This window comes from Rhododendron vialii, chromosome 2a (assembly GCF_030253575.1).
Source record: "Rhododendron vialii isolate Sample 1 chromosome 2a, ASM3025357v1".
NCBI classification, from domain to species: Eukaryota; Viridiplantae; Streptophyta; class Magnoliopsida; order Ericales; family Ericaceae; genus Rhododendron; species Rhododendron vialii.
The window spans coordinates 21,304,410-21,448,588 of NC_080558.1; the positions used below are offsets into that span (position 1 = coordinate 21,304,410).

The 144,179-nt window shown below is 38.0% G+C and overlaps 4 protein-coding genes, 2 long non-coding RNA genes and 1 other non-coding gene across 13 annotated transcripts; 1 reads left to right on the plus strand and 6 right to left on the minus strand.

Annotated features, from left to right (window-relative positions):
- Positions 1-1,556: 1,556 nt before the first annotated feature.
- Positions 1,557-3,598, minus strand: LOC131316097 (uncharacterized). Of its 2 annotated transcripts, XR_009197002.1 has the most exons (3): positions 3,491-3,598; positions 2,446-2,510; positions 1,557-1,947 (listed from the first exon to the last, which is right to left on the minus strand). It is a non-coding gene; the product is annotated as an uncharacterized LOC131316097 (long non-coding RNA). The 2 variants fall into 2 exon arrangements; XR_009197003.1 differs by having other exon boundaries at positions 1,557-2,510.
- Positions 3,599-25,041: 21,443 nt separating this feature from the next.
- On the minus strand, positions 25,042-25,874 carry LOC131315850 (ethylene-responsive transcription factor 12-like). The gene has a single exon (XM_058345062.1). It carries the CDS (start codon positions 25,748-25,750, stop codon positions 25,277-25,279), a length of 474 nt encoding a protein of 157 aa, XP_058201045.1. The 5' UTR covers positions 25,751-25,874; the 3' UTR covers positions 25,042-25,276.
- Positions 25,875-54,028: 28,154 nt separating this feature from the next.
- On the minus strand, positions 54,029-61,974 carry LOC131314570 (protein yippee-like At5g53940). 3 transcript variants are annotated; one of them, XM_058343336.1, is made up of 6 exons: positions 61,828-61,974; positions 59,497-59,540; positions 56,454-56,562; positions 54,920-54,975; positions 54,729-54,825; positions 54,029-54,317 (listed from the first exon to the last, which is right to left on the minus strand). In XM_058343336.1, the coding sequence occupies exons 1-5, from the start codon at positions 61,921-61,923 to the stop codon at positions 54,744-54,746; spliced, it is 387 nt and encodes a 128-aa protein (XP_058199319.1). In that variant the 5' UTR covers positions 61,924-61,974; the 3' UTR covers positions 54,029-54,317; positions 54,729-54,743. The 3 variants fall into 3 exon arrangements, with proteins under 3 accessions (XP_058199319.1, XP_058199310.1, XP_058199303.1); XM_058343327.1 differs by having other exon boundaries at positions 54,716-54,825; XM_058343320.1 differs by lacking the exon at positions 54,029-54,317 and having other exon boundaries at positions 54,564-54,825.
- A 19,898-nt stretch (positions 61,975-81,872) lies between these two features.
- On the minus strand, positions 81,873-83,124 carry LOC131316135 (ethylene-responsive transcription factor 4-like). The gene has a single exon (XM_058345411.1). It carries the CDS (start codon positions 82,901-82,903, stop codon positions 82,187-82,189), a length of 717 nt encoding a protein of 238 aa, XP_058201394.1. The 5' UTR covers positions 82,904-83,124; the 3' UTR covers positions 81,873-82,186.
- Positions 83,125-89,902: 6,778 nt separating this feature from the next.
- On the plus strand, positions 89,903-92,563 carry LOC131316040 (uncharacterized). Of its 3 annotated transcripts, XR_009196978.1 has the most exons (5): positions 89,903-90,256; positions 90,786-90,848; positions 90,953-91,049; positions 92,182-92,270; positions 92,386-92,563. It is a non-coding gene; the product is annotated as an uncharacterized LOC131316040 (long non-coding RNA). The 3 variants fall into 3 exon arrangements; XR_009196979.1 differs by lacking the exon at positions 89,903-90,256 and having other exon boundaries at positions 90,279-90,848; XR_009196980.1 differs by lacking the exons at positions 89,903-90,256; positions 92,182-92,270; positions 92,386-92,563 and adding an exon at positions 91,842-91,970 and having other exon boundaries at positions 90,281-90,848.
- A 24,404-nt stretch (positions 92,564-116,967) lies between these two features.
- Positions 116,968-126,626, minus strand: LOC131316614 (uncharacterized). Of its 2 annotated transcripts, none has more exons than XM_058346047.1 (2): positions 125,285-126,626; positions 116,968-117,263 (listed from the first exon to the last, which is right to left on the minus strand). In XM_058346047.1, the coding sequence occupies exons 1-2, from the start codon at positions 126,509-126,511 to the stop codon at positions 117,192-117,194; spliced, it is 1,299 nt and encodes a 432-aa protein (XP_058202030.1). In that variant the 5' UTR covers positions 126,512-126,626; the 3' UTR covers positions 116,968-117,191. The 2 variants fall into 2 exon arrangements, with proteins under 2 accessions (XP_058202030.1, XP_058202031.1); XM_058346048.1 differs by having other exon boundaries at positions 125,232-126,625.
- Positions 123,624-123,732, minus strand: LOC131318226 (small nucleolar RNA snoR100). The gene has a single exon (XR_009197561.1). It is a non-coding gene; the product is annotated as a small nucleolar RNA snoR100 (small nucleolar RNA).
- Positions 126,627-144,179: the final 17,553 nt, after the last annotated feature.

Here is a 144,179-nt window from a genome sequence, read left to right on the forward strand (position 1 = left end):
GGAGAGGTAAAAATACCTATGTGCATGTGGCTGAGTAGTTATGCTCATGCTCCAAGAGACTGGGAAAAAAAAAAGAGAAAGAATGTGCCAAATTAAATCGGACACATAATTAAATCGTAAAAAATAATTAAAAAGCACTTAAAAATAAGTTTTAAATTTTTAAAATTATTATGATAATTAAATTATTAGTAAATTAAATTATTATTACTTTATAATGATAAAGTAATTAATTTTTATTAAATTTTGCAATTATATATTTAATTTAATGAATTTTCTATTTTAATACTGAGCAAGGGCAAAAAAGTCATTTGTTAGCTTTTTAAATCATACACCCTTCTTTATACCCCAAATTTATGATCCATCCAAACCAAGTATTATTTTATCCCCCTTCATAAATGTCACATCAATGTGGACCCTCCTTTCTTAACTAATACCCCTTACTATCTTATCTCCCCTCATAAATAATACACTTAAAACATATATGGCATCCAATCGGGCCCTTATTTTCTCGAGCTACGGTCTTACCAACCTAAAAGTCTCTTAGTGTCTCGGGCTACGGTCTAATCGACCTAAAGGCCTCTTCGTCTCCCGGGCTATGGTCTAACCGACCTAAAAGCCTTTTAGTTTCTCGGGCTACGGTCTAATCGACCTAAAAGCCTCTTAGTTTCTCGAGCTACAGTCTAACCGACCTAAAGTCTCTTTGTCACTCGGGCTATAGTCTAAACGACTTAAAAGCCTCTTAGTTTCTCGGGCTACGGTCTAACTGACCTAAAAGCCTCGTAATTTATCGAGCTACGATCTAACCGACCTAAAGTCTCTTCGTCTCTCGGGCTACGGTTTAAACGACCTAAAAGCCTCTTAGTTTCTCAAGCTACAATCTAACCGACCTAAAGTCTCTTCGTCTTTTGGGCTACGGTCTAACCGACCTAGAAGCCTTTTAGTCTTTCAAGCTATGGTTCGTCCTTCGGGACTACACTCTGTCTAGCACTTCGTCCTCAGGGACTCGCACTCTATCTGCACCTCGTCCTCTGGGACTGCACTTTGTCTCACATTTTGTCCTTTGGGACTACACTTTGTCTAGCACTTCGTCCTCTAGGACTGCACTTTGTCTCGCACTTTGTCCTCCAGGACTATACTTTGTCTCGCACTTTGTCCTCTGGGACTCGCACTCTATCTGCACTTTGTCTCGCACTTTGTCCTCTGGGTCTTCACTATATCTAGCACTTCGTCCTCCGGGACTCGCACTCTATCTGCACTTCATCCTCCAGTACTCACTTTTGTCATACTTACATTGATTTTATGTCACGCCCCGCCCCGCAAACGTCACCCAAAGTGGGCCCGAGTCGGCACGACCACGTGAAATTCCACACAAAAGACCAAATCACACCTCACAACCTGTCAGAAATAAACACACAACGGAAGACTTATCATCTTAACATAAAAATGAGTCAACGTATTGACCAACCATGTCGCGCCCCGCCCCGCAAACGGCACCCAGAGTGGGCCCGAGTCAGCGCGGCCACGTGAAATTCCACACAATAGACCACACCACACTCTACAACCAATCAGAATACAAATTAGCGGAAGACTTCTTACTTAAAATACAACCAAGTCAACGCCCAAAACCTCAACTCTCAAATTTATAATAAATATCCCTCTCTCCAATTAATTACAGACATTTAGGTTAACTTCTAGACGAATCAGCTACACAACAATCTAACCAACGACATCACCCGAGACTAGTCCCAGCACTCTCCAAAGCGTTGACCAGTAGTGGACCCACTCTAAGCCACCTGCTACCTGGCAGTCCAAAAAGGAAAGCCAGAGTGTGTGAGATATAGAAATGCTCAATAAAATGTCACAATACCCAAAAGAATATCAATAAGAATATTCACCACCAACATAACTGCAATACCCATATGAGTACATTGGTTATAACCACCACATCTGCCAAACATAGCAATATTATTCAATAAACAACCACATAACAATAACGGCATGAATGTAAATCACACGAAACTCAACATAAGTACTCAATCGTATAACCACATGTATAAACACCAACACACAGTGGCACGTCTGCCACATCCCATGTACCCAAGGAATTGTGTCCCGCACACCACACTCCCATTCACCGTTAATTAGACGGCACGGCCCACGATATGGTGTGACTCACTCCACAATCCTTTCGCGGGTACAATCAACATACAACAAGCATGCATATCATTAGCTAAGACAACATATAGCATGATATACAAATTTCCACCACATATATCCATATCAATAGCTAAACCTCGATTAGCATGATATCATTGATATATAATCACCTCCACCGCATTATTTCCATATCGATAATCATATTGAAAGCTAAAATACCATTAGCAAGATATATACATACCACCATCGCAATATCTTATTGAGAAGAATCATATCAGACACACTCACCTTTCATTCGACTGGAGTATGCCAAACTTACGGTTTCGGCACCTCCTAAAAGACCGGCTCGTTACCTAGCCACAAGTTAACCCATATTAGCATATGAACATCTAGGAATGTTAAACCAAATGCTAGACTAACAAATCATAACATGCCTTCTACACTTCTACACTAGCTCATGGGACAAACATTACATAAAGTCACCAAAATCTCCAGAGGTGTCCGGGAGTACCCACGTACTCGGGAGACCTCACACAACTTTTTCATACCCCAAGGTACTCCAACACACCCAAATATATCAAATATAAAGACCCATAAGTGTACAATCTCAACCAAACAGCCCAACGCAACAAAACTCCCAAAACAAAAATAACAACCACAACCAGCCTGTCTTATTTTGGCCATATCTTTTTACTCAAATGGAATTAGCTTACCAGACTACCACCGTTGGAAAGTACACTTTCAATACATAGATTTCGATATACTATAAGCCTCGTTTCGATTTATATCGACCAAGTTATGCCTATTTGAAGTTTGAACACGAATCTGAAAACTGCTGCGAGACAGTTTCGCAACCATTTTCGCACCTATCAACCAACCCAGCTTTAGAAATTCACCAAAAATTGTATACTTAACCAAATTAATTGATTCCAACGCCAATCTCTTATTAACTCAAATATGCACCTCCTGTAAAAGACCCAAAGTCACCCAAAATGTTCGTCATGCCCAGAAAGTTAAAAGAAGACAGCCACGCACAGATTCGCACATCCAGCAAACAGCCAGTATTCAAAAATTCATAACTAATTGTGTGACTATCAGTTTTGCATGATCTTGGTACCAAAATCTTCGTATTGAAACGTACTTTGACAGTTATGAAGACACCAAAAATTGATTCCTAGCAGAAGGGCTCCCAAAAGACAGATTACCAAAACCCACGAATTTGACCCAAAACATGAACTTTGTCAATTTCCTTCCAAAACTCAATCCATGGAGAATCTAGCCACACAAATATGAAATTAAACATGGATTACACTTCTAGAGTATAAGAACTTACTTGTCACCGAGTTGGATCGTCGAAAACGGATCTCTCCTTCCTCCCTCCCTTTAGCCGTGGCTTCCTCCTTCCTCTCTCTCTCTCTATGTCGGCAGAATTGGGGAGAGTGAGGAAATATCCTCCTGATGGCTATTTAGTCTCTAAGGAAAAAAAAAATCCCATGTGGTCACCTCTCCTCTCAACTTATGCTCCAAACCAATAACAATTTCCATGTAAATCACACCAAAGCCCCTCATAGAATCCAACAAATACAAATTAAACCCCAAACCTCAAAATTAAATCGAAACCCTAAATATCCTGGGACGGGTGTTACAAACCAATCATGACATCGCACAACCAAGAAACTACATCTACATTATACTCCCTCCGTCCCTAAATGTTTGGCACTTTCATGCTTTTTATTGTCCCATATTATTTGTCCATTTTGAAAAGTCAAAAGCAAAATATGGTAAATTTCCTATGTTGCCCTTTTCTTTTGGGCACCAAATTTCAAATTCAAATTTTCAAGTACTATTCAAAGTACACTAGAAGGGTAAGATTGGACACTTGATTTTTGCACAATACATTAATATTTGTTCCTTAAAAGTTAGAACTCCCAAAAGTGCCAAACATTTAGGGACGAAGAGAGTAGCACTTTAAAAATTCTATACTTCAACACATCCACCGACGACTTACTTACAACTTGAATAAACCAACTTCTTCATCAACCACGTACAACGAACTCAACTATTCACAACGTCCAAGGCTAACCTCAAATAGAACGTCAGTCATCGACCAAACTTAATTACAACCTATACAATTTAAAAGCTTTAACTATCCTTAGTTACAACTCCTTACAAATTAAGTTCTGCACCAACTAAAGCACTCCACAACAACGTAACCAAACCCCACGTGACGCTAGCAAAACACCTCAACACAATGACCGATAGTGGACCCACTCTAAGCAACCTGCTACCTAGCAGACCAAAAAGAAAAGCCAGAGTGTGTGAGATATAGAAATGCTCAACATAATACCACAATACCCGAAGGAATATCAACATGAATATACATCACCAATGTAACTGAAATACTAGAATGTATACAACAGTTATAATCAACATATCCACCTGACTGAGCAATAATAATCAATGCACAACAATATGAATGTAATCACATCACATGCAGTGGCACGTCTACCACATCCCATGTACCCAAGATAAGGTGTCCCACATACCATGCTCCCATCCACCGACAATTAGCCGGCATGGCATACGACATGGTGTGCCTCACACGCTAACCTTCGGCGGTTCAATCAACACCTATCAGCATGCATTTTTATTAAACAAGCATATCACAACCAAATCTCGTGTCCCACACACCATGCTCCCAACCATTGTCCATTGAACAATATGGCTTACGACATAGTGTGCCTCACATGCAAACATTCACAACATATCAAAAGCTAAACAACAATAGCATGATATACACCCCTCACTACAAAATCTTATTAAAAATAACCATATCGAAAGCTAATCACGAATAACAAGATATACACACACCACCACAACAATATTATATGGAGAAGAACCATATCAAACACACTCACCTTTGCATCGACCGAGGTATGCCAAACTTACGGTTTCGGAACCTCCCCAATTGACTGGCTTGTTACCTAATCACAAACTAACCATATCAGTTTATTGAACGCTTAAAAGTTACCACCAACTCCTGAAAATAATCTATAACACTAACAATAGATTAACGATGCTTAACGCATACAAGCATGGCCATCTTAAAGGTTTATAAGTGTCCCTAAACAAGCGTAACACTCAAACACCACATCACCCCTACATTTGGTTTGAAATCTACAACCAGCCTGTCGTATTCTGCCTATAACTTCTTATAGGGTTGAAACCAAATCATGAAACCACCACCATTAGAAATTAAACCTCCGGTACATGAATTTTGATATAAAATTTGTTAAAAACGGAGTCCGAACAACAAAGTTATGCTCGTCCGAAATTACACAAAAATCTGTCCAAAATCACAGATTTTGCTCGTCTATCAAATTCAAATCAAAAACTGATTTAGCCTGGTATAAACTAAGCTACAACCTCCACATATTCTGAAAGACATACGAGTCTAGTTTCAGAATCAACAACCCGTGCACAAACCCGATACCCGAGCTAAGAAATATGACCATTTTTCCAAAATGTGTCAATGTAGCAAATACAAAACTCAGCAGGAACACACCAACTTGTAAAATCAGTCAAACTTAGACCATACAACAAAATGACCTGAAATTTGGTAGAGATCATAACAGCATCTCAAAGTTTATCCCTGATTTTTCTCAGATCTTTCACAATAAAGGAACCTAGTCAAAATCACCCCCAAACTCAGAAATTCTGTGCAGCGAAGCACAATTTCCAGCAGAACAGTTTGTGTTCGAAATTTTATTAAAAATCAAATACTTAATATTTTTTAGTAATTTCAACGCCAAAACATCTCCAACTTATCAATATTTAAAACCCATAAGGACCCATAACCAGAAGGGTCGCTTAACTATAAAAAAATCGATGAAAGACACAGCTCTGTAAGCTGTCTGCTCAAAAATAAGAATCCGACCACAGCTTGATTTACGATTTTTATCTTTTTCCACACTTCTCAGAAAATTCTGAAAAATCAACACGATATAATAGACACACTAATGAACCTTCAATAAAAATACCAGAAATTAAAAAGCTTTCTAGGTACCTTGAATAATTTCGTAAAGAACAGACCAGAGTCTCCGACCTCCTCTTCCTTCTCTCTCTCTCTCTCTCTCTCTCTCTCTCTCTATACGTAGAACAAGATACGTATAGAGAAAAATAAATATCCCCAGGATATTTTGCTATATAAGGGCACAAGAGAATTTATCACATGCAAGCGGAACCACATCCTAACTTATGCTCCAATCACAAATCACATACAGGACCCTCGCAAGTTCTATTATTTATGATTTAAACCCCTAAAATACATAGTTCAATTAAAATTAATTGAAATACCGAAATATCCGGAGCGGATATTACATTTTACATGCTCACATAACATTCCATGACATATCAACTTGCATCATCATTCATGTATTATCTCAATCAAACGTCAAATTCAAACTCTTCAAATTCAAGCTCTTCAAAATTCAAGTTATTCAAATTCAAATCTCTTCCAAAATTCAAGCTTTTTAAAATTCAAATCTCTTCCAAAATTCAAGCTATTCAATTTCAGTCTCTTTCAAAATTCAAGCTATTCAACTCAAGTCTCTTTCTTTCAAAATTCAAGCTATTCAAATTCAAATCTCTTCCAAAATTAAAGCAAAATAAAAAATAAAAATCAAGTCTCTTCGCCGTCTAAGCATTAAAATCTGTTAAAATAACCGTGCCTTGGTCAAAAGGCGCATTTTCGTCCTCCGAAACTCGTGGCATTTTTAAGTCCCTTGAGGACTCGCCTCAATTTAAGTCCCTCGAGGACTCGTCTTAATTTTTAGTCTCCTGAGGACTCATCTCAATTTTTAGTCCCACGAGGACTCGTCTCAATTTTAGTCCTCCAGAACTCGTCTCAATTTTAAGTTCCCCGAGGACTCGTATCAAGAAATTTCGTGGCAGTCAAGTACTCAATCTTCTCAACTTTACTATTTAATTCGTCCTTCGGGACTCGCTTTGCTTGCATTGTTCCAATTGAACTAGGTTGGTTTGATCCCTACAAACAGGGTACATAGGCAGCTCCACGAGCGCGACCACCATCGTCATTTGCTTGCATTTCGGTTTTCATGTGTTTTTGTCTCCATTCAAAGACTTTAGAACAATGGATTGGGATGCCTATTCTTTAAACGTCACTCGCACCAACCAATGGTTTTTGAGTTCCGTTAAAGAGGGACTACTGTAGACACCCCAATCCGGACCTCGGAGCTTCTTTGAACGTCCCGATGATGAATAAGGAAAGATATACCTTCAAGGCTTGGATTGTTGCTCCTTTGTTACTACTTCTCTAAACCTAAAAAAAATCCCTTCTCAAACATGTAGGGTAGCCTCTTATTCAATTGCAAAAGAGAAAGATGCGTTTGCTTTGTCAAAAATAACTTTTTTTATGATACATTGAGAGTAAAATGGGCACACATTTCAATGTATAAAATTTCTTTAAGTGGAACTAATTGAGTTAGAAAGAGGACTCGACAAACTTTCCAACGCTTCGAACCGCGCTCAAATTTGAATTTGGGAGTGTCCGAGGCGCCCCTGCGAAGTTTAGTGTGATGTGCTGTCTCTAAATACCGCGTGGCATTTCAAAACGCAGCGCGGCATTTCAAAAAATTACATCGCCGCACAAGATTTCAATATACAGCATGGCATTTCTGATTATATCGCGCAGCGTTTCGAAAAAAGTTCTGACAGTTGCAGAAAGTTGTCGGTCATGCCTACAAGTGCAAATAATAAATTTTATTTGGCCTAGAAGCCACCTCCCCTCTTTGTATTGATCATCCTTAGCCCTCTTGCCTATAAATACACCTCCCCTCTAGTTGAGAAGGGCTCCCTTGATTCTCTCTCTACAACCCCTTACATCCATTACACCCACATACATCTCTTTCTCTCTCTATAGCAACCCACAAGCTAGGCTATTACAAAATCAGTCTCAAACTGATTTTTCTCGTTTTCTCTCTCTACACTCATTTGCTCACAAGTCTCTCAAAACTCAGTCTAAATCAACCTCCACTCTTCCACTTTCAAGCACATCCAAACCTCGATCAAAAGGTATAAATAAATTCATTGGGTTAAACCACGTTTTGGCCTTGAGGGGAGCTCACCGGGGCCCTTCCTAGTCCTTCTATATTGGGTTTGGGTCTCGAACGAGCTTTATTTTTAAAAAGCACAAAAAATAGTTTTTGCACCGGATATGCTACATCGTGCGGCGTTATACAACACCGCACGACATAGTATATTACATTGTGCATTATTTTATTTCTTGTACATACTCTTTCTCATTTTATTCTGTTTAGTCTCTTTATTACTTTTCTGTGTGGGTACATTCCAGAATCAAGTTTTATGTTAAAAGTCATTTTTTTTAACTTTATTAAATCTCTTAACATTTCAAAAAGCTTTTAACATTGCTTCACATAATAAGATGAACAAAAAGGTCTCATAAATTACTTTTCAGAGATTCGAAAAATATAAAAACTATTTTGCGGATCTATGTTTGTTTTGTCATGTAAAAGCGAACTGATTCTGGAAAGCGTAGACAGGTACACCGCACGGTTGTTTAGTCACACCGTGCGATATATCTGGTCCATCGCGCGGTGTTTCACATGATATTGACAGATTGCTGTAATGCTGTTATTTCACTTTCTGTACATTGCTCATCCATTTCATATTGTATAGTTCGTACCACAAACATGTCAATGTGTTATATTAAACCCCATGTCCATTTCCCGTCCATATTTTAAAGTTAAGTTTTTCAAATGATATTAAATCCCCCATTTAAAATGTTAAATAGAGACCGGTTATTACCGGGCGAGCGGGGTGCTTTTCAACAAAACCTTTCCCGTTCGTAACATGGCTCCCAAACCCAAAGTCTCAATGTTTTCGCTAGATCAAAAGCCTTTTTCTCTCAAACAAACTCTTAGTTTCTCAGATTATTCATCTCAAAAATCTGGATGGCGACTCTCGAGCTCACCGATCGGGGAGCCCACACTTCAGCATTATCCTAATTTAATTAACAAACACACAATATATATTTAAAGTTATAAAATCAACGAGCATCATAATCTTGCACCGCACGTGGCATTATTACTAGTCATATCATCAAGTGCTATGTGCTTCTCACTCATGTCTACTGCGTCTCATTTACCAATTTGGTGTCTCATTTCTTTGAAGCTCTGTCACACTTTTGAATTCCTAAATACCTTGACAGTTGCCAAATTATAAACCGATTCATCTCTCTCTCTCAACCAATATCGATAGAATTCAGAATCACTTCCACGCCCAAAAAATACAAGCCACTATACTAATCTACCTAAAACTATACTAATCTAATCCTAAGAATGATTCAAGAGACTAATCCTACCAAAACCATTACCCAATTTCCATTCCCATTGCCATAGCCTTCCGTTCTTCCATGTACACCCAGAAGCCAAGTGATTTGCTCCCTATGCATTCCACTTGTTCTCTCCCAACCAAATCAAAACTATAACCACCATTTGCAGCACACGCACACCACGTCACACACACACAAAACGCCACAGCACACACTCACTCACCTGCCATGCTCTCTCTCTCTCTCTCTCTCTCTCTCTCTCTCTCTCTCTTCGACACCCATCAATTAATTTTTTGCCCAATTAACTTGCTCTCTCTCTCCGACACCCATCAATTAATTTTTCGCCCAATTAACTTGCTACTGAACCGATTCAAGGTAGTGAAACAATAAGATTTATTCAACTTACACAATTGAAGACGAGTGCGAAGACGATCTCAAACCTTTGACAACACAGTTCTTTCCTTCTCAACGTTCTCTAAAAAAATATAACCCTATTCTGTTCTGATTATCTCTATCTTTATAGAAATGTCGGCTAACTCTCAAAACCCCTAATTTGTAGCTAACTAATTTATTAAAGTATTTAAACGAGGAACTAAACTATTACTAAAAATTCATTAGACCTATACCCTCAAAATTATAATAACGATAATTGTACCCATAGTGCGCTCAAAATAAATAATTACGATTCAACCACAATCTCCAATTACTGAAATGGCAAATATAATTAATTAAATAAATAAAAATACTAGGCCATAACATTGAGTGATTGTGCTTGGTTATCTATTGAACTCTCACACAATTTTTTTTTAATTGGCAAAGAAAGGTTTTCAATTGTGTGAACTCACACAATTAATGTAGTGTCCCGTGGTTTGCACCTTGTAATTCATATATGATGTAACGATCTCTCCTATCAATTGAAGAAGAAAAACCATAATACATGTAAAAATAATGTAGCTTAATCATTTTTATGGTCTTATTCCAGCCAAAAACAATGTAGAGTTGTATTGATCTAGGTCTAAGTGCAATTGGGCTGACCCACTAAGCTTATGAGAAAATGCCAGGCCGGTCCTAGTTTTCACTTTCATAGCCGGTCAAGTCCTATACACGATATGTGTGTTTTCTTACAGATCCTATGGGTGTAATTTTACAAATTTACCCCAATCCCCACCTCTATAAATACTTAAACCTAAACCTAATTATTTTCCTCTCCTCTTCCCAAAGATCCCCCTAGCCACCGCCGTCGCCGCCCTTTTGCCGCCGCCGCCTTTCCCTCTTGCCTGCACCAACGACGGCGTCGCCGCCATCCTCTCCTCCTGCCGCCCTCTGCCGCCGCCTCCCCAATCTCCTCCTCATCCGCCACGATCTCCTCCACCCTAATCTCCTCCGCAACCCGCGACGAGCCCCTAGCCTCACCTCCATCCGGATCCGGATCTCCATCACCTGCCGCCGCCGCCATCCTCTCCTCCTATTGCCGCCCTCCTTATTTTTATTTATTTTTGGTTCAAATATGTATTTTGTGTATGGAGCGTGTGATTTTTGTAAATTGAGCATGTGAATTAATAGTTAACACTGCTACTTAACAGTAAAAAATCAACGTTTAGGATTTGGGGATTGAAAACTGTAACGCCTCGAATTTTGGGAACGTTAAATAGAAAATTTAATTTAAAAATAAATGGAGTCTGGCTCAATATTACATTATAAATCTTACAAAAGTACTTTTATTCAAATAAGGGAAGGAACTAGGGTTCCTATCTACTGCTCCGCTTCTTCCTCCATCCTAGCTAGCTCTTCGACTCCAAAGGCTTCCAAGGTGTAGAGTTCACCCTGTTCATCTATAAGATCTGACACATTATACCGGCGTCGCCACCAATATAATATGTCAGGGTCACCAAAGGTAACACCGTGAGCTACAAAAGCTCAATAGAGTAACCCATACCCTCTAACCCTTACACTTACGAACAAACGATCATAAATTTAATAATTTCCACATAGTTCATACATATTCGACAAAATGGTTAACAATGACACATCCACATTCATTATCCAAACTAACGTTGGAGTCCATTATTTTTCGAGCTTCTCCTATGCGATTCCTCGTAAACTGTGTCACCATTTTCCATATTTCATAACCATATCAACATTTCAAAGATCTTTTTTAACACACTCAACCTCGGTTCCGCCGTTCCGGTCTCCCAAGTATCCTCATAATAGTTCCGCCATCCCGGGTTCCCATTGGCACACTTTGCATTGGCTCCTCTCCGCGGATAACCAAGCCACACACCCAATCTCGGTTCCGCCGTTCCGGTCTCCCGAGTATCCTCACAATGGTTCCGTCGTCTCGGGTTCCCATTGGCACACAAAACACACACCACACAACGGGCTACCACGTCCGGCCACATTGGAGTTTCCAAAATATTTCACCTTTTCAAAACACGCCTTTTCATTAACCACACCCTAGGTATCATGTTTCTAACTTTCTCAATTTCTGTGTCTCATTTTTATGCATAGACTCCGCGGTAGGACTTTTCACATACGACATCATAAATCATTCATTGTAATCTTGAAACTAAACTAGCAAGATCATCCAACTCTATATTATTCTATCATGCTCATATCACAACTTAAAGCATAACGCCACATGTACGGACGCCTTTGGAGTGAAAATCACTTATGCTTTACAACAAGACAAGTAATACAAACAATTCATAACACCTGCTCATAACCATCTAAAAATCAAAATACGAATACTTCTATCAACGATAAAGTCTTATTTTTTGAAAAACCGTTCTTTCTACCGTTGTGAGAAATTCAAAACAATACATGTTTATTAAAGTAAAAGTCATTTATTCCAACATGTTCATACTACCATTTAGCAAAACGAGTTTATTCACTATCATGCATTTCAAACATTTAAAAGCGATAGATAACCTTATCTACTTAAAAATATTTCATGTTATACTTTGAACTAAAGAGTAAAGACATTCTACTTTCCAATATTCGATTCTACGCTATACCTTAGGGGACAAGGGATTCTACGTATACTTAGAGATAGCGTATATGGGACTCTACCTTTCTTCTTGGCGGTAGTTGACGACTACGGAAAGTTGGTTGGTGTTTGGGCGGAGTAACTTCTTACGGTTGGCTTCCGGTAGCTTCGAAAGAGAAAGGTTTCTCTCAAAACTTGATCTTGACTAAACTACTTGAACTTTTTGGATCGAAAAGGGGTTTTAGGATGAGTTTCTTGAAGAACTTGAGAAGAACTTCAAGAACAAGGAAGAACTAAGCAAGAACTAAGCAAGAACAAGCAAAAACACAAGACTTTCTTAGAGAGAGAAGTTGCTAGGTGAATATGTGAGTTGAATGGCATGAGGGTGGTGCTATTTATAGCAAAATTTTGGACTCCCCCTCCCCTCCTTGGCCGCCCTTCTCTCTCTCTCTCTCTCCTTTCCCATGGATTTTGCTCCATTGTAAGGTCAAATCAAGCATGCCATGCCTTCCATGACTTGTCACTTCCATCCTAGGCCAAATCCTAGGTTATTATGAAGGGTTCATGGGTTGTCTTGTCCTAGGAAGGGCTTGCTTGGAAGAAAGAACAAAACGATGGCTAATATTGTAGTTTGGAAGGCTAGAAATGGGTTGTAAAGTGTACTATGGTAGAGTGTGAGAGTAGTTAAAAGGTTAACTTGTGTAAGTATCCAAAAGCATGCACATACACACCTTTCTCTCTCTCCCTCTCATTCGGCCTCTCTCTCTCTCTCTCCCTCTCTCTCTCTCTCTCTCTCTCTCTGGTACTATGTACAAATATATATTTATATATATAAGTACATATACATATATATATAAATCTAGGAAAGTAACTCTAGTATAAATAGGCTTAAGGCTATAACCCTAGGCATGACTTGTCTTATCAAATTGTATATATATGTATATACACTTGGCAAGTCTAATCTCTATTAACCAAGGGATAATAATTCCCCTAACATTTGTTACCCAATGAGTAAAGAAAAAGTAAGGTTGACATGAAAGATTGAAATGACAAGGTTAACTTCTTGGAAGTAAGGTACAAGATTCTCATGTGACTAGTCTTGTCACACACACACACACACACACACACACACACACACACACACACACACACACACACACACACACACATATATATATATATATATATATATATATATATATATTAGTAGACTAGTTGCTATAATCCAATGGGTAATATCAATTATGGACCAAAGGGTAAGGAAAAAGTAAGGTTGACATGACATGATCCAAGATTCTTTTCTTGACTTGTCATATCAAAGCTTTATTGGCCATTAAAACTCTATTACCCAACGGTTACAAGTTTCTCTAGCGGTTATTAACCAAAAGATGGAAGAGAAAGGAACTAGGTAGTTTGGTTTCTCCAACTAACCGGTTAGAAACTAATTATACTAGCCAAGTAGGGTTTTTAATCAAGAAACGAATTTTTAAAGGGCTAAAATCCAATTATGACAGATTATAGGAATTAACAAGAAAATTATAAAGTCATCCAAGAGAAATTAAAGAATTTTGAATAAACAACGAAATTTTTATTTACTAAAAATCGGAGTTGTTACAAAAACACTAGTAATTAACAGTTAAAATTTAGGGTTTTGGGATAAAAGCACAACTAATTAACAGTTAAAAATTAGAGTTATGGGCTAAAACCACAGCTAATTAACAGTTAAAAACTAGGACTTCATGGTTATGGGATTGAAAACACTGCTAATTAACAATTACAAAATTAGCAGTGTTTTTAAGGAGCTAAATATGTAAATTTTGAATATATAAATTTAAATTAAAACAAAAAACAAAAGAGGGAGGAAAAAAGAGAAGAGATCGGATAGAGAGAGATAAAAGGGTATTCTTGAAAAAAATATAGGGCCAGGATTTAGTCACCTATGCGTTCTTTTTTATTTGTGCATTAGGACTTGAAGGAAAGAAGTCCACTCCCATGGAACCGACCGAGAAGAACCCCCAAGCTTATTGGATCAAATCCAATTTTATTGTGCGTAGGTCCATTGAGCTTAGCAAATGATTTTAATACTCCCCTTTATTAATTAGCCTCTATGTTTTGGCTTTATTCACGTGAAAGTATCAAATTACCCTTCACATGATAAACTCAAGAGGTAAGGATAATTTAGTAATTTCACCTAAATAAATGACAAAAAAATAGAGTGCCAATGAATATAAGGGAAGTGTTAAAGACCTTTTTCATTTTGATATCTCAGGCACGATTTTTAATAAATTTTCTCTATTTATCTCTCTCCACTCATACTCTCGAAACCCCACACACACACACACCAACAACCACCCCCACCACCCCCCCCCCCCCCCCCCCCCCCCCCCAACAAAACCCAAATTGTAAAGGGCTAAAATATTTCGTTATTTTCGCCTCTGGCAAGCTCGGCCGGCCTAATTTCATAGAAAAAACCTTGTAGAGTTAGATTGGTCTGGGCCAAAATGCAATTGGGCTGCCCCACTGAACTTACCGGATCGAATCCAATCTTATTCTGCTTATGGCCTACGAGCTTATATATATATCTTTATGGGGACTCTTTTAGTTATTACGTAATTTTTGGCTCTACCAAGCGCGGCCGTGGATGGATTCTCCTCCTCTGAAATTCCATAATCCACTAGCACCCACCCCTGACTTTCAAGGTGCCAAAATTTATTGCATTCGATCTAAATAAAAAACCAAGAAAAGAAAAAGAAAAAGAAACTATGCTTGTCTATTCTCAAACTGTAGTGGGCTACGAAAAGAATCTCCTTATTCAAAAGGCTATTTGGAAAGATCATGTCATACATTCTTGTTCAAAGTCCCAATATAAAGAGATAAAATTATTTAAACATGCACGGGGCGATATTGGAGACACTTAAAAAAACATCTAAACAATTCAAACATCCCATCTAGCCCTCGATTTCAAGGGTTGATATTAAACCCCACTCCACCCCAAAAACCAATAACACACTGCCCCGTTCTCCTCTCCACCCACGTCAGCCGACCCAACACCCCAACCTCTCCGCCTCCACTCCGACCGACGAGCCCCCAGCTGCCGACAACTCCACCCCTAAACAAGAAGAAGGTAAATGAATGGTTCACATCGGCCTCTGAGAGGTCTCCTCTAAAGCGTTTTCTTCCGGTATGCAAATATATTCAAAGAGGGAAAGATTTGAGTTTCATGGCTGATTGTCTTCAGTATATTAAGGTTGTGTTTGGTTGGGAGTTTAGTTTAGTTTAGTTTTGGTAGTGGGTAGAGAGAGAAATAGAGTAATGATTGAAGATATGGGTAATGATTAGCGAGAGATAAAAAGAGATGAGAAAGTAATAATTGAAAAAATAGGATAATGATTGAAGAAAGAAATAAGGTAATTATTGAAAACAAAACTAAAACTAAACGGTGAACCGAACAAAGCGTATGTCCTGATTTTACTCGTTTTTTTTTTGTATTGCTTGCCTCCGAATATGGTCTTAATGATGCTATTTCCGACTTTGTCACTCTAATGTCAAGACACGAACAGTAAGATTAATATCTTGAATGTGTTTTGAAATGGAATTTCCTAGATTACAAATATGGGGCCCACACACATCAAATATGTGGTTGTATTTGTATTGTTATGCGGGAGCCACACGTTTTGAATTGGAGTCCACACCAACGTGAAAAACACCTTGTGGTGATGCTCCGGGAACAATTAATAATTTTCATTTAACCAAAAAAATGACTGAAAACACCATTACATGATGTCCCAACTTTTTTGATAATATCATATTCATGAGGTATCTGTATAATCTGTCCTGAGCTCTACACGAATGTATAATGAGGAAAGTTGAAGCACCATATAACAAGTGTTCAAAAATATGCAACAATTTTTTACTGTATTCTTTTAGTTTCATGTAAAAGAATTCTTTTCTGATTCGTATATATCAATGGCGAACCAAATAAGTGGGGAAATGTGAGAACCCCAAGGGGTTGGTCTGGGGTCAAGCCTTGGCCGTAAGAGATTTCTCATTATGAAGTTTTCATATTTGAAGCTTTTCACGTGCTATCAATTTTTATTAAGCTAGTTTTTGTAGAGATTTATTCCGATTTTAATTAGACCTCTGTTAGCGGTGTGATTGTATCTCCAAAAAATAATAGAGGTCCGCGTAAGAGAATCCATACTTGACATTTTTTTGGTAATGAATAGGTGTCATTTTGCCCAATGGCCAAAAAATAGTAAAGGTCCTGTACCCATATTTTGCCATGCCTTTTAATCTCTCTCACTTTCTCAATCTCAAGTAACAATTTTCCATATATGAACACAAAGCTTTTTTTTTTTACAAAAGTGAGAGGTACTGCATTGATAAAGCCCAACGGCACTTACACAATGAAATTCATTACAGATAACTTGGACAAAGCCAAACTAATCATCTAACTGATACATAACGACAAAGAACGAAGCGATTGATATCTTTCATCCCCAGCCCAAGCATCGCCTGACGCACCTTCTGCTGAACGAAAGTTTCATATATCTGGCCTATAGCAGTCTAAAAAAGAGATACATTGCTAGCCAAGCAAAAAAGACAACAAGAACCCAAACGATCAGATGAGCTTCGACCAGAAATGAACACACTAATGAATTTCTAGTAAACCACCAATAGATGCATATTAATCTTCTCGAGCCCGAACAATAAACAAATTGCCCAAAGACGAACTTTATTACTCTCACAAGGAGAGACAAAACTCCCACCGGGAGAGACAAAACTCCCCTAGATATTGCTCTAAATCCAGAATTGCGCCCAAAAACCACTGAACGGATCGCAACCCTAACTGCCTCCACCGCTGCTGCCACAAGGAATTTTTTGTTTGTGGATGTAGCACGCAATTTGTCATTTCTTTTGCTATTTATGATTAACAATGAAAAGGAATTCTACCATTTCTGACATGCGATGTGAATGCTCTAAAATTGACGTGAACGCCTTGATTTATTGGAAGAGCTAAGAAATGTGATTTAATTAATTTTTCTTACAATTCTATCTAATATGAATTCTGTTTGGGGTGTGTTTGGAGCTTGAGGAATGAAAGAAAAAAGACGAGAAAATTTAAAAAAGCTTCCTTCCATTGTTTTGTTTCTAGAGAAAGAAATGAGAAAGTTAAAAAAACAAGTTCAATTTCTTCTTAATTCTTCCTCTAAATGTTCTTCTTCATTTACAGTACTACTTTTCTCTCCTTTCCCTCTCTTTCCCCAATATCCAAAAAATCCTTTAATTTATCTTTTGAAAACCGAAAAAGACACGAGTTTTTTATTTTCTTTAAGGACGGTAATAATGTCAAAACTATTTTTGTTAGTGTTAAAACTCCAATGTATAAAAGTCTCGTACACTGCATATAGTATAAGTTTTTTGTGCACTAAAATTTTGGTAAAAAAAAACTGGTTTGGCACAATAGCTCCATCAAAAATAATTTGGGCATTATCATTTTCCTTCTTTATTAAATGTGTACACAAAATAAAAAAGTCAACACGCTCGCCGAAGTGCTCATTAATGTCGTTGTACTCTAGTCGGCTCAGCCAATCGTGTCACTCAGTCCGTGGACCCAACAAGCCGTCCAACCCCAAAGTTACGAACCCGACCGAGTCAACCCAACCACAAAAACTGCGAATGGACTCGTAGACTCGACTCGGCTGTCTCCTAGAACTCGGACACCCACGTAAGCATCATCCACGTGGGGTTCCTGCAGCTGCAAAAAACCCTCAGACAAACAGCTACCCTACAGTCACTACCCGACACCACCCCCACTGCCCCATAAATCAGTCAATCCCAATATTTACACGCTTGGGGTGTCAATTATGCTTTTACCCCTTGGACTGTTCATGTTTCTTTACTTTGGTCATTTAGGTTAGGTCCCTTTTCCACAAGAAGTAAAAACGTATTTCGCCAATGCACTCGAGTGTATGGGGAAGTTTATGTTGAGTTGAAAGTTATGGAATACTTCTTGTACAACTTTGTAGTGAAGTTATTTTCACTAAATTATAATTTAAAGATGGTTAGGAGAAAGTCGTGGAGAAGTCAAATGTTGAATGGTTGTAAAAAAAAAAATAGTGTAGGAGAACCAATTTTATTTCTGACACTAAGTTATAGATAAAAAAAAAATAGCGGAAACAAGGGCATATAAATTTTTGAAGTAAAGATGTAGTCACCTGAATGAGTATCAATCTTGTTCTGAATAAACATAAGTTGGTTATGAATAAATTGTTAGGAAAATAAATATGAATTTACAACTCACATTTACACAACAACTTGCTTGTACGTAGTTATTACATACTTCTGGCAAGAAACAAAAGTTAAATTGTTGAAAAGATGAGTTATAGACAAAATAAAATAAAATATTTCCCGCATTTTCTTTAGCCAAATTGCCCTTGATTTATTATTAAGGAGGATTATTGGCTTAAACAACCACTTCTTATTTTTAAGCAAACTAGTTGGATTGTTGGACTTCAATAATCCAAAAATCCTAGATCAAATTTTTTTTTTTTTTGCCAAAACAGCCCTAAAACACTCAGTTTCCAATTGCTCAATTTAAAAATGAAAAGAATATGTATTATAAAAAAATGTGCATACAGCACGTGTAACGACCGGATTTTCGACCCAATTTTTTTTATATAAATTTATATTGTTAAATTCCTAATTCAATAAATTAGATTGAATAATTAAAATATATTATTATGTGTACAATTGATATTATTTGCACTATTGTATAAGATATATATTTAAACTTTAGATATACAGGGATTCATATTCGTCTCTTATCTTTTCTATCTAAACCTTAACTAGAACTCTATTCAAACTAACTCTCTACTTCTCTCTCTCATCCTATACCTAGACGCGTCCATATACATTCTCACCATATACATACACGTATCCACATACATTCTCACCACATACATACACGCGTCCACATACATTAGAATTAAAGAAAATCTTACCAAATGTGGCACTTGTCCCATATCCCTCTTATCATCATCAGTATTCCTCTCCTTCAATCTCCTTCTTTATTCCACCACTTTCACACTTATCCTCTCATCTTCTCACTACTTTATTCTCTCTCATTATACATATCCACATAAATCTGAAAAATTGAACACCAGTATATTATTTCACTCTCAATTTTATTGTTGAGTCTAGAATAGAGAGAGAGAGAGAGAGAGAGAGAGAGAGAGAGAGAGAGAGAGAGAGAGAGAGTTGTGGCCATAGATGTGTGCGCACCGTGAGTTTCATGGGCACACCGTCGTTGCGGGCTCTGTCGGAGTGCCGCCGGACGCCGCCTCGAGATTTTGGAACCAATACGACAATTTATGAACACCGTACAACACTTATCCGGATTTAGAATCGCGTTTGAGGTAGTTTTTCGGAAACCCGAAACCTTAATCTGCATTTTAATGGAGTTAGAACTTAAATTTAAAGTTTATTGAAGATGATAACCTGCTGTTAAATTGTCAATTTATTTTTAGTCCTATTTATATTAAAATTTAGTCCGATTGTGCTGGAATGATTAGTGTTCTATCCTGTGAAAATTTATGATCGTTTAACAAGTATTTGATTGCGAAATAACTATTAATGATGCATTGTTGATTTATATTTGAGTAGACGTTTACGTGTTTAATAAATTATTGGGGTAGATAAATGTTTATGAAATATTAACAAGAATATTTTATTAGTAAAAATTTATTTAGATTGTAAACAAGAAATATATTAGATTATATATTAGTTAATCTTTAACTCTAATAAATATTGACTAGAATAGCCTCGCATAATTATGTTGTTATGAAAATATCATATCAATATTTAATATAGTTAGTAAATACTAAATTTAGCATCAAGTATTTTCCAATAAAAAATTAGTTTGTAAAATCTATGAATAATATGAGATTTAAAGATAATGTTTAAATAGAGAAAATATTTTATAAAATTTCTAAACGAGAGAAATAGACTTAATTTTAAGTGTAGTAATTAATTGTTTGAATGAATATTATTTTGTTACTCGAATAATTAATTCTATGACAGGATTAATTTTATCGCATGGTTATGTGTTGTTAGCATGTTAGTACTTTTAGTTGAAATATTGAACCGTGTGATATTTTTGTTATGGTTGTAGATTGGACAAATAGGTTCCCGGAATGGTTACAAGTAGTGAATCATGTAGACGATGATAAGTAAATAAAAAATGATAAAATGTTGAAAGTGTGAGTACTGTGTGGATTGTGAATTGAGCCATGGTGATGGCAAGGATAACCTATGGGGCCCTGTGTTGAAATGGGTACCTGTGGGGCCTAATGATGAGATATGTTATGACATTAATGTATAATACGTCATGGAAAGTTTCTCTTCGAGGAAGGGAATGGGTCCTATGAGACGGTTATAGTTAGTGAGACGTTAATGTATGATACGTCATGGGAAGTTTCTCTTTGGAGAAGAGAATAGGTCCCATGAGACGGTTATAGTTAGCGTGAGGTAGTGGATGTCCCACCCTAATGTACGATACGTCATGGAATGACTCGATCCTCCTGTTATAGTCTTAAGTGAGAACATGCTCGGTACATAACTTAGGTACGCTCACCTATGACCCTGGTACAGGATAAGCAAGAGGGATGGTGAACCCATAAGACGGTTGTAGTTAGTGGATGTGGGAGGAAATAATCTCGTGGAGATGATCCTTAGATTACATGTAAGATGATGGATAGTAAAGAAAAAGACGATGTGTTATTATTTTATACCTTTTGTGTATTATGAATTGTTATATTGTTGATCTGCATACTGTGGTATTGGGTTTTAGGATTTCTACTTGGTGAATTATCACTCAGGATACGTTTGTATCCTGGCAAATCGTTTACTTCGGCGCAATTTGTCAGAGTGTGCAGGATTCCACAGTGGAACAGTTGATACAGGTTGGACCCCTGAAACGGAGTCTGGGTCAACGTTGCTTGAGATCTGTATCAAGACTAGAGTTGCTCTGAAAATGTTTAAATAAAATGTTAGATTCTTTTTTGTATTTTTTTTAATGTACATTTTGTATAACGACAAATAGGGGTATAATAGTTTATAAAATTTAGTTTATTTTAGGGTTAATGCTTTCGAAATTTCTTGAAAAATCGGGGCGTTACAGCGCGTATGTACATATTTTGGTCTCGTCTCTAGTCCCACAAAAGTGATCTAAGCCGCTCATTTTGTTCAAAATATCATTTGTGTTAGAGTTTCTGTAAAAAAACCAACTCAACCAGAGATCGACAAAGGCGTTTCAAAAACAATCAACTCTGCTTCAAAATTTATGTTGCTCGGATCATTTCTTTTAAGACCCAAGATGGATCTCAAATCAGTATTTATGCACTGCATATGCATTTATGTATGTATGTATGTACCTATTGCATCTCTGGTTCAAAAATCAATTTATTACTCCCTCTGTCCCAAATTTTTTGGTCCTTTACGATTTTACGCGTAATCTTTAATGGCCTATATCTCTCAATATATATTGTTTAAAATATGCAATATGCATGTTGTTTGATAGATTTCAATTATTTTTATAAAATAATGTTTTCAAAAAAAATAAAAAATAATATAAATTAAGAGATATAAACAAGTAAAAATTGCAATTAAAACCCATAGAGGAAAATTAAAGGCCAAAAACAAGAAAGTAGAAGAGATACATTTGGGTCAAAAGTGTAGTTTTGCACATACAGACGAAATATCTCTATTCATGTGCGGGCAGATAATAGTAAAAATAGGATTATCCCCAATATTATTAGAATAATGTTTTGGCAGGCGCCGCAGCGAGCAGCGCCGTACAATAAGAGTAGGGCTTACGTATTACGCCTGGTAAGAAGCCGTGTTAGCTGGGGTTTTTTTTTTCATTTTCTGTGTGTGTGTGTGTGTGTGTGGGAGACTGGCAGTGGAGTGGTCCCATGACACGCCCCTGCGACACGTCCAATCAGGCGGCGGCTTCTTCTTTCCCCTCCGTGTCTCTTTCAGACCCAAGAAAAATAAGTACTCGTATTTATTTTATTTTTAAAAATTTTAAATTTAAAAATTATGTGCTTAAACAAATAAATTTTTTATCAATATAAATTTTATTTGATAGATTTCATTAAGATCTTTTATACGGTGTAAAAAAATTAAAAAATTATTTTTCATTTATATTATTTTTGAGTTTAAAAAATATGAAATAAGTATTTATTTTTTAAGAAGGTATTCTGGAACGGGGCCAGTTTCCCCCAAATCTGTCTATTTCATTCCCCTCCGTCTCGCTGAGTATGAATTCCTTCAACATCCAACACGGAAATCACGTTTCAAATTGTGCTATTTTTTGCGCTAATTTTGAAAAAGACTTTTAACGGATTGAAATATCGGACTAATTTTTTGCAAGAACTTGTAAAAAAACAAAACAAAATTAAGTAATGAGCAATTTAAATCATTTTTTGTGAGATTTGAATTGGACCCTACAAATATCATATGTGCACATATCAAACGTGTTTAAAAGTTTCTCTTTCCTTTTTTGGTTCTTCAAGACAAGAATGACAATGGAAAACTTCAAAAACAAATGCAACTTTCGCCTAATCCCTTTGTAACTTTTTACGTCATTTCCTTCTTAATAGTTTTATCTTCTTTTTCAGTTATTTCTTCTCCTAGTTCCGGCCGTTCGGCTAAATAAGTCAAGAGGCTTCTTTTTTTGTTCTTATTCAAATTTTTTTCGCATTTGTTAGTTTTTCATCAATTTTTTTGGAGATTATTGCTTCGTCATGATGAAGGAATCTAAAAAGTAAAAAATTACGATTGAAATCTAATTTTTTTTGAATAAAGACAAAAATAAGTCAATAAGCCAAATTTTTCGTTTTTATTAAAAAAAAGGATTTCAATCGCAATTTTTTACTTTTTAGATTCCTCTTGTCATGAAAAAGCAATAATCTCCAAAAAAATTGACAAAAAATTAACAAATGCGAAAAAAATTTAAATACGATAAAAAAATAAACCACTCTACTTATTTAGCCGAACGGCGTAAAATAGAGCCTAGCTGCACAAAGTTCCAGCATCAATACAAGGGAAAGCAATTTCAGGAACTACTTTTTTTTTTTTACTTTCCCCGTCCTCTATTAGTATTTCATTTTTAGATATCCCTTAAGAAGTGTCTATTTCATAAAGTTAGTGGATAAAAAATTGTATATTTTTCATCTTATCCCTAAAAATATATTCTATTTTAAAAAGTTAGTGAGTAAAAATACAATGGTGATGTCTCCATAAAGAGTAAGGATTGATAGTAAAGATAAAAGTTGATGTGAAAGGTGTAATGATGATGTCTCTTTAACTTATCAAAAAAAAATCTGTATTTAATGAGTTGGAATTACGAACCTAAACACTTAAAAATGGACGAAAGGAGTAACTTAATACATATTGTGAATTGCGAAATGTGAAATTTGAATTATGGTCAAATGTATTATAGAGTTAACAAAGTGTTTGAATAATATGTGCAAAATTAATAATGAATAATTGAAAATATTAGGGTATAATATGAAAGAATTGATTATGATATATTTTTTGACCTTTCCTATAAGCTAATGTACCTTGTTGAGTTTTATAAAAATTTCATTGTTAACCGTTAAATTATAAAAATCACGAGTAAATCATAAAAAAAATGAAAATGATTAGATATCATCAATCACATAATCGGACAGCATTAATTACACAGAAATAGAAGATCAATCTAATTTAGCAAATAAATCGTTAGATATTTTTCTTAATCATATGATTAAAAAAATTTGGCTAACTTGATTTTAGTGTAAATGTAATGTTCAACAAACTCTGTATATTTAAAAAAAAAAAAAAAATCGGATCAGAAAAATCTCCGTGAAATGCGTCTACACCCACATTTTGCGTTGATGCACTACGTAGAACCTTGCCCCTTATCATTTTTATCCACAACCTGTATTTTTTATCGATTAAGCAGTACTCATTCAAACCCATTTTTCTTTTAGACCTTGTTTGGTTTAGGATTTAGGATTTGGAAGGAAATAGATAGAAATATAAATTAAAATAATAATTAGAGAGAATTTTTTGAAGATCGTGTGCCAAGAGAAGGTTTGGGTCTTTAGACCCATGGCCTTAAGATTGACGAAAATATGAATTTGAGGGTACGAGTGTCTACTTTCACTATGGGAAAATTGCTCCATCATTAAGACCATATTCTCTTTGAAATTTTGGATATAAATTTTTTTGCTTTGCTCACGATCTTCAATAAATTTTTTCTCCAATTAATACTTTCATTTGTCTAATCTATCTCTCTTCATTATCCAAAATTCCAAAAGGAAGATATTCTAAACGTTTGCTTGAAGTACAAATGGGTGTGAAGACCGTGGAGTAGTGGAGTAATTTGTTAGACAGAGAAAGAATTCATCACATTCGTTAAATACTTTTGTGTTACCCATGCACGGAAAAAGCACATTATTATCAGACTCAAAAGCAGTTGGAATGAACTGAGAGAAGAGGTTAATCATCATCAGTTACATAAAGAAGCACAATAAGCAGCATATATACAGACAAAGCTAATCCTCTCAGTTTCCTGAAATCCTCCTTCCTCACCACTTCTTCTCTCTCACTCTCTCTCTCTCTCTCGCAATGCTAAACAAACACGAGAAAATCATTGGAAAAACAGACTACATTCCGAAGGGAAACGACGACGCCCAGAAGCGATTCCATCATCACAGCGACAATGGCGGCGGCTTGTTCAAATCAATCGCCAACCCACGTCTCAAAACCCCAAAATACCCCGCCTGAACCTCACTCACCGGCGCCGGAACCCCGCCGTACTCGTTGTTCGCCGGCGACTCCATATTATTCGCGCTTGCGCCGTTGAGGATGGCGGTCTGGAGGAACTCACGGAAGGCCACACGACCGTCCGGCGAGACCCACCGGCCGCGGCTGTGATCGGACGGGAGGTTGAGGTCGAGCGACAGCGCGGTCGGGGGCGGCGGCGGAGGAGGGAAATTGGTCTTGGCCTTGGCGCCGCGGAGGGAACGGGCGGCGCCGTCGTAGGCCAAGGCTGCCTCTTCGGGGGTGTCGAAGGTGCCCAGCCAGACGCGGGTTTTCTTCCACGGGTCGCGGATCTCGGCGGCGTAGCGACCCCACGGCCTCTTTCTCACTCCTCTGTAGTGTCCCTCCCTGGAGGCGGCCATGAGAAGAGAGAGAGAGAGAAATGGAGGAGTTTTTTTTTAGGGAGAGAGAGAGAGAGGGAGAGAGAGAAAAAGAGTGTGTGGGGCTTTTGGGGATGTTGGTGAGGTATAAAAAGTGAGCCCAGCTATAGATAGTCTATCTTGGTGTACACCGGATTTTATGGGACCTATTTTGAAGTCTCACCTGTAGTTGTGTATGTTTAACAATTTTTTTAAGGCGCCGCTATTCGCAGCCTTTTATTTTCTTTCGTAACCCATTACATTTCGATAAATGGTTGTTGAAAATCATAAATAACATTTCAGTAAATTGCTGTTGAAAACAAGATTATATTTCGGTAACTACATGTCGAAAATATGTTCAACTTTCGGTAAACAACTGCCGAACAAACATTTTCGGTAAATAGCTGTTGAAAAAAATATTATATTTCGGTAATTGGATGCTAAAAATATATTTCAATTTCGGTAACTAACTATCGAGTATAATTGAAAATTTTTAACGGGCTATAAGAGAAAATAGAGGGCTGCGAATAGCAGCGCCCTTTTTTTAAGTTGGGTGTTGGTAACACCAAAATTATTTCTAATTATGTCAAAACTATAGTGAATAAAATGTTTGTATCATGCGTAAAGAATAATGTTTTTATACATTAGAGTTTTGGCACAAATAAAAACGATTTTGACATTATCATTTACAATGCAAAAATTCAACTCAATTTGATACTCCTTGATAAGAGTTTGATAAATTCATTCAATTTTGTTGGTACAAATATGGATTTTAAAAGAATTAATTAAGCCCTTATCGATTTCGAGTGAGTTGATTTTTTATCACGATTATCTAAAGAAATATTTTCAATTAACTAAACAGCTCCGATCATTTGTGTGAGATTTCAAATACTTCCTTCATTATGGTGGACAACTAGTGTACAATATTGTTCCAACAAATAGGGATAATAAATTGAATGAATCAATTAAGCCTATATCGTTATTCAAGTAAGTTATTTTTTGAGAATATTTTAAATTAATTGAACAGTTCCAATATTCTTACTGAAGGTGTTAAAAAAAAATTGCCAGACCTAGGTTGATCGAATTTTTGGTCAATTTTACCTGGTTTCGATTCTATAAGAAAAAAGTTAGTTTTCGATTCGATCTCCGGTGACTGAAATTTTAAGTGAATCGAACCAAAATTAAATGGACCGAAGTAGGATTGAACCAAACTGATGACCGTAAAAACCGATATTTTACATTAATAGATTTCAAAATCATCTTAAATTGGTTTGAGCCATTTGGCCCATTTGCAAGTTTTATATTTGGCTCAACTAAGGTTCATTTCGGATAGACCGAAACTCGTAACTGTACCGACCACATCCGAACCCAACTTAACTCTGATTGGAATTGGTCCTGAAAATATTTACTCCGAATCGAATCCATCTTCGAAACTTTTATCCAAAACCAACCAAATCCGAACCGAAATCCCTCCTAATCCTTACATTGTAGTGCACAATTGTGTACAGTACCCTAGTTTTTTTTTTTAATACAAAAGTGGAGGGACCTACTCGATGAGTCTCTCCCCGTAATCGTCGGCTGGACGGCACGACCGCTTTTATTTAAGCACTCCAAACCTACGTATGGGAAAAACATTATCTAAAGTGGTCTTTTTTAGTAACTTGTTTTTCTTCAACCGTTAAGACATTACGTTAATACTAATTAATGTGACACTCCCAAGAACTGCAACAGTTTTTAAATGGGGCGTGAGTTCACGATGGCCTTAATAAAGAAAGGTTTAGAGCACCCTACGAGTCGCGTGAATCAAGATCCGGACTCAATACCTCGATAGATTATTCAATGTACCTCTTTTAAAGATAATAAAGTACGAGTTCTCATTATCTTGCCTTGTGGCCTAAATAATCAAAACTCGAGATCATAGAAATGTTTGAGCATTTCCGAACATCTATGGAATCTTAACATTCAAAATGTACTTTTAGTACCTCTCCTTCAACATTACGAGGGATATTACGAGAGTATTTGTACTTTCAAATTTCAGACACAAAAGGAAGCATTTTGTACTACTGTTTTGACATTTTGAAGAATGTTAGTACTATTTATTCTCAACTTTATAGGGTTAAAAGTAAAATATCAAAGCTGAGATAGTGTTTGATTGATATGCCAAAGTAGCCAAGACTTTTATATATTTATATGTTATATGTGGTGTTTGAGTGTTCTACTTGAAATGTTCTTCAACTTCTACAACTTTGTTTTAAAGTAAAAAAAAAGTAGTCGATTTTCCGTCTCTAGAAGCCTTAGGCCGATTAGTTAGACTATATTTGTGATATACCTTTTGCGGTCTTGTTTAGTGATTGCGAATTACCATGCTGTCTTCAACAAAGAACTCTGCGCTTTTCCTTGATGCGGAGAAGATATAGTTCTTAGTTAACCTCCTGGCCAATTCAGTTAAGAGAGTTCGAGGCATAGCCCATGTGCTCTTAGCGAAGCCGGAATTCCATTAAGGTAGTTCCGCTGAGGGTGACATCACTGGGGAAGAAGAATTCTAGATCGAATGTGACTGAGATTGAGGAGGGCTAGCTTTCACGTGGTTCAACACTTATTAACGTTTTTTCTTTTGAGAGGATGTGATACAATTAGGCAATATATATATCATTTATATTTTTCAAAATCCAGGAAAAAAGATTCTGATGGATGTTACGGACATCAACAGTATAATTGGGTTCAACGCGAAATGCAGAATTTCATTGCAGGATTTTAAAAATTATCAGAGGAATGTTATTCGCAAATTTTGGAAGTGGACAACAATTTTAGTTTTTCTTGATAGATAATGCCTAGTGTCGGGGTTCAGATTTGGATCAGTCGGCTCGGGCTCCGCTATTTGCTCCTTCCTCCTTCCTTACAGCTCCGTGCGTCCTCTGCTCAACCTTCAACAAGTCACTAGGGTTGGTGGCCGTGACGGGAAGAGTGTCGACGGCCTCGGGAAGGAGATAGGCCTCGGAAAGAATATAGACCTCGGAAAGAATATGAACAGTGCAATAAACAGTGTTATTTCATGCTTCAGACGAACTAGTCGGCGTTTTCCACCAATTGTCGAGATCTTGATCGTGAGAGGATTCCGGTTCCTTCCTCTGTTTGCTCCACGCCTCCTCTGCTGGACCTGCAACAAGTCACTAGGGCTGTGGAAGCCCAGTGACCCTCCGACGATCAAGTTAGATGTAAGGAAAGAGGTTTAGGTCCAGGGTTAGGGTAGAACGACCTACCTCTTTAGGTTAGAGTCCCTTTGTATTTATAGATCTTGGTTTGCTTGGCCTCCAAGCTAGCGCGTGGAGGTCAGCTTGGGTAACTGCTTCGGATGACATCATAGATGACGCACCGGATAAGGCGGTTACGGAGCACATGGCCAAGTCAGCCCTTCGCGAGGATTCTTCTCGATGATGTGACTCATTAGGCGTAGGAGGCTTGCTCGGGAGCCCTCGGTACTGTGTTTCGGGGGTCGGTATGAAGCCCTCGGATGCCCTCGGTGGTATGTCTCCTGGGTCGGTACGGAGCCCTCGAGTGCCCTCAGTAATATGTCTCCGGGGTCGGTACGAAGCCCTCGGTAATATGCTTCCAGGGTCGGTATGGAGCCCTCGGTGGTATGTTTCCGGGGTCGGTACGGAGCCCTCGGTAATATGCTTTCGGGGTCGGTACGGAGCTCGGTGGTATGTCTTCGGAGTCAGTACGGAGCCCCATTTATTCAGGCCACTACACCTAGAATTCAAGGTCCTTCGTCTTCAATTAGCTTCTATCTACTCATATAAAATTTCAATATCGTCCTAAAAAACTTCTCTAGATCCAATTTTTTGTCACACACATTCAATAATTTTATGTTATTGTAAAACATCATCATGTTCAACCAAGGCCCATATAAACCTAAAACTTTGAGTTTTCTCAAGACACTCAACTTCAATTTGCAAACAAAAATGATTGGATTGATGACACTGGATTCATGAAACTGTCCATGAAAGAAACTGTATGGTCTAGAGGAAGACCGTCCAGTTTCTTTCATGGATAGTTTCATAGATATTCCATTGTCATGAACTATACCAGGCCTCATTTGTAAATTCTCTATGATAAAAATGCATGGTTTAACTGAATTCCACATCACCGTCATATTTGTGCATTTTCTTCTTTATCTCTTAACCTATGTTTGGCAATCTGCCTTGAGTTTTCGATGAGATCTTCATTTCTTTTCTCAATATCCCAAACAGGATCCCAGAATAATATTAAGAACTAGTGTTTACCCGTGCCTATGGCACTACTTACCCCAATTGAAATTGAAATTACTTTTTGAATTTCGATAGTGGCTCAAAACATTATTTCAAATTTTAGATAGCTATAAATTTTTTAGAAAAGATAAAGGAAAATAGAGAAAATGATAACCAAAACAAAAAAAAGTACTACATATCAGAGAAAGAGCGAGAGAGTATGTTACCGAGAACAGTGGATTCCGGGTTCCGAATGACTTACCGGCAAGGGCGATGACTGTTTGTGGCTGGACAATCAGAGGAGAGGCTTTGATGAGAGAGAGAGAGATAGGGCGGTGACTACTGGGGTTTTTTTTTTTTTATCAACAAAACAGAAGTTGATTGGTAGGGGAAAAAAATAAAATTGATGGCATTTTTGTAATATATTTGTAAAAGTGTGAGTGTTTTCTTAAGAGAGTTGGAAAGCACACATAAACCATTAGATCAAATGAATCTTAATCATTTTAACAACTTATCTCCACACCTTTTTACCTTTAGATCAAATGAATCTTAATCATTTTAACAACTTATCTCCACACCTTTTTATTTTATAATAGAGATAGTTGATGGAACAAGGGGAATTCCCGCTGCGTATGCTAAAACTTACCAAGGACCGCGCCTCATGGCATCCAAGTTGAATTCCACATCATTGTATGATGGGTGAGGAACGGGGAGAGCACTGTTAAAAAGAGAGACTTTTTTTAGTTCAAAATCAATCGAAGATAGATTTAAACGAGGGTAGTGATTTTAAACTCCATTTCTTTGTAGTAAATGCAATCTAAAATTAGTCTTTAGTATTTATTTAAAATTACAATCAACATAAATAATAAAAGACAAATTTTGAAGTGCATTTACAAAAAAAATAGAGTACAAAATTATTTTTCTAAAGTTTAGATTATTTTTATTATTAGTAGACTTTATTTAAATTCCAGAGATTGGACGGAGGCAACTAGAAATGGGAAATGACCGCCCAACTGGAAATGGGAAATGGAAGATTGGGGTAGCGGGGAAGGAATAGTTGCCGACATAATTAGGGGTGGGAGGTTGGGTGGGGTTTTTTTTAAAGATTTGCCTAAATTTTGGGATTTAAATTAGGGGTGATTATCCTAAAATTAGGCTAGGACCTTTAAGGTTATTTTTTAGTCCCAAAAATCCTTGCCTATATATACATATATTATATATATAAAGGGCAATCCTGGAATAAATTAAAAGTAGGGATGAAAATATAACTGTTCAAAAAGTGCAAGGTGGAAACTTATGAGGGATGAGATTTGAGGATGAATATTTAAAAACTCCAATTTCTTTTTAAAATTTCTCCATTTGAAACAAATAAGTAATTTACAAAAATTTGATGAGATATTCTTAATAATTCATAGAGGACAGAAATTGCAGATAAATGATCCAATAATAAAACACTGTCCAATTTGGGTTTTGAGAGAGGTTTTAAAGTGTAATGAGGGAAGAGAGATACAGTAGATAAAAAAAAAATTATTGAGGACCGTGCAAAGATTTTGAGTACCCCAAACGAACAAGCCTGAACTCCCCGTTGACTAACATACTAACAACCTGTTAATTCCCGATGTATATCGTATGGATAAAAAAAAAAAAAAACAAGCCCCGGTGGACCTGGGTGGTAAAGTCATTTGCTGATGTGTGCCATGTGGCCGGCCATTGATCTAACTTTAGTTTTCCGCCGTCGAAGACCTTGTCTCGAATAGTGATACTTCCATTGAATAATGTTTAATGAGGTGTTAATTACTACTGTACTTATCGTGAGTGCTTCTTCTATTTTGTCATTTTGAAACATTTTTTGGTCAAATTCTGACATCTACCTTATTTTAAACCATACTCCTATTTTTAATTGTTTAGTCACACAATGAGAGGGAATACTTTGGAATTCCCCTAAAAAAAAATATTATAAAAACACGTTTGACAAACGAAATAAAATTGGAGAAAGAGAGTATCAAAAGCTACGACGACATTACTCAGTCCAATTTGACGACGAAGGCAATTCCTTCACTCGCCGTCAAAAGCGCCTCGATACGATAGCATCATACGTATATATACATAGACTTGTGTGGACTTTGCGTATACATACGAAGAGGAATTTTCAAGTGAGGGATCCCTCATTTTGTTAAAATGAGGGACTTTCATTTCCCGTTCAAATTTTAAAAATCCGAACCGTTCAATGTGTGCAGAACGTAATTTTAAAGGTCTCCGCGAGAAATCAGCAAAAAAAATGACTGGGAAGGGCGTCATCCGAGCAGTTTTTTTTAACCGTTCAATGAAAACTGCTCGGATGAAGCACTTCCCGGTCATTTTTTTTGCTGATTTCTCACGAGGACCCTTAAAATCACGTTCTGATCACTTTGAGCGGCTCGATCATCGAAATTCAATCGGGAAGGGGAGTCCCTCATTTTAATAAAATGAGGGATCCCTCACCGGAACCTAACTCAGTATGTATATGTATATATGGACTTGTGCGTATACGTATATGATATACGCATAGATACGAATATACGATATATAGTGGATCAATATAAAGTGGATGCGCGACGGAGATGTAGAGTCCTGTAAATTAATCAGGAGGCCGTAGAACTAACGTCAGTGGTGCGTTCCAGATTTCCTCCTTAAAAAATAAGTATTTATTTGTAATTTTCAAGCTTAAAAATAAGAGAGATGATATACCCACCGCACGCATGTGGGGCCCACTTTCGGACCCCGCACAAATGATCCGAGAAGCTCAATAATTTAAAAAAAAAAACCTGAGTGGGTCCACGCGGAAATCGTCTTAATCCGATATGTGTAGGTACTCATTTCAATCTTTCATTTGTGAACGGCTCGGATCATCTGATTTTTGAAAATTTGAATCGAGCAGCTACACATATCGGGCTGAGATGATTTCCCCATGAGCCCACTCGTTTTGTTTTAAAATTATTGAGCGGCTCGGATCATCCGTAGTGGGCCCCACACGCGTGCGATGGGTGTATGTGCGGTGGGTGTGTCATTAATGTAAAAATAATAAGCTTACTGAAATCAAAAAATATGCAATATGGATATTGTTTGATAGATTTCGATGAGATCTATCAAACCCTACAAAATAAAATAAAATAAAAAATTATTTTTATAAGCTTATTATTTTTAAGCTTGAAAATAAATACTTATTTTTTAAGTACTTATTTGAGAAATCGGAACGGGATACAAAACAGTGGGGACAATTCCTTTTTTTTGAGGAGTGGGTCGTGGGCCGTCTCAGGTTGCTTTCCTTCTAAATTAATTAGAAACAATAATATGATCATGGTAAAATATTGAAAATCATCTTCATCTGACAAGGCGAATGAGTTTTTGAGAAAAAAATTTATGAGCGTAATAATAATTTAAAGTAGGGGTAATGAGTAGAGAAATATATAAAGAGAAATGAAAATAATGATCGGAGATCGGAGTAATGATTGAAGGGTAATGATTGGAAATAGGGACAATGAGTGTTTTTTGAATTGATAAAAAAATTTCAAATCTTGATTCAAACAAGGCATTAATTTTTTACTTAATAATGTTCTGGACGATCAAGCTTTAAAAAAATAAATGATCCCACTCATCAAAAGTTATCCCAAAATGGCCTTAATGGACGGGGGAGATTCCTATAGATAGTTTTTAGATGTGCTAAAACTACACGCAAAACACATTCACAATGCAATGTGTTGGGGTCCCTTGGCCAATATTGTAAGTGCGTGCGTTCGTGTGCAACTTGTGCATGATTCTAGTTTCTTTTTTTTTAATCCATTTTTCTTCTCTCTCGTTTTATTAAGTCTATAACCCGCGAAAATCGCTATTACCGTCTCCATTTTTTTATAAAGATGGGTTTCATTTCCTGTCCTTAAAAATTCTAAGTACAGCCGAAAACAACCAGCCCATAGTTTAGTACGTCATTGTTTGACACATTATTATACATAGTACTTAATTTGAAAGATTAGTTTTGGGAGGACTTTTTCTAACTTATTTTCGAAATTGTGACCCCAAAAGTCAGCCAATTTCACTCTCTGCTCAACCTTGAATGGAACTGATTAATTTGCCTTTGTTTAAAGACCGGCACAAAGCTCACCTCAAAAGAAGCAATATTTATTAGTAGGAAAATACTACTTTTGAATAATAATGGTCCCCAACAAGTCCAAGTACGGTGTTACCTAAATTTTCAGCAGTTGATGCAGTAAAAAATTGCATGTCCTTTTAATACTAAAAAATACACTAGGATTTCTTGTGTTGGCACCACCATAATATATTTGATGTGGACCACTAACAGCCCGTTCCGCAAACGAAAAAAAGTCCTTATTTTTTAAAAAGGTAATTTCAAGCTCAAAAATTATAGTTTTATTGAAATCTAAAAATATGCAATATAGATCTTATTTGAAAGATCTCGATGAAATCTTTTATACGATGCAAAAAAATTTTGAAAAATTATTTTTCATTTACATTATTTTTTAGTTTGAAAATGTGAAATAAGCTGCTTATTTTTTAAGAAGGTTTTTGGAACACGGCCTAAGTAAAAAATCGGAAATGATTCCGACACAGATTTTTTGCGCACATATTATGCACATATATTTTTGTGGGGCCCATATCGGGGTCCCACAAAATGATCCAAACCGCTCATGTTTTTTAAAATATTTTTTGGAGAGTTCTCGTAAAAAATCAGCTCCAACAGATATCGGTAAGGGCTTTCTCAGAAATCGTAGGGCGAATCATACGATTTTTGAAAAAGCTCTTATCGATATCAGTTGGAGCTGATTTACGAGCGATTCAGATCATATTGTGAAACCCTGATATGGACCTCACAAAAATGTATGTGCATGATACGTGCACAAAAGTATGTGCAAGTAGCATTGTTGGTAAAAAATTGATGCTCTGAGTTTGGCTTATTTGTATGGATGGTCCCCAAAGTATTTTTGAAATGTCAATTTGGTCCTCAATATACAAATCGCATCTATTTCATCCCCAATGTTTACAATGCGTGTTTAAATGGTCCCCGGATCTGACTCCATCCAAATTAACTGTTAAAAACAGGGTTATTTGTGTAACTTCATCTTTAAACAACCATCACTCCCACAAAAATTTCATCTTCAACCCCAAAACCGTAACCCATCTTCAACCTCAACAGGCTTAGGGTTCTAATCCGGGGAGAGGGGGGTGCATCCTCCTCCTCATCTTTCTATCTCTTAGACACACACATCGTTCGTTTCTACCCCTCCCCCTCTTGTCCACTGCAGCTATACTCCCTGGTGCAACTGCTTTTCGATTTTTCGGCACTGCCGATGTGGGTTATTTGGGGGTCGATCATTGTGGTGACAGCAAGTATGGGACTTTATTTGGGGTTTGATTTGGTTATGCCAGTGGTTATTAGTGTTGTATTTTGGTTTTTTGGGTGTTGTTTTGGGGTGTTTTTTATTTCTGTAACAATACAAGGGGGTTTGAATTTGGGGTTTTCCAATTTATTTATAAATGGTGTGATGGGCTTGATTGGGTGTTTGCACTTTGCTGGGGAGTGTTTGCTTCGTCATAACCATCTCACATGAGTAGCGGCCGCGGCGTCAAATGGCAAAAGGTAGTGGATATCAAATTGTTCTTTTGGTTCTATGTTATAGATCCATCAATTTAACAAAATGTTAGTTTGGGGCAGTAATCAATCAATTTGCTGGGGAGTATTTTGGTTCAATGTGAGTAGTGTTGGCTTTCTTAGGGCTTTGTTTTGAGGATTTGGTGGGGGGTGGCATGGAAGGGGTTAGAGAAGGGGAGGAGGTGAGAGGATCGGTGACAGTGGAGATGGAGAGGGAGATGGGGCCTGAGTGAGGGCGGGGACAAAGGAGGGAGTCAGCTCCGGGGAGTATTTTTTTGATGAAGTTACACAAATACCCCTGTTTTTAACAGTTAATTTGGACTGAGTCAGCTCCGGGGACCATTTAAACACGCATTGTAAACATTGGGGATGAAATAGACGCGATTTGTATATTGAGGATCAAATTGACATTTTGGAAATACTTTGGAGACCATCCATACAAATAAGCCCTCTGAGTTTTATATCCATAGACATAGATGCATACAAAGGTTTTTTTTCCCAATTGTCAGAATCACTTTGCGCGGACCTCGACTTAGTTTGAAACCCTAAAGTTTATGGTTGAGCAAATCTCTTGTGGCTCTAATGTTTAGAATGTTTGACCTTTGTAAAATTCGAACTTATTGCAATCTTTTGAGGGATAAGTCTTTTAATTATTTTCTCATGATCACTTGGCTAAACCTTTTGGATTGATGTATACAAAGTTATTTCTTGATCCTAAATGATGGATCATGGTCAAGACTATTATTATTAAAAGATACAAGAGGGCCATAATTCTTGATTAATTATTTCTTCGACCAGAAATTTTAAAAATATTTGGCTTCTCGTCAGTTGCTTAAGATGATTCAGCCCACGTTTCACATAGCTTTTTTTTGGGATAACAAGTTGTTTTCCCAGTTGATCGGGGTCAAGCTCCCAACCAATGGGTTTTATTGTGCAGTTCTGACCAGTTGGCCATTTTCTGAGAATATGAACGGATCCGATCTACAATATAATCATGTCAAAAATCATTTCCATCAGATATCATTCAATACAAGATCGGAACATATTTATTTCAGAAAATAAATACATACCCACACTGGAGTGGAACCCCTCTCATCCATTTGTCCAAAATAAATGTGTTCCGATCGTGTATTGATCGATATCCGATGGACATAATTTTTGACATGATTATGCATCTTGACGAGATTTACAATATGAACGGATCCGATCATTGAAAGAAACCGATAATCGCCGAAAAATGGCCGATTGGCCTGAACTGAACTGTAAAGCCCACTGGATGTGGAAGCTTTGACCCTTGATCGGGAGGTTGCTACGTTGGTCCAATCCAAACCTCCATTCTTCTGGAAACAAAAAAAAAGGCTGTTTTCAATTAGTCGATCAATTGTTTTAACTTACAGAGTATTTTTCAGGGGGAATTGCTTCAATTTCTTGCACTTGGACAAAATAATGAAAGAATTTATTCATTCTTACACAAGTAATGTTAGGGTTAGAGCATGGCTCTTTTGGGCTTTCAAGCTTGGGGATTTCTGCTGTCGTATTTAAGCCTTTGCAGATGAACTATTTTGATCAGATCTATAATTTTAATTTTAATTTTGCCAAGTATAATGTACAAATACAACTTTCATTGATGATACCTTCTCTTCAGTAAGTTTTATACGACGGATTGAAAAAGGAGGAATAAGTTAATAGAATGACCTGAATATAAGCAATAAAGTTAACTATATTATGTTCAATCAGATAGAATCACCGGATAAAAGCATGATAAGATTTGAAGTATTATTTTTTACGATTGGACGAAAGAAATTAACAGCTTAAATAATTTAAGGGTTGGGATCTCATGCAATAGCTTATCGGGTCTTAAACTAATAAGAACAGAATCTCTGTCACAATGTGGTTATTAACATTCAATCAATTTAATTTTTAGTTTGGTTAATATTCTAGGCGATAAGTTGAACCATTCGGATATCCCAAATACATTGCGATTTGCGATGAAGTCGATAATGATTTTACTATATTATGAATCTACTCCATTTTCGCTGACAAAATAAAAAAATAAAAAATCTACTCCATTTCTTTAGGTATCTCTAATAAGTGTAATTTGAAGGGAGGCAAGTGTATTTTACCAATGTGTCTGTCGTGTAGTTTGGATTGAAAAGTTACCTAATTTTTATTGTCTTTATTTGAAATTTTTTTTTCATTTGTTTGTATTGCGTTAAAATTTTATAACTTATTGATTTGTCTAGACGAGAGGAATCGAAAAAATAAAAAATTTTGACCGAAATTCATAATATTTTGAATAAAGACAAAAATAAGTCAAAAATACAACTTTTTTTTTTACTTATTTGTCTTTTTTTTAAATGTATGAATTTCGATCAAAATTTTATACTTTTTCAATTTCTCTCGCCAATACGAATCAATAAATCACAAAAACTTATCGCAAAACTAAAAATATAAATTTTTTTTTAAATAAAAATAAAAAATAAATTACTATTACACTTTTCAATCCAAATTTGAGATAGGATAAGCACAAGTGAGTAATTATTACAGCAGTGGAGGACCACACCACTGGCACTAGATGGGTCCGGCCTGGGGGGCTTTGGCTTGGACCCTGACAAATTCGGCAGTTGATGGGAAAAGGGAAGCAGAAAATGCATTCAGACACGCTAACTAATAAAGCGCACCTCTTTAACAGCTGCCAGCGGCTGCAATCAACAGTGTCATTTTTTGAACAAAACAAAACAGATTCCGATACACATCTCCCAGCTGATTGTGCCCACCACCTCTCCCATTTCGGCGGTCGTCATTACGGCCGGAGTCGGGGAGGATAGTGTGTCATTTTCTACTTCAAAAATACCGGTACTATCTTCTTTTGAATTTTTACATCATTTGAATGGTTGCAATTATGAGTATTTTTGAACGATGTAAAAAAAGTTTAAGAAAGTATTCTCGGAAGCACCTTATTTGTAAAGTCAAAATGATGGTACAACTTTAAGTAACAAGAAAATAAATGGGCGGAACCAGTTTATCCGCACCTCAAACTTTGAGCGGTGGTCGTCGTGCCGCCTTTATATACGCATTACTTTGTATTCGTCTTTCTCATATTATTGGTTTGTAAAGGTTGAGTTCTTTTTAAAGAAATGTATCCAAAATTGTGTAGTGCTGTATATTATACCAACGAGACTAAATTAAATCAAAATAATTATATTTCAATTCAAACATAGCACAGTTTTCTAAAAAATATTTGGGTATAAATTATAAATTTTTACTTTTTTGATTTTTTTTGACAAGACGAATTAATAATTTACAAAAATAAGGTGTGAAACTAACAAATAAAAAAAAAGTCAAATAAGAATAAAATCTCAAAAAGTCCTTAGCGTAACTAGCCATAGAAGGAGCATAATTGATTCTGAAAAAAAATAGAAAAGGAAAAAATAATGTAAAAATATGAAAACAAGGAATTGAGATGGTGGTGTGTGATGGTGTGCGCAGCACCGTACTGCGCACTTCTGAGCCGTCAGATCGTGTATTTAACGGCTCGAATCTCATTTCGGCAATGAATAGCTCTCAATCGTTGATTATCGAAATGAGATCCGAGCCGTCGGATACACGATCTGACGATTCAAAAGTGCGCAGCACTGTGCTGTGCACTTCACCAACTCGAAGTCCGAAAAGAAGCATGTACGAGGGGACCGCATGGCGCGTAAGTCAAGGTTTGTGCATCCATCCACGTGGCAGCTATGGAGCCGATGTTGTTCTGCGTGTGTGTGGGGGTGATGATGTTAGTGGGGCCCCACAGCCTCACGAGCGAATATGTCGGCAGCAGAGGCGTCACGGCGGTCATACGTTTGCTGCGGGTGCGCGCTTTCTTGTTTTTTGTCTTCTAGCTTTTTGTATTGTTTTACTATGAGTACTATCACTTTATTTAACGTAACGCATCATCATACGGTACAATATTATAGAGAGAGAGAGAAAGAGGAGAGAGAGGATTCCGTGACGCTGTCGGTGACGGCGCCGGCTTCGGCGTTGACGGTCGTCCTATTAGGGTGCAGCTTCGTTGCAACCCCACCTAATCATTACTCCCACCGTTTTAACGGAACCGTTAACTCTCCTCTCTCCGTGTACTCCACCTGAATTTTGGGACAAAGTTTAGGCTCTGGTGGTGCTGGGTAAAGTTACCAGTTTTTATTTTTCGTTTATAAAAAAAATTATTTTTGTTTATTTATTAAAAATAAAAATAAAAAATCATTTTTAGTGACATAATAGTTTTTGTTTATTTATTTTTTGTACTGTTGAAAGAGTTTTCAAAACAAATGAAAACACAATTTCTATATTTGTAGAATTTCCGTAAACTAGTAGAATTGATGTATTTTGTAAAAAAAAACAGGACTACAAACATGTTTATGGTACCAGTTTTAAAAAATATCGGAAACAAAAATAAAAACTTTTTCAATTGAGCTGATTTTTACCAATATTTTGTAAACCAATATTGAACTGGTTTTTTTACAATGACCAGAAACAAAACTGTTTTGGACAAATGAGCAGTCTCAATCATATTTGTAAGACCCGATATGAGTCCCAAAGCCACGCGGGGTATGTCCTCAAAACTCATGAACATGATGTTATGTGAGGCATGACATGCATGCACACACATGATATTACTACGTATGTGCGGTGAGTTTGACCAAGTCAATTGAATTGACGCTTGCCCTGGCCGTCCCACCCATCCAATTATGAACAGTATTTTAACTGTTGCTTGTAAATTTTTTTCCATCTTGCTATTTTCAGCCAAACGATAAGTATAATAGAAGGCAAGAAAAACACGTATTTTTTATACTTTTTACACTATTTAATACACATTCACATACTTACTATTGTTAGCCCATTAAGCTGATTTTAGAAATTTTCAACTTTTTTTTTGTGTGTGTTTTGTTTGTCTTTTTGATTGTTAGATTTGCGTCATATATTTTAAATTAATCATCCATCTCAACAAGACTAGCTTAAAAAGTACAAAATTATCATCGAAAGAAAAAAATAAGTTCACCAAAGATGAAAAAAATACTATACAACTATATTATTTGTCTAAAGTGCTATATTATTTGAATTTTTTCAATAACAGTATATTTTTTATACTTTTCCAATTCATTTTGTTGAGATGAACGATTAACTCCAAAAATTAAGACAAAAAAATAACAAAAAATAAAAAATACTTCATCCGTCCCATTTTGGTTGTTCTTTTTTGATGTTCGTATCAATTTTCAATCACTTATATCTTTCAATATGAATCTCCAAAAATATACAATATGGATCTTATTTGATAATTTTCAATTTCTTCTATAATATAAGGTTGTCCAAATCATGAAAAACATTATTGATTAAAAGATATAGACAATAGACACAAAAAAGAAAAAAAAATAATAGACAATAAAAATGAGAATGAGAGGGTATTAAAATAAATTTCAGACTATAAGTTTTTTTTTTTTTTGAACCGCAGACTATAAGTTTCATAATGTTATGTGCGGTGAGTTTGACCAAGTCAATTGAGTTGACGCTTTCCCTGCCCGTCCCACCCATCCAATTATGAACAGTATTTTAACTGTTTCTTGAACTTATTTTTCTTTAGGGAATTTATTTTCACACCCTCTTTTTTTATGAGTTGTGCTATAAGTACCGACCGGCCACGCCGGGCAGTCTCCGGCCACTGAACGACCGATCCAAGCCGTCCAAAAATTCTAAAAAAAAAAACCGAGGGGCCTAGCGTGGGAATCAACGGCATCCGAGGTGTGTAGGGTGCTTGATCCGAGCACCCCTTTTTGTGTATAGAGCACCCCTTTTTTGTGTATCGGATCAAGCACCCTACACACCTCGGATGCCGTTGATTCCCACGAAGGGCCCCTCGGTTTTTTTTTAAGAATTTTTGGACAGCTTGGATCTGCCGTCCGGTGGCCGGAGAGGGCCCGGTGCAGCCGGTCGGCACGAAATCCCTCCCCGACCGTCGGTACCTATATCATTTCTGTTTTTTTATATCCACACTCCATTTTCTTATTTTTTAGCAAAATAATTACACACTTTTCACACTAAAAAGAAGAAGAAAAGAGTGTGGACATAAAAAAAAAATAGTGTGAAAATCAATTCTCTTTTCTTTATTTTGTATGTTTTGTTCGTTTTTCTGAATTTTTGTTGGATTCGCGTCATATTTTTTAAATTAATTATCCATTTCGACTAGAGGAGCCTAAAGAGTCCAAAATTATCACGGAAAGCAAAAAAGTTGTCAACAAAAAACGGACAAAACATAGGCGTTTTTTTTTCATCTTATTGATACTAATCAACAAGTTTTAACATTTTACCATCTCATTCACATTAACAAAAAAGTTGTCAAAAACTTTTTTGCTACAGTAACTTTACTCACAAATCCAACTACATCTTATACTACCTGAAATACCTAACAACTTGATTACTAGAGTACAATTTTTTTCTCAAAACTTATTCATTACTCATTAGTGAAAACGCCCCCTTAAGTTTCACATATATCATTTTCAGACTTAGAATAGAGTAGATACTTAATCCTGTAGGAAAATAATACTACTACTATTTATTACCCAAAAAAAAAGGAAAATAATACTAACGCCCTAGCTCTCGTTCCTATTACTCCACTTGTTTTTTGGGCTTTTATTTTTATTTTGTCCTCATTCAAAATTCTTTCGCGTTTGCTAGTTTCATGTCAAATTTTTATTAATTATTAAGTCATCTCAACGAGAAAAATTAGAAAAGTAAAAAAAAATACTTTTAAAATCAGGCTTTTTTGGGTTATATCTTGGATATTTTCAAAAATATTTTGGATAAAAGTAATAGTTTTTAACTTTTCCGATTTGTCTCGACGAGACAAACAAATAATCCACAAAAATTAGATACAAGATTATCAAACGCAATTTTTTTGAATAAAAAAAACTCCCAAAAAAGCAAAGGAGAACACTAGCTTAGAAATTAATGCATAAATATTCGTAAAAATGAATTGATATCAGTAAACATATTCTTATACTCTGTTAAAGTTAAAGAGAGAAAAAGAAAGACATGATGGTCTCGACAGAATGAGTTTTGTCAAATATTTCTTTCAGACGTGTTTCTACTATCTATTTAAACAAATAATCATTTGTCTAGACAAGTTAAAGCAATATTACATTTTTTTAAAGATAAAGAGACACGAAAATAATTTTAAAAACAAGTTAAAATATTGCTCTGGAAGATAGTTTCCAAATAAGAGAAATGCCAAAAATGCGATTTTTATGGGCGATAAATAATGTGAGAAAAGTGAAATGACATTCATAAACAATGAATTAGTTAGAGCATCCACAGTTGAATAACCAAAATAATGTTAAAGTTAGCAATGTTCTCTCAAAAAAGTGCTCACAGTGGCATAATCAATCTTAACAACTTCTTAGCAACTCATCAAATTTTGGTCATTGGATAATCAAAACTAGCAATCTTTTGCCAATAACCAAAACCTTTTCTCCCTCTCTCTCAACAATGTTTCTAAGAAAAACATTTTTAAAAGAAGTTTTTTTTTTTGAAAACAGTTAAACTGTTTTTCAAAAATTATTTTTTATTAAAAATTGTTTTTTTTCAAACGTTTTCGGAAAAGTGTTTTTTCAAAATAAAAGTTTTCAAAAAATTATTTTGTATTTCTAATAACCTATTTTTATTATTTTGAAAACTATTTTTAAAAAATTGTTTTATATGGTGACAATTGTAGATTTTTACAGGTTAAAAATGTGATGTGACAAGTTTCGATTATTCAGTGTTGATTATGCCACTGTGGATATCTACATTGCTAACCTTAACAACTCCTTAAATGGATAATCAAAAGATGATGTGACAATTTTTGATTATCCAATTTTGATTAGTCTACTGTGGATGCTCTTAGTACCATAAATATCTACTCATACGTAAAAACTATACTGAAATTTACTCTTTTGTAGTTCTTTCACATCCTCTTCTGCTAACCAGCAGTGCCGGCCCCGACGTTTGGGTTGTATAGACCCGACCTCAAGTTTGGTTGCCCCTTTATTATTAAGTCATAATACAAGGCAAAAAAATCAAGATCACAATGTGCTTTTAGTTTGAATTCTATCAAAAAATTAAAATTAAAACGAAATTCGGGTTATAATGCTTTATGATTTAGCATGATTCAATTCAAAAAAAAAAAATTGATGGGTTTCTATTTATTTTATCTTTCATTTTTTATTTTGATCATTGTTCTATATTTTATGATAAATTGAAAAAAGAAATATTATGGACCAACTTGAAAAATTACAAACCTGACTTAAAAAATGGTTAATTTTTTCATTGAAGTTTTTTTTTTTTTAAATTCGTGAGTTATGTGTATACATTATATACAATGCATGTATATTTTTCATATTTGCATACATCACTATATATGGGAGTATGCGAGTGCAAGTAGCTGTTTTTTCTTTTCTTTTTTTTGGTGGAGTTTGTCACGTTCTGTTAAGGTTCTTATTTTTTAAGTACTTATTTTTCGTTTTACATCACATTTAATTCAAAAAATAAATACTTATTTTAATGAGTGAAATATACCCTAATTGTTGATGTAGAAGAAGTATCTCCCAAAGTAAAAAATGGATATCAACAACAAATGCACTTTCACTTCTGGACAAATAAAAAAAAAAAGAAAAAAATGGGTGCACTGCAGTCAACTAGAAGAAGAGAAAGAGATTTAAAAAAGGAACAACAACCAATGAAGAGAGAGAGAGAGAGAGGGAGAGAGAGAGAGAGAGAGAAATTTAAAATAGACCGAAAAATGTAACCTCAGTGTTCAACGCGGAAATTGAATTTGGGCACACGAATATGAGGGAACTTAAGTATGCCCTATTGACCAACAAACCAACACCATCCTTCATGTTGTGTTTGCGTCCAAATATATATATGTATGTATTTATATGTATACGTATTTATATTTACATTTAATATTTTTTTTTGGGTTGCCCAAGCCGATGGGCTTGCGGGGCTTACCCCGGAGCCGGCCCTACTAACCAGTAAGGTTGAAAGCACATTCACATTCATAGCTAGGTTTTTTGACCGGCCAAAAAGCCATTACTTAAAAGAACGGTATAGGCCAAAAAAAAAAAATTTTATGCCCGTTCTAAGCGAAAAAATAAGAGAAAAACTTCATTGTAAAAAATCAGTGTTTGTATAAAGAAAAATAAACTCACCTCAAACTGTAGGGAACATAATGAGAAGAACGTAGGTGTAACGACTCGAATTTTTAATGAATAAAAATTTCGTTATATATATATTGGAATTTTTCTTAATTAATTAGTATTGCTTTTAAAATTCCTTTTAAACTCTATAATCCGTCATAATTAAATTTTAATCCTTAAAATTTATTTTTTTTGACTAGAAATCCTATGTGGTAAGTAGAATTGGTTTTCAACCAATTAGTTGGAAGAACCGAACTACCAATTCACCTAGTTACAATCTCCTAACCATAGATGGACATTTTTGACCATCTTTGAGCCTTGTGAACCCCTCCAAACCCTAATTGAACCTTTGGACCTTAAGAAGTAATCATATTATACTTCATGTCTAGTCATTTCAAATCTTATTCAACATTATTATCCTTCTACCCATTGGATAATAAATGTTAAGAAATTTTTTGTCTCTTGGTTAATAGAACAAGACTTGCCAATGTGTATATATAGATTTGACTAGACAAGTCAAAACCAAATCCCATCACCTTACTTCCAAAAAAAGCTAACTTAAATGTCACCTTTGACTAGTAGGCCTAAATTTAAGTTACTCACCAAAGTCATTTTCTTAGATTTCCTATGTACTTATATATACATAAATATGGGTACATAAGTACCTTTTAGGCTATTTTTAGCATGCTTATATATGTCTATATATACATATATGCACTTTCTAAGAAAATATTACCCAATGGACAATGTTCTTGTCCATGGAAGCATTACCACTCATCATCATCTCCCTTTCCATACACCTAATAGATTATTTAGTACCTTAATGTACTCAGTACTAGAGAGAGAAAGTCCAAGAGGGGGGGGGGGGGGGGGGCCAAAGGAGAGAGAGAGAGAGAGAGAGAGAGAGAGAGAGAGAGAGAGAGAGAGAGAGAAAGAGGGAGAGATTTGGAGAGATATGGGAGAGATTTGGAGAGTACCTTGACATGATCTTCTTACATTCTTACAACCCATTCCTATACACTTCTCCAAGTCAAATCTACCCACCATTGTCCTTGTATATACACTTACTAACCCAATCATTGAACCATCCCTTCTTTCTTCCATCAAATCTTCCTAAAACCTAACCCAAAGTACAAAATCTAGTCTTTCATGCCTAAACATTGATAGTTACTTGCACATTGCCCTTCTACTTACCCACCAAGCCACGCCTTGATGTGACAAAGCAAGAAAAATCAAAGATAGGAGAGAGAGAGAGAGAGAGAGAGAGAGAGAGAGAGGGTGAGGGAGGGAGAGAGAGAACCCTTGGCCTATAAATAGCAAGCTCATCTCAAGCCATTCTCACACCTTCACTCATTGCTCTCACTTTTCTCTAGGATTTCTAAGCTTTCATAGTTCCAAAGTTCAAGATTCTTTAAGTTTCTTGAAGTTCTTAAGAAGTACCACCAAACCACCTCCAAAAACCACTCCTAGATCTTTAAAGTAGCCTAATTTAGTTAGCAAAATTATTTCTAGGAAGAGAAAAGGATTTTCTCTTCCTTTCGAAGCAATTCGGAGCCGTTATGCCGCCAATTCGCAAAACCGACAACCAATTCTCAAAACCAACCTACCGCCAAGAAGAAAGGTAGAGTTCCTTGTCCTCTAACTCAACGTATAACATAGAACCGTATATTGAAAAGTATAACGTAGAATCTTCTTAAAACCTATCTCTAGGTATATAAGGTTATCTATCACTTATAATGTTTGGAACGCATGATAGTTAACAAACTTATTTTGCTAATTGGAAGTATGAGCATGTTAGAATAATCGACTTTTACTCTAATAAACATATGTTGTTTTGAACTTCCCACAAATGGAGGAAAGAACGGTTTTCGAAAGATAAGACTTATCATTTGATAGAAGTATACGTATTTGGATCTTTAGGAGAGATGTGAGCATGTATATATGAATTGCTTGTATTACTTGTCTTGTTGTAAAGCATAAGTGATCTTCACTTCAAAGGTGTCCGTACATGTGGCGTTATGCTTTAAGTGGTGATTGAGCATGATTAGTGATATAGAGTTGATTGATCTTGCTAGTTTAGTTTCAAGATTACAATGAATGATTTTATGACTACGTATGTGAAAAGTCCTACCGCAGAGTCGTTGGATGAGAACGAGACACATAAATCGAGAAAGTAAAAACATGACACCTAGGGTGTGGTTAATGAAAAAGGCGTGTTTTGAAAACGAGAAATGTTTTGAAAACCGCAATGTGGCCGGACGTGGTAGCCCATTGTGTGGTATGTGTTTTTTGTGTGCTAATGGAAAACCGGTGCGGCAAAACCATTGTGAGGATACTCGGGAGATCGGAACGGCGGAACCGAGGTTGGGTGTGTAGCTTGGTTATCCGCGGAGAGGAGCCAATGCAAAGTTTTGTGTGCCAATGGGAACCCGGTGCAACGGAACCATTGTGAAGATACTCGGGAGACCGGAACGGCGGAGTCGAGGTTGGGTGTGTAAAATGACGATTTTGAAAATGTTGACTTGGTTAACGAAAGGTGAAACCAGTGACACGGTCAACGAAATGACGTGTAGGAGAAACTCGAAAATCATGGACACCAACGATAGTGAATGCGGATGTGTCATTGTTATCTGTTTGTTAGATATGGATGTACAAAGTAGAAATTGTTAAGAATATGCCCAAATGTTTGTAAGTTGAGGATTAGTGGGTATGGGTTATTCTATTGAGCTTTTGTAGCTCATGGTGTTACATTTGGTGATCCTGACATATTATATTGGCTGCGATGCTGGTATAATGTGTCAGATCTTATAGATGAACAGGGTGAACTCTATACCTTGGAAGCTTTCGGAGCCGAGGAACTGGCCAGTACTTTTGTTTATTAAAAGTACTTTTGTGATGTTATGATGTAATAATGAGCCAGAGTCTATTTAGATTTTCAATGAAATTTCCTATTTATCGTTCCTAAAATTCGGGGCATTACAGTAGGATTTCGGTATACCAAAGGATTTTCAAGTTAAAGTACCTATTAGTTTTTTTAGATTCCAAAGCAGAGCTAGGTTTTTTGATCAACAAAAATTAACGTAGATAATCATCAGCTAGAAGAAAGGAAAGGAAGGGGAGAGAGAGCTCTAAAGATTAGGATGAAGATAATTTTGGCTGATTATAGAATACCATAATGTGTATTCAATTTTGGCTTGATTATAGAGTACCATAGTTAGCCACTAATTTCGGTTGAAAATGAATGATTGAACCGGCATAATTTTTCACTAATTTCGGCTGAAAAGGCATGATTGAACCACCATAAGATTTCCAATCCAACGGTAAAAAATATGTACCGCTCTTCCATATTATATAGACTAGTGCATACCCGTGCCTAAAGGAATGGCGTAACGCTTTCTAAACACAATCTAATTGAAGTATTAAACACCGGTTATTTTTGGATTAAAAAAACCACTTTTTCAAAAAAAAAAAATGGATACAGCGGTTGTTTTTAACTCCATCTCATATGGGGTGAATTTTGTGTATGTGTATGTCTCACCCCATATGAGAGGACGTTACAAATAACCATTAAATAAAAATGTACCCATAAGATAGAAGCCAAGGTACAAACTTGAAAACCTTTGGTATGCTTTCTTTCTTTGCAACGTTCACAATTTAAAAATAGCATAGAGAATGTAGAAGGTTGGTCTTTTCTTTTCTTTTTTTTTCTTTTTTTTTTTTTTTTGGGTGGGGGGGGGGGGGGGGGGGGGGCGGGGTTGGAATCACATAGGACTATAATGTAAATAAATTTGAAATCAAAACAAAATTGCAAAATCAAACCTTGACCCAAAGTTAAACAATCCCATGATAGATTGAACAATGGTGGAAGCTTTGCAATCGCAATAGCCATTTAAATTGAGAAAAAAAATGAAGTCAACCTGGTTTCAAATCGGCTGTAATTGAGTGTGTGTAGAGAGAGAGGGAGGAGGAGGAGGAGGAGTCATTGATCTACCCTTGGATTTGTGACCAAAACTGATCTAGAGAGTATTCATTCTCAAAGAAAATCACAGGGCTGAGGATGGGTGTTGGCTTTGGGAGCGAAGAGCTAGAAAGGGAACATAGAAGAAGAGGAGAGAGAGATATCTCAATTTTGAATGTAAGAGGTGTGTGTGTGTGGTGGAATTACAGAGGACTATAATGTAAATAAATTTGAAATCAAAACAAAATTGCAAAATTAAACCTTGACCCAAAGTTAAACAATCCTATGATAAATTGAACAATGGTGGAAGCTTTGGAATCGCAATAGCCATTTAAATTGAGAAAAAAAATGAAGTCAACCTGGTTTCAAATCGGCTGTAATTGAGTGTGTGTAGAGAGAGAGAGAGAGGAGGAGGAGGAGGAGGAGGAGTCGTCATTGATCTACCCTTGGATTTGTGACCAAAACTGATTTAGAGAGTATTCATTCTCAAAGAAAATCATAGGGCTGAGGATGGGTGTTGGCTTTGGGAGCGGAGAGCTAGAAAGGGAACATAGAAGAAGACGAGAGAGAGATATCTCAATTTTGAACGTAAGATCTGATTAGTAGAAATTGTGCAATTACCATTGTTTGAGAGAAAGAGAGGGAGAGGAAGAGCCATAGAATTTATAGAGTAAATTAATTATTAGAATTTATATTGGACATAATATTCGAAAACTATTCTCCCTTATTATATAGATTTCTTGGGGGAGGGAAAACACAAATACATGCATTGACCGGAAAGGAAACAATTCAAAGGTGATGGCTTAGGAGCAAGGTGCGTCACCCAAGCTAACCGGACAATCTATCTATATATTATGGAAATTGACTTTTACACTTGATAAGCACCAAATAATGCATATTCTTAATGCTTAAGTCCTCTAGTATGTTGTGTTTGTACATATAAGTTGTCGTTTTTATACAATATTGCACGTAAGGTAGGTTTTTGTGTATTTCAGGTAATTCGTATGAATAAGATGCGTTTGAACGCCAAGGAATGCTCCGGGTGCAACCAAGTGCTCAAGGCCACATGCCACCCCGTTGTGGTGCATGAAAAGATGGTTTGGAGGTTGCTCAGGTCACCCAAGGGTCTAGGGAATTGAAGGAGAATTGAGGATTTTACAAAAGCCACTCATCTTCCGATCAGCTGAGGGTAGAATTGTCATAACTTTTGATGTAAAAACTACTTTTGATCCAATCTACTTGGGTTAGAAAGTAGACTCGACAAGCTTTTCAACGGTCCAAAGAACACCTAAATCCGAGTTCTGGAGTGCCCAGAGCGAGCCCGCGAAGTTTGCCCAAAAATCTGTCAAGCGGGTACCGGTACTGGGAATTCCTAGTACCGGTACTGGGTGTCCATAGATCAATTTTCCAGCCCGTTGAAGCCTGGTACCGGTACTGGGAGTTGCCCAGTACCAGTACTGCATAGAAAAATCTGCAGATTTTTGTTAACTTTTTCAACTTTCCATTTATGGAAAGTTTCTACTTTTAGAATTTTTTGGGATATTTTGAGGGACTTTTCGGTCCTTTGTAACTTAACTTTAAATCCCTATAAATAGGCTTTTATGCCTTTTATAGAAAGGATGGCTATTTCTAGTTTTTTTTAGGCTTAAGTCTTTTCTTTCTTCCTAGGATTCCATTGTTAGTCTTTCAAGCTTTTGATTGTATTTCATTCAAAAACTCCTTAAGGTAATTATTTTATGTTAATTTCTCGTTTATTAATGTTGTAATTATGCTTTGGATCTTCATATAAATCAAGTTTATTTTCATTTTCTTCGGTTAAATCTTTTGCTCCATTTTCTTACAATGTCTAGTTTTTTAGCTATGTGTGAGTAGTAGATAAGGCTTGGCCATTGGGGAATAACACCTTGTGATTTAGGTTAATTTTTCTCTTCTCAACTTAAGACTTGAGATTTGGCTTGTAAATGTGCGTAGTTCGCCATTTTATGTAACAAAACTTACCGATGTTAATCTCTGGTGATTATGTGCTTGCTCACACGGTTTCGAGAGCTATGTATCGATTCGTGTTTGCCAAAAGAATCAAAGAACTTGCTCGCTTTCCAAACTATGCTTCTAGTTCATGACATTGATAGTTAGTTTGAATTCAAGTCTTGACATTGTTAATCTCCGGTGATCATGTGGTTGCACACATGGTTCCGGGAGCGATGTCACGCCTTGTGTCTAGCTTGTTATTCAAACTCTATATCAAGTCTAACCATTTTCATAGCTAAATCTTCCGGTTGATAGCCTATGCCCTGTGATTCAACCGTATTTTCGTTGAGAATTGTTAGATGACTTAAGTTACAGGCGTTAGTAACTCCATTGCCTTGCCACCTTTAATTCTTAGTCCAAACTCATTTTCTAGTCTTTTTCATAAGGGTATCTCTCACATTTCAAAGGAAAACTAAAAGTTGGCAGCCTAAATGCCACAAACCCTTACATCTACAATCCGAACAAGCTATATTCGAGCTCTCTGTGGATCGACTCGGACTTCCTTGCTATACTATGCAAATCTTTAGTTGTAGTCCAATTAATAAATAATTGAATTTGACGGCCGTTTGGTAAACTTCAACGACTACCGAATGGAACCATCAACACTCCCATTTTTATCACATACACTTTTTTTTTTGTCTTTATTTGGTGTGAATTCACTCTATTGCCCATTAATATGTAAAAAAGTAAACTTATGAAAGGGTAAAAAGGTAAATTCACATGAATCAGGACAAAAAAGGGAGCGTATGTGGTAAAAATGGGAGTGTAGAAGACAAATAGACTGAAAATTCAACACATTTCACAAATATTCGTATTATCATAAGTGAGATGCTAACAAAGTGTCAACCTCTTCATTTTTTTAATTCTCGTGCATAGCACATGTTAGAGGCTAGTTTTCTATTACCTCCAAATAGGGATGCAATTTGCAAATGAATCGAGCAGCTCACAAGTTCGGCTCTTTTACTAAACGAGCTGAACTCGAGTTTGGGTTTTTGATTAGTAAATGAACCTAGAAAAAAGCTCAACTCGTTAAGAAAAACTCAACTCGATTAAAGAAGTTCGTTTAGTAAATGACTAAGTTTGTCTCGTTAAGGGTTCGGTTCGTTAAGGTTCAAGCCGAACTCAAATTCAAGTTTTTGACTCATTTAGTAAACGAGCCGAGTTCGAACTCGACAAAACTCAGCTCGGCTCGTTTGCAACCTCCAAACGTTAAGGGAGCCTAAAAATCTCACCTTCTTCAAACCACCTCTTCAAGAAGGTGAAACCGTGAAAGTCTTGAGAGAAGTTAAACAACCGAACATCGGTTTCATTATTGTTTTTTGTGGCTGAATAATTTCACTTGTTCGGGAATGTCATAGTGGCCCCGCGCTACTGCATCTCAAACTCGGTCCAGTCCCTGCCATTTTCAGAACCATTTTGATGATATCGAGATTAGTTCACCTTTTAGACCTCACAAAACACATCAGGCACAAAGAAAAAATCTTTCGATAGGATGTCGTTTTCTACTGTATGTTTTTGGAACACGTTTATTTTGAAAATTTGAGTTTTCGCAATACTATATCGAAATCCATTTTTTCAAGATAAATGTCTTCTAAAAAACTTGCGAAACGACGTGTGATCAAATGGTTTTAACGGGAATAATTATGTTTTGAGAAGTCATAACATAACTCAATGATACATGTAATTCTTCACTATTTTGAATTTTTCGAATCACCAGACTGAATTCCTATGGATGGAGGCTTAGCTTATAAAAACATGGAACACGTGTTTGAGGCCAATTTCCAAAAGGATGTGATTGATAGTGATGATTGAATAACTAAGAAACAAAAGGAGAAAAATATCGGTAGGCGAGAAGAAAATGGGGGCAATGGAATTACCTGTCCACGATGATAAAGATTTAGGGTTTTTTTTTTCCTCTCATAACATCTCAGGTTCAAAATTTTTCACGTGCTATTAATTTTTGTGGGCCAGTTCATACGGTTGCTGTAGCTTCAATGGGAGCCTTGCTAATGCACGGTGGGCTCATGATTAATTGAGGTGCACGTAAACTGGCCAGGAGATTTAAGTTATCAAAAGCAGCTACATGCGATTGAAATTCTATTTACACATGGATCACATTTTTTCTTTTGTTAAAACGCCCATTTTCAAAAGATTGAGATCGATTTGTGGGGAAAGGATTTCAATGCTAGAGACGGGAAATATTGTCAAAGACACCCTCACATGGTGGGTCCTTTGTGTTGAAATCTTGAGCTTTGCATCTTAGCTGGTGTTTTCTGATTTTCTGCACAAGAGGTGGGAAATCTTTTGTTTGACTATTACAAAACGATCTGATTCTTTTAGAACAAGTTAGAGTCATGTGAACAACTATCCATGCGGGTTGTGCAAGGATTTGTTACTATCCCATCCCGGCAGGTTGTGCCGGGGAATAAGCATTTTTCTTTCTTTTTTTTTTTGTTTCCTAGAGTATGTCCCTCTTCTTCTTCTTTTTATCCTCGGGGTATGTACCTTGTAAATTTGTTCATTCGCTTAACCTCTTTTATATTTCAAACTTGACAAAAAAAAAAAGAAAAAAAGAAAAAAGAAAAAACAAAGTGGTAGTTAAAGTGAACAAACTTGACAAAAAAAAGAAAGTTGAAACTTCATGCACCTTATGTCCCTCTTTTTTCTTTTTCTTTTTATCCTCAGGGTATGTATCTTGTAAATTTGTACATTCGCTTAACCTCTTTTATATTTCAAACTTGACAAAAAAAAAAAAGAAAAAGAAAGAAAAGAAAGTGGTAGTTAAAGTGAACAAACTTGACAAAAAAAAGAAAGTTGAAACTTCATGCACCTTATCTAGCGTAAAATATCTCTGTTCTATATTTTGGTTTGGCATGTATTTCTTGAGTTTAGAAATTGTATTGCATCTTTGGATTTATACTTGTAATAATTACCCTCATGCGAACACAAGTTGATACTATGGCACATTCCAATTTCGTCATACGCCATTATGCCCTATCCGCTGCAGGACGAGCCCTAGCTCCCTTTAAACAACTCCGATTGCAATTAAGCAACTACTACTATATGATTTTCACCCAAAAAAAACTAACATTTGAATTCACTTTTCACCTATTCGTATTTTTCACGCATTTCCAATTCTATATTTGAAGTTTTGAACACAACGGCACAAAACGATCATGGCACCATGTACAATAATGAAGTCGGATTCAACTTGTGTATATTTCCATTCATTTCTCTAAGAAAGAAAAGAGACTGTTTTGCTTGGCAATGAAGACCAACATCATTTATTTTATGCAAACATAAAAGAACTTTCACTATGTACCCGTGCAAGTCTTGCGGTTCGAAAAGGGCACTTCCGAGCCCTTTGAGAGTTTTACAAAACGAATTTAGCTTCTCTGCAAATGACCTATAGACTGCACCGTGCACTTGGCATAACGTAGGCCAACCGCCCGTCCAGTTTTCGATGTTGATTTCTAACAACCTACAAAGATTGTCCATGCAAAAGAATATGTTCACCGGACAATGTTAGCAGCACATCGACAAGCATATTGGAAAAATGGACAGTCTAACTACATTTTTTTCCCAAGTAATTTGTTTTGAGAAAAGCCCTAACAACTGGAGTATTTGCGTCAAATCTTCACAAGTGGCCTTATGTGTTAAGAGCTCAGATAATCAAGATCAGACGAGTGGTGGGCCTACGGTTGTGATCTGCATGGTCCAGGCCAACTTTGAGAGAAGCTACATTTATATAAAGTTACAAACTATGTAGCTATAGCAAATAAAAGTATGTAGCCAGAGTATCCCAAGGTTTTTAATGCAAGTATCTCCAAGATCTCCAAAAACACAACAATCGTCACATCTTATAGTGTCTAGACCTACCCAGATAACTCACTTCTTAAGGAGAAAATTACTGAGCATTTTCTGCATCGCTTAAAGCCAGCCGAGCATCCAGGTTGACTTCATCGGTGACCTCCTCAGCTATCCTCCATCTATTGAAAATGAAATGTGCGTATATTTAAGTAATATATTGTGAGTGAAAAGATTTAAAAGGAAGGAAAAGCGGAAAAATAACACATTGCGTACCTTTCAAGAACAAATTTTCCTTCTTTATACTTCTGGGGTTTGTCATACGCTGTCACCTATGCAAATTCAAGAAAAATGACATGGAACAGTTGGTGCGAGACAAAGGCCTAAGATAGAACACAACAACAGCCGGAAAATATAGAATACACCAACCCGAAGTTTATTATAGCCCCCCCACTTTGCAGAAATATTAAGCATGCGGGTGCAAAACCTAATTGATAATGAGATCGGAATAGATAAATGATGCACAACATAATACACAAACTAGCATCTTGCCTGTTCGATGCATGGGGACAGAAACAAAAAACCATCAGTGAGAACTTTTTTCCCGTTATCATGTGCCAGTGGGTTGACATGTATTGACTCTTGGAATTTACTCCCTATTCTCGCAAAAAAATTAGGAAAATTCCACAACAACAAAAAATATAAAGAAAGAAGATAGGTTTGAGGCAAAATAAAGTACATACTATTTGGTATGTTACTGATTGAACTTGATTTTTTTTTCTAGCAAATTAAAGTATATATTTTACATTTTGTAAAAAGTGTAGAATAATGAATAAAAAGATGAAAAAATGACCAAAAAAAGCCATGTAGAAGGGTGAGTTGAGGAGAGAGCTTCATTTTATTTTAGGTAAGTACATTCTTATAGTATATAGCATATATTTTGCTGCATGCTTTTTGCAGAATTATGGGTTGGAAGCGAGTTACACAATAATGACTTTCCTACGAATGCATGCACTATTTCCCTAGCGATCAAGAAAACCCCCAATAAGTCAAGTATAAAGTTACCTTTGAGAACTGAAATATCGTCTGTTTTTCAAGCAAAAAAAGAAACAAACAAACAAAATAGGACACAGACAGTTCGAGTGTATAAGGAAATTACACTTCTGGTTGAGACACTTCAGAATTTTTGTCAATGCTTACATTCCAAAATCATTTTACGAACCAAATTACGACAAAAAAGTTCCGAACGTTTCCTAAATCTCTTAAGAGAGAACTTCATAATTTTCAAAAATTTTCTCCAATTGATCTTTTAGTAAAAAATCCATTGTACACATTTGTTGATATTTTTGAACGAAAAATAGTTTGCTGTGTAAATTCCGCTAATCTCCATCATTCAATAGTACAGAAATTTGCAAACATGGCAGTTTTCTTGGCTCCATTACACAGTTAGCTGTAATAAAATCTACAATCCCACAGCCAAGCAAACATTCTAAAGAAAACCTGTAACTGTTCCGTCTAAGGTTTATTACTATCAACTCTTCAACAACCGCACACACTTACACAATCGCAACACACACACACACATTCACGTTCATGTGGAGGCCCCCTACACACTGGAGATGATGTATGTGTGGGTCCCAACATGAATGTGAGTGTGTGTAGAAGTGTTTTGTGTTAAGTGTGTGTGGTTGTAGAATTTTTGTTATTACCATAGGCACTAACTAGAGTACATGACCCTATTTCACATTAGAGGTGGTTTGAGAGACACATATACCAGAAATGCCGAAGTGAATAGATAGAGGGAGCTTACGTATTTCCAGCCAAGAATTTGTCCACAGCAACAACAAAATACATCAGACACGGTATGCAATCCGGATAGCATCGTCCTTTCCTCCGTAGGCCCAACAGATACATTCACACTGAATAAAAATGTCTCAATATAAGTCGGTTATAACTACATATCCATCTTCATCTGCATACTGCAGTCCATGAAACAGATACAATGCGCAAACGAAGTGTAGAAATTGCAAATGATTCATATTGTGAGAGCATGGTGTACCAGATACTGCAACTCCTATGTACGTATATCCATTTGCTTGTGTGGATGACACATGCTTGATTTGTTAGGTAAAATTGAATAGGGTAACTAACTAATAATCCACCCAATTGCTTTTCAATTGGTAATTAGTCATAAGAGCTTGGCCTAATTCAAGTTTCCCTCTAGGGAAAAACTGCCTAAATCAATCCATTTCATGTACTCAGAGCAATTAAGCGGTTGATCCATTGAAATCCGCATAGACTTCGTGACAAAACATGCCACATGCCATCAAGTGTTTCATTGAGGAAACCGTTATATAGCTCAGAACTTTAGGGAGAGAAAAAAAGTTCAAAAACCATCAACGCATTTCATAAGAAGAATCACACATGCTCAATGCTGACTACTCGAAAACTTCAATGCTTGTCACAGTGAAGCTGATGTCGCATACTTCTATGAGGGTTAAATCCAAATTACCCCTTCTGTTTGTGCCTCCCTCACGTTAGGAAATAAGCACATAATTCAATGTGGCATGTGGACTAAAAATGAACTGTCAAATTAGGCAACTGGCCTTGCAAATTGACATAAATCCCTTCATCACGTTCCTCCCTTGTGAGCTGAACTTATATAAAGATATCTGTGCATATTACCTATCAATCAACCAGCCCATTCACATGCACAAGCTTGTTTGTTGGGTTTGGTATTTTGTAAGTAAACGTGAAAAAACCAAATGAAATCGATATCTATCGAATTATGGCAGTGCTCAATTTGACTATAGGGGAGGGGGGAACAATTGGAACTGAACTGAATTGGGCACAGGAGACGGGGATGCACAGCAGTGCAGACACGGAGGTGTGGATATGGCTGACAAAGGTGGGTTGTGGAGTAATTGATTCGTTTTTTGGACAGATGACCATGCTTAAGAAGTTAATTGTTACGATTCTTCTTCCCAGTCAATCATTTATCCTGTTATTTCAGTTTTGAGGGGAATCTTTTCTGCGAGGAGTCTATATTAGAGAGAGTGCTATGAGGGAGAGCTCTGTCGAGTGAATTGTAACCTTTCTTTGTATTTGAATTTGTTCTGTTCATCTATAAAAAAAGCTAGAGACTCCATTGTTAAGCTCTATTTTCTTCATGTTTCCACTTTCCAAATGTAATCATGTATGTAGTTGGCCATGAAGAACACAAATAAACCACATGAGAGATAAGAAATGGAGTAGAGAATGAAAAGGGAGATGCAGGTTTGTATGAAAAGAAGACGGTGGTGCATGGGGACTACTGTGGAAGATGCTGGTGCTGGAATGCATTAGAGATCCTTGTGAGCAAGGTTTGTGTAGGGGTTCGATTTAGGAGGAGGGACCTTCGCCTGAACTTGTACTTCACTTCCGCTGCTCCGTTCCTCCGCCGCTGGACCTGCAACAAGTCACTAAGGCTGGAATAGCCTTGTGACCCTCCGACGATCAAGTTAGATGTAAGGAGAGTTGCTTTTAGGTCTAGGGTTAGGGGAAGATGGCATACCTCTCAAAGATGAATATCCCTTTGTATTTATAGACCTAGGTTAACTTGGGCTCCAAGCCAGTGCGTGGAGGTCACGCTTAGGTAACCGCCCTTGGTGACCTCATAGATGATGCCACGGGATAAGACGGTTATGAAGCACATGGGCAGATGATCCTTTTCGCCACGTATCGTTCATGGTCCCCTCCTGCTATGCTGCATTCTGCCAAAAGACCCAAACGGAATGCACACCTCGGTAACTAACCGAAGTGTAAACAGGAGACTTGACGCCGAGCGAATAAACAGAAAGATATACACAGGCCCATGTCAATATGAGGACTCGGTTGATGGTGGTCCGGTTATATTACCGAGACAATTACCGAAGCCTCCACAGTTTGCACCAGTTATACAGGATTCAAGATCGAAAAAGGTTGGTGGTGGGTGCTGAGAGAACAGAAAGACAAGACAACGGAGCTTACAAGAGGAAAGTTTTGATGAGGAGAGTGTTATTCTTACAATTTGGTACACATAGAAGGCTTGTTTTGCTTGAAAACATGACCACTCTTGTCTAATTTGTGCGAATTTCTTCGAATGGAAGATGTAACGGTGCATTTAGTCCACAAAACATGGAGATATATTTGCATATTTCCTAACATGAGGGGAGCGATCTGCACATGGCCCAAACAACCAGAGGGAGTGCATTTTCTTACTGTATTTAAGGATATGAAGGTAAGACATACGTAACCAGAAATTTCTAGAAAAGGACAAGATGAAAGGATGTTTCTGTATGACTCCATTAGTTGTTTTGCTTCGTTTGTTCTTGGTAGCCTTTTTATTATCTAAGCGACCACTACTACAAGGCTCCATCCTCAAATTGTTTGGAGAGACTAAAGTTTCTACATGCTCCATGGCAAAGAGCCCTTTAACTTCGATACTGGGACGTCCGATCCACCAACCACTGAGAATTGCTAAATTTTTAGGAAAATACCACTTGGGATTGCCAGTTGATCAAATCAAGTCACAGTATAACAAAGTCAAAGACAAACTAAAAATGAAAAGACAGATTTAATGACAGCCCAAAATTCAAGCAAAAAGGAATATATTCTACCTTCATTTGGCCTCTGACATCATATAACGAGTGAATAGGCCACCCCTTCTAGGAGAAAATATATAAAAGAAAGGGGAGAAAAAGGAAAAAGAGAAGAAACAAGCAACAGACATGCACACACGTGGATGCAGTAAGCCAGTAACAACCAAGTGTAAACCAAAACGAAATCACACTTAAAAACAAAAAGAAGAGAAATAGTAGTTGTTTAACACTTACGCATTGTTGAAGAGGTATGCCCGTCCACGACTGCAATTGAAAGACTGAACATAACACCCACAAAAATTAGGTCTAAGTTGTCGAGCGTACCAAATTAAGAACACACCAGATTGCATAACCAAAAGGACCAAAATAGCACACAATTAGAGGGATTAGAGAAGAATAGAAATACTATCTACACAAAAAGACTGTGAACGCTAAAACTGTAATGAATTTCGCTCTTTGTCAAAAACAGTAGCCTATTGATCTCGTCGATAGTGAAAACTAAGAATAACATCGAAAATGGGAACAATGGCATGGACAGAGAATGGTGCACATGCAACTTCGATCCCAAATATCTTACGAAGACAGCGCTATAGGGAAATGCAAACATCATCTTTTTAGACTGGTGTGATATATCAAACATTCTTCACAAACTTTGGCATGGGTAAGTGTTCTTTTCCTAAATAGTCCAAACACTCTCTGTTATCAGAAGTTTATGATTCACAATTCATATCGCACGATTCAATTCAATGCACGCTATCCATTCATACTTGTGGGGCAAACCATTGAAACACGAAAATCATACGATTCAGGATACACATCGTGCGACATGGTTTGATACACTTGAAAATCGATTTAGTTAATCAACACTTCTACTAGCAAAATGAATAATTTGAAGTCATCAATCAGAGACAAGTGTGGTGATTTGAGTGTTAAATGCCTTCTGAGCTGAGTATTAGGATTCAATACACTGCCCAATTTCTTTGAATTGACATCCCTTGCAATACAAAAAAGATCTTCCTTATTAGACCTTGTGATCCTCAATTCATCACCCAAGACAAGTTTCTTATTGATTTAGGCCTAAAATAATCACTTGTACAAGATATCTTGCTAATTCATGGGCGAAGTTATAAAATTGAACATATGTTAGTGATCAAAACTGAATGAAAGTGATTCATGATTTTATACAATTCACGATTAGGAAAAGAACCATTTCAATTCTTGATGGAATTCATGGTAAGACAACTATGTACAAAGTAACCAAACAAAACTTATTTTTTCTTGATAAAACAATGAGTCTATGGAATCACCATCGTAAACCTTTTACAGCTTCGTCAAACTTTTCACAAAAGTACGAATAGTTGTTTGAAGCAACAATGTAGACAACTCAACTCAACCATATAGCACACAAAGTCAAAACCAAAACCATCACATCCCGATCCCAAATCAAGGGATGTCAATAATAGGCATCAAAGTAACAAACAAGGGGCATGCTTGGATGACTTCAACATTTTGTCATATTAGTGCATGCTTGTATATGGTATATCTATTGGACCTCTGTTATCAGAAACACAAAATATTGTTCACCTTCATTCTAAAATAATGAATCAGGTGTTTCGTAGTGATCCCAAGGTTTTTCCAAGGTAAGCTTGGCCGTGCAAGAGCCAACTACTGGCCTATGCCATCAGCTTTAGTGTGAGCCAATTTTGATACTAAAACTTGAATAGATCATTATGCATAGGTGAATCATGTCCTCCCACTAGGATTTTCAGTAAAGCACACTTTCCCCTTCCTATTTTGATCTTTTCTCAAACTCCAGACCCCCCTATTAGTTCAAAAATACTGATTCTCCCAAAACTCAGGCTCATGCAGGTCGCACTATCCACATAGAATCAAATCAAACTCCATGAGCACAATATTCAGTTTCAGACCATCAAACACTTTATCCATAAACAAAACTAAATTCGACTTCGCTGTCTCATACATATCACAGCTTTACTTCTATTTGGTTGATCCAAAGAACTAAAGATTAAATTATCTGATATAGTTGACGTCTTGTATTTAACCCCTGAATTTCTTTTCTTTTTTTTATAACTAAGGTGTCTAGGCTAGCTTATACGTACCTTGACTAATGACCAACCTCACCATCTACTAGCGGGGCCCCCAACTAACGTCAAAGCAAAGCGTAGCATAGAATGGCCCTAAAGGAGTTGATAGCACCTGAAGGTTTCAAACTAACAAGTCGAATAGTTCATCTCAAAATCAAATGGTTCTGGGTCTCTGCCTTAATTAGTCAATACCCAAAAATATTCAACTCATACTGCATATTACTAAGATTCAATACCCATAAATTTTCAACTCATATGGCATATTACTTAGATTCAAGACCGTAAACTAGATTTCTAATACCCAGTTCATAGATAGCAATTAATTCAATTTGGGTTGTAATTGTACCATCTTAATCAATTCGTTCTGGGTTTCTGACTAATTAATCCATATCCGAAAAAGAAACACCAAACTAACACATGCATACACAAATACATCCAGAGAGAGAGAGAGAGAAGAGACCCGAGAGACGACATCATCGGCGAGGGCAAGAGGGCTATGACAGTATCTGCATCTGTAAGATCTTCCTTCCAACTCCACCAGAAATACTCTCCCCATATCCTCTGCCTATCTATCTATATCTATCTGCTCTGCTGTGCATAATCATATCCTTCCATTTGCTTTGGGTTTGGTAAAGAGCTGTGCTACGTGCACAGCATGCTATGCACAGCAGCTGTGCACAGAGCCCTTTTTTTCTCGCCTTGGGTCGCACAAAGATGATCAGAGCCGCTCATTTTGTTCAAAATATGTCGTTTAAGGTCTCTGTAAAAAACGAGCTTCGTTCGATATCGGTAGAGGTGTTAACAAAACACCCAAAATCACTTCAGAATATAGGCCTAAATTCTGAAGTGATTTTGGATGTTTTGTTAACACCTCTAACGATATCGAATGAAGCTCATTTTTTACAAAGACCTTAAACGATATATTTTGAACAAAATAAGCGGCTCCGATCATCTTCGTACAACCCAAGACGGGAGAAAAAGGGTTTCTTTCACAGCTGCTGTGCACATAGCTTTTCTGTTTGGTAAATCCCTCGACTAGAGTCGTCAAATTTGACCCACGCACGTAAAATCCTATAGTTGTGTAGCCGTTACGGCGTGTTTGGAAGAGCGGACAAAAAGAGGGAGGACCGTATTTTAAGAAAAATCGGTTGCTAAACCTTTATTGTAGGGTAGTTAAGGGGTAGCTAAAGGTGATGGGTGGTAGTTAAGGTGCAAAAAGTGTAATGAAACACTATATAAAAGGACTTTCCTTTTTATTAACCACATTTCCTTTTTTATTTTTAGCATGTGAAGTTACCAAAATGCCCACCCACTTTTCAATATTCCCTTCTTGTTGTTATCCACATGAGATTATTTTTGCACAAATCCTAAGGACATTTTGGTAATTTCATACACTAAGAAAAAAAGGAGAGTATGGTTAGTAAAACAAGGGGCGTGAAATCACTTCTCTATATAAATCTTGAAGTTCGTGAAATTCCCGGCCATTCGTTCATTTATGAAAATTATGTCCTTTGCATATAAAGAAAATAATTGTGCGCATAACGTTTTGATATGCATTCTTGCGAGTCTCTTAGAGTCCTTTGGGCCTAACTATTTACCGACTTAGACACCCCAAATTAGATTCCCCCAAAATTTTGAGCTAAGTCCTGGACGGATCACCGATAATAATGTTGCGACGCCGTGAACATTACTTTATTAGGTCAATGGATTTTGGGAAAATGATGGCCCATGACGTGTTTTGATAATTAATATCTGCCAAAGATATTTTCAGCATTAATAAATATTCTCAACATGTCCTTAGCTGGTATTAATTATCAAAACACTTCATTTGTTATCATTTTCCCATGGCTTTTTGCCTCCTTAGACCCAATAAACATCTCTAAACCCATTTAATACTCCAAGCCCAATAGAAAGACCATTTAAACCTTTCCGGCCCAAATAAGCCCACCAAAGTCCTTTTCTAGCCCAATACAAACCTCATTCCAAATTATCCAAACCCAAAAGAAGCTCAGAAAAAGCCCAAAACAAAACCCAGTGCTAGCCCAAAAGCAAATTTTATGGATGCAATATTATGGGCTACCATACCTTGCAGACGAAACCTGTCAAGTAGCGGACGCAAGGTTATGGGCAACCTAATGCTTCAAACGCAATGTCAAACCTTGCACCGCGACCTCTAAACCACCCAGATTAGACATTGGCTGCAATAAGGGTATGGGTCAAACATGGAGAATTCAACAAGGGAAAATGACGGCCAATGACGTGTTTTGATAATTAATATCCACCAAGAACATGCTGAGAATATTTGTTAATGCTGAAATGTCCTTGGCGGGTATTAATTATCAAAACACATCATAGGCCGTCATTTTCCCATTCAATAACCTCTCAAGTAGCGGACGCAAGGTTATGGGCAACCTAATGCTTCAAACGCAATGTCAAACCTTGCACCGCAACTTCTAAATCACCCAGATTAGACATTTGCTGCAACAAGGGTATGAGTCAAACATGGAGAATTCAATAAGGGAAGATGACGGTCAATGACATGTTTTGATAATTAATATTCGTCAAGGACATGCTGAGAACATTTGTTAATGCTGAAAATGTCCTTAGAGGGTATTAATTATCAAAACACGTCATGGGCCGTTATTTTCCCATTCAATAACCTCTCATTTGATCCTGTACCTATAAAAAGACCCTAAATCTCTAAATTTAAGAACACGACAAAATACAATAAAAAATTCCTAACCCAATATGTCACGCATTCGATTTAAACATAAATAAATATATATTTTCATAAACCAAACCCTCACAATAAATCATATAATGCCCCCAAAAGAGTTTGTCATGTTCATTACATCAATTATAGTTCCAACACCATGTGTGTTCAAAAAATTACATCAATGGCACACCAGCCCGAAATAGCATAAGTACTAGATAAAAATGGCTTAAGTGTTTACAATTATCTAATGTCAAAAGGATTTCATATAAAATTACAATTGCATCTTCAAAAGGAAATTTACAAAGATAATAAAGTAATTCTTCCACGTCCACTTTCAAAAGGGTATGATCATATGCATACACAACACCTCATGTCACTGTCCCTGATTAGTACCTGAAAATAATGAAGAGTTGAGCTATGCTAGCCTAATAGAAAAATCTACAGTAGCTTTATATGCAATGAGATGACATGAAGGATGTATAGCAGAAGCAAAGCATGGAATCTCAAGTACAATGAAATAAGCATAACATACGAAGTTCGTGGTTCTGATCGATTCTCAACACGTTTCTGGTTTCTCATCAGTAGTCATTTAATCGTTTTTGTATCTCATTGTCATTTCATCATCAAGTATCCTGAGCGAATGTTCCTGCTGGGCATTTTGGATCCCATGGTCCCTGCCTAGCATCCTTACCTGTCGATGGGTCTAGTACACGTCTCGACTCTCAAGCGATTGCTCCTACCGGGCATTATGGATCTCGTGGTCCCTACCTATCATTCTCACCCGTTGGTGAGTCTAGTATGTGTCCACATTTTGTATCAAATGTTAATGCATCACATTTTCGTCATAAAGTGTCCGCAATGTGTTCGTAATTCTCATCTCAATATTAATCAAGTCATCCGCGTCCAACAAATAACGCACCAAGTGAGAAACATGTAGCAACATCCTTAAACTCATAAGCATGCATAATTCAACCCAATAGAATGAACCCCAGCGTTGGAATATGAAGGATGGATGTTTTATGAAAATCGCCTTGAGTACGGGTACTGGCAAAAATGGGAGTATCGGTACTAGAGTTATTGGGTGCGAGAAACTTGAGAAATTCACCACTGGATAAATGGAACCGGTACTGGGCAAAAGTGGGATACCGGTACTCACCTGGAAAAATACGGCAAACAATACAGACATGGCAGATTTTCCCCAAACTCAAAACAACATTCGAAGGCAAGATTTAGACACCACAACTACTCAAAAACACATAAAGGAAGTAAGAAATTCCTACCTCAAGTGTTGAACACAAATCTCCAAGCTCAAACAAGTAAGCCCTGAAACCTTGAGCTAGAACTCCTCCAAAAACTCCTCCAAGCTCTAATCTAGCCGATACAAGCCTCAAGCACGCGAATGAGAAGTAGATTCGAACTAGATCTATGTGGGTGTGTGATGTAATGAGCTTGTGAGAGAGAGAGAGAGAGAGAGAGAGAGAGTGTGTGTGTGTGTGTGTGTGTGTGTTAGTTAGGTGGGTTTGAATCTTTTCATGTACTTATTTTTTATTTTACGAGACATATCATTCTCTCACCAATAATTTTATAATCACAAACAAACACACACACACACTCACAAAGAGAGTGGGCCCCACACACATTGCACACCGTGTGGGACCCACTCCCTTTGTGAGTATGTGTGTAAGTGTTTATATGTTTGTGTGTGATTGTAGCATTATTGTTCTCTCACAATACACCACCTTCAATTCAAAACCTTACAATTTTTTTATTGCAAGCGTCATTTCAAAGTCAGGGAATGCAGAAATGCTTTACGTTGTGTACAAAAATGACATTTTTAACCTCATTATTGTTCCCAATCTCGACCAGGAAAAGTTCTCTCCTATAAAACCCCCGAAAGCTTCTCTTTTCATCTTCCCTTGTTTTGTTTTATTTTTTTTGGTTAATCTAAAATCTTTCCTTGTTTTTTATTTGATAACCAACCGTTGGAGCCAACTTACGTTCAAATCAATTAATTCTAGAAGATCATAAATCCACCGGTGTGTCACGCTCTCGATTTTCAACATAAATATTGATAATTTTCCATAAAAGATATCCTCACTTGATACCCATAAATATTTCCCCAAAAGAGCTCTTATCAACCTTCTCGAATTGAAGTTTCAAAATATTACAATATGAGGCACTATGGCCCAATACTCCACAAATACATGAGTTAAAAAGATGATAAGAATTTACATTACACCTTCAAAATGTGAATTTGAAGTAAATAAAATATTCACTTTCTCAGCTTTCAAAAGTATGCACTCGAATGCATGCACGTCACTTCATGCTACGGCTCCGGGCTCATACTTGAAAATGAAAGGTTGAGCAAACACGCGCCCAATAGAAAAATCTACACAACTATTATATGTAAAAGAGATGACAAATAGAATGAATAACAGAAGCAGGGTACGGGGTCACAAATGAGAAACAAGACACGACTAGTAACTATCCCATCGTTGATGACGAAAATGAAGTACAACAACTACTCACCAAGATTCTAGTCTGACCGCGAGGACTTATTATCTATACGATTTACTCATGACTACCATTGTTCTTCATCCTATTCCAATTCACCAATCCGACATCTGAACTCCATAATAGGCTTAACCACACGCGCTTAAAGAAAACAAGTATACTTTTTAAATATCGTGTTACCACTCATTCCACTCGTGGATTTATTACATTAACTCTTCTTTCGTTTATATATCATCATTGTAAACCAATATCTCATGTCATGAATGAATTCTCTTCCCGGGTTAGTTATAGTGTCTCGTTACTTTCCACAAGTGTCTTTCTCATTGACGGAGCTAACTCAATTCACACAATATAGGTCATCATTGCCACCTTTCCCTTGATGTACTTTGTGACGCTACCAATCGTCTCAAACACATATAAGAGATCTTTAAACATAACACACGTTCACATAGTAGTAGTAAAGATATTCCATTTCAATCAACTCATAATCGTTATAACTATAGGTTCTCATATTGGCATATATGCATCCACACATCTCATATCAAGGTAAACTCACTCTCAACGATTCATAGATTTCTACCTTTTAGCTCATCATATCACACCAACTATGCAAACGACTTATTACGCATCAAACATAAGAAAATATTTCTCGTGTCCATCTCTAGCATTTTCAAGCTAAAGGGATGTCCTACGTATACAAATATATCTATCTTAAAGGCCTAGAAGTATACCAAATCATATGTAAGGTTCAAACACAATATAATGCCCAAAGTCGACACGAATCCTTACAACGAACTGGTCTTATTTTGGCCACAACATCTTATTGGTTTAGAATGGGACTACAAGACTACTACCATTAGAAAGTAGACTCTTTGTACATCAATTTCGATAAAATATTTGCCCCAATTGGTGCTCGGATGAAAAAGTTATGCCCGTTTGAAGTTACAAGAAATTTTGTCTTAAGGCCCTAGGTATCGATACCATGTAAAAGTGGTGTTAATACCAATTGACTAGCACGAGTACAGACGCGGAGGTATTGATACCAGATGGTTTCGAGCAGCAATTTTTCCAGATTTTGACAGAGCTCATTGAGGCCCGAACGGGGCGATCAAACACAGATTCAAGCACCAAATCAACACATAAATACAAAATAGAAGTGAGAAATCCCTACCTCGAGTGTTAGTGGCTCAAGCATGAGATCATCGACCAAGCCCTAGCTCCTAAAGCTTGAACGAACCGAAATACGCCCTTCCAAGCTCAACCCATCGAGATACGAGTTCAAAAATGTGAATAGAAGGTGGATTGGAGGTTGATTGTCATGGGTTTTGAGTTTGGGGTGGAGTTTTGACTGATGGAGTGAGAAAGAGGGAGAAGAGCTGAGAGAGATGGAGAGAGTAGAGAGGGGGGAGGGGGGATTTTACTCTTCTACACACACCCACACACATATATATACTAACACAAATATAAATTGCACTTGCACCTCTCTACTAACAATTTTATCGCATTAACCCCAAATCTCCTATTCACACAACATTTCACATTATTTCGATATTCTAATTTTCATTTAAATGCTGAAATTATTAAGTTAAAACACGGGTCTCTACACCGTGCACTAGATGAGACCCCATTTGAAGTTGGAGCAAATGATTCGTTATGTACTAACCCCAATGAAGTTAATAACATCTGAAAGGTTTTGAATGTTGGGTTTTAGAAGGAAGCAAATATCTCAACCCCTTGGGGTTGAGATATTCCCTTATTCCTATTTTTTTTATCCGCAGAATAGTATTCAAAAGATTATTTTTTAAAGGGTAGTTTGATCATAATTTTGAATTTTTTATATTTCTCTCGTTGAGACGAAATAATAAACTACGAAAAATCGATGCAAAACTAACAAATGCCACAAAAAATTTAAACAAGGAAAAAAATATGGCTCAATTATTAAGCCAAAACATTCCTTTCTAGTTGAGACCGAATATAAATACCGACAAGAGATGTACAAATTATGTGCAGATGGTGTGTGGGGCCCACTAAGAGGCTAGACAGATGATCCAAGCCGCTCAATAATTTTAAAATACATTTTTGAGTGACCTCATAAAAAATCTGCTAAATTGGATATATATAAGTGCTTCATCCAACCTTTCAGTTTTTCATTCAGAACTCGAGATTCTAACTTTTGAATTAAAAATTGAAAATTTGAATCAAGTACCTATTTTGGCCTAATAAGCTAAATGACTTTTTTTTTAAATTATTATTAAAAAAGAAATCACATTTGTTAGTTTTTCGTTGATTTTTAGGAATTATTGATAATTTTTTCATCTGAAAATGAAAATGCAGAAATTGAGCGAAGCTCTCTATCCATACAGGACAAAATGAACGCTTACCAATGTCTGGGCAATCAAAAGGAATATTCTTCATTATCATGTTTATTCAAAAAAAAATTGCGTTTCGATCGTAATTGTTTACTTTTTAGATTCATTTCGTCGTGACGAAGCAATAATCTACAAAACTTAACGAAAAACTCACAAATATGAAATAAATTTCATTAAGAACAAAAAAAAGAAAAAGAGAGAGCCCAAAATAGGCCTTAAACATATTCAATTGAGCTTATTCTTATCGATTCACTCAAAAAATATATTTTAAAAGTATTGAACGAGGATCATCTCGCATTCACAATAATGTATGCTCGGCCCACAGAGCTTTTTCATTTCCGGCTCAAACCCCGTTTTAAAGTGCTAGGGTACTCGGAACTTTTAAGTGATGGAGGTTAGATTTGCCAATTGAAAAAATAAAGGTCAGACTAGAACAATTTTCAATATTGTACCAAAAGCAATCAATTATAGGGTACAGAGGGGTCACTTGTATTGAAATACTACATTTAGGGCCCGATTGGATGCCGTATGAGTTTTGGGTGTATTATTTAAGAAGGGGTGATAAGATAGTAAGGGGTATTAGTTAAGAAGGGAGGACCCACATTGATGTGACGTTTATGCAGGGGGATAAAATAATACTTGGTTTGGATGAATGATAAATTGGGGGTATAAGGGTAGGTGTATGATGTAAAAAACTGTCAAATGACTTTTTTGTCCTTGTACAATATTAAATTAATTTATTCATTAAATTAAATATAAAATTGCAAAATTTAATAAAATTAAGCAATTATAATTTAATTTACTAAGAAATTAATTAATTCAATAAATTTAAAATTTTAAAATTTGTATTTTAAGTGTTTTTTAATTAATTTCATTGTTTTTAAGTGTGAAACTTGTCACACATGCACACAATTATTATTCTTCCCCTCCTTGTTCTTGTCGCCCTTTTGAGAGAGAGAGAGAGAGAGAGAGAGAGAGAGAGAAAGAACGGCAAAAGCAGCTGCAGCAGCAGAAGAAGAAAAGCTACGGGCTGGTTCGATTCCTTCTCTCTCCGATCCTGGTGAACGTCATGGCCAAGGTTCGATCCCTCCCCCCTCCGATCTGTTGTTGTTCTTCTTCTTCCTCTTGGTTGCTGTCATTGTTCATCCCTCCCCCTTCCGGCCAGGCGAATAGCTTGTGTGTGGGTGTGTGACTGTATTAGGGAGGGTAGAAAGGTCAAAAAATAGGTGTATAAGGCCGGATTAGTTATTGCTAGCTCCGAAGGTGGCAATAAATTAGTACCCCTTCCACTGTGTTAACTAAGCAGGGGATAAAGAAATACAGGAGGAAACAATGATCCCAAACGGTGCAAACCTGTCCAATCAGGAGCCAATACACCCGGATTGGCTAATACACCCAACGAAACAGGCATCCAATCGGGCCCTTAGTAAGGCCCCGTTCCCTACGAGGTTATACCGTAGCTGTTTGGGTTTCTTTATATATCACTTAATCCTTTCAAATTTTTTCGATGTGGAATCTGACAATCTCTTCCACTTATGATTCAACGTTCTCGTTGCATTAGCTCAACAACCCTTCTCTGGTGACCATGGTGTGACACTTAGTTCTGTGCAACACAATCAGTATACTCGTATCAAATTCTAAATGTGGCCCCCACTATGTAGACTAGAGCTGTGCTTTGATACCAATTGTAACAACCCGCGCCAGCTGATCTGCTAACCTTAAGGCTAACCACGTGACTCAAAAAGTTAACTCCGGATTATACAGTAGTTGCTTGCAGAGACAAATTGAAGGGGGGTCACGTGGGGGCACGTGCCCCCACTCGAAATTAATATATATATATATATATATATATATATATATATATATATATATATATATATATATATATATATATATTGTATAAATTAGCATAATTATGAAAATGTGTTAATATATATACATAAACACTTGGATATATTTCAAAATTACACATAAAATTAATTTTATGTCGGAATTTTATCATATTGTGCATTTTTATATTTGTTGGTTTACGAGCTATTTGTCTATTTGGAGTTATTCTTTCTTGATTCTCTTTATTTTTAATCGTCTGAGAGAAATATTTTAAAATAAAGTCATTAACAAAACTAGCTTGATCATTCTAAAACTTGTTGTTGTTCATTTAAAACATATTTTAAAATTTATGTTTGAGATTTTGTACTCATTTTTACCTAATTTAACTTAAAATATAGGTTATAAACTTTTGTAGTTAATAATGCATGTCTTAATTTTGTACGATTTTACTGTGGTTGACTAAAATAAATAAATTTTCGCCATTATAATTAACAGGTGCCACCACTAAACTATATTCTTGGATCCCTCCCTGACTGCATGGGTTCCTTTAAATACCACTTAATCCTTTCAAGTTTCCCTGATGTGGGATCCGACAAAACACACCCTAAATATTACTTCCTCCATCCCAAAAAGTTGGACACTTTTTGGATAGGTTGCTATTTTCAATTGTCTATATTGCTCAACGTCAACGTCAAAAACTATACAATATGAATCATTTTGATAAATTTTAATTAATTCTATCATATAAAGTTTTTAAAATTACATAAAATTTTATAAATCAAAAAATATAAGCGATTCAAAAAAACATGCTATCCTAAAACCAAAATACTAAAAGCACATCACCTAGAGGCACATCAACCACACCCTTCTCACATACAGATGGAGTGGGACTCATCTGTATATAAGAGGGGAGTGGTTGATGTGCCTCGAAACTGAAACTGTCAACTTTTTGAGATGGAGAGGGTACCGTACCAGAAAGTCTACAGTTACCGATCGGGAAATCCCAATCGGAATCCCGATGCCCCGCTGGGCACTCTCCGGCTACCGAATGGCCGATCCGATCCGTCCAATAATTCTAAAAAAAAAACCGAGTGGGCTACGCGAGAATAAATGGCATCCGACGCATGTAAGTGGCCGATCCAAGCACTCCTTTTTTGGCCGATCCAAACACTCCATTTTTTGGCCGATCCAAACACAAAAATAGAGTGCTTGGATCGGCCACTTACACACATCAGATGCCGTTTATTCTTGCATTGGCCCACTCGGTTTTTTTTTTAAAATTATTAGACGGATCGGATCGGCCGTCTGGTGGCGGGAGCGTGCCCGGCGGAGCGTCGGGATTCCGATCGGAATTTCCCGATCAGTAACAGTAGACTTACTCGTACCGTACACCTTAAACGATGCATGCGCCCGTCAGCGGGACCCCTTTTTTTAATATTTTAGTTAGAGCGCGTAACGTGGGGGCCAATGGCGGCGAAACCATCTTTTTTTCCCTTGATGATGCGCGTGGGGCCGGGTCCCACACCCCACTCACAACCGTTTTCCCATACGAAACGCAGCCGGCTCGCCGGCCTAACCTGTCTCTTCCAACCCGACACGTCACCTCGCTACACGGTCTCCACCTCCGTTTCCAATTAAATACTCGTACAGTCGTACTAAGTACTGATCAGAAAAAAGTTATTGAAATAATTAAAATTTGGCGCCCGTCATTATCTTCATAATTACTGGTATTTTCTTCTTCTACTACTGCTAGTAGTGCTCCAATATATATATATTTTTTTGGTCAAGCGAAAAATCAAATAGTGCTCCAATATCAATGGTATGACTATGGACCCCATTTTCGAAAGGGAAATAAATATTTATTTTTTAAGAAGTTAATTTTAAATTTAAAAATTATGTGCTTGGGTAAATAATTTTTCTATCAATTTGGATCTTGTTTGATAGATCTTATTGAGATCTTTAATATGGTGCCAAAAAAATTGAAAAATTATTTTTTATTTACATTATTTTTTAGTTTGAAAATGTGAAATAAGTATTTATTTTTTAAGAATGTATTTTGGAACGGGGCCTATGAGGCATCACAGCATATATGCATACATTATACATACATGCCCAGATAATTTTTAATACTTTCGTGCAAATAACATAAGAAATTTAAAAAAAAAATATGAGAGTGCAGAATGTTACCTAAATGGTAGAGTTTTATTTTGAATCTTGGATTTTGAAGAACTTCAGGATGAAAACTTTATTTTATGGGGGGTGGGGGGAGGATTCATAATCCCCTTTTCAATAGTTGGTCTCAAATATCTACGGGTACGTTTATCTTAAATCAAGCAAAATACTTTTTTGTTTGTTTCCATAAATAAATTTAGATTCGTGAAGTAGTACTTTTTTTTCTAGATTAATCAATATGCTTGATGTGAGGAATCTAATGAGTATACACTTATGACCAAAATAATAAATAAATCAGTACTAAAAGTTAAGAAACCAAATAATAGTTGTATGATCTTTCTGTTTGTAGTTTCTTAAGTTTTTTTAAACTTATGTGTATATTTTAATACTATTATGGTTCCTCTCACTGATCATCAAGACAAATGATTAATTTTAAATATTTTTAGTACAAATTAATAGTCCTAAAAATTGACTAAATATCAAAATAAGTCACTGTCATTTAATCATTTAATCAAAATTGCCTCTAGGTATCATATTAATGCGAGTAAATTAAAGCATACTAAATTAATAACCATTTTGCAACATGGCGTCTAGTACAAGTACACTGTTACCATCTATTTACTTGGAAAACATGAGTTGCATTCTCCTTTCACCCGAGGCATCCAGGTCAAAGAAAACTGCAACTCATGATTTTCAGATAAATTCATTGCAACAGTGTACTTTTACCTAAGGTCACGTTGGGCCTATTAGAAAACCAAACTAATAGTTAAGTTGCCCCATTAATGATATCAAATTTTCATAACTGGATTTATTTGAATTAATAGACAAAGATACTCTATAATTATTAATTAAAGTTGTCACCATTTTAATCTCTCAATTTTTCTAAACCCATTTTAGCACTTGAAGCTATTCAAATCCAAAATGGATGACATCACACAACCATTGTCATTATTCAAAGGTGGAAATCAGCTTTTAAAATGACCCAAGATTCCCTACACCATTAAAAAAATGAGGGTTGGCTCGATTAAAATAATCTCCAATAATTAACATAAATTAAGATTTCGGGTTAAGGAGGCGACTAGTATTAAATAATGGACAGCAAAATCTTCCAAGGATTTTGAGGACCCCATATGCGGGGTCCACCTCAAAAGCGGCAGCCGCGCTCCCACTTCGCCGCCCGCGTCTTAAATTTCGGGTCCCACCCGTACCTGTCTCCTTTCCTTTTCTGACTAGTATTTTCCCAGCAACAAAAATTGATAGAAATTACATCGATTTACCCTGAAGTTTTTCATAAATACACTATCTTCGCCTCTGTTCTACAAATTGGAGTATTTTCACCTATCTTTCTTTACAATTACTCCATACACATACCTCCTTGCCGTTAAAATAGACAAAAAATGTTAACTTTGATAAGTAAAGAATCAAAGTACCCTTGACATGTATAGATTAAAATGCACTGACCTCACATGCTCTATGTTAACAAATATTACTGTAGTATCAAAATAGTATTACTATTTCATATGACTAATTTATTTGATGATAGGCTATATGCAATAGATAAAATTTAACTATTTTTATTTTACTTTGTATCGTTGGTTCATCGTTTATACATAATCTTAATATTGTTCGCACTTTTTACCATCCTAAAAAGATTGTTCCAGTTGAAGAGTAATACGCAAAAAGTGATGATTTTATTCTTTTACCCTTACTTTTTGAAATTAAGTACATGCAATGATAATGTTTTAAAAGGTAAAAAAGAAGAAAAAAAATATGACAAGTGTAATGATGACGTTACTCTAATAAGTTATGTGTTTGATTTGGTTTTTGAATTTTTTTTTGAAAAATAGTATGGGTAATAAGTGGAGAGAGATAGAGAGAGAAATGTTGGAAATAGGGAGAATTTTTTGAAACTTTTTTTTGAAAAGGGAAGAGAACAAAGCATTAGAATCTCCAAAGGGAACAATAAATTGGGACGGATGAAGTACTTTTTATTTTAGTTTTATGATTGCTTTTTTTTTTAAGATAAATTAAAAGTGTCATGCTACAAATAGAACAATATGCAAAAACATGTCTATGTGTCCTTACTTATTGGGTATTAAAAAATATCAATCGACCCAACTACCAATGAAGTTGCACCACATTGGCATGCCATCGAGGGTATTTCGCTCTACATTATTTATCAATTCAACACCATTTGGCCTATTTTGATGGTAAGGAAGCTGTCCGTATATTAGTTTGTAAAATAATAGAGGTAAAAAGTGATTTTCGAAACCAGAGGGCGGTCAGTGTGCTTGTCGCAAACCTCAGGGGAGATCACACCGTAGTTTACCCCAAATATTGTACAAAAGGAACAGTAGTAGATTATCAATCAGATGGACGGCCGCAACAACACGTGTAATCCGCTCCAAACAAAGGTGTTCCCCCCAGTCAACACGGCGTTATCCTTTCTTTTCTGTTCTGGCCCTTCTTCGCTTTTGAAACCGCACTACCGTTCACCACCCGCCTTCTTCTCTTCCTCCCGCGCGTGTCGTGGTGACAGATAAGTAGTAGTATATCTTGTTTGTGCTGCGGTCCATAGGAAACGGATTCTTTCTACTTTTGGAAGACGTAGACCGGTCCGGTTTTTAGGTTGGACTTAAACGGGTCAAGTTTTGTCGAGTTTGAGCTTGGCTACCAAAAAATTGAGTTTGAGCTCGGCTTGAACTTTGACAAGCCGAGCTTAGTTCTTTACTAAACAAACTTCTTTAATCGAGCCGAGTCACTCTTAACGAGCCGAATTCGCAAACTGCTCGATTCGTTTACGGCCTTACTTTTAGGGCCTCATCTAGTGTGTCTATTTTGACGATAGAAACCATTCATCTTTTAATAGGAGTATAATTTTCTGAGAATTTAAACCTGATAAAATATATTAATCGTGGATCATGAACTAACAACTGATACGAATTTTCCAGAAGTAAATATGTTTCGATTTGGAGTGTTCTTATATTTTTTCAAGATAAATATGTTCCAAATTCATGTGTTGGATATCGACAAAGTGTTTTTCAAGAGGGTTTTGTTCTGGTCGAGCTCTATAATGATAAATAGTTAGATATCTATACTGATAAAAGGAATTCAGTGGAGTATTTTTTTTTTTTAAATAAATGTGTTCTAAAATGATATCAATAACGTGCTTTATTACAAGGTTGAAATCCTCAATGAGCTCTACAGAATAGACATTTCTAATCATCGAAGTGAGCTTGAAAACGAGGCCTAAAAAACCGAAAAACTGGACGAATCTATTTCGTTTCCCAAAACCGGAGAGGAGCCAAATCTATCTGTATACACCGTCCTAGTGGGAGTAACCAAATACTCCATTTTGCGGAGTTAAAATTTTCATAAATATAAGTTACTTTTACGTTAAAATTTTGCCCTTTTCAAAAGTGTCCACCCACTTGCATTTGATTTGTTTTCCTATGAGCTGCTAGCTTAATAATTTAAAATAGAAAGGCAAAAAAAAATAAATGTTACTAATTGCTTTCCTTTGACCTTTTAAAATGGGCATATACTGACCTTTTAAATAATGGGCGCATAGTTACGTTCCAAGTTTACGCCCAATTGTTTTATTAAATTGAAGAATTTTTTTCCCCCCATCTCACATTCATGAAGAATGAGTTTTAATTTATTGTCTGACTACAACATCAAAATTGTTTTAAGTTTCCTTCCAAATAGTTTTGAATCCCACGAATACCATCATCATTAATTCTAGTATCATTGACGTTAATGACCCCGTCAACAGATCGAAAAGATTTGAATTCTTAAATTACCGAGAGTTTTTATCTAGTAAACTAGACTACTCTAGACCTGCGTTTTTCCTTTGAATTCTTTTTCTCTATTTTTAGAGACTTTGGTGGAATTGGTACCAAAATTATTCTTCTTTATTTGCCTTCATGTGCCGGTAACAAATACTGTAACAATGGCAGTCTTGTAGCATTTGTTTAGCTGATTTAGTATTATATAGGCGAAAATTTTGGTTGGTTGAAACTTTTGAAGTCCTTTTCCGGTCCTTAAAGGGGAGCTGATCTGTCTTTTGAATTTTTCTCAGAACAATGCTACAATTCAAGTCATTTTCCATTTTGGGAACAATTATTTGACACAGTACTGTAACACCACTAAAAACGTCTTTTGTCTCCATCAAGTCTGTGACTTTACATTTTAATCAATTGAATAAATTTCAATGTCTAGCTCAACGCCATTATTGAAGTGGAAATGCACAACTGCATGTAAAGATCATAGAGCAAATTACCGTACGTGGTTCCAAAGTCTAAATAGAAACAAAGGAAAGGGCATATATATAAACAAAAATGGATACAACATACGGAAACCGCACCGTAAACGTTCCCTTTTTACGGTAATCACCAATTTTCTAGTTTGCTCCGCTCCCAAGTGATATGGTAGCATAATGGGAAAAATCGGTAAATCGCGGCTATTAGATTAAAATTGCCCACAAGTATATGGTGAATTTGCTAAAAACAAAATGATTTTATGAATTTTCGGCAAAAAAACGTAAGAGTATTACTTACCACATAAATAAGTTTTACATACCATTTAACAAGGTAACACTTATTATATTATAGGGTTACACTTACTATATAATATAACCACACGTAAGGTGCGTTCTACTAAACTAAAATAAGTAGATAAATAAGAGAATAATCCGTTGCGAGGCTCTTGGATCTGCGTAAGTTGGGCTGGCTCCCACATTGAGAGTTTGGGTGTTGTGTGTGTTTAAAGGGTTCATTTTACCTCTCCCTAGTAAGCAATTGCCTAGGAAAGTTGGTAGGTAAAATTACTCTCTTGCCCTCCCTCAAAAAAATCTTACGTACCATTTTCTGTCTAAATTCTTAATTTTCGTTATGGAATAGACTATGTAGGTAATAGTATAATAGTGAAGGGGATAAAATTGTCAAATGTACAACTTACGAACTACTCCAGTAGAAAAAGAGATTAAATTGTGCACGGTGGGGCCGTGTACAAGAGTTGAGCGGCAAAGGCATGGATGCATGCCAACTCACCACTTGGCTCATCCAGTGCATTCAATTTTTTTATTTCCAATCACTTCCTCACACTTAATTTAGTTTAATTCTTTTGGACCATTTATACATATTAAAAATATTACTCCATCCGTCCTAATTTAATTGTCCTTTTTGAGAGTTTGTGCCACTTTTCAATTGATTATATCTTATAATTTATAATATTTTATGTGATTTTAAAAATATTGTATTATAGAATTAATCGAGATCTATCAAATAAGATCATATTCGATTTGAAATTCATTATGGATTTAAAGATATAACTCGTTTTTTAGCCGGTTAGAATAGAATGAGGGACAATTAAATCCGGACAGAGGGAGTATTAAAAATTTAATTATTTCGATTTTCAATCTTATTAAACCAGTGCGAAGATCGTAATTAAGTTGTTTCTAGAGCTCTCATAATTAAGTATTTGCTCTTTATTTGAAAACCTTATGAAGCAGAAACTTGATTATAAGAGTTCTAGAGATAAAATTTAATTATAACCTTTTAGAATAATATGATAAGAATAATAAGATCTTCACATCGGTTCAAACAGATTAAAAATTGAAGCACTTCAATTTTCAACTATTTTTTTAATATATAAACGGTTTAAAAAAATTAAGTGTTACAATTTTTAATCCGTTTGAACCCGTGCGAAGATTTTATTGTTTTGATTATTTTATTCTTGATGATCATAATTAAATTTTGTCTCTAAGACTCTCATAATCAAGTTCTTGCTCCATAGGGTACCAAATAAATAACAGATACTTAATTATAAGAGCCTTAAATACAAAATTTAATTATGACCATTTAGAATAAAATGATCAAAACAATAAGATCTTCGCACGGATTCAAACGGATTAAAAATTGTAGCACTTAATTTTTTTAGACCGTTTATATATTAAAAAATATGGTTGAAAATTGAAGTGCTCTAATTTTTAATCCGTTTGAACTGATGTGAAGATCTTATTATTCTTATCATATTATTTTAAAGAGTCATAATTAAATTTTGTCTCTAGGGCTCTTATAATCAAGTTTATGCTTCATAAGGTTTCAAATAAAAAGTAAATACTTAACTATGAGAGCTCTAAAGACAACTTAATTACGATCTTCGCACTAATTTAATAAGATTGAAAATCGAAATAATTAAATTTTTAATATATAAATAGTCTAAAAGAATTAAACTAACTTAAGTGTGAGGAAGTGATTGGAAAGAAAAGAAATGAACGGACTGGATGAGTCAAATGGTGAGGTGGCATTCATCCATGCCTTTGCCGCTCAACTCTCCTACACGCCCCGCCGTGTACAATTTAATCTCGTAGAAAAAATGTGCAGAGCTTGTGGGATAAAAGAAAAAAAAAATCTCTTGAAACAAATGAGAGCATCATGCTAAACAAAGATCTGTCGGAACAACCAACACGTGGCGTACTTTCCAGCCTCGTTGGACTTTCTTGCAACACTGGACCCCAAACGTGCAAAAGAGTCTCCGAGGGTTGTCGGATAATCGGTCAGCCGCCGACATATTCCCGATGAAACAGATCGATATATTGAGTAATTTCTGATAATAAAAAAAAAAGAAATTGATTTTAACACTCTAAAATTTGATAGAAAAGTTTCAAAACGATGTCGTTTTATGTAACGACACTATTAAGTTTGGAGCTCAACTATCAATTTTTGAAGTGTCCAAATCATAATTTTATAAAAAAATTAGGAGTAATAATTTATACTTAAAAAGTTGGGGAAAACGAAATACATGTTTACGTATTGCTACTAAACAAAGACTTTTCTTACACAGTGTTTAGTTTGCTATACATTGCTTCTTCGTGAATTCAATCCAAACCAAATAATATGGTCCGGTTTCTTACTAATGTGTTTTGGTTCCGGTATTGAAAAAATAAAAAATCGTGTCCAATGGTAAGGTATGTGAATTTATGTTAATGGTTTCGATTTCAAACAGATCCGAACCGTATAAAATTAATTTTCCAATGTAATGCTCCATTCAACCATCCTATTCTCACTTAAAATATAAATTCTCAAAACTTCTATATATGATCTTCCCAGGATACAATTTTGATTATCCATTATTTCTCTTGTCTCTTTTGTGTCTATTATCTGTATCATATGGCCCTATTTCTTCACTAATTACTGGTATTTTACTATTATTTAGTGGTTGATCGATGTTAGTGAGTTTTGATAATTTTAATGGAACTACTTTAATATAAGTGTCGGTTTAACTTATCAATGCAATTTTAAGTACTTTAAATAGTTTGTGGAGATGATATATCAATTCCAAGCAAACCGTGATTCAAAAACTGAAATTGAATCGTATTTTAGTGGTGTAGATTAGCTTAGTTCCATGAATTTTATGGGTTAGTTTGGTTCTTCAAATTTCACAATTTGTAGGTAATGATTTGGTTTTTGATTGATTATAAAACCGGACCAATCCAATCCATACTCACCCCTAACTTATACTTATTTTACAACCTACTACTAATTCTTGAGGATATGTTTGGAATCTAGGGGAAAACACAAGAAAATTAGAAACTTTCCCCTCCCCTGTTTGGTTAAGAAAAAGCAAGTGGAAAAAAAATAGAGAAATAAAATTTTAAGCACGGTAAATTTTCTTTTAGTATATTTTTTTCAAACTTTATTTCTTAAAAAATTTCGTTTCCATAATTTCCAAACAGACCTTAAGTTTTTTTTTTTTTTTTTTTTCTTTTCCTTATAAGATAATCAACCCCAGATAAGAGCCAAACAAAAAACAGAGACCAAGAGAATGACCGTCGTACTCTTTCCTAAATCATCGCCTTTCTTTTTTGACAGTCGTGGATTTTTTCTTGAAGGTTAATTTCTTGTCATTTGGTCTTTGCCTTGGCTTGTCCCCAAGGTGCAAAAAGATATAAAAAAAAGAAAAGAAAAGAAAGAAGAAGAAGACAATAAATATTAAAAATACGAAAAACAAATAATGATAGTCATTAATTGTCGTCATATATATTTTATATTCGAAAAATCATATACAAGTAAATTGTTTGAAATCGTGATATTTATTTGGTTTATGGTTGAATTTATATTATTTTGTTAGCCGCGACTGAGGAAATTAAATCTGATCAATTACCCATTTTCCCAATATTTTGTACTTCATTCTATTTGTCTGGGTGGGACGAGCAAGAGAAATTACGAAAGAAAATTGAACAGAAGTAAAACATTGATCACCAGAAATAACAAAACGTAGAATTTTGTATTTTATTGACAGTCAGTGTCCAAATCAGTTTACATGCACATCAACTAAGGTCCCGTTTCAGAACATCTTCTTAAAAAATAAGTACTTATTTCACATTTTCAAACTTAAACATAATGTAAATGAAAAATAATTTTTCAATTTTTTTTGCATCGTATTAAAGATCTCAATGAGATCTATCAAACAAAATCCATATTGCATATTTTTAGATTTCAATAAGCCTATAATTTTTGAGCTTGAAATTGCCTTCTTAAAAAATAAGGACTTAAAACCCGTTCTGGAACGGGGCCTAAGTCATTTGCTCCATCCAGTCAAAAGGCAACACATTAAAATTTGAAAACAAAACTTAAGAAGTCTTTTTTTTTTTGGATGAACGGGTAAGTGTATCCGAGTTAACTATGTACATCTCGTCTCATTTCCTCTTCGATCCGGTCAAAAACAAGTTATGTACGCCGAGACTACGAAATTCATATAAACTAGTACTTTTTTTTTTTGCATCTTAACCCAAAATCGAATCTCAACGTAAAATCAAATCCACCACCCAGCTAGATCAAATCTACCAACCAACCGTACTAACTCTAGAGCTAATCTAAGAAGATCCAAGAGTCCGAGTAATTGATAGTAGTAATAAAATTCATTGCATGAAAAAAAATTGAATTAAACTAGAGATTAGATTACATCAACGGTTACGGTTTATCCGTTCGTCGCTAAACGAACAACAACAGCAGAAAAACAACCAACCGAATACCCGATTTCTATCTGTTGCAAAAAAAAAAAAAAAAAGTAAGATCATCGATTCATCTACGTATTCACACATCGGACAACAATTATTGACCCGACGGTCACGGATCACCAAAATCCTCATAGTAATTAATTTACTCCAAGTAAGAAAAAACGGGGGTAAAAAAGGCCGTCGCCGGAAAACGGCGTCACTCAGTTTCCAACGGCGGAAAGTTGAGATCGATGGGTCGTCCGGCTCCGTCTGGCTTAACGTCGTTATGCTTCAAGTCAATGACGGAAGACGAATCGGAGTCGCTCTGGACCCCACCGCCAGCACCACCACGCGTCGGCACGCGATCCATGCTCGGCCGTCGAATCGGTGCGTCGCGCCGGAGAATCGAGTCGAAATAGATGAGTTGATTCGCCCGCGGTGGGAAAACTCCGGCCACCGGAGAAACAAAAAACCGGTTGCCTTGGAAAGGGAACCCGAACCCGCCGTAGGAGAGGGCGAGATCCAGCGCGGGCGGCGGGGGCGAGAACCCAGCCGCCTCGTGGCCCGACGACTCGACCGTGCTGGTCGGGCTCGGGCTCTGGTTGCAGTTATTCCCCATCTGGATCTCCGCTGGGTTACTCATGTTCAAGCTCTTCATCGCGCGATTCTCCTCGTGCGCTGCTGGCGGGAAATTAAGCTTGGCCTTGGCGCCGCGGAACTCCCTGGCCGCGGCGTCGTAGGCCCTGGCCGCCTCCTCCGCCGTGTCAAACGTCCCCAGCCAGACCCGGCTCTTCCGGCCAGGATCCCGGATCTCGGCCGCGTACCTCCCCCAAGGCCTCTTCCGCACGCCCCTGAAATGCGTCTGGTCCTTCCCCAGGTTCCCCTTGTTCACTTTCAAGCCCATCGCCGCCGCCGACTTCTCCTTCGCCGACATCTATAGATATATTATATATATGTGTTTTTCTTTGTATTTGGTATATGAGGAGAGGCGTTGTGGGAACAAAAGGGTGGGGGGTTGGAGATGTGATGGGAGAATGGGAAGCGAGGGTGATTATATAGAGAGAGAAAGAGGAGAGAGGGAGAGAGAGGGGGAGGGGGAAAGGTGGGGAGCACAGTCAAAAATGGATTTGACTGGGAAATGGAAGCAGCCGTGAGCCGCCCCTATAAGAGCGTGGGTGGCAATTTAATATGGGCGGTACTTCCGTATAACGCGTCGCATGCTATTTTTCAAAATTTCTCCCATACAAACAAGGGTAAACTACAGTTAACCCCCTCTAACTAAGCTTTACATGCACTTTGCTCCTTCTAATTTTTTGTTTTGACACTCAACCCCTCTAACTAACCGAAATTCAAACGGTCATAACTTCTTTGTCTGAAATCGAAAACATGCAAATTGTATATTGATTTGGAGGTCTTGAAGTCAACTTTCTAATGACACCAAAATCATATCACGATTCAAAGCACACAGAAAGTTATGATCAAAACGGTCTTTCTATCTATCAGCCCTTACTCTTTTGATCATAACTTTCTGTGTGCTTTGAATCCTGATGTGATTTTGGTGTCATTAGAAAGCTGACTTCAATACCTCGAAACTGATATATAATTTGCTTGTTTTCGATTTCGAACGAAGAAGTTATGACCGTTTGAATTTCAGTTAGTTAGAGGGGGTTGAGTGCCAAAACAAAAAGTTAGAGGGGGCAAAGTGCACGCGAGGCTTAGTTAGAGGGGGTTAACTATAGTTTACCCTACAAACAAGGCGGAGACAGAAATTTCATCACTCAGGGACGATCGTGCATGTGAGAAGAAATATACATATGCATGCATAATCATGTAAATATATTAAAACTCAAAATAACTTAAATACATAAATCAGTTTAACTAATGGGATCGATCTTAATGTATGTGTCTTGTTTGTCTTATTGTTCATCTTCTTCTTTTTCATTCATCGCAATTTGACGAATTTGGTACATGGCTTTCATGTTACTTGATTTTACCAGTCAAAAAATAAAAAATTAGAAGAAGTCTAGAACAACAATTGAGAAAAGACATACATATAAAAATTCCTCCAAAATTACTTAGGGTGTGTTCCAGAACTCAAAATAGGCCTTTATTTTTTAAGAAGGCAATTTCAAGTTAAAAAATGAGAGGCTTATTGAAATCTAAAAATATGTACTATAGATCTTGTTTAAAAGATCTCGTTATACAATGCCAAAAAAATTAAAAATTTATTTTTCATTTACATTATTTTTGAGTTTGAAAATGAAAAATAAGCTGCTTATTTTTCAAGAAGGTTTCTGGAACGGGGCCTTAGGATTTCCAAAATCTCTTCTCACCCATCACTATTTTTCTCGAAATTGTCTTTAAAGTCTTATGTTTTGTTTGTTTTACAATTCAAAAAGAATTTTTCAAAAGATTCTTCCTAGATTCTCCTACTTCCAATAGTTTTCTTTCCATCTCTATCCATTTATTACTCTTACTATTTTTCAAAAAAAAATTCTAAATTCTCCAAACAAGGCATTAACAATTGGGGATATTTGTACCAAAAGGAGGGGGGGGGGGGGGGGGGGAGATTTGGTGTGCCATTGAGATTTTAGAGAAAAAGCAATAAAACTGTAAAACACTAAACTCATCTAACGAAATGTGGAAGTTTATTACTTGAATATTCACAATATATCAACCCTATAATTCTATTTTTTGTTATATTTTAGCCTTAGCCTTTAGTGATTAATGTTAATATTTTCGTATTTCAAAGGTTACTATTATATATATATTTTTAAAATTCTACACAAGGGTGAGCCTATATATTTTTATAGGATTTTTTTTTGTACATATAATCGTACTATTTCTTTTTCTTTTTACAGGGGCGACCGCCCCTCCTTGGCTCCATCCCTACATACAAATGACAAAAAGGGTGCGAAAATAACTCCCCTAGACAGAAATTACTGTATTTATAAAAATAAGATGAAAGTATTACTATTAAAATTGCATAACAAGACAGGTATTGTATTACAAATTACGATACTATGAAAGCATATATTTTTGGAATTAAAAGAAAAAATGTTCCCATTTTGGAGGTTAAAAGATTGTCTGATTTACCATGGTCCCTAATTAGCTAGTTCCATTCTGTAAACACTGTTAAGCGTGCTGGCTATTCATGTACTCTTCTAAAAGTGCAAAGTGAAGGGTTCATAATTAATGGGAGCTAATACTGTTGACTGTGTTCGCTTGTAGAACCAACTCATCTATGCGCATAATTTTCAATAAATTTTTTTTTAATTATTACTCTCATTCCTTAGTTTATCTAACTCCACTTCTTTTTCACCTTTATAGATACATTATTTTGATGATTTGTTTCTTTTCTATTAGGGTCTATAACTGGTCAAGTTTAATTATTGAGATTAATAAATTACTATAGGCTTTCACATATTGAGTATAGTGTTTATTTTATTTGAGTCTAATAGTATGTATAAAATTATATCCAACCTATTGATTGAAAAATGCAAGCTCAAAAGAAGAATAATATGTGGATACATCTCTTAATGAACAAATTATATATATTTAAAGAAAATCTTTACGAAAGTAGTGAAAGAGAGATACAAATAAGTGGTACATAAGTTTGTGCAGATTGGGGTATAAAATTCATTGTACGGATAGTATATTTAATTTCGACTAATTTGACACACAATTTATTGATGTAAGAATTGACGAATTAACTTTCAGACTTAGCGAATGAGGGAACAAAACAACTCTTTTTGTACCCAAAAAAAAAAATTTAATTGTGATATCTCTGCCACAACTTTAATTTCTTTTTTCTTTTAAAAAATAAGGTTTAAAGTTGCTTTAACACTAACTATGAAGGGCGGCACTTTTCATGATATCAAAATTTTTTCTTCCAAAAAAAGAATCAAAAGTTTGGACAAACACACCCCATACTTCTTGTGTTATCTACACCCTTTTGGACGGAACAAATTTATGTTCGAGCTAAAATCTAAATTATTAATGTGATATCCTATCATGTGGTTCATCATGGTTCCACTTGATCATCCAATCTATTTATTTTCTAAGCTTATATAATGTTTATGGTACATAAACAAACTACTAGTGTGGGCTCGATCATATCTTGACTGGTCATAGGAGAAATAGACGGTCAAATGGACCATCTATTTTCTCTTATAAATTGTCCATTAGTTTAGATATCGATATCTGATTTCTTTTAAGATGATGAACACGTAAAAGCCTATAAAATGAACGAGTAGAATTATTAAACGAGATCATAGATAGCTTGATAAGATTACCTCATGAAGATGAAAAGATCCACACTCTACGCTAATGGCCTGTTTGGATGGGGTATTGTAAAGGGGTGTTGTGTTCTCCCGCTTTTTAACACCTGGGGCCAGCCCAATACCCCGTTTGGCAGTCAAAAATGGAGGGGGTATTCTCTTTAACCCGGCTTCCCCAACACCTCCTAATACCCCTCAGCCTTGGGGAGGGTTCAACTTGTTATTGTGGAATCCCCCCTAATCCCCCTCTATTTTGGACGATTGTACCCCTCGTAATCCCTCTTCCCAACCCCGGTACCCATTTCTTGAGCAAAAGCAAAAAAATTAAGTGTTTCAAATTTCAATCCATTTGAATGGGTGAGAAGATTTTATTTTTCTGATTAATTAATTCTGAAGGGTCATAATTAAATTTTGACTATTGGGCTCTCGTTGATTAGCCCTAAGAAAGTCGTAGAACCAAATACCTTTTAGGGCTAACCAACGAGAGCCCTAGAGTCAAAATTTAATTGTAACCATTTAGGATAAAATGATCAGAAAACTAAAATCTTTCTATTGGTTCAAACGGATTGAAATTTGGAACACTTAATTTTTCAATCTGCAATTTATATATTAAAAAATATGGTTAAAAAATAAAGTGCTCCAAATTTCAATCCGTTTGAATAGGTGGGAAGATTTTATTTTTCTAATCAGTTAATTCTTAAGGGTCATAATTAAATTTTGACTCTGGGACTCTCGTTGATTAGCCCTAAGAAAGTCGTACAACCAAATATCTTAGGACTAACCAACGAGAGTCCTAGAATTAAAATTTAATTATGACCCTTTAGAATTAAATGATCAGAAAAATAAAATCTTTCCACCCATTCAAATTGATTGAAATTTGGAACACTTAATTTTTTTTCTCAGCTTTCTCCCAAATCAAGCCTTGCACTTTTTTCTTTTTTCCATCTCTTGCAGCTCAAAAAAACATGTATTTATTCTAATTATAATAAAACTAACAAATTTTGTCATAAAACACTACATAAGGGCAAAAAAGTCATTTAACAACTTTTTACATCAATCCCCCTTCCTTATATCCCCAATTAATCCTCCATCCAAACCAAGGACTATTTTATCCCTCCTTTCTAATACCTCATTCAAATCAAGTACTATTTAATACCCCTTCTATAAACATCACATCAATGTGGATCATTCCATATTAACCAATATCCCCTACTATCTAATCCCCCTTCTTACATAATACCTTCAAACCTAACCTCGCATCCAAATAAGCCGTAATTGGAGTAAATTTGTTCAAACACATATCTTTGTTAGCTCATGAGAGAATTTAGGCAGAGGGTCCACACGTAAACCTCATTGATTTAATGTTAAAAAAAAGGTGTGTTCCTATTTTGGTCCCAAGGTTTTGTAATAAAGTGTGCGAGATTAAAAACATCGGAAAGAATATCGGTACAGCAAGGGCTGCACAAACTGAAGAGCGTACTATGCACTTTTGAGTCTGCCTCGAGTCTAATAAAGATAATCGGAGTCGCTTATTTTATTTAAAATATTTTTGTTTAGGATTTTCATAAAAATATAGCTTCATCTAATATCGGTAAAAGCGTTTACGAAATATCCAATTTTGTTTCAGAATTTAACTGAGGTGGGATTGGATATTTCGTAAACGTCTTTAGCGATATCGGATAGAGCTGATGTTTCATGAAAATCATAAACAAAATATTTTGAACAAAATAAACGACTCCAATTATTTTTGTTAAACTCGAGGCGAGCCAAAAAACACGCTGTATGCATGCAGCCCTTACTATGTCGGTAGCAGCTCTCTAATATAACCAGCGGCGGTGCGCCTGCCGGCCGAACCACGTCCTTTTCCTTGCTCGCCGGGTGGACCATTTTGATTTGACGAGAGAGAGGGAGAAGAGAGAGAAACGAGGAGAGAGAAAGAGAGAGTGTGTGTTTTAAGTGGCGGCATACATAATTGCGTCCGGATTTCGCTTTCTTTTCCTTTATCAATGCGTATTTTTAAACCACTCGTTTGGACCAAAGGGCGGGCGGGCGGGGGGAGGCCTTATGAGGGGCAGACACGTATTGGTTGGTGTCCCGTAGTTACGCGTGTGGAGTGAGTCAAAATAATCTAACTGAATGCCGGCGAGTCCGGCCCAAGGTCTTGATGCGTGAGAGAGAGAGAGAGAGAAAGAGAGAGAAAGAGTACTCCGTACCAATTACCACCCCTACGATGAGGAATTTATGACAAAAACCAGTAGTTGCAAACAGCAGCCGACACTCTCCTAATCCCACGCTTATAAACATTCGTCCCGTCCACGCGCCACTCTAATGCCTTTCTCTTACTTTTTGGGTAGAGATAATGTCAAAACTGTTTTCGTTGGTGTCAAAACTTCAATGAATAAAAGTTTTATACACTGCACATGATCCAAACCTTTTGTGCAGTAGAGTTTTGGCACCTATAGAAACAGTTTTGACATTATCATTTCTTTATATGGGTTTTGATTATTCTAACATCAACCTAAAAAGTGTAGAATAATAAGTAAAATGTACATTGATATACAAAAAATGTATATTGATATTTGTTAAAGCGTATTAATATCCGTTAAATATGCAATGAAATCCGAACTTATTTAGAATTATTGACATATTATTTTTCACTAAAGCTCCGTTTGTTTCGATGTAAAATATTTTTTCAAAAAATAAATTTTAAACTTTTATTTTTCGGTATTTAGTTAGCACTTGAAAATATTTTTAGAAATCAAAAAAATAGTGTAAAGAGAGAGGGGGGCTTAAATGGTGGAGAGATATGAGATTATTAGAATTGAACGTGGGTCAAGATTGACGATCGAGGAAACTGAGCAATGAGAATTGCAGTAGAAGGCAACGAGTTCATTTCAAAAAATAACTTATGGAAGATTTAAGGGTAAGTCATTTTCATCCAATTGATGAAAAATGTTTTACATATAAAATGTTTTCCTCATTTTTTACACAACCAAATACCGAAAAATAGGTAAACAAATGGAGCCTTAGTGGACGGAGGTTAGCAAGATCGTTGATAATTTTTGCTTTAGTTAGATTGAGGTTGTACCGTCTCCGTTCCAAATTGGTCATCTCCTTTGAACAACCGTTAGCCATGCAATTTAAAAAGTTGTACTATCTCCGTTCCAAAAAATTGTTTATTGACATATTATTTCTTCACCTATATTTTTTATTTTGAACACTTTGTACGAAAAAAAAATTGAAATTCATCAAATAAGATCTATATTAGATGTACAAAAATACGTTAAAAAATGTTAGACAATTTCTTTAAGAAACTTGAAATAGTAAAAAGAGACCGGCAACTTGAGGCGGATGGAGTAGCATTAATGTCTAGAAAAAAAAATTCTCTAATTGGTAGGATCACTTAAATCTCGTTCCATCCGTCTCATAAGATTTCTTGTCTATTTTGAGTAGTTAAGGAAAAAATTAAATTAATTATTTTTTGTTCTTCACCACTCACCGCCATATCCTACTCCTCTTAAATAAGAAGCAGTTTCGCTTGTCATTTTTTGGACAATTTTAGCCCTTATTTTTTGGGGGGTCGAAATTGAAATTTCACTTCTTGGTTAGTGGGCTACGTGTTTGTATGTTGGGTCTTGCTGGGTTACGTGGTAATTGGGAATGAAAGAGAATAACAGAGCTTTATCACGTGGTGAGCTTCTGTTCTCTCTGCTCTCCCTTTCGTACCCATCTCTCTCTCACCAGCCATACCCATCTCTCCCTCTCTCACCAGATCCGCGGGCGACGACGGACGACGGCGGGCGACGACTCTATTCCAGCACAGTCCGTTCTCTTTTCCCTTCCTTCAGCACAAACCCTCATCTCTCTCTCTCTCTCTAGAGCCATCTCTCTCTCACCAGCCATACCCATCTCTCTCTCTCTCACCAGATCCGTGGTCGACGGCGGGTGATCACTCTATTCTAGCACAGTCCAAATTTCCGGCCGCCAACACACCTATTGCCATGTCGGTGAGTCCCTCGCACTATATGAGTTACACAGGTTCTGCATGTCTCTCACTGATCTCAAATCATCTCTCTCTCCCTCTCTTCGCAACTTTTTTTTGGCCAAGTTTATCATTTCCTTTCTTATTGATATCTCCTCCCCCTCTATAATAAGAAACACTTTTGGGAGAATTTTCGCTGGTCAATTTTTGTCCAATTTGGACAGATTTAGCCCTCAATTGCTAGGAAGCTATGCTTGACTGATTGGGTAGAGTATTTCTTCATTTGTGTTCCATGCTCATCAACTTTGTCTATTGTAATTGATAAAAAATATAGCTCAATGGTTCTGCAATAATTTTCTGATATGGCCTCCAGTCCTCTCATATTAGCATGAACACCCCCAAATTCGACTTTCTTAAATGTAATTAGTTTCATGTGACTTGCTCGTTTGTTCTAAACAAACAAATTTCGGATCTTTCTCCCCTTTTCCATTGTTTTATTCCATTTCTCCTTTTCAATGGACTTGGGTTAATACGCCTGCATGTTTTCCTGACAGATACAACTCCAAAAATTTTATTTTGGAGTGGTCCATACTTCTCATTGACGACTCAAACCGTAGGTCAGCATAAGCTGAATTTTGTTTTAATATATGAAACTCAAGTTTTTTGTACGCAAGTTTGCAATGGCGTTTATTTTTTAACTTTGTATTGGCAAACTTTGCAGTGGATCAATGGAATTTGTTGTTCCTCCTTCAGATTCATCAGTCTTTTTCCCAATTTCAGTGCAATTTACTGCTGCAAGAACATTTAGCGACCTAAAGGTTTGCCTCTGTTTTCTCCATTTATGGTTGTTTTATGCTATTATCTCGACCATGATAATTGGTAACGGTAATGGGGTAATTATAAAATTTCCTTTGCTTGACATTTACATGAAACGCATTTGAATGAAATCGGAATCAATTCAGAATTGGGGATTTTACAGCTCAAATTTATTATAGATTTCTCTTCAGTTGCATGGTTGAACAGTTCATAATTTTCTTGAACTAGATTTTTCGTAGATAGCCCTCACCCCACACCCCTAACATACTTCACGATCACCATTCTGGTTGTGGTCATTTGGCTATATGGATGGATGTGTTGTTGAACCTAGGTCAAACTTATTAGCTTGGTCAAGGGTCCAATATTTTGTACACGCTCGGAACTACTTATGTGGGGGTCCGTTGATTCTTTCAGTTTTTTTGTCTTTTCTCTAGCTTGTTTGTTAGTACAAAGGTAAGGCTTTTATGTCCCCCTCACATACGTACCCTATTCTTTTCTTGATTTAGAAAAAAATTGTTGTGAAAAGTAGAGATTCGTGGCATGGAGTATTTCATATAACATGTAGTGATACAACAGATCCATGGCATGCACAAAGAAGGCGATATTTAACCATACTTTTTGTATGTTATCTACTTGTGAAGCTTCCCCCTATATTATCATTGTTATTTTCAAGGATAGTTTGAGTTCTTGAAGAACATTAAAGGGGGTTTTCATTTATGGGTTCCACTTTGTTTACATTGCGTTTTGTTCCCAGTTTTTGCAATTTTGCATGATTGATTGCAAATCTTTTGCAGCTCATCACTATCTTGCCCCTAAAAGGTGGACCATCTCCCAAGTTTGCACAGAGGACGATCCTATCCATGGAGAGCTACCAAGTGGCGTGACTTATGCCTCATATTATACATTTCCGCACATACGTTCTTCGTAAGAGTTTGTTCATTATCTAACTACTTGACTCTTAAATATGAAATTATCAACAACAAGAGTTTGACATTTCTGCGAACTCTTTGGGCTTCCCTGCCCGCCTATTGAATGAATAATATATAGCAAGTCTACATAGGATATGGGTTTTAGTAATTTCACCATACACTTGTGACATTTCAAAACCTTCCTCTCAAAACATTGTCGTTCTAGGTTCTGTGCAAGCATCAACTAGAACTTAACGAGAAAAAAGAAAAATCGCTTGACAAATAGCTTGAGTTTCTTCAGGGGCAAACTGAAAGGTAAGTTGCTTTCATGACGTTGTTCCAACTATTTCAGATACATTGGCCTTTTGATGCCATTTTGGTAATGCACATTATTTGTAAACCTGCGCTTCATTTTTTCGATCTTGACTAGGTACTCAACAATGCTAGCAGAAAACCTGGTGAACTCACCAATTACTTCAAGTTGATAAATTCATGCATTGCTGCTCAGGAACAACCAAGTACTCAACATGGACGAGATGAAAATGGTACATGTATTTCTGTTGGATTAGAAGTCAGTAAGCTTAAACTGCAGTTTCTTTACCCAATATATATATATATATATATATATATATATATATATATATTTGACATGAACTCTACTATGCTGCTAGCCCTTTTGCATTAGTATAGATAAACCTCACTGTTCGGTGTTAACTTGGTGAAGAAGAGAGTGAGTACCGGCTGAACTTTATTCCCACTGGCCCTTGTGTGAGAATTTGGTGTTCATATGTATTATCTGCTTAGGTTTTTTTTTTGCAATAGAAACTAAATTTGTTGTTGAGCCTTCATACAAACTAGGGACCAATTTCTTTGGACCAATTTGTAGTTTTAGTTTCATATTTGGATGTGATTGAGTTGGCTGCAATGTGCTATATCTTGTCTACAGTTTGCATTGTTTAACTTTAGGCAATATGTAGCGCTTTTGTTGGGGTTAGATTACGCCATATTTGGACAACTTCTAAAGATTTGTGATTTGAGCTTGCTAATGTAGTTTGGAACAGTCAAAGTTGCTAACTCTGCATATTGGTGATGGTATGTGGGCAAGATATTTTTGTGTTTATTGGAATCAAGTAAAGTAACATGATTGCATCTATAGTCTGATTGATCAATGTTGGACGCATCCATTAATCTTGGTCATGGACAATCGTAAGCAAACAACATAGTTCAATAACGAGATTAAAAAATGTGGTTGTGGTGCTACCCGTTCACATTGATCTTTGTTTTATGATTCTTGAATTTCTACGTTGTGCACCTGAAGGGAAGTATGATGCAGTTATTTGTTTCTCAGATCCTATGGGTATGCTTGCGGTCCACTATTTCTTTCTGTTTTGTTATTTCTTTTATTTTTTCCCTTTTGTCCAATTTTACTTATGTTTTCTTTCAGGCTTTGTCCCTGTGCTATACATATTTTTTCTCGGTTGTTAACTCATGATGTGGAAATGTCCCTATGCTGTACATATTTTTTCCCGGTTGTTAAATCATGATGAGGAAATGTAGTGTTTCAGGATTTCCATTGATGTTGGTTGTGTGTATCTCTATGTAGGTTAGTCAAGGGCTTTGGTAGGAGTGTACATAACATTGTTATAAGCTTAATGTAGGCAATTGTACTGCAAGTCATTTGGATATTGGTACCTTTGTATAACTGGTAGGTAGACTATCTATAATACGATAATCCTTGTCTTACTTTAGTAATCTAGACTTTCTACTTATGTAAAACAAAAGTATTGCAAACAGTTAGTTATGATCAAACCCTTGATCAAACTTATGTGTACATTTTTTGCTATGCTCATACACATCTAATATTTCAGAAACAATCAAAATCGATCTCCATAACGGGCATGACGGACGTGCCTTGCACGTCGGAAAGCACCTAGTTCAAATTCTAAGAACTACAATTTTCGCTTGCTTTAAAAATGGCAAAATTCAACTTCCTAATATGGTTACTTCCAATTTGAGAATTCAATTCATGAAAATGTTTTGATCATTTACGTGTCAATATAATTTATTAGATTTAATTTGTCGCATAGTAATTTAATCTTATCCGTCTGCCCAAACGGACCGATAAGAGCTAGTGGTCAATCCCAAAGTTATGAAATTACATTGTTTCACGAACCCTGATTTTTTTTTAGAAATCAACACTTATGTTCATTATATACATGCCCGCCCAAAGATGTCATTACACCAACGCAGGTTGATGTCATTTCTTTCCCCCTGATAGAAGAACAAGTCGGAAGGAGGCGCACCGTTGGGCCGAAAAGAACAAGTCGGAAGGAGTACATAAAAATGTACGGAAAAATGACTGCCATGACGTGTTTTGATAATTAATACTCGCCAAGGACATGCTAAGAACATTTGCTAATGCTGATAATGTCCTTGATGGGTATTAATTATCAAAACATGTCATTAGCCGTCATTTTCCCTAAATGTACATACAACGCGTACATATGGATTTTGGGCCTACCTCAGGTCCCACAAAAATAATCCGAGCTGCCCATTCTGTGCGAAATAATTTGGTTTGGGTTGCTGTTAAAAATCAATTCAATCAGATATTGGTAAAGACATTTCTCGGTCGAGTGGAGCAGCCCAGTGTGCCTCCCCTGTCATCGAGGTGATGGGATTATCCATTGAGGGCCCAATTGAACGATTGGGCCATAAGTCATATTCCTGCCCACTACAGGTTTCTAATGGCACCTAATATTTTTTGAAAGATTGCCGATTAAAAATTTATTGCTTGAAAAATACCAGAAAAATACTCATAGGCCTCGAAGCATGAGATCTCAAAATGACGAAAATGCCATTGCCAATATTAACGAGAATGCCACTAGTCATGCTAGTGTGCCAAATTGTCCCATAGCGAGCAACTCCTTTGTCAACTAACAGCTCATGACACTGGGGCTGATGGAATTGACAATGAAATGCATTAAGTCACCGGATTATTACTTACTGATTACTTCACTACATTTTTTTTTTATAACATGCTTCTGTGCCAGCTTGCACTTAATTTGACTAATTCTAGGATTCTAAAGTTAGCGACCGAATAGACCTTCAGTGGTCTAGAAAAAATTGATAGCATTTGAGAGGTTTCGAACCTAAAACTTTGAGAGAGAGAGAAAACAAATCCATAAGTCTCAAACCTTTGATCACCATGTATGGCCAACGCTTGGGGTTATTTATTTCACTACTTGGAGGCTTGTGATTGAGTCCATGTGTGGGAAAAATAAAATGAGTTAAAATCTGGACGAAACATATTTTGCCACGTATGTGGTCAAAATAAACGATGACAAAAACCAGTGATATATCGCATCCATCCCAAGCTAAATATACGCATCATAGAATTCGTATCGTCTGTCTATGAAATCAGAAAATATCCAATAATAAAGATCGCATGAAAAGACCTAATTAAACAGAGGTTTTTCGACCGAAAGGGCTCCAATCCAATTCACCTTCAATTTTGTTAAAGACCCATGGGCTAGTCTTCTAATGGCCCAAACCCAAGATCACGGGTTTACTATTACTCTTCATTCCATTTTTATTATCCATTATTCTGTTTGTATTATTTTTATGTTTTTTTGTCTTTTTTTTAGTTTGAATTTTGAAAAATATGCAATATGAATCTTATTTGATAAATCTCGATTAGTTCTATAATAAATTTTTTTTAAAATTATGAAAAATATTATAGATTGAAAGATATAAGCAATTGAAAAATGCACGCAATTTAAAAATGGACAATGAAAATGGGACGAAAGGAGTATTTCTTTCAAAAAGTCCAATGGTTTTTGGGATAATGAGTAGAGAAAAAAATAATAACGGTCTTGCTATTGTCAGCCCACTAGGCTGATGATAAACACACTAGAAGACAAGAAAAATACATATTTCTGTGCACTTCTACACCCTTTAATACACATTCACATACTCACTATTGTCAGCCCATTGGGCTGATTTTAGAATTTTTCAAATAATAATAATGATTGAAAATAGAGGTTATGAGTAAAAATAGATAGGGAGAGAAATAATAATAATGATTGGAGATATGGATAATAAGTGGAGAGAAAAATGAGAGTAATAATTGAAAGTAATAGTAATGAATATTTTTTGAGTTGGATTTTTTTTCTCAAAATGTAAACCGAAGCACAAAACGTTAGAGTGTTGCTAATGCCAAAATTGTAGTATATGAAAACAAAACAGTTTTGGTATTATCATTTTTCAAACATTAAACCTAACACTTTTGAGCCGATCCCTCCATTCAATCACGCCCTTGCCAATCCCGATTCCTAATTGTTCTTGCAAAACCCCAAAGTCCAGAGAGCTGCTAATGGTACAGCAGTGGGGGTACAGCAGTACCGTACAGATGGGTTTTGCGCCCATCTCGGGTCCCGCAAAGATGATCGGAGCTGCTCATTAGACTAAATTCTGAAGCAAAGTTGGATGATTCGTAAACGCCTTTTTTGATACCGGATTGAGATGATTTTTTACAGGGACCGTAAACAATATGTTTTGAACAAAATGAGCGGCTCCGATCATCTTTGCAGGACCCGAGATGAGCGCAAAACCCATCTGTACGGGGCTGCTGTACCCCCACTGCTGTACTTCAATCTTTACTGCAAAGTCCATGGGTGAGCCGTGAGCTTTCATTACATGAAATTAAATTACATTATGTTAAACATCTATAAGCGTTATTCCGTTTGATAAACGAGACAAAAAAAAATCACTAAATTAGTGATTTTTTCGGTCATTGTGTATGAAACAGCCAAACAGGTACAAAGCCAATTGATAGGAGATACTATATTTTACTCATTTTTTTCAATACACAATACCCTAGGAGCATAGAATAATTTGTCCTCCGTATAGTTCTCCAAAGGCCGAAGCCCTAATTTTCCCATAATTGTCTCAGACCAACAGATTGGCAGAATATTCTGAGACCAAATCAACCACCAACTTCATTCCCCCACGGCCCCCCCACCCCCCCCTCTCTCTCTCTGCTCTTGGTCTATAAATTTTGGGCGGCGATTGGGAAATGGTGGAACCACTTTCACAAGAAATGACTTCTAATAAGCGGGAGAGGGAATCTGCCGACGGGGCCTCTTCTTCAGTAGCTGCCGCTGATTCGTCTCCGGATCCGATGAAGGTTTGTTTCGTTATCTCTCACCTGGAAAAACCCATTGCCTATGAGATTTACTTAATAGATGTTAGGGATATTAGTTGTAATTCTGGTAGTACTAGCAGTAGCAGCACGAGCGAAGTTGATAATGATTGGACTCAACAAGAGATACAAAATGTAACTCCTGCCATCGAATTGCCCAGCGGCAAATATCCGGAGTCCATGGCCTTTTTCAATGTGGGCTCTAGGGTTTATATGGTCGGTGGTGAAAGAGTAACTGCTTCTCCCCGCACAAGGAGTGAGAAAGATACACACCTTGACCGCTCTGTCTATGTCTGTGATACCGCATCCCCACCACCACTATCCGTTGTACCAGCGCGTCGCATGAACGGTGGCAAGCGTTACCCTTTTGTTTACCATGTCAATGGCAAGTTTTATGTCCTCTCCGCCCACCCAACTCGTTCTACCCACTTCACTGACAAGACACCGTTATTCGAGTCTTTTGAGCCAGATGCTGAAATGTGGTCTGTTTTGCCAAACCCTCCTTTTTACGACTATGGGGAGTATCCTTATCGTGGTAGCCCCGGTCGAGTCCAATACTGTGGTCCGCTCCATGATCTTTTTCTATACCACTCACGAAGATTGCTTGTATGCTTTCAATACAGACTGCTCCGAATGGGAGACTTTCAACATGTCCACGTATAAATGGCATGATGTTCCCTTCAGGAGGGAAGCACCCGTTTCAATACCTGACTACGGTATGTGGTCTACTGTTGGTTATCCTTTAACTGCTTATGCTCTCATACCAGAAAAAGGATTCGTCAGTAAGAGAGTGGAAGGTCTCACCACAATTTTAACTCGTCACCCGAGCCTTTCCTATGCTGTGCACTTCCATGTGCCTGACCCGAAAAACAAATGGTTTTGTCTTCTGAAATCCGGCTGCCATGCTCAACCGTATGCTGGAGGGAAGCCATCGCTTCTTGCTTCTGTGTTCCGCCTTGTGGAAAATCGCAAGGACAAGGTCGCCGCTTTTGAAGTGTATCCTTTTCTGTCTCATGGCAAGTTCCCAGCACTGGAAAAAGGTGCTCGTCCTCCAGACCGCAATAGGATTGTTGGAGAGACGTCCGTGCTAGCTGCTGCAGACCTTCGTTGCTCCCTGTTTAAGGTTGAGTCCAAATACTTCGAGGAGGAATCTGGCTTTGCTACTTCCTTCCTCTTGTAAAAGCCCCCTTTTCTAGTCTTTTTGTTTTCTACTACACTGTGCACTATCTCGTTGTTTATTTTGGCCTCGCTCTCTCAATGATTGATGGAAACACAACTTGCTGCACTGAGGTTGAATTTAACTCATACCCTTACTCTAAGGGTATGTTTGGTTCGATGGAATCAACGTTGGAATTCAAAACACACTTTTTGAGAATAGAAGAAGTAATCGTTTATGTACTAGAGTACTAGCTTAAGAATGTATCAGCTCATGACAAACTTTGGAAACGAGAATGAGAAAATAAGTTGCAATTGCCTGTGATTTTGCGTATCAGTAATTGGAAAGTGTGTTTGTATAGTGTATTTGTCATATCATTAGAGTTAGAGAATGATCTTGTATAATTTGTTTATTGTTATCGGTCTATTTGTTTCCTGTTAATGATTGATGAACAATTCATGACTATGATTACTTGTAGGTGAGTTTCTGTGGTGGGACAAGATAAGCGAGTTTTTTTTCCGACTCCGACTTGTGTTTCTTTTCGGGATTTTAATTTTGGCAATCCAAAATTTAGTGCCGGCGCTCCAAAATTGGAGTGCCAAAATCAATTCCTAATGATTACTTGTAGGTGAGATTTTGTGGTGGGACAAGATATATAACAAAGTTTTTCCCACTCCGACTTGTATTTCTTTTCGAAATTTTGATTTTGGCACTCCAAAATTTACTGCTGGCGACAAATTAGGAGTGCCAAAATCAACATCCTTCTTTCCGAACCGGCTTTAGAATATACATTTTTCGTTATATTTTCTTAAAGCTTCTCAGTGCAATTGGTTGCGCCTCTAGATGGGGTAGTTAGGATTTGGGTCTTTCCTAGACAGAAGCCAAACTTTAGAAGTCCATCAAAGATCCCTTTCTGAGCTAGCTTATTTGATTCCTAATCGTTCTTGCAAAACCCAAAAGTGCAAGGGTGAGCTTTCATTAGATGAAATTAAATTTGGGCTTCTTCCAAGCCGGTCACTTTATGTCACTACATACCCATTCAAGCTAATTACGTGTCAATTCCATCCCGCATAAGCCACGTTTTAAGTAAATTACAGAAAAAACCCTTATATCCTTAATTATAAGAGTAGAACGTTTCTGTTTCTTCCCTCCTCATGAAACCCTATCTCTATTCCCAATCGGGCTAGGGTTATTAGTTATAAGGCTCGTCCTACCAACACTCTATTGCTTTTCTCTCTAGAGAATATTTTCGGCGTTCTCCGGCTACTTTTTCGGCAAGCTTGACATACATTCCCCAAGTGTAGATCGGGTTGTTTTATGCATAGGGATGAGAGTACGTTTGAGAGCTTTTCTCCCTATTTGATGGAGAACATGCTTTCCCTCTTGATACTTCATAACTCTTTGGGCAAACTACCCCTCTGTAGTTTTCCTTCACGGTATTGTTGTGATTGGCGGTTTTGAAGACCCAAGTTCCGGCGAAATTCCGACGAGATCTTGTCTCCTTTACTATTAGTTTTTTTTAAATGTTTTGACTTTTCTCTCTGTTAGGCTTATGGGGCCGTGTAACTTGTATCCGTGTTTAAATCAAATATAATTTGAATTTTGATTGTCCTCAAAAAAAGTGAGGTATATTACATTGAGGCTTTTTGGTGCCTTAGTTGAGGGAAGAGAAGAAGAGCCTTTATCTGATTAATAAAAAAGAAGATCTAAGTATGTTATTTACCCCAAAAAGATCTAAGTATGTTCTTTCTTCTTATTTGAGCTCCAATGGCTTGAGTTTAAGTTTTTTGAGTGGCATAGTCAAGATATGAGAAAAAGAGCCCTTGTTTGATTCATGTGAAAGACGATCGAAATATATTTTTTCTTCTATTTGAGCTCTAATGGACTGAGTTTGGATTTTCTGTAAATGGTTTGAATTTCACCATAATTAGATCAAACGATTTAGAACAACTTTGGGGTTTTGTTTCTTAAAATATGGTATGACTGTTTCTGAACAATTAATTGTAGGATACATCATCGTATTAAGTGATTTCTTAAAAAAAAAAAAAAAAAAAAGGAATACGGACTGAGATATGTTTCTTATCTTTGGTTTAACAACTATGGCATCAAGCAAATTCTTAAGCCATCTATTTTGTAAAATGGAACTGGCTTCCCTGATGTATATGAGTGTCTAGTTTTTTCACTAGGGATGCACTCGGATCCTACATTGACAATCGTTTTATAGAATCTTAATGTTTGTTGTACCCTTGCAAAAAACCAGGTTAATCAAATTTCAAAAATCGCTTGATTATGTTACACAATTCTTGATTTAAAAAAGTTAGACTAAACTTTCTGAATAAAGAAGTGATTGATCTAAACTAAGCACTTAAACGAGTACTTTTTTTGCATAGACACTCAGAAAAGAAAGAATGTGGGGAACGAACTTCCAAGTGGCTCTCATGCACGGACTAGAGTCAAGCTCAACAGGGTCTTTTTTACCCACTGATTCTGCGAAGCCTGTTCTCTTCGGAAAAAGGGTTGGCTCTGAGGACTGGGCACGGGGGTCCCAGTCTTGAACCCGTTGGCTGTCAGTGGACTACTTGAGCTCCACCTGCGGCCCGGTGACAAGCAATCGGCTTGTCATACTTGGTTTTTTCGGTCTTTTTTTTTAGCATAGAGTCGTGTCATGCCTTGCCTTCCACAGCTTTTGCAAATTCTTGAACCGGGCTGTAGTGACTGACGGCAATGTTAGAAAGTCCGATGACGTTAGCGGAGGCCTCGGGAAGAGTTATCTTTTCTACCCTCCAGTCCATCCCATGGCATTAGGAGTTGGCAAAGGTTAAACACCCCATCGTGGCACCTGTTTAGTGTAGATCGGGAGGATAGCTTTCTCTGTAGGTGTCGGTACAAAATGTCTATACTCCACTGACCTGTTTTGTTTGTTCAAATCAAATTACAAAATTGCCCTTGAATTGTTTCCTTAATCTCTCTCTCAATTTACTTTCTGAGTGATATTGCCTTGTTTGGATTGGTTTTTGAAATTTTTTTAAAAAAATCGTAGGGGTAATAAGTGGAGAGAGATGGAGAGAGAAATACTGAAAATAGGAGAATTTAGGAGGAATTTTTTGAAATTTTTTTTTTGAGAAGCAAACCAAACACAGCTAGTAAACACATCGATCTCTCCTAAACACATCGATCTCTCCTTCTTCTCTCCACCAAGTCAACTCAATTATTTTATTAACTGATTCAACCCTCTTGATCTTCTTCTCCTTCATCCTGTTCGCCTCTGAGACACCTGCCAATATCTCTCTAAAATCTTTTGTCTAAATCTTTGATAGTACAATATAGTATAACACAAACACCCCATTATATATTCGCTGAAAAAACAAACAAAAATAAAAGGATCCCCAAAATTCAATTTGAAGTGCTTCAGAAGAACCTTTCAAAAACTCAAAGGAAGATCGTTTTCAACAAAGCTATGCAGAGTATAGGAAAAAATCTCTGAGATCCGGGCCATTTTGCATCTCTAATTTCGTTTCATTCTTTTGAAAACAAAGACGAAATTTCTAGTCTATTTGTTTGTATTCGCGTTGTCTGTTGGATATTTTACCTCAAACCACACCTAATATATAAATCTGAATAATTCTTACTTTGAAAAGTACGTGTAGTTATTCAAACAATTATTTTGACTCCATCAAGAACAACAGATCAGTTTCCTTAATTGCTTGACTAACAAAAAAAAGCTCCTCAATTCCTTTGTTGATATTTTTTGTCCCAGCTGTGATGAATTATTAATGTTTATGTTGATGCCCCGCGGAAGCTCATTTCTTGCCACAACACCACTATCCTATTTAGTTTATCCAATTTGGTTTTAACACGACTTCCAATTTAATGAGTTGATTTGTATGAGCTTCCCGGTGACTACTGTTTACTTACCCACATATTCAAAAACCTCAGCCTCATCCTTGCCCCCAACCTGCCAGAAAAATCTCTCCTTCTTATGACCACGAAATTGGCCATTTCGTGTGCACCTACTGGTTTCCAATTTTCAATCATTGTTGTAGGGGTTCGATTTTGACGGGACCTTGACCTGGGTTAGTGTTCTTCTCCCGTTGCTCCGTTCTCCTGTTTCTGAACCTGCAACAAGTCACTAGGGCTAGGATAGCCCAGTGATCCTCCGACGATCAAGTTAGATCTCAGGAGATGATATAGATCTAGGGTTAGGGATAGATGACATACCTCTCAGAGATGAGTATCCCTTTGCATTTATAAAACTAGGTTTGCTTGGCCTCCAAGCTAGCGCGTGAAGGATACGCTTGGGTAACCGCCTCGGATGACATCACAGATGACGCACCGGATAAGGCGGTTACGAAGCACATGGCCAGACCTGGCCTAGATGATCCTATCTGCCATGTGTCGCTCTTGGTCACCTTTTGCTATGCTACATTCTTTCAAGAGACCTTAACGGAATGCTTGCTTCGGTAATAAACTGAAGCGTTACTAGGAGACTTAATACCGAGCGAGTAAATAGAAGGATATACGCTGTGGCCCGCCTGTACAATCCTATAGACCGTGCCAATATGAGACCTCGGTTAACGGTGGTCTGGTCAAGTTACCGAGGCCATGACTGAAGCCTCCACAATAGCCCCTCAAGCCCCTGGAGCCTTGTACCCCCGCTTCAGGGTCTTGACCTCATTACATGAAATATCAGGCCTTGATCTTTTTTTAGAGAACTACCGGAGAGTAAGCTTGCCTCGGTAGATCCCGCTCTACCCGCGCTAGAGACAAGAGCCACGTGTCAGCAGTTGCCGAGGTCTCTGAATAGAAAGGCTGTCTCGGCACGTGCCATGTCAGTTGATTGGTACGAAACGTCGCTTCGGTGACACGCGGCATTATGCCTAAGGTTTGAATATCTGGCGCCTGTCCTCGAAGCAGAGCCCCTGTTGCTGGCCGTCCGATGATTACACGCGTCGAAGATCTGATGGCTCGGTGCGTAACGCTCCATTTCCCGCGCAGCCCTCCATCTCTCCCACTATAAATAGGAAAGACAGAGGTGAGACGATTACTTTTCCTCTGCTTCTGAAAATGAACCGCCGTCGCCGTCTGTTTCCAGCTTTCAATTGAGATTTTGAGTGTTTTGGATGCGGATCTCGATACGAAACCCAGGAATGACGATCTTCAATTGCTGGTTTTCATGTTTTGATCATTTTCTTTAAGTTTTCTTCCCTTTAATCCACATTCCTTACGTGTTGTGGTTGTACCGCCGTTCGCCGCTGTTCGTCCTACGGCGGCGCTGGGCGTCTCCAGCGTTTTGTTCTTAGCTTTCCCGAGGTCTGAATTCAACCCGAGGGCCATATTCATCCCGAGGCCAATCTTCAACCCAAGACCATAAAAACAACCACTGGCCTCGGAGACCTTTCTCGGGGAAGGGTCCCCGAAAATATTCTGAGGAGCGATGACCATTTCGTCCCTATTTGCTAGGTCATGTTGCTTTTCCCTGGGCATATAGCTAACGGGCTTTTGCACACATCTTTTTTTTGCTAGGTAGGGGCGAATGGTTGTTGAAGTCTCCTCGGACAGTTCCAGTAGCTCTTCTTCTGCCAACCTTGAGGAAATCTTTGAGGAGTGTCGTGCCCAGGCTTTTTACCGAATTCCATTGGACGTTATTGAGCCCTCGGACCCTCTTAGAGCTTCACGTCCCGTCACAGCCTTCATTCCTTGGGAGATGGAGATCCCTAGTACTTCGGGACACGGATCGGGCCCATTCGCCGATGCCCCCGAAGAGGTTCGGGGACGAAGGAGGCCGATGAGGCCGTGTCCCTATCTGAACCAGTACTTCAATGGGATCCCGGCTGCCTACGCCAAGTTCAAAAGGGTTTACAGCATCCCTCCGGACGTAGAGGTTCGACTGCTTCCTGACAACAACCCCAAGACTCTTCCTCACCGACCAGGGGAGTTGATTTTTCCATTGATGGCAATCACTGAGGGAGGGATTAGATTCCCCCTTCATCAATTTGTCCGACGAGTTCTCCGAACCCTCTCTTTTACCTCCTCCCAGCTCACGGTAAACTCCTACCGAATCATCACAAGCGTTATTGAGCTAAGGAGGCAGTTCAACCTGACCTTTGGGGTCGAGGAACTCTTCGGCATATATCTCATGGGAGTCAACTGAGAGAGCAACCGATACTACCTCTCGTGCAGGACGGGATATGACACGTTCCTTGTCGACGTCCTTCCCGACTCCGAGGAGTGGGCGAACGTTTACGTCTCGGTGACCGAAAATTATATGTTCGGGCACGGGGAGAATGCAGATACCACTACCAGGGTGCAATTTGGAACCGGGGCTCCTGGTTGGTAGAAATTACTCTTCGGTAGATACTTTGTATGTTTTTGTTATGCCCTGCGTACTTATACTGATCCCTTGTTTTGGTTTTGCCTTGCAGCCGAGGGAATCGTTCAAGAGCTTCGGGAGAGAGCTAACCGGGCCCGAATTACAGCAGCCTACGCCATTCCCATCACTAGTCGGTACGCTCCGGAACTGCTCGGGTACGTCCCAACTTACAAGGCTTTTTTAAAGAAGAAGCCGAGGCAGCAAGGGGTCCCGAGGGCAGGCCGAGGATGAGGCAAAGGGAGAGGACGAGGACGAGGGGGGAGGGGAAGAGGAGAAGGCGCGACCGAGACCGAGGAGAGTAACTCCGGACCTCGAGGCATCCTTCGCGAGGAAATTGACCGAGTTACTCTAGAGAGAATCGGGCTGAGCGAGGAGATGGCGGGCCCTGAAACTCGCGAGGTGCTGAATCTCAGGCGCCGGAGGCCGGCTGGTCGGGGCAGAGGAACAGTCCCCGGTACGCCTGGCGCCGGGACTTCGAGGGCGACTCCTGTTTCACCACAGGAGCCCCCGTAGAAGAGGACTCGGCGTGAGGGGGGAGACGGAGAAGGGGGAGATCAGGAGACGATCTTGATCGAGGAAGAGCAGGGAAAACCCGGAGGGGGGATCGGTGGAGCGGAAGAAGGCTCCTGGGTCAATCCGAGGGAACTCCCCTGGGCTCCGGAGTTCCGCCACTTCGCCGGTCGCTAGATCCACCACGCCGACAGTGTCAAGAACCTCGGTGTGGCCTTTGGGATGCTCCGAGGGAGCATTCTTTCGAGGGATGCCCGGGCTGTCATGGGCTTGACCGAGGACGTCACGGCCGTGATAGCTCAGGCCCTTTTCAATGTAAGTTAATGGTTTTCGTCCCGTTCTTTTCAATCTGAATGTTTGCACTTTGGTGAATCTTTTTTGCTCTTTGTTTGTAGGCGGGAGCTCAGGCATTGGCTATCAATGATCGGTGCAAGGCACAAGAGAAGGAGACCGAGAAGCTGAGTCGGGAGCTAACTCGGAAGGAGGAAGACCTCAAGCTGGCTCGGGAGACTTGCGAGCTCTACCTGGCGGACTTCCAGAGGTGCGACAGGGAGAGGGTGCAGGCAGAGGGCAGGGCCGCCAAGGCCGAGGAGGATGCCAGCACCCTGAGAGTCACCCGGGCCGCAGAGGTTGACTTTGCGAGGAAAAGAGGCTACGATGAAGGTTGGGACGCAGCCGGAGTAGAATATAAGACGCAGGTTCGGGAGATCGAGGCCGAGCTGCATTGGGACCGTTTCTTAGACGGCCTTCGGTATGGCCATGAAGCTTTGGTGAGGAGGCTCAATCTCCTTGAAGACTCCGATCTCCGAACACTTCCCGAGGCACCTTCCGAGAAGCTTGTCCTGCCTGAGGAGGAGGAAGAGGTGGTGGAGCCCGTGTCTGAGGATCAAAATCCCGGGAACCCCGCCGATCCAAATGCCCCAGCTCCCGAGGACCAGCTCGACCCCAATGCTCATGCTTAGAATAGTGTCCTCCTTTCCCCCCCTTTTTTGAGATTTCATGTCTTTAGATTCTGTAATTTTGACTGGACGGCTCCGGACATTTGGAGTTTGCCGTTCCAGGGCTTGTAAATATTTAATACCGAAGCTCTACCTTTTTGTTTATGATTTGGCGCTAAAACTCATGATGCCTTGTGAATGAATGCTCTCTTTACCTGAATGTTCTCTTTGAAATGCTTGTCTGATTTGTTTACTGCTTGGGTGATGATGCCCCTGCTTCGGTGAGATTTGAACATTTGTAGAGCAAGTTTAACCGAAGCATTAACCGAAGAATATTTCCAATCATAGAAAGGATGGTTATTCAGGAAAAAGAGACCTGATCCGGAGCCCCTGCTTTTTAGGAGGGTCGGTAAGAACCGAATCAGAAGCAAGTATTTGGTGAATTTTGGATTTTCACGCCCCTGCTTGTTAACGGAAATGAGCCTAGCGAGTAGACGCGAGATGGTATTACTGCTAGGGGACGTAGGCCGGAGTCGCGAAGGGATTTGGCTTCGGCCATAGGTTCGGGACGCAACAAGTCCGAGCAGTGAGGGACTTTTGGTGGGTCGGTATAAGGGGCTCGGGAGGAAGCCGAGTATCCTTAAAGCGAGTAACCAGAAATCCAAACGACCGAAGAGGCCGGGGCGACTTAGTGGGAATTTTGTCCGAGGGTATCACCTACGGGAGAACAATATCCCTGAAGTCGGTGTAAAACGGTCCGGGCAAGAACGGGCCAAGTGTAAGTAATTTAAACGGCAAAAGGTACACAGTGCTAAGAAGAGAAAATTCTCATTCAAACTTGTTGGAGTACTGTCATTACATAAGCAAGTTGCCCTTAAAACTTAAAAAGGAAATGCAATATAAAATAAGATGCAACATAAAAGAGGTGAATTGGGCTTCGGTAACCGAGTACTATCCATAGAACTTCTTCAAATTGTTTGCATTCCATGTTTTAGCAATGGGGGAACCATCCAGCTTCTCTAATTTGTAGTTTCCTGATCCGAGGTGCTTGAGAACTCGGTAGGGGCCCTCCCAGTTGGGCATTAGCTTTCGTTTTTTGGACTTCTCCACCACTTTTTTCCATACGAGATCGTCAGGCTTGAACGACCTAAGGCGGACGCTTCGGTTGTAACCTTTTGCAACCTCCTGTTGGTATGATGTGAGCTTGATCCTTGCGTTGTCATGTTCCTCTTCGGCTAAGTTGAGGTCCGAAGCAATGCTGTTGTTGTTGACCGACTCATCAAAGTTTTCTGTACGCATTGTTGGGAGTCCGACTTGGAGAGGGATGACCGCCTCCATTCCGAATGCCAAGGAGAAAGGAGTGCGACCAGTGGATCGCCGGGGCGTAGTACGGTAGCCCTAGAGTACCCTGGGTAACTCTTCGGCCCACTTTCCTCGGTGTGACTCGAGTCGTCGCTTAAGTCCAGATGAAATTGCCTTGTTTGCAGCCTCGGCCTGTCTGTTACCCTGGGGGTAAGCCGGAGTGGATGTGTCCCATCTGATGCCGTACTCATCTAATAGGGCTCGGTATTTCTGTCCAATAAACTGCCTTCCGTTGTCTGTAATAATGGCGAAAGGAACACCGAAGCGTGAAATGATATTTCGCCAAACGAAACGAATGATGTCTGTTTCTTCAATAGTTGCCAAAGGTTCGGCCTCGACCCACTTTGAGAAATAGTCTGTGGCTGTTAGGAGGAACTTAAATCCTCGTGGGGCAACGGGGAGCTTACTGACGATATCCATGCCCCATTGGGAGAAGGGCCAAGGGCTTGTGAGGGGACTAAGATCTCGAGCTGGCTGGTGGATGATCGGGACGAACATTTGACAGTTCTTGCAGCGTTTGACGAACTCTTCAGAATCCTTCTTCATTGTCGGCCACCAATATCCTTGGGAAATGGCTCGGTGAGCGAGGGACCGATCGCCGGAGTGGCAGCCGCTGTCGCCGGAGTGGAGCTCTTCAATGATGCCCTGTACTTGGTGTGGGTGTGCAACCAGTAGATTTGGATCTGTAAATGATCTTCGGTAGAGCTTCCCGTTTGGATTGAGCCAGAAGAGAGCGACCTTGTTTCGAAGTCGGTAAGCCTCCTTTTTGTCAGTGGGAAGGGAATCATCTCGAAGGTAAAGGACAATTTTGTCCATCCAGCTCGGGCCAAGCTCTATGTTGAGTACCTCCTTATCTAGCACTTCAAGCTCGAAACTGGGCTTGTCAATTGAATTGAAGGAGATGGAACGGTGTCCTGTAGACCAGCATGCCGAAGCGAGTCCAGCAAGGGCGTGGGCGTGGGCGTTTTGTTCCCTGGAGATATGCTCGACTCTGATTGCTTTGAAGCGTTTGATGAGCTGGACTGCGGCGCTGAGGTAGGTACGCATGCGGTCATCCCAAGCTTCATATTCCTCGGAGAGTTGGTTAACCACCAATTGGGAGTCGCTATAAACCACGAGTTCTTCGATGCCAATGGCTTCGGCAGTCTTAAGTCCAGAGATTAGTGCTTCATATTCGGCCTCGTTGTTAGAGGCTGGAAAGTTGATGGATAGTGAGCTTTCGTGTAGGACACCGGAGGGCGAGAGGAGAACGATGCCTGCTCCTGCGCCTCGGCTGTTGGAGGCGCCATCGACGTACATTTTCCAAACATCGCCGTGAAAAAGCTGCCAGGTTGTGCTAGGGTTGGCCTAGAGTACTGCCTCGGTGTTCGGGGTGGGAGCCGAAGCGGGGGTGTTGGGCGGCGTAAGTTCGGCGACGAAGTCAGCGAGCACCTGGGCTTTTATTGCTGTCCGAGGCTGAAAATGGATTTCAAAATTGGCAAGCTCAACGGCCCACTGTGAGATTCGGTTGGAGAGGTCGGCCTTCTGGAGGAGAGACTTGAGAGGGTACTCGGTGAAGACGATGATACGGTGTGACTGGAAGTAGGGAGCGAGCTTCTTGGAAGCTGAGACGAGGGCAAGGACGAGCTTTTCTAATGGTAGATAACGCGTCTCGGCGGGAGTCATTGTTTTGCTGGAGTAATAGATTAGCTGGTGCTCCCGGCCCTCCTGGCGGACGAGCACCGAGCTTACAGCGTGCAGAGAGACAGCTAGGTAGAGGAATAAGTCCTTCTGGTTCTGAGGGGTGACGAGGAGTGAAGCCTTGGAAAGATACTTCTTTAGTCGTTGGAGAGCTCGGTCATAGTCTTCTATCCAATTGAAGCTCCGTCAGCTGCCTTTTAAAAGTGCGAAGAAAGGTTGGCATTTGTCCAAAGAACGGCTTATAAACCGATTCACCGTTGCGGCCATGCCTGTCAAACGTTGAACATCGCGCTTGTTGTGGGGAGCCGAGAGTTGATCAATGGCGAGAATCTGGGAAGGATCGGCCTCAATACCGCATCGGGAAACGAGGTGGCCAAGAAATTTTCCGGAGCTGACACCGAAGACACATTTCTCGGCATTGAGGCGGAGTTTGTGTTTCTTGAGTATGTCGAAGACTTCGGAGAGGTGAGCTAGATGATCACCGGCATGCAGACTTTTGACCACCATGTCGTCGATGTAAGCCAGCATAGTGTCGCCTAGTAACTGCTCGAACATCTTGGTTATCATTCGCTGAAACGTGGCCCCGGCATTCTTTAAACCGAATGGCATAACAAGGTACCCAAAGATGCCATGGGGGGTGATGAAGGCCGTGTTCTCGATATCGCCTTCGCTCATGGCAATCTGGTGGTAGCCCCGATAGGCATCCAAGAAGCTAAGTCGCTCGTGTCCGGAGGTGGCATCGACGAGCTGGTCAATACGAGGGAGTGGAAAGAAGTCCTTTGGGCAGGCGTCGTTGAGGTTTGAGTAATCGACGCAGACCCGCCATTTGCCATTCTTTTTCTTGACTACGACGGTGTTGGCCAGCCATTTGGGATACTGGACTTCTCTGATTGCTCCTGCGTTCAGGAGTCGGTTAACTTCTTCAATAACGGCCTCGGAATGAAGAGGAGAGGATGTCGTGCTTTTTGCAAGACCGGGCGTTTGGCTCGGTCGATGTTGAGTTCGTGGCGAATGAAGGAGGGGTCGACTCCGGGCATCTCAGATGGGGTCCAAGCGAACACTTCGATGTTCCGATTGAGAAAAACTACCGTCTCATTCCGATCAGTATTACTAAGTGAGGAACTGACAAGGAAGAAATGGGAACCGTCTTCGGTTATTGGGATGGTGGCCACGTTTTCTATGGTTTTGTCGTCGGGGGGTCTACCGACATCCTCCAAAACTGGGGCCCCGGGGACTTCAATGAGATTAACCCGGGAGGTCTGTTTGTTACTTCGGACGGCGTTGATGTAGCACTTCTTGGCCGCAGCTTGATCTCTGTACAAGTCTTCTTGGTGCCCGTGAGTGCCAATGAAACGGACCACTTGGTGATAGGTGGAGGCAATTGCTTTAAGCCTATGCAACCAGGTGCGTCCGACAATTGCGTTGTAAGGGCCAGGGACGTCAACTACCAAAAATTCCATTTCAAGAGTCACCGAGCCGGCGCGGACAGGAAGAGTGATCAAACCGATGGGCCAGACAGGAGCTCCGTTGAAGCCGATAAGAGGAACTTCGGAGGGACGGAGGTCGGTGTCGGGAATCTTCAGATCCTTGAACAGAGAGTAGTACATGACTTCGGCCGAGCTGCCCTGGTCTATGAGGACGCGACGGACGTTGAAAGTTTCGATGCGTAGGGTGACCACGAGGGCGTCGTTGTGGGGAAGCTGGATGCGGTCGAGATCCTTCTCGGTAAATGTTATCGTCCATTTGGAACCGTCATCGGTTTTGGGGCGTTTCGGTTCGGGACCGACCAACATGACCTGTTTGGACGAGGAGGCCTTGCTCAGCTCGTCCCGGATGATTCGAGCGGCCTCAGAGTTTAGAGGACCGTGTATGACGTGGATCGTCTGGGCCTCTTCCTCGGTGTTTGTTTCTGTCCGTTGTGCCCGAGCCGTTGTCTTCTCGTGATCAATGAAGTTGCCAAGGTGGCCACCCGCAACAAGCTGCTCCAAGTAGGCCTTGAAGGGCTTGCATGCTGTGGTGAAGTGACCCTGCTCGTTGTGGTAACTGCATCGGACGATGGGATTCTTGATTTTCCCATTTTCGGTCCCTAACTTTTGATTTGGGAAGGAGAAGAAAGGCTGATCCTTCACTTGATCGATGATCCGGTAGATAGGAATGATGAAGACGGTTTTCTTGGCGTTGAAATCACTTGGCTTCGGTCCCCTCTTCTGCGACTGCTTGATGGTGTTGACTTATTTTTTTGGCGTTGGGACAGGTGCCGAGACCGGTGTGGATACCGAGGTGTTTAACGTCTTTGAACTCGTAGATTTTCCGATGCCTCTCTCCGCCTTGGACTCGATGAGCTGACACCAACCCTCAATACTAGTCATAAGGTCCTTCATAGAGTTTGGCTTATGGCGAGCGAGGTCGTCATAGACTTGCTCGTCCTGGGAGGTGAGACCGAGCTTGAATCCTCGGGCTGAGATAACGCCATCGCAACCCTCTATCTCATTGAATAGTTCCCAGTAACGGCCGGCGTACTGCCGGAGCGTTTCGTCGTTCCTCTTGCGGAGGGCCAAGAGGGAATCGATCTCCTTCTCGTGCTTATTGCTTATTACGAACCGGGCCATGAAGGCATCACAGAGGGAATCGAAGGAGGAAATTGACCGAGCTGGGAGTTGATTAAACCAGGTGAGGCCTAGGTTGCCTAGGCTTGCAGGAAACACTTTGCACAAGAAGGCATCGTCCGAGGGTTCGTTCCGAAGAAACAGGGACATGACAAGCTTGTACTGAACCAAATGAGTGTACGCCTCAGTCTTGCCGTCGTATTTGGCAAACTTGGGTTGGGTGAATCCTTTGGGGGGGTAACCGAGTCGATCTCTCTCGTAAAGGGGGAGGTCGTGAGTCGTGTGAGTCGTGTAAGTCATGCGTCGCGATGAGGTCGGATCGAACGATCGAGACCGTCTGGACGCTCGGTCGCTGTACGCTTTTTGGGGACAAGTTTGTCCAATCGTTCATATTCCTTTCTCTTTGGATCAATACTAACCGATTTCCTGGGAAAGCGCTCTTGGCGGTGATGGCGGTAGCTGTCCCGAGCGGAAGGCTCGAGGCGCTCAGTGATCGGACTCCTGCTGTGTGCGCCGTCGAGGTTCGTGACGATGGGGCTTCTGGCTCCGGGGCCCCTCAGGTGCTCGTGGTATCCCCTGGTCTGGATCTCCACAAGGCCGTCATCTCCCCTGGCTGCCCTTGTGAGGCTACGGGTAGATTCCCGGCCTGTCTTGCCCACTTGGACCGAGTGAGTTGAGGAGGCAGAGACGCTCCCAGCACCGAGCCTCTCGAAGGCCGATGGTCTCCTTCGAAGTTGCACGGGGGAGTGGGAGCGGTCCCTATGCGACGTGTCTTTTAGGGCTCGAGTGTTCGCTGCTTTTGGTGACTCGAGACGATCCTTGACTGAGGGGCGGGGTCTATGTTCTAGCAGGTGATCGACTTCGTGACTGCGAGGGGGGGTGTGACGGTCCTTCCTTCCGCCGCGACTCCCAGAGGAATAAGACGGGGAGACTTGGAGGAGGTGTTTGATCTCCGCCAACTCATCTCGGACGTGTTTGTCGCGCTCCATCACCGTCGTGAGATCGTCGATTTTTCGCTCAAGATGGTGGATGTAGGAGTGGAGCTCGGAGGATGGGCCTGCGTCTGGAACTGACGGTCCGGCGCCAATTCCGACGGATACATGGGTCTTTCCTAGGGCGGTTGCTCCGCCGAAAGCCAGGCTATGGTCCACGAGGGAACCAAGCTCGTGGGTGGTACCACCGTGATGCGCGTCGTCGATCTCAACCATGTTTGATTCAAGAACGCTGAACGGAGTAGAAAGGGGGAAGTGGATGTTAAAAGAGTGGCTAGGTCCCCAGCAGAGTCGCCAATTGTAGGGGTTCGATTTTGACGGAACCTTGACCTGGGTTAGTGTTCTTCTCCCGTTGCTCCGTTCTCCTGTCTCTGAACCTGCAACAAGTCACTAGGGCTAGGATAGTCCAGTGACCCTCCGACGATCAAGTTAGATCTCAGGAGAGGATATAGATCTAGGGTTAAGGATAGATGGCATACCTCTCAAAGATGAGTATCCCTTTGCATTTATAGAACTAGGTTTGCTTGGCCTCCAAGCTAGCGCGTGAAAGATACGCTCGGGTAACCGCCTCGGATGACATCACAGATGACGCACTAGATAAGGCGGTTACGAAGCACATGGCCAGACCTGGCCTAGATGATCCTATCTGCCATGTGTCGCTCTTGGTCACCTTTTGCTATGCTACATTCTTTCAAGAGACCTTAACGGAATGCTTGCTTCGGTAATAAACCGAAGCGTTAACAGGAGACTTAATACCGAGCGAGTAAATAGAAGGATATACGCTGTGGCCCGCCTGTACAATCCTATAGACCGTGCTAATATGAGACCTCGGTTAACGATGGTCTGGTCAAGTTACCGAGGCCATGACCGAAGCCTCCACAATTGTGATTATAAAATTAGTAAGATGAGGGTGGTGCATGTGGCTCTGGTTGGGGCTTTTGAAGGCGACGAGTAAGAGGCGAGAGGAGAAAGAGAAAGGGTACAACTGCGCTCCATTTTGAAAAATAAAGACACGGGTCAGTAAAGAATGATGACTGTGCATGCATGTGGAAAGAAAGCAACACAGTAAAGAATGATAACTGTGCTGCATGTGGAAAGACAGCAACACACTCGCACGTGTGACATCACTGATAGCAGAAAGAATAGTTTTTTTTTTTCCTTCTTCTTTTGTCCGGTGCAAACTAGCACCCGTTAGCAGGACCGTTAAGCCTTCCAAAACAATGGATATTAACCAAAATAAAGCACCTTACCAATTGCATTAAACATTTCGCATGGACCTCACACACAATTTCTTATTCTTCTGATGTAGAAGTGGAGAAAATGTTGGAAGTAGATAGTGAGAGCTTTGTGTAATGGAACGTTCAAAGGGGTGCATTGTTCAGTATTTTGTGTTTCGAATGCTCCAATGAGACTTGGCCCTGTTCAGGTAAATAAGCTGACTGATTTATTTTTTTGTTTTTATTCAAAAAAAATTTATTTATTAATTTTTCGTTAATTTTTTGGAGATTATTACATCGTCATGATAAGAGAAATCTAAAAAGTAAAAAATTATTATCGAAACCTATTTTTTTTTAAATAAAGACACCTTGTGAGCCTGTTCAACTTGCAAGATGAACTTTGGTTCTTGCTGAATAAACTCTACATAATTTGAGGTCTGGCGACTTCGGGACCCTCGCGATGGCTCTCGCTGGTCCATCAACTCTCATGATGATCATCGCAGACCTCTCTACCTTCGCAAGCTTGTTCAGCTACGCGGGCCCCATCTTGTGCTGCGTGGCACCAAGCCCCTCTTTGAGTTGCAATCACTAGCCATATGTCATTCTCACGACCTTTCCAGTGTCGTAGCGTGGGTGGTCATCAGTCAAACTTCTTCTCGGGTCAACAGTTCTGATTTTGACCGCACAATGTACTCTCGTTCTTTGCCCAATTGTCATTTTATGACTATGGATATGAAAATGAAACCAATAACAATCACCCAAGTGCCTTGCCAAAAACTAATACTAAATGTGGTGACAAAAATCCAGTGATACACATCATTTCTCAAAAATCAATCTCCAACACGCATCAGTCTTTTCAAATCCAAATACGTATCGCATATGTTTTTTTTTTTTTACTCTGTGAATTGTATCAAGATGAGCATGTCGTATCGTAAAATACGTTAACAATTAAAGTTAATACTCTCTCCATCTCAAATTGCTCAACTTTATTCAGGTAATGATTTTTGCATGAACAAATAATAATGTATATATTTAGGAGATTTTTTTTGGCCAAACTATTACACCAATGTTTTCTTCTCGATGAGGTCTATCTATTGGGAAAAAAATCATCCTGATAACTTTGTTTTACTGCAAAATGCACCGTTACCCAAAGAGGTCAAGCAGTGTGGCACAAAGAAATTATACAATTAAATATACAATTGATGCACATATGAAAAATGATTTATAAGAACGAAAAATTCTGAGTCTCCCAAGTGGGGTCTCCTCGTTTAGGCTATTAGTCAAGGTAAGAGAAAAAGAGCTCTTGTTTGATTCATGTAAACGAATATCAAAATATGTTCTATTTGAGCTCTGATGGACCGAGTTTGGATATTCTTTAAATGGTTTGAATGTCACCATAATTGTAATAAAAAAAAATGTCACCATAAGTAGATCAAACGATTTAGAACACCTTTGGGGCTTCGCTTCTTAAAATATGGTATGATTGTTTCTGAAATAATTAATTGTAGAATACATCATCGTATTGAGTGATTTCTTTAAAAAAAAAAAAACAGAGAATACAGAGTGAGATATGTTTTTTGTATCGTTGGTTTTTAAAAAACTATGGCATCAAGCAAATTCTTAAACCATCCATTTTATAAAATGGAACTGGCTTCCCTCGTGTATATGAGTGTCCAATTTCCTCACTTGGGACACCCGAGTCCTACATTGATGATCATTTTTATAGAATCTTGATGTTTGGAGTGCCCATGCAAAAAACCAGTTTAATGAAATTTCGAAAATCACTTGATTACGTTGCACAATTCTTTATTTAAAAAATTTCTTATTCTACTGAAGTAGAAGTGGAGAAAATGTAGCAAGTATAGCTAATGTGCGCTTTGTGTAATGGAACGTTCAAAGGGGTGCATTTTTTGTAGGGCTGAATAAACGAGCCGAGCCGAGCCGAATTTTACCATGCTTAAGCTTGTTTATTAAGTTTTTAACAAATCCGAACTCGAGCTGCGCTCAATGAAAACTTAACGAGTCGAGCTCAAGCCGAGTTGGCCTTGGCTTGACTCGAGTTCGAGCTCATTCACGAGCCTTAACGGGCTAACGAAAAACGTATATATATCCTCACATAGGCTAATATAACCAAAAATATAATGATTGTGGAGGTATATATCTTTCATTTTTCTATACTCCATAAGAAAATAATCTGAATTTTAGAATAACAATAACCTTTATTATGTTTTTGTAAGGATTCTGAAACAGGGAATCAAAATGCTAATGCTAATTGTGGTAATTAACGTAAAAAGTCTACTAAGTCTTGGCTTGCGAGCCAACTCGAGCCGAGCCTCTACTGGCTTGCGTTCAGCTTGATAACAAAACAAACCTAGAATTTGAGCTTGAGCTTGTTTAATTAGGACTCGAGTCGAGCTCGAACAAGCTTTAACTGAGCCGAGTCTTGATCGGCTCTATTCGTTTGCATCCCTAATTGTTCAGTATTTTGTGTTTCGAATGCTCGAATGAGACTTAATTGTTCCCTAAGCTCTTGGTATTTTGACTAATGTTTGATTGATTTGTATACGAACAACGTGGGCAGCTCTTAATGCAGCTTCGCTTCCAGAATGCAAATGGAAGCACAAACGCTGGAAGAAAAAGGGTAAACGAATAGCCCGAAAATGTTAAAATAACTAGTTTGACATTTAGACATTGCGTACTAGGAATGCTGCAAGCTGATAAAATCTATTCAAATCCTGACCCCATGCAACAAAGACGCAAGCCAAATTAATAGCTGCAGTTTCCAGGAACGATACAACAATGGAATCGACTCATCCGTCACGGGAAAAATTGTCCCCTGTTTCATGTATACCAGTATTATCCTCGGTAACACAAGCTCTTCAATTAAAGGATATCCTGACTGATAGCACTGTCGATCACCCTTCTATCTTAAAAGACCAAGCAAAAAGAAAAAAAAACTAACACACACATCAACCACACTAAAATCATAATCATCATTTACTATAATGTTTCATGAAACAACTAAACTGAGCATAGGGAGACTAAATGGCCCAAACCACATCCACAATCCTAGTATATGAGTAGTAAGATTCAAAATTAGTTAAGAGTGTCACATCAGAGTAATAAGTATTAAACATCAACCAAAGCTGAAATCTTAACTATTACAGCCAGTAAAATGGTAGGAGCTAGAAAACCCACAAAACTACTACAAGACTCTGTCCCCAATCCAAATGAAGAAAGCCACCATCACCATTAAATCACTCGAGCTTTTGTTCACCTGAAACATCGGAGAAAGAAAAAAGCTAGATACCCAGTACATGAGAAATACATATTTCTTAATTCATACCAAAACAAGAGCGATTCAAATAACCATGTGACTTGGGACTACCCATTGGCGAATGAAATGACCAACTATATATGGGTAGCATGTAGTGTAGGGGTTCGATTTGGAGGGACCTTGACCTGAGTGAATATTTCTCTTCCGCTGCTCCGTTCACCCGCCTCTGAACCTGCAACAAGTCTCTAGGGCTAGAATAGCCCAGTGACCCTCCGACGATCAAGTTAGATCTCAGAGGAGGATATAGATCTAGGGTTAGGGAAGGATGACATACCTCTTTAGGTTAGAATCCCTTTGTATTTATAGACCTAGGTTTGCTTGGTCTCCAAGCTAGCGCGTGAAGGATACGCTCAGGTAACCGTCTCGGATGACATCATAGATAACGCACCGGATAAGGCGGTTATGGAGCACATGGCCAGACATGACCTAGATGATCCTATCCGCCACATATCGCTCTTGGTCACCTTCTGCTATGTACATTCTTTCAAGAGACTAATGGAATGCTTGCTTCGGTAATAAACCGAAGAGTTAACAGGAGACTTGATACCGAGCGAGTAAACAGAAGGATATACGTTGACCCGCCTATACAATCCTATAGACCGTGCCGATATGATACCTCGGTTGATGGTGGTCCGGTCAGATTACCGAGGCAATGACCGAAGCCCCCACAATAGCCCCTCAAGCCCCTGGAGCCTTGTACCCCTGCTTCAGGGTCTTGACCTCATTATATGAAACATCAGGCCTTGATCCTTTCCTTAGAGAACTACCGGAGAGTAAGCTTGCCTCGGTAGATCCCGTTTCACCTGTGCCAGAGACGAGAGCTACGTGTCAGCAATTGTCGAGGTCTCAGAATAGACAGGCTGTCTCGGCACATGCCGTGTCAGTTGATTGGTACAAAACGTCGCTTCGGTGACACGCGTCATCACGCCTAAGGTCCGAAAATCCGGCGCCTGTTCTCGGTGCAGAGCCCCTGATGCTGGCCGTCTGATGATAACACGCGTCAGAAATCCAACGGCTCGATATACGACGCTTCGTTTCCCGCGCAACCCCTCAAATTACCCGAGTATATAAGAGAGAGAGGAAAGAGAAGTCGATGAAGTTCCCCAGATTTTCAAATCGTACTGCCGCCGTCGCCTTCATCCTTTTGATAGAGATTTCGAGTGCTTTGGTTGGGAGATCTTGTACGAATTTGAGGTATGTCGATCTCCTTGCTTTAATCTTCATGTTTTGACCATTCTTTTTGAGTTTCTCGCCGTTTTCTGTGTATATTCCGGCTGAGCAACCGCTCTCGATTTGGAGGGACCTTGACCTGAGTGAATATTTCTCTTCCGCTGCTCTATCACAAAGAAGAAGCATCATCTAGCTCTATCTGGTATCGTCAGTTAGTGATGATTGAGATCACCTTTGTTCAATGACAAGGACACGTTTGGGGATACATTAAATACATAAATTAATAATTATTTATGTATGTGTACATATAAAATTCATATAATATGTCAAGATGTTATTTTTTCTACATTAAAGATTAAAATTCAAAAAAAAAATTGAGAATTGCATATCGTGTTTTCTGCATAACACAGATTATAACTTTTCGTATTTCTTAATTTTATCTAGAATATTTCTTAATTTAACCATAGAATATTGCACTTTCTGTCCTTAAGTTATTTAATATTAGGCCATAATTCGTTCACATTTCAAACATTACAGTTTTTTTTTACCAAGTTTTAAAAACTATGGCCCAAATTACAGTGATTGAAAAGCGCGAGGCGAAGGTGAGGTGACAAAGCCCATAAAAGACAAGCCGCGAAGCAAAGCGAGTGCCTTATTGAAGCGAGGCAAGCGTTGTAAATACACACACACATAAATGAGCAATATTCACTACAACATATTGCACAATATAACACTACAACACGGAAGTTCTATTGCGAGGAAATATAGCGAGGAAAAAAGATTTCGTCGCTAAAAGTACACAATCTGCGAGGAAATTCAATTTCGTCGCTAAAAAGTTACATTTAGCGAGGAAATCTGTTTTCCTTGCTAAATGTAACCTTTTGGCGAAAAATATTTTGTCACCTTTTTTAGGACTCATTAAATTTTTTATATGTAAGTCATTATTAATTATGTTCATGTATCTTTAACATCACGATGGTAAGGGATAATCAACTACATAGTTCAATATCATTAGCAAATTTATTAAAATAAAAAAGTGATAAATGGAAAAAAATAGTTTCCTCGCCAATCGCATTGAATTGATGAAATAAAAAATATGTTTCACACGAATTATATGAATTCACTTTTCCCCAACTGAAATTAATTGTTAACAATGTCAGTATGTTCAAATTCTACTAAAATTTATTGTTTGAATACAAAGATTTTTAAGTCGCTCGGGGTGATTTAACCGTCCAATATATTAGCACCAGGGATCAAATTGCCGATATTTTTACACAAAAGGACTTGCGTCTTCCTGCATCGGACACTGCATTTCAATTTGAAGGTCATGCCTCGACCATCAGCTTGCGGGGGGATGTCAACCAATAAGTGCAAATCAATTGATCAAGAAAAGAAGTCCTAATAATGTTAGCCATTTCAGTGGTTATATTTTATCATTTGCAATATCTTTTGTAAAGCTTATCACTTGTAACCGTATTTGTATATAAATACCCAAGGAATAGAACACTCTAGGTAACAGAGTGCATTCATCAATTCTATCGTATTGTTCTTTTGACTGTTATAAACCCAAAAAAAGGATTGGACATAGGGATTATAAGTTTTTGGATGAATGATGTGCTTTTCAGAAAAAGAATGCATGGGATATATGGATTGCTTTTCGTAGAGATAACTGATTATTAATTCATACAAAAAAAATTAATGAAAAGCTAAACAAAAGATAAAGTACTTAATAATTGCGAAATGTATTTTCAAAATATCACTAATCTATTTTCAAAATATGTAAGGTTAACCCCATTTAAAAAGAAACATAACAAATTATTACTATTGTAATATTGTAGTTGAGTTAAAATTGTTATGGGCGCATATACACAGTAAAAGGACAGATTAACCCACCAAAAAAAATATCGTATTTGTAGAAATTTAAAGGGCTCAAACTAATTTAGGCACTACAAAAGGTTACTAAACTTAGAGAGAATTAAAACGAAGTATAAAATAAACAAATTTAGAAAGGTATAAAGATTTATTAAAGATATATAACAAAACATTAAATTATAAAAAAATTCAATAAAAGTGAATAATGTTAATGATTTAAAAAAACAAGTTTAAAGAAATACTACGAAGGGACTAAAATTAGAGAGAAATGTTTAAAGAAATAAATTTAGAGAGGTGAAAGGATGTACAAAAGGTTTATATATAAAAAAGGCAAAGGTTTGAACTGGAAAGGAAGTTGGTGTGATGGATGGAGTGAATGCCTCCATTCAGGAGGCCACGGTTCGAATTCGCGCGGAAGCAAATGAGCTGGAGAATTATCTATTTTTAGTTTCAAGAGTTTTAGCGAGGAAAAATTTTCTCGCCTAAACTATAATTGGCGAGGAAAAAATTAGTCTAGCGAGGAAAAAATTCCTCGCAAATACATTTTGCGAGGAAAATCAGCTTTTTAGCGAGGAAACTAAATCCTCACTACAAGCCTCTCGTGTTGTAGTGTAATTTTTATGGGGTCAAAATATAATTTTAAAAAGCGTTAAAATTGTTATTTTTCATCAGATCTACCTATACCTATTTTTGACTCTCTGACCCACCACTCAGCCGTTAATCTCACTCGAAACCTGGTTTTGGATTTGGACCCAATTGATTTTGACTGAAATCGGAAGGACCTAGACAATTTCGAGCACAACTGAAGTTCGTCAGTGGTTGGAAATCATTTTCCGGTGGACGGCGAAGGTGGAAAAAGGTCGGCGGTGGATGGGTTTTAAGTTTCGAAGGGTTTTGATCGCCGACGAGGGTTGACGGTGACTGGGTGTGAGGTTTCGAGGGTTGAAAGTGGTGGGCGGTGGATGGGTGTTTAGACGTCAACGAGGGCTGTATAGGCGCCGATGAGGGTCGACGAAGGCTGGGTGTACGGTTTCGACGCCTAGTCAAGCTTTTAAGGCGCCTCACGACTAGTTGATACGAGTCACGACTAGTCGTTCGCCTCATGCAACCTCGCCTTGCCTCACACCTCTGAGGCGGTATAGGGTCGCCTCACGCCTTGTCGCGACTTTTAAATCACAAGCCCAAAATGTGTCCCTGCATTTATCAGATACGTGAACAAAGCGTGTCCGACTTACGAAAAAATAATTAAATATTCAAACACATTTTCACGTGTCGACGCTCGACACCTATTGGGAACGTGTCGAGCATGTCCGTGTCAAACACGTTTGGGATATGGATATGAAAGGCCTAGAGACCTATCCGTCCTTAGATGAAACCCATTGGATTGGAACAATTGAAGAACTCTCTGATACTTGCTACTAGATCTTTACAGGAGAAAGTCTAAAGGAATGAAGTACATTATTAAATGCAAAAGTCTTTTAGTTCATGTGAAAGAATATAAATAAACAGGGGATGCTTATCCAGTTCAGATACATATGTACTGGCAACACACATGATAGAATTAGCAATGCCAAAAGATTTCAACTTTATCCAAGCAAATGCAGAAAAAAGGCAACAAGTTGGAAGCGAACAGCTAACAAATGCATTAAGTCACCTAATGTGGTAAACATATTAAAGAAACTCTACATGGGAAAAAGTGGTTTTTAAGTTGGTAAACAAAACAAAAACTGTTGATTTTGACATTGGTACTACTGTTGTATTATATTAACGCTATCTTAAGTAAAGTCTACTTAAGCATATAGGACACGTCCAGCAAGACTTTGCGTCTCCAGATCGAGGGCTTTCCAACAGCCATCTCACAACTCTTTCAAACAGGAAAACAATAATGGCTACAATTTGGTTATGCAGAACATTATGGATCCTATGAATCAATTATCAAAGCAAAAGGAGGCCACATAGGCCACTTTGCAGCATCCCCTTGAGCTATGCATATTCAGGATGCACTCCCACTATCGTATACTCTTTAAAGGAAGTGGCAACAGTTATTGCCATAGAATTCTGAATTTAACGGAAAGAAGCACATGTTTATAGGCACAAAGGGTCATGTATTTTTGACGCAGGAGCTTAGCCTTGGTAGCCATGCGGATGACGAAGGGTTATCTTAACAAGTTCAAAGTATCTATTTAGTTTCTAGTCAAAGTGTCTGTCAAGTTTCTAGTTAATGACTTTTAGTTTCTGGTCCAAGTATTTATTATGTGTCTTAATTATCTAGTAAGCGTTGTCTTTGTTTTAATAGTGGTCTAGATATTTGGAAGGTCTTGATTAAAATTGTTTGACTTTATTAAGTCTTGGAAGTGTAAAATTTGTAATGCCTACAAATAGTTGATTTAATCAAATGAGGAGGAGTTTGAGTTGATTATTAAATATTGTGCAAGTGCATCTTGCTTGGAGTGAGTAATTCCTCCTACAACCAAGCGAGTGGCTTTGTCGCTTCGAGTGGCATCCACGATTAGTAGCATCAAGTGGCATCCGCTACCCCGGTTGAGTGGCATCCCGGGGCTATCCTAACATCGCAGGTCTCGGCCTGCGTCAATTTTGCAACTTCCAGGCCCGGAAGCATAGCATCCAATATGCATGCAAGACACGTGAAATTACAAGAGCAAAAGAAAATGATTTCTTGCTTTTATCAGCGGCAAAGAAAATGGTATTGATAGAGTGCCAAGGGGAAGACCCATCTAAATGAAGCAAAAGCATGTAACCTATGAAGCACCAACATTCGGCCCCCTTGTGCATGAATCATGATGGACACACGGGAGTATGCACATAACAGGCCTGGTGGTGTGCCCATTTAATTTTCTTTTGGTTTGGGTGGACACGTGTGTGACATGCTGAGAGAAATCTCACATTTACCAAACGTTTTTGGGGATGAAGCTGTAATACTTAAAAACATTATCATGAAATTTGGATAAAAGAAAATGATCTTTTATGTTATTCTTGCACCATTGAAACTTCAACTTGTGCCTCCGATTGTATTCTTAATGGAATATAGGTCAATTACAAAGAACAAGTCTTAGTTTTCATTACAACAACAACAACAACATAACACAACCCATCTAATCCCCAATCATTGGGGATATGGGCGGGGGATGATTGAAGACAGACCTAACCTTTGGCAATATATACACAAAGTGGCTGCTCTCAGAATACCACTAAAACAGTGGCCCCCCTAAACCTCCAAGAATTGAGGAGCTACAATGACGTTTTGTTGTAAAACCTTGCCCCCCAAATCAAAGCCAAATGGCATCAGAGAGGGCAGGTCTAAAGACCCAAATCAATTTATGTGCACATTACCATACTTCCTTCATTGATAGTTTTCATTAGTTCTATTTAATTGTGGATAAAGTATTATGTTAAGGAAATGAATCTCACATTGCTTGAGAGTGGAATGCGTGATCACTTAATAACATTTGGGACCTCTCCACTCATTGCCAATTGGTTTTGAGATGGATATAAAGTTTCCACATAATATCAGAGCGGGGCCCGTTCCACCCTACATTTTAAAAATTCACAATCCACACTCAACAACAAGCAAAAAAATGCTGCACGATGATAGGACCCAAAAGTGGCCACACGTGACATACCTCAAATACAGCTGCATGAGAGGGGGATGTTAAGGAAATGAATCCCACATTACTTGGGAGTGGAATGAGCAATTACTTAATAACATTTCGGACCTCTCCACTTATTACCAATTGATTTTGAGATGGATATAAAGTTTCCACAGTATACATGCAACACAAGGAAATATAAAAATATATTTGGCTTAAAATTTGCACGTAAAATCAAATAAGCTAGCCCAGAAAGGGGTCTCTGATGGACTTCTAAAGTTTGGCTTCTGTCTAGCAAAGACCCAAATCCTAACTAACCCATCTAGAGGCACCACCAATTGCACTCAGAAGCGTTTAGAAAATATAACGATTTTAAGGCTGGCACAGAAAGAAACACAAGTCGGAGTCGGAAAAAACTCTGTTATCTTGTCCCATCTCAGAAACTCACCTACTAGTAATCATAGTCATGAATTGTTCATCAATCATTAAGAGGAAGCAAATAAACCAATAACAATAAACAAATTATACAAGACCATTCTCTAACTCTAATGATATGACAAATACATTATACAACACACTTTCCAATTACTGATATGCAAAATCACAGGCAATTGCAACGTATTTTCTTATTCTATGATGTCTATGCAATAAACAAATTCTACAAGACCATTCTCTAACTCCAAGGATAAAACAAATACATTATACAACACACTTTCCAATTACTGATACGCAAAATCACATGCAATTTCAACCTATTTTCTTATTCAATGATGTCTATGCAATTGACTCTACCACTATTTGCTAAATTGCAATGACGGAACAAACAACCAAATGACAAATGAAAATAGATAAACTATTCTAATATATCATAGCAATCGATACCTGACCTAGACGACCGGTGATATACAGACATTCACACCTGCAGGGAACAACGTGAACCACTTTTTGTCTTCGTTTATGATTGTCATTAACTAAATGCCTCTCATTCTCATTTTTGAAGTTTGTCATGAGCTGATCACATTCTTCAGCTAGTACTCTACCACATAAACGATTACTCATTCTATTCTCGAAACATGTGCTTTAAATTCCTGCTACCAAGAACCTTAGAGTAATTGTATGAGTGTAAATTCAACCTCACTGCAGCGAGCACCACACTCAAGGAATCAGTTGTGTTTCCATCATTAAGAGAGCGAGGAAAAAATAAACAACGAGATAGTGCATAGAGTAGTAGAAAACAAAAAGACTAGAAAGGGCTTACAAGAGAAAGGAAGTAGAAAAGACAGATTCCTCCTCAAAGTGTTTGGACTCAACCTTAAACAGGGAGCAACGAAGGTCTGTAGCAGCTAGTACGGACGTCTCTCCAACAATCCTCTCGTGGTCTGGACGAGCACCTTCTCCCAGTGCAGGGAACTTAACTTGAGACGGAAAAGGATATACTTCGAAAGCGGGTACCTTGTCCTTGCGATTTTCCACAAGGCGGAACACACAAGCAAGAAGCGACGGCTTCCCTCCAGCATACGAATGAGCATGGCAGCCGGATTTCAAAAGACAAAACCATCCGTTTTTCGAGTCAAGCACATGTACGTCCACAGAATAGGAAAGGCTTGGGTGATGATTTAACAGTGTGGTGAGACCTTCGACCCCCTTGCTGACAAATCCTTTTTCTGGTATGAGAGCATGAGAGGTTAAAGGATAACCAACAGTAGACCACATACCGTAGTCAGGTATCGAAATAGGTGCTCCACTCCTGAAGGGAAAATTCTCCCATTTATACGTGGACATATTGAAAGTCTCCCATTCGGAGCGGTCTGTATTAAAAGCATACAAGAAATCTTCGTGAGTGGTATAGTAAAAGATCTTAGAGTGAACCACAGTATTGGATTTGATCAGTCCGGGGCTACCACGATTAGGACACTCCCCATAGTCGTAAAAAGGAGGGTTTGGCAAAGCAGACCACATTTCAGCATTTGGCTCAAAAGACTCGAACAACAGCGTCTTGTTAGTGAAGTGGGTAGAACGAGTCGGGTGGGCGGAGAGGACATAAAACTTGCCATTGACATGGGAAACAAAAGGGTGACGCTTGCCACCGTTCATGCGACGTGCTGGCATAACAGATAGTGGCGGTGGGGATGCGGTATCACATACATAGACAGAGCGGTCAAGGTGTGTATCTTTCTCACTCCTTGTATGGGGAGAAGCAGTTACTCTTTCACCACCGACCATATAAACCCTAGAGCCCACATTGAAAAATCCCATGGACATCGGATATTTATCGCTGGGCAATTCGATGGCAGGAGTTAAATTTTGTATCTGTTGTTTTGTCCAATCGATATCATCATGGCTCGTGCTGCTACCAGAATTACAACCAATATCCCTAACATCTATTAAGTAAATCTCATAGGCAATAGGTTTTTCCAGGTGAGAGATAATCGAGCAAACCATCTTCGTATCCGAAGACGAATCAGCAGCAGCTGACCGTGACACCAAGCCCGACTGCTCACCCCCGTCGCCAGATTCCCTCTTACGCTTGAAAGCCATTTCCCAATCACCCAGACCAGACTATTCAACCCGAGCGCAGAGAGAGAGAGAGAGAGAGCGCCAGCGAAGATAAGAGCACTGCGCTGTCAAGGGAAATTAGGGCTAGATAAATGAAGAGGGGATACACTGTAGCATTTACACCGACAAGTCAACAACTAGCAAAAATAGATAGTTTTAAAACCTGGAAATATAGCTAGACACTTCTCATTTTGAAGCTTCAACAATGCAAGTTATTATAGCTATCCTTCTACAACATAACACCAACCCCCCTTTACCCCCCGCCCCGCGTCGGTCCGTCTCATAAAGTGTATGGCATGGGTCTGCAAAACGGAGATTAAATAATAATATTTTTTTTTTAGAAAAAATTCAAAAGTCAACAATACTAGATTTTACATATCCTTAATTATGCCCTTGATTATTAGTTAAATATCTACGTTTTATTTTACATATCTTTAATTATAAGAGTAGAACAAATACTGAACTCGTGTGCAATGTATGGCTCAAACAATTACAACACGCAAATTAAAACTGAACTTGCGTATAATATACCAACCCGTGTTCAATAAATTCAACTATGCTATAAACAATAACGTAACATATCTATTGATAAACATCATAATCTTAATGAAAAGGAAATAGGTTGCAAATATACAAAAAATAATGACAGAACTCACCTAGGTGGTTTTGGTGAAGTAGATTTAGGTGGTATCGAACTTCCCAAGAGAGAGGGAGGGAGGGAGAGAAGAGAAAGTAAAGAAGAAGAATGTGAAAATCAAATGAACAATGTACATAAAATTCTATTTTCAGTGATTTCCATGATATAGGTTTGATAGCCTAGAAATAGGAAAGGAAGATGCTACGGATATTGACCCAAACACACAAATTGTACGTACCGACCATTCGTGGGATCCACTCCGGACCCGCATGGATGATCAGAGCCGTTCAATAATTTTAAAATAAAAACTGAGTGGATTTGTAAAAAATCAACTCCATCCGATATGTATAAATGCTCGATCCAATCTTCTCATTTTTTATCCAATCTTTCCATTTTTTTCCAATTTTTCAAAAATAAGAAAATTTGATCAAGCACTTACATATATCAGATGGAGCTAATTTTTCATGGGCCCACTCGTTGTTGTTTTTTTAAATTATTGAACGGGTTGGATCATCCGTGCAGGGCCCGAAGTAAGCTCTGTGTACCGTCAGTGGCCATGGTCAATGTGGTCGGGTCGCTATCCATAGAGTTTTGAATAGAAAAATGAATGTTGGCTTTGATTTCAGTGATCTTAGTGGCTTTGATTTCGGTTTTGTACAAAGGTTATATATGATTTTGGTTTTCATTTGAATAATGTCTTAATGGGTGGTTTTGAATACAATGTCTTAATGGGAGTAATTTATGGGAAGAGAGAGAGAGAGAGAGAGAGAGAGAGAGATTCATTCTTTTGATAACTTTATCACTAATTACGATCGAACGGCTGTAGATGCATATATATTTGTATGCCTAGACATTTTTACAGAAAATCGCTCTGTTTTATAATATAGATATCTACGTTTTATTTTACATATCCTTAATTATAAGAGTAGAACGTTTCTGTCTCTTCCCTCCTCATGAAACCCTATCTCTATCCCTGGTCGGGCTAGGGTTATTAGTTATAAGGCTCGTCCTACCAACACTCTACTGCTTTTCTCTCTAGAGATTTCTGGACTACTTTTTCGGCAAGCTCGACATTCATTCCCCGAGTGTAGATCGGGTTGTTTTATGCATAGGGACGAGGGTACGTTTGAGAGCTTTTCTCCCTCTTTGATGGATAACATGCTTTCCCTCTTGTATCGATCATTCATAAATTTTTGGGCAAATGACCCCCTCTGTAATTTTCCTTCATTGTATTGTTGTAATTGGTTTCTCATCATGTTGTCCAATGGTTCTTCGACAAGTTTCTGACGAAGATCTAACAAAGTTTAGACAACTTGGCAGCTTTGAAGACCAAGTTCCGGCGAAATTCCAACTAGTCTTCTCTCCTTTACTGTTAGTTTTTTTTAGATGTTTTGATTTTTCTCTTTGTTAGGCTTATGGGGCCATGTAAATTGTATCAGTGTTTACATCAAATATAATTTGAATTTTGATTGTCCTAAAAAAAAGTGAGGTATATTACATTGAGGCTTTTTGGTGCCTTAGTTGAGGAAAAAGAAGAAGAGCCCTTATCTGATTAATGCAAAAGAAGATCTAAGTATGTTCTATCTTCTTATTTGAGCTCCAATGGCTTGAGTTTGGGTTTTTTGGGTGGCATAGTCAAGGCATGAGAAAAGAGAATAAAATCTTTACACCGCCGGTGTAAAGGATTCGTTTCCTCCAAATTAATTACATCGCGCCACATTGAAAAACAGTGAATAGAACATGGCGACGTGGCGCAATATAATTGATTTGGAGGAAATAAATATTTACACCGACGGTGTAAAGAATTTATTTTCATGAGAAAAAGAGCCCTTGTTTGATTCATGTAAAAGACGATCGAAATATGTTTTTTCTTCTATTTGAGCTCTGATGGACTGAGTTTGGCTTTTATGTAAATGGTTTGAATGTCACCATAATTAGATCAAACGATTTAGAACAACTTTAGGGTTTCGTTTATCAAAATATGGTATGACTGTTTTTGAACAATTAACCGTAGGATACATCATCGTATTAAGTGATTTCTAAAAAAAAAAAAATACGAATTGAGATATGTTTCTCGTGTCTTTGGTTTTAACAACTATGGCATCAAGCAAATTCTTAAGCCATCTATTTTATAAAATGGAACTGGCTTCCCTCATGTATATGAATGCTCAGTTTTTTCACTTGGGATGCACCCGGGTCCTACATTGACAATCGTTTTATAGAATCTTAATGTTTGTTGTACCCATGAAAAAAACAGGTTAATTAAATTGACACTGGGGACCATTTGTTAACAGCTCATGACACTGGGGCTGATGGAATTGACAGTGAAATGCATTAAGTCACCGGATTATTACTTACTGATTACTTCACTACAATTTTTTTTTATAACATGCTTCTGTGCCAGCTTGTACTTAATTCGACTAATTCTATGATTCTAAAGTTAGCGACCGAATAGACCTTCAGTGGTCTCGAAAAAGTTGATAGCATTTGAGAGGTTTCGAACCTAAAACTTTGAGAGAGAGAGAGAGAGAGAGAGAGAGAACAAATCCATAAGTCTCAAACCTTTGACCACCATGCATGGCCAACGCTTGGGGTTATTTATTTCACTACTTGGAGGCTTGTGATTGAGTCCATGTGTGGGAAAAATAAAATGAGTCAAAATCTGGACGAAACATATTTTGCCACGTATGCGGTCAAAATAAACGATGACAAAAACCGGTGACATATCGCATCCATCCCAAGCTAAATATACGCATCAAAGGATTCGTATCGTCTGTCTATGAAATCAGAAAATATCCAATAATAAAGATCGCATGAAAAGACCTAATTAAACAGAGGTTTTTTGACCGAAAGGGCTCCAATCCAATTCACCTTCAATTTTGTTAAAGACCCATGGGCTAGTCTTCTAATGGCCCAAACCCAAGATCACGGGTTTACTGTAAAGACCCGATGTTTTTAATAAATAATAATTACCACAAAAAAAAATATTATTTTGCTCGTTAGTTTATTTAATGCGAAAAATTATTTATGTCGTCACACCAATTTCATTTCCGTAATTGATCGTGTGCGCGCATACCCGATGAGTGATTTTACTAATGTGTGCATGTGTTATTCCGTACCAAACCCTTCGCCCAAATTTGTTTCGGCCGAGAGAGGGAAACCAAATCCCTTAAATTCCTCCCCTTTTTCCTCCCAATGAGACAACACAACAATAACCATAGGCTATTATCCCCCATGCAAAAATCCAAAACCTAATTTTATATCCCCCTTCTCCATTTCATTTTCTTGTTCCCAGGCTATACACACCACTAGAGAGAGAGAGAGAGAGAGACCATGGAAATTCCTTAACATCAACTCCGTTTGTTTCCCATTCTGATCATCACCACCCAATCAGCACCAAACCAACCCATTTCAACTTCTATTTTTCTGGCTCCATTGCACCTCAAACACAACTCTGTTTTCTCTCCAAAAAAAAAAACTTGATTTTGCTCCAAAACAGCTCGGTGAATGAGCCCCAAAACTAGTTCCATTGCAGCTCCGAAGCAACCCAAACACCGCCCCATTTTAGCTCCATAACAACCTACAAAATCAGTCCACGCCGTAGCAACTGAGTCACTACCAAACCGTCGATTCACTCCGTTTCTTTTCTTCAAACTACTGCTTGCTCTTTGGGAGGAGAGGTAGTTAAAACTTATCTCCCTAAGTATATTTGTCTATAGTTGGAAAATGTAGAGATTTGATTGTTGGGTGTATGTATATTTTATTGTACGGAACAAACTGTGTTGAATTCGCATGGTAGGCTCCTAGAACTTACATTTGGTTGAACTTTAATCAATGATATTAGTACCTTGTTGGAAAGTTTCTCTTAACTGCCTTATCAAATTAAAATGATACTAATGTATGATTAAAAAAAATATTGGTCAGATTATTCAGGTTCCGAAAAAAATTACGCCTCGTAATGCTAATGCTAGCTAATTCCTTGTTTAAGGGCCTTTGAAATCATGCTCAGTTAGGAAATGTTAACTTGACAAGATTGATGAAATGAAAACACGTCCTCTGTTCCTTTTAGTGAGGCCATTACAAACATTGATATCCTCCCTTTTCAATTGCTTAATGTTTCTCTAAGTATGTTATTAGTTAACAAAGTTTCTCATGGATGAGCTAATGGATGAACAAAACAGAAAAGAAAAAGAAAGGTTTAATCATATTTTTGTGTTTGTTTTTATTATTGTTGATGATATTCATTACTGTTATTGCTATTAATTTGTCATGATAAATGTCATTGCCTCCGAGAACTTAGAATGGACATTAGGTTCGTAGGGGATTGGTGCACGTGTAGAGAAGATCACATAGACGATTTTAAGTTAAAGGAAATTGAAAAAGATAGAAGATGATGTGATTGGCAGTTAGCCAGAGGAATGAGGTTTTAATGGGATTCTTGGAGGTTATCCAGTGAATCCAGATCTGTTGGAGGTGATCCACAGAGTCCAGTTTGGGAGAAGAAAAATGAAGCCAGGGTATGGCAGTCGATTGTCAATTCGAAACCTTAGGATATGGCATTGCGTGATTGCTCATTTTGAATAGGAGATAAAAGGGTGATATGTATTATAGTACCAAGTTATGGTTTATATACTCCCAAGGTTACGATTAGTTCCTTGTGGGCCCAGTGGTTACGGTTAGTTCCCTGGGGGAATTCATCATTGCGAGGCGGCCGATGACTCCGACTAAGTAAATAACTTAGGCCATTTCATCGGGGCTTCCGGTTGGGGCAAGCAAGGGGAAGTGGTATCACGAATGGCCATAGTCCTAGTGGTTAGCATGGGAGGATGTTTCTCAAAGGTTGAGATTCTAGATTTCACTAAGTTAAAGGCTAGTAATTAAAATTGATCGTTTGCTACTTTAATAGTATTGTACATACCTTTGTTTGTAAGTTATGGGTTTCGGATGGGTTTTGGCTACTGAGCGTCATAGCTCACGGTACTATGTTGCCCTGGTAACTCAAACGCCAGGTACCAAAGACAGAACAGAAGTGTAACAACTCGTAATTTTTAACAATAATAATAGTATTTAAAAAGCTTTATTCTTAATAATAAAATTCTCTTTATTATTAAATATATACAATTATAATTAATTTATCCTAATTACCTTGTTTTTATTTTATTTATTTCGTTACAAATTACGTACATGCATAATTCCGAAATTCCTTCCATCTCTCCCTCTCCTACTCGGTCTCTACTTCCTTCCTCCCTAACCCTATTTTCCGTCCATCTCAGGCCCTAGAGTTTGAATCCTTTTCAAACTCAATTTTATCAACTTCTTTAAATTTTTTTTTATATATATACCTCATTAATCCGACCCTAGGGCATACCACAAAATTTCCCACGCCCCACCAGTCCACAGAGAGAGAGAAATCGGAGAAAAATCGAACTTCAATCCATGGAGTTCTAGAGAGAGAAAGAAAGAGAGAGAAAAGTGGGTTTGCATTTCAAAGCCAACCAGAACCCGAATTGATCATTTCAAACACTTCTCTCAACCCCAAGCACCCCCAAGCATCGTTCAATTCGAGCCCAAGGTCCCTCAATCGCCAAAACCGTAGTCATCTTCCCAAAAATTCAAGTTTCAGTTTTAAATCAATTCGATCCGAACCAAGGTACTATAATCCATTTCAAACACTCCTCTAAGTATATTAAGTGTTTTTAAGCCTAACCCTATGCCCTAAATGGACCCATGCATCAAAACCGTGACGAAAAAGCAAAAAAACGAATTCTGGACCGTACCTTGCGGCCGCAACCTGCGGACCACAAGAACTAGTCGCGAGTTTGCGGCTGGGCTTCCCACCGCAAGGTCAAACGGTCAGACCTTGCGGTTTTCACTGTTTTGGTTTGAAATGACTTTTCGACATCCCGAACACTATTTTTGACCCCCGAACTATTTTTCCTAGACTTTTCACACCTCAAAGATCATAACTTGTTAAGATCATATTTTTTTTATTTAATTATCTATTTATTAAATTATTTATTCGTTATCTATCAAAGTTTACAAACGAAAAATCTTTGCGACCTTCCAAACAACGTTTTAACACCCAAACTAATTTTTCCTAGACTCCTTGCATCTCAAAGATGATATTTTGTTAAATTAATATTTTTTATTTAATTTTTTATTTATTATTATTTCTATAGCGTTTCCAATCAAAAATTCTTTACGACCTTATAACTTTATTATAAATGCCCGAATAATTTTATTTAGACTCTCTATATTCTGAAGATGAAATTTTGTTAACAGTAACATATTTTAAATTTATAAATTATTTATTATCTATTTACTTCACTTTCGGCCACTTTATTTAAACGTCTTTATTTAAATTAATCCCGTGACCTTCCGAACCCAACTTTTGACACTCAACTGGTTGCGTAGGACCTTTAGGACTCTTATTTAGGTCATGATAAATATTTCAATATTTTGATCTAATTAATGTATTTAATTAGTTTTGAATTAATCTATTATCTTAGAATTAATTAATAAGAGCCCAGAAAATTTTTCTTTTAATTTCTTTTAAATATCTTACTTTATTATTGACATTGTGACCATACAAGATTAAGGGCAACGACCCGTTCATAATAAGTTGCGTGATTACATTGTTTATTAACTGTTTTAATCATTATTGATCTGTTGTATATTGCATCGATATTTGATTTGAATGCTAGATCGGACCCTAGAGACATGGGGTGGTGTTGCGAAATAGAACTCATCTAGACGATGCTAGATAATGGATAAATTGGAAAGTTTTATTTTTAGATTGCCTGCAGGCGGGATTTTGAGATGTGATGAGTTGGATGTGATGGTTGAAACTGGCAAAGTAAGCCTAGTGTTGATTGATGAATGATGATTGGCAAAGTAAACCCAATGATGAATGATGTATTGATACTGGCAAAGTAAGCCCAGTGATGATTGTGAAGTGGTATATAAGATAAGCGAACTCTAGTTATGATTCGGGCATGATAAGCTTTCTTTTGTTGTAATGAGAGGGATACACGCTAGGTACATAACTGAAGTGCAATCCGCGACAACAAAAGAGAGTGAGCTCATGGGACAGGACATAGCTAGCGGTTGGGGAGGAAAGATCTCGCGGAGGGATCTTAGATCACACAAAGGGATAATGGATAGTAATAAATCAATTTATGTGAAAGATATCTGTTTTACTTCTTCGTACTATATTTATCCTGCTGCTTGCTAACTGTAAAGTAAGAGGGGTAGTTGGGTTGGATTATACTTCGGGGTGAACTCGTTCACTCAGGTACGGATTGCCTGGCTTCCGTGCCAGATTTTGCAGATAATCAAGAAGAGACACCAAATCCCGAAGGTGAGCAGTTTTATGTGGAAAAGAACCCAGAGGTGGGAGCTGAGCCAGAATATACTTGGGATCCGTATCAAACATAGAAGTTGGCTCTGTTATTTTGTTTAGTTTATTACCATAAAGACTATTTTCAGTATTTCTACGATAATTTGTAATAGACGAGACTTTAGGGTGAATTATCCGGTTTGGATTTTGAATTTTAATTCAATAAATTTTTGAAATCAATATTTAAAATCTCCGATTTTGTTTTCAAAAATCGGGGCGTTACAAGAAGTGTTGTACAATCCGACTGGAGTCAACACTACTGAGGAGGGAGCCGAAGAACCTTGGTTACCATATGTGTAGTTGCTCTGATTTAATTTAAGTCAACTTTATTTTGGAAGCTTCAAAGTTTATTTGGGAAATTGTAATATTTGGTCGTATTCGGCTACTTGAACTTAATTCGATATGGTTGTAATATGATGACATCTGCTTTTAAAACAGTGATGTATTAAATTTATGAATTTTTAAAATAGTGATGTATTAAATCTATGAATTTTAATGGGAAAATTGTCTTCTAAATATTTTTATTAATGTTCCGAAATTCGGGGCGTTACATTTACTATTACTTTTCATTCCAGTTTTATTGTCCATTATTCTGTTTGTATTATTTTTATGTTTTTTTGTCTTTTTTTTAGTTTGAATTTTGAAAAATATGCAATATAAATCTTATTTGATAGATCTTGATTAGTTCTATAATCCAAATTTTTCAAAATTATGAAAAATATTATAGATTGAAAGATATAAGCAATTGAAAAATGCACGCAATTTAAAAATGTTAAAAAAAAAACTGAACATTTGTTAACCTGTTTCCATGCGCTTGACCCGAAAAACAAAAGGTTTTGTCTTCTGAAATCCGGCTGCCATGCTCAACCGTATGCCGGAGGGAAGCCATCGCTTTTTGCTTCTGTGTTCCGCCTTGTGGAAAATCGCAAGGACAAGGTCGCCGCTTTTGAAGTGTATCCTTTTCTGTCTCATGACAAGTTCCCAGCACTGGAAAAAGGTGCTTGTCGTCCAGACCCCAATAGGATTGTTGGAGAGACGTCCGTGCTAGCTGCTGCAGACCTTCGTTGCTCCCTGTTTAAGGTTGAGTCCAAATACTTCGAGGAGGAATCTGGCTTTGCTACTTCCTTCCTCTTGTAAAAGCCCCCTTTTCTAGTCTTTTTGTTTTCTACTACACTGTGCACTATCTCGTTGTTTATTTTGGCCTCGCTCTCTCAATGATTGATGGAAACACAACTTGCTGCACTGAGGTTGAATTTAACTCATACAGTTACTCTAAGGGTATGTTTGGTTCGATGGAATCAACGTTGGAATTCAAAACACACGTTTTGAGAATAGAAGAAGTAATCGTTTATGTACTAGAGTACTAGCTTAAGAATGTGATCAGCTAATGACAAACTTTGGAAACGAGAATGAGAAAATAAGTTGCAATTGCCTGTGATTTTGCGTATCAGTAATTGGAAAGTGTGTTTGTATAGTGTATTTGTCATATCATTAGAGTTAGAGAATGATCTTGTATAATTTGTTTATTGTTATCGGTCTATTTGCTTCCTGTTAATGATTGATGAGCAATTCATGACTATGATTACTTGTAGGTGAGTTTCTGTGGTGGGACAAGATATATAAGCGAGTTTTTTTTCCGACTCCGACTTGTGTTTCTTTTCGGGATTTTAATTTTGGCAATCCAAAATTTAGTGCCGGCGCTCCAAAATTGGAGTGCCAAAATCAATTCCTAATGATTACTTGTAGGTGAGATTTTGTGGTGGGACAAGATATATAACAGAGTTTTTCCCACTCCAAGTTGTATTTCTTTTCGAAATTTTGATTTTGGCACTCCAAAATTTACTGTTGGCGCTCCAAATTAGGAATGCCAAAATCAACATCCTTCTTACCCAACCGGCTTTAGAATATACATTTTTCGTTATATTTTCTTAAAGCTTCTCAGTGCAATTGGTTTGTGCCTCTAGATGGGGTAGTTAGGATTTGGGTCTTTCCTAGACAGAAGCCAAACTTTAGAAGTCCATCAAAGATCCCTTTCTGAGCTAGCTTATTTGATTCCTAATCGTTCTTGCAAAACCCAAAAGTGCAAGGGTGAGCTTTCATTAGATGAAATTAAATTTGGGCTTCTTCCAAGCCGGTCACTTTATGTCACTACATACCCATTCAAGCTCATTATGTGTCAATTCCATCCCACATAAGCCCCGTTTTAAGTAAATTATAGAAAAAAACCCTTATATCCTTAATTATAAGAGTAGAACGTTTCTGTTTCTTCCCTCCTCATGAAACCCTATATCTATTCCCAATTGGGCTAGGGTTATTAGTTATAAGGCTTGTCCTACCAACACTCTATTGCTTTTCTCTCTAGAGAATATTTTCGGTGTTCTCCGGCTACTTTTTCGGCAAGCTTGACATACATTCCCCAAGTGTAGATCGGGTTGTTTTATGCATAGGGATGAGAGTACGTTTGAGAGCTTTTCTCCCTATTTGATGGAGAGCATGCTTTTCCTCTTGTATCCTTCATAAATTTTTGGGCAAACTACCCCCTCTGTAGTTTTCCTTCACGGTATTGTTGTGATTGGCGGTTTTGAAGACTTGGCGGTTTTGAAGACCCAAGTTCCGGCGAAATTCCGACGAGATCTTGTCTCCTTTACTATTAGTTTTTTTTTAAATGTTTTGACTTTTCTCTCTGCTAGGCTTATGGGGCCGTGTAACTTGTATCCGTGTTTACATCAAATATAATTTGAATTTTGATTGTCCTAAAAAAAAGTGAGGTATATTACATTGAGGCTTTTTGGTGCCTTAGTTGAGGGAAGAGAAGAAGAGCCTTTATCTGATTAATAAAAAAGAAGATCTAAGTATGTTATTTACCCCAAAAAGATCTAAGTATGTTCTTTCTTCTTATTTGAGCTCCAATGGCTTGAGTTTTAGTTTTTTGAGTGGCATAGTCAAGATATGAGAAAAAGAGCCCTTGTTTGATTCATGTGAAAGACGATCGAAATATATATTTTCTTCTATTTGAGCTCTAATGGACTGAGTTTGGATTTTCTGTAAATGGTTTGAATTTCACCATAATTAGATCAAACGATTTAGAACAACTTTGGGGTTTCGGTTCTTAAAATATGGTATGATTGTTTCTGAACAATTAATTGTAGGATACATCATCGTATTAAGTGATTTCTAAAAAAAAAGGAATACGGACTGAGATATGTTTCTTATCTTTGGTTTAACAACTATGGCATCAAAAAATTCTTAAGCCATCTATTTTGTAAAATGGAACTGGCTTCCCTCATGTGTATGAGTGTCTAGTTTTTTCACTAGGGATGCACTCGGATCCTACATTGACAATCGTTTTATAGAATCTTAATGTTTGTTGTAAACTTGCAAAAAACCAGGTTAATCAAATTTCAAAAATCGCTTGATTATGTTACACAATTCTTGATTTAAAAAAGTTAGACTAAACTTTCTGAATAAAGAAGTGATTGATCTAAACTAAGCACTTAAACGAGTACTTTTTTTTGCATAGACACTCAGAAAAGAAAGAATGTGGGGAACGAACTTCCAAGTGGCTCTCATGCACGGACTAGAGTCAAGCTCAACAGGGTCTTTTTTCCCCACTGATTCTGCGAAGCCCGTTTTCTTCGGAAAAAGGGTTGGCTTTGAGGACGGGGCACGGGGATCCCAGTCTTGAACCCGTTGGCTGTCAGTGGACTACTTGAGCTGCACCTGCGGCCCGGTGACAAGCAATCGGCTTGTCTTTTTTTTTTTTTTTTTTGATCGGCGAAAGATGAAAATTTTATTAAAAATGGGGAGAGGGAAGAGGGGATCCAACAAAAAGTTGGAATACACCGCTAACGGGCAAAGGCCCAAACACCGAAGGGTCTACATGGGATTACAACATAGAAACAATAGAGCCCAACCCAACACCTAAGTAAAACAATACAGCCCAAACACCCAAATTCAGGCCCACCCCTGGACCGGCCCACCCAAGCCAACCCCCATAACCCTAACCACAACGGCAGCCACCACCGTACAAGACACCAAAGAACCCAACCTTGCCGTTAAGCCGATCCGGCCGCTCCCAGATGTAGCAACCGGCGGCTGGAATCCGGCCTACGAGAGAGACCACCGAGGCAGCCACGGTAAGGGTACCAAGACCAATCACCAAAAAACCCCCAAGCTTCACGATCAAACAAGCAGCAGCAACCAACCAGAGCAAACGACCTGCCGGTCCCTCGCCTGAATGAGATCTCGGAAAAGGCCGCCGGCCGGAATTCGGCACACAAAGACGACCAAGAGAAAACCATCCATGAGGACCACAACCAACCCGCCGCCGCCGGAGAGAAACCGAGCCAAATTTGACCGCCATCTTTGCCAATCGACTTTGAATAAAACCTGCAAAAAACAGAAAAAAAACCTCCACCACCACCCAAATCCGCCACACCACCACCACCCACCGCCACCACATCACCACCACCACCCACCGCCCAAAACCACCGCAGTAGATTAGAGTCATCCAACGCCGCTAAGCATACCGGAGTAACCAAGGGACCACTGGTCGGAGACGAAAAGGCCGAGCCTCGAGCGTCACGCCTTCCCACATAGAGGAAGGCGTTGACCCAACCGGAACTGAGATGCAAAACAGGGGGGAGGAAGAGAGGGAAAGAGCAGGAGAGGATGGAGGGAGAGAAGGAGGAGGGAGGGAGGAGGGTCGGCCTGGGGGGAGGAGGAGAGTGGCGAGCCTCCCCCCAAGCAACTCAGATCTGATTTTGAAACCGCCTGACTTTTTGCAGAGAGAGAGAGAGTCTGAATAACCTTTCAAGAACTTGTCGCAATCGGCTTGTCATACTTGGTTTTTTCGGTTTTTTTTTTTAGCATAGAGTCGTGTCATGCCTTACCTTCCACAGCTTTTGCAAATTCCTGAACCGGGCTGTAGTGGCTGACGGCAATGTTAGAAAATCCGAAGACGTCAGCGGAGGCCTCGGGAAGAGTTATCTTTTCTACCCTCCGGTCCATCCCATGGCATTAGGAGTTGGCAAAGGTTAAACACCCCATCGTGGCACCTGTTTAGTGTAGATCGGGAGGATAGCTTTCTCTGTAGGTGTCGGTACAAAATGTCTATACTCCACTGACCTGTTTTGTTTTTTCAAATCAAATTACAAAATTGCCCTTGAATTGTTTCCTTAATCTCTCTCTCAATTTACTTTCTGAGTGATATAATTTGCCTTGTTTGGATTGGTTTTTGAAATTTTTTTTAAAAAATCGTAAGGGTAATAAGTGGAAAGAGATAGAGAGAGAAATACTGAAAATAGGAGAATTTAAGGGGAATTTTTTGAAAAATTCTTTTTGAGAAGCAAACCAAACACAGCATAGTAAACACATCAATCTCTCCTAAACACATCGATCTCTCCTTCTTCTCTCCACCAAGTCAACTCAATTTTTTTATTAACTGAATCAACCCTCTTGATCTTCTTCTCCTTCATCCTGTTCGCCTCTGAGACACCTGCCAATATCTCTCTAAAATCTTTTGTCTAAATCTTTGATAGTACAATATAGTATAACACAAACACACAGACACCCCATTATATATTCGCTGAAAAAACAAACAAAAATAAAAGGATCCCCAAAATTCAATTTGAAGTGCTTCAGAAGAACCTTTCTAAAACTCAAAGGAAGATCGTTTTCAACAAAGCTATGCAGAGTACAGGAAAAAATCTCTGAGATCCGGGCCATTTTGCATCTCTAATTTCGTTTCATTCTTTTGAAAACAGAGACGAAATTTCTAGTCTATTTGTTTGTATTCACGTTGTCTGTTGGATATTCTACCTCAGACCACACCTAATATATAAATCTGAATAATTCTTACTTTGAAAAGTACGTGTAGTTATTCAAACAATTATTTTTACTCCATCAAGAACAACAGATCAGTTTCCTTAATTGCTTGACTAACAAAAAAAAGCTCCTCAATTCCTTTGTTGATATTTTTTGTCTCAACTGTGATGAATTATTAATGTTTATGTTGATGCCCCAACACCACTATCCTATTTAGTTTATCCAATTTGGTTTTAACACGACTTCCAATTTAATGAGTTGATTTGTATGAGCTTCCCGGTGACTACTGTTTACTTACCCATATATTCAAAAACCTCAGCCTCATCCTTGCCCCCAACCTGCCTGAAAAATCTCTCCTTCTTATGACCACGAAATTGGCCATTTCGTGTGCACCTACTGGTTTCCAATTTTCAATCATTGTGGTTATAAAATTAGTAAGATGAGGGTGGTGCATGTGGCTCTGGTTGGGGCTTTTGAAGGCGACGAGTAAGAGGCGAGAGGAGAAAGAGAAAGGGTACAACTGCGCTCCATTTTGAAAAATAAAGACACGGGTCAGTAAAGAATGATGACTGTGCATGCATGTGGAAAGAAAGCAACACAGTAAAGAATGATGACTGTGCTGCATGTGGAAAGACAGCAACACACTCGCACGTGTTACATCACTGATAGCAGAAAGAATTTTTTTTTTTTTTCCTTCTTCTTTTGTCCGGTGTAAACTAGCACCCGTTAGCAGGACCGTTAAGCCTTCCAAAACAATGGATACTAACCAAAATAAAGCACCTTACCAATTGCATTAAACATTTCCCATGGACCTCACCAGTGGCGTAGTCAGGAATTAACGATAGTGGGGGCACTTTTTAAACACACTTCAAAAAAAAATCATAATTAGCAACACCAAAATAATAGAAGAATGCTTGTGCTAATAATAATTTAAAAAAAAAAAGCTAACACATTTACTAAGGAAGGTAGTAATTTCATAAACTATCAAAACAAATCAATTGTTTGAATTGTCTCAACGAACCAAGTCTAATAGCAGTTAGATACACAATAACTAAAATGTTAATATTCAGCAATCTTGATCCAATCAGAAAAAAATGTGCTTTTCTTTTCAAATTTTATGCTTACACCTCTAATTTCGTCACTCGGTGTGAGTTCTATCGACAAAGACAAGATTACTTTCAAAATTGTGAATAATTAATGAAGCATAATCCATATACCCATGGTTTAGCCACTTAAAAATTTGGACATTATGTATTGAGGAGTTTCAAATGGTGAGTGGTTACTCTCTTTTTATTCATTAAACATCTCATTTCGCAAGTGTAGTGGAATTGTTGTAATAATGGAAACAAAAAGTTGAGAATGAAATATATATACAAAATGTATTAAAGTGATTAAACAAAGAACAATTTAAGAAGTCAATTACAGGAAAAAATACAAAATCTGGAAAGAAAGGAAAAAAAAAAGAGAGTATCCAGTGGGGGCACGTGCCCCCGCTCGTCCTCAAGTGGCTCCGCCACTGGACCTCACACACAATTTCTTATTCTTCTGACGTAGAAGTGGAGAAAATGTTGGAAGTAGATAGTGAGAGCTTTGCGTACTGGAACGTTCAAAGGGGTGCATTGTTCAGTATTTTGTGTTTCGAATTCTCCAATGAGACTTGGCCTTGTTCAGCTAAATAAGCCGATTGATTTATTTTTTTGTTTTTATTCAAAAAAAATTTATTTATTAATTTTTCGTTAATTTTTTGGAGATTATTGCATCGTCATGATAAGAGAAATCTAAAAAGTAAAAAATTATGATCGAAACCTAATTTTTTTTGAATAAAGACACCTTGCGAGCTTGTTCAACTTGCAAGATGAACTTTGGTTCTTGCTGAATAAACTCTACATAATTTGAGGTCTGGCGACTTCGGGACCCTCGCGATGGCTCTCGCTGGTCCATCAACTCTCATGATGATCATCGCAGACCTCTCTACCTTCGCGAGCTTGTTCAGCTACGCAGGCCCCATCTTGTGCTGCGTGGCACCAAGCCCCTCTCTGAGTTGCAATCACTAGCCATATGTCATTCTCACGACCTTTCCAGTGTTGTAGCGTGGGTGATCGGTCAAACTTCTTCTCGGGTCAACAGTCCTGATTTTGACCGCACAATGTACTCTCGTTCTTCGCCCAATTGTCATTTTATGACTATGGATATGGAAATGGAACCAATAACAATCACCCAAGTGCCTTGCCAAAAACTAATACTAAATGTGGTGACAAAAATCCAGTGATACACATCATTTCTCAAAAATCAATCTCCAACACGCATCAGTCTTTTCAAATCCGAATACGTATCGCGTATGTTTTTTTTTTTTTTACTCTGTGAATTGTATCAAGATGAGCATGTCATATCGTAAAATACGTTAACAATTAAAGTTAATACTCTCTCCATCTCAAATTGCTCAACTTTATTCAGGTAATGATTTTTGCACGAACAAATAATAATGTATATATTTAGGAGATTTTTTTTGGCCAAACTATTACACCAATGTTTTCTTCTCGATGAGGTCTATCTATTGGGGAAAAAAATCATCCTGATAACTTTGTTTTACTGCAAAATGCACCGTTACCCAAAGAGGTCAAGCAGTGTGGCACAAAGAAATTATACAATTAAATATACAATTGATGCACATATGAAAAATGATTTATAAAAACGAAAAATTCCGAGTCTCCCAAGTGGGGTCTACCACGTTTAGGCTATTAGTCAAGGTAAGAGAAAAAGAGCTCTTGTTTGATTCATGTAAACGAATATCAAAATATGTTCTATTTGAGCTCTGATGGACTGAGTTTGGATATTCTTTAAATGGTTTGAATGTCACCATAATTGTAATAAAAAAAAATGTCACCATAAGTAGATCAAACGATTTAGAACACCTTTGAGGCTTCGCTTCTTAAAATATGATATGATTGTTTCTGAAATAATTAATTGTAGGATACATCATCGTATTGAGTGATTTCTTTAAAAATAAAAAATAAAAAAACAAAGGATACAGAGTGAGATATGTTTTTTGTATCGTTGGTTTTTAACAACTATGGCATCAAGCAAATTCTTAAACCATCCATTTTATCATGCTCAAGCTTGTTTATTAAGTTTTTAACGAACCCGAGCTCGAGCTGCGCTCAATGAAAACTTAACGAGTCGAGCTCAAGCCGAGTTGGCCTTGGCTTGACTCGAGTTTGAGCTCGTTCACGAGCCTTAACGGGCTAACGAAAAACGTATATATATCCTCACATAGGCTAATATAACCAAAAATATAATGATTGTAAAGGTATATATCTTTCATTTTTCTATACTCCATAAGAAAATAATCTGAATTTTAGAATAACAATAACCTTTATTATGTTTTTGTAAGGATTCTGAAACAGGGAATCAAAATGCTAATGCTAATTGTGGTAATTAACGTAAAAAGTCTACTAAGTCTTGGCTTGCGAGCCAACTCGAGCCGAGCCTCTACTGGCTTGCGTTCAGCTTGATAACAAAACAAACCTAGAATTTGAGCTTGAGCTTGTTTAATTAGGACTCGAGTCGAGCTCGAACAAGCTTTAACTGAGCCGAGTCTTGATCGGCTCTATTCGTTTGCATCCCTAATTGTTCAGTATTTTGTGTTTCGAATGCTCGAATGAGACTTAATTGTTCCCTAAGCTCTTGGTATTTTGACTAATGTTTGATTGATTTGTATACGAACAACGTGGGCAGCTCTTAATGCAGCTTCGCTTCCAGAATGCAAATGGAAGCACAAACGCTGGAAG

Excerpts from the sequence above, each read along its gene's own strand:
- LOC131315850 (XM_058345062.1), bottom strand. The coding sequence starts at position 25,750 with ATGGCCGCCTCCAGGGAGGGACACTACAGAGGAGTGAGAAAGAGGCCG.
- LOC131314570 (XM_058343336.1), bottom strand. The coding sequence starts at position 61,923 with ATGGGGAGAGTATTTCTGGTGGAGTTGGAAGGAAGATCTTACAGATGC. Across the intron at positions 56,563-59,496 it reads GCATACCTCTTCAACAATGC|TGTGAATGTATCTGTTGGGC; the intron begins GTAAGTGTTAAA and ends ATTTTTATTCAG. Across the intron at positions 54,976-56,453 it reads AAATTCTTGGCTGGAAATAC|GTGACAGCGTATGACAAACC; the intron begins GTAAGCTCCCTC and ends GAATTTGCATAG.
- LOC131316135 (XM_058345411.1), bottom strand. The coding sequence starts at position 82,903 with ATGTCGGCGAAGGAGAAGTCGGCGGCGGCGATGGGCTTGAAAGTGAAC.
- LOC131316614 (XM_058346047.1), bottom strand. The coding sequence starts at position 126,511 with ATGGCTTTCAAGCGTAAGAGGGAATCTGGCGACGGGGGTGAGCAGTCG. Across the intron at positions 117,264-125,284 it reads TTCGTTGCTCCCTGTTTAAG|GTGAACAAAAGCTCGAGTGA; the intron begins GTTGAGTCCAAA and ends CCGATGTTTCAG.